Source organism: Gossypium hirsutum, chromosome A02 (genome assembly GCF_007990345.1).
Source record: "Gossypium hirsutum isolate 1008001.06 chromosome A02, Gossypium_hirsutum_v2.1, whole genome shotgun sequence".
NCBI lineage: Eukaryota > Viridiplantae > Streptophyta > Magnoliopsida > Malvales > Malvaceae > Gossypium > Gossypium hirsutum.
In genome coordinates this window covers 1,174,717-1,312,330 of record NC_053425.1, presented here as the reverse complement: position 1 = coordinate 1,312,330, position 137,614 = coordinate 1,174,717, and the positions used below count along the sequence as shown (strand labels likewise).

At 31.3% G+C, this 137,614-nt stretch overlaps 15 protein-coding genes, 1 long non-coding RNA gene and 3 pseudogenes across 21 annotated transcripts; 9 read left to right on the top strand and 10 right to left on the bottom strand.

The window, feature by feature from the left end:
• Nucleotides 1-1,158: 1,158 nt before the first annotated feature.
• LOC121216216 (uncharacterized) lies at nt 1,159-3,106 on the bottom strand. Its single transcript, XM_041091604.1, has 4 exons — nt 3,038-3,106; nt 1,984-2,970; nt 1,601-1,868; nt 1,159-1,496 (listed from the first exon to the last, which is right to left on the bottom strand). Exons 1-4 carry the CDS (start codon nt 3,104-3,106, stop codon nt 1,159-1,161), a joined length of 1,662 nt encoding a protein of 553 aa, XP_040947538.1.
• Nucleotides 3,107-12,846: 9,740 nt separating this feature from the next.
• Nucleotides 12,847-14,856, bottom strand: LOC107927364 (uncharacterized). The gene has a single exon (XM_016858422.2). The coding sequence runs from the start codon at nt 14,854-14,856 to the stop codon at nt 12,847-12,849; it is 2,010 nt and encodes a 669-aa protein (XP_016713911.2).
• Nucleotides 14,857-16,117: 1,261 nt separating this feature from the next.
• Nucleotides 16,118-18,452, bottom strand: LOC107927338 (uncharacterized). Of its 2 annotated transcripts, none has more exons than XR_001692418.2 (2): nt 16,773-18,452; nt 16,118-16,448 (listed from the first exon to the last, which is right to left on the bottom strand). It is a non-coding gene; the product is annotated as an uncharacterized lncRNA (long non-coding RNA). The 2 variants fall into 2 exon arrangements; XR_001692419.2 differs by having other exon boundaries at nt 16,118-16,433.
• A 24,300-nt stretch (nt 18,453-42,752) lies between these two features.
• LOC107927400 (transcription factor RAX3-like) lies at nt 42,753-44,826 on the bottom strand. The gene is made up of 3 exons (XM_041091600.1): nt 44,695-44,826; nt 43,416-43,521; nt 42,753-43,033 (listed from the first exon to the last, which is right to left on the bottom strand). Exons 1-3 carry the CDS (start codon nt 44,824-44,826, stop codon nt 42,753-42,755), a joined length of 519 nt encoding a protein of 172 aa, XP_040947534.1.
• Nucleotides 44,827-48,573: 3,747 nt separating this feature from the next.
• Nucleotides 48,574-50,386, top strand: LOC107927493 (UDP-glycosyltransferase 92A1). Of its 2 annotated transcripts, XM_016858572.2 has the most exons (2): nt 48,592-49,074; nt 49,309-50,386. In XM_016858572.2, exons 1-2 carry the CDS (start codon nt 48,798-48,800, stop codon nt 50,283-50,285), a joined length of 1,254 nt encoding a protein of 417 aa, XP_016714061.2. In that variant the 5' UTR covers nt 48,592-48,797; the 3' UTR covers nt 50,286-50,386. The 2 variants fall into 2 exon arrangements, with proteins under 2 accessions (XP_016714060.2, XP_016714061.2); XM_016858571.2 differs by having other exon boundaries at nt 48,574-50,386.
• A 3,341-nt stretch (nt 50,387-53,727) lies between these two features.
• LOC107927424 (calmodulin-like protein 7) lies at nt 53,728-54,719 on the top strand. Its single transcript, XM_016858469.2, has one exon. The coding sequence runs from the start codon at nt 53,987-53,989 to the stop codon at nt 54,437-54,439; it is 453 nt and encodes a 150-aa protein (XP_016713958.2). The 5' UTR covers nt 53,728-53,986; the 3' UTR covers nt 54,440-54,719.
• A 1,943-nt stretch (nt 54,720-56,662) lies between these two features.
• Nucleotides 56,663-60,005, top strand: LOC107927341 (protein FAR-RED IMPAIRED RESPONSE 1). The gene is made up of 3 exons (XM_016858407.2): nt 56,663-56,766; nt 58,295-58,872; nt 59,461-60,005. Coding segments are annotated over exons 1-3 (801 nt in total). The 5' UTR covers nt 56,663-56,765; the 3' UTR covers nt 59,683-60,005.
• Nucleotides 60,006-61,145: 1,140 nt separating this feature from the next.
• LOC107927497 (probable tRNA N6-adenosine threonylcarbamoyltransferase) lies at nt 61,146-64,909 on the bottom strand. The gene is made up of 5 exons (XM_016858576.2): nt 64,735-64,909; nt 63,331-63,920; nt 62,824-62,979; nt 62,335-62,703; nt 61,146-61,341 (listed from the first exon to the last, which is right to left on the bottom strand). The coding sequence occupies exons 2-4, from the start codon at nt 63,886-63,888 to the stop codon at nt 62,362-62,364; spliced, it is 1,056 nt and encodes a 351-aa protein (XP_016714065.2). The 5' UTR covers nt 63,889-63,920; nt 64,735-64,909; the 3' UTR covers nt 61,146-61,341; nt 62,335-62,361.
• A 1,140-nt stretch (nt 64,910-66,049) lies between these two features.
• Nucleotides 66,050-68,920, bottom strand: LOC107927333 (protein FAR1-RELATED SEQUENCE 12). Of its 2 annotated transcripts, none has more exons than XM_016858397.2 (3): nt 68,632-68,920; nt 67,281-67,828; nt 66,050-66,554 (listed from the first exon to the last, which is right to left on the bottom strand). In XM_016858397.2, the coding sequence occupies exons 1-3, from the start codon at nt 68,669-68,671 to the stop codon at nt 66,378-66,380; spliced, it is 765 nt and encodes a 254-aa protein (XP_016713886.2). In that variant the 5' UTR covers nt 68,672-68,920; the 3' UTR covers nt 66,050-66,377. The 2 variants fall into 2 exon arrangements, with proteins under 2 accessions (XP_016713886.2, XP_040944028.1); XM_041088094.1 differs by having other exon boundaries at nt 68,644-68,739.
• Nucleotides 68,921-69,693: 773 nt separating this feature from the next.
• LOC107927463 (acetolactate synthase 2, chloroplastic) lies at nt 69,694-71,888 on the bottom strand. The gene has a single exon (XM_016858520.2). The coding sequence runs from the start codon at nt 71,841-71,843 to the stop codon at nt 69,864-69,866; it is 1,980 nt and encodes a 659-aa protein (XP_016714009.2). The 5' UTR covers nt 71,844-71,888; the 3' UTR covers nt 69,694-69,863.
• A 3,244-nt stretch (nt 71,889-75,132) lies between these two features.
• On the bottom strand, nt 75,133-77,304 carry LOC107927366 (acetolactate synthase 1, chloroplastic-like; annotated as a pseudogene).
• Nucleotides 77,305-81,907: 4,603 nt separating this feature from the next.
• Nucleotides 81,908-86,311, bottom strand: LOC107927514 (protein YIF1B-A). Its single transcript, XM_016858601.2, has 5 exons — nt 86,149-86,311; nt 84,888-85,060; nt 83,941-84,039; nt 83,711-83,862; nt 81,908-82,463 (listed from the first exon to the last, which is right to left on the bottom strand). Exons 2-5 carry the CDS (start codon nt 85,056-85,058, stop codon nt 82,076-82,078), a joined length of 810 nt encoding a protein of 269 aa, XP_016714090.1. The 5' UTR covers nt 85,059-85,060; nt 86,149-86,311; the 3' UTR covers nt 81,908-82,075.
• A 2,125-nt stretch (nt 86,312-88,436) lies between these two features.
• LOC107927509 (RNA polymerase II C-terminal domain phosphatase-like 4) lies at nt 88,437-94,333 on the top strand. The gene is made up of 9 exons (XM_016858594.2): nt 88,437-88,701; nt 89,376-89,578; nt 90,116-90,201; nt 90,844-90,959; nt 91,052-91,232; nt 92,097-92,386; nt 92,799-92,984; nt 93,085-93,123; nt 93,745-94,333. Exons 2-9 carry the CDS (start codon nt 89,376-89,378, stop codon nt 94,054-94,056), a joined length of 1,413 nt encoding a protein of 470 aa, XP_016714083.2. The 5' UTR covers nt 88,437-88,701; the 3' UTR covers nt 94,057-94,333.
• Nucleotides 94,334-99,941: 5,608 nt separating this feature from the next.
• On the top strand, nt 99,942-105,003 carry LOC107927352 (RNA polymerase II C-terminal domain phosphatase-like 4; annotated as a pseudogene).
• A 690-nt stretch (nt 105,004-105,693) lies between these two features.
• LOC107927353 (protein At-4/1) lies at nt 105,694-112,590 on the top strand. Of its 3 annotated transcripts, XR_005910043.1 has the most exons (10): nt 105,694-105,848; nt 106,085-106,190; nt 108,284-108,339; nt 108,442-108,519; nt 108,931-109,004; nt 109,426-109,559; nt 109,643-109,753; nt 109,937-110,084; nt 111,332-111,459; nt 112,467-112,590. XR_005910043.1 is itself a non-coding variant. In XM_016858416.2 (8 exons), the coding sequence occupies exons 1-8, from the start codon at nt 105,786-105,788 to the stop codon at nt 110,080-110,082; spliced, it is 768 nt and encodes a 255-aa protein (XP_016713905.1). In that variant the 5' UTR covers nt 105,694-105,785; the 3' UTR covers nt 110,083-110,408. The 3 variants fall into 3 exon arrangements, 2 of the variants coding, with proteins under 2 accessions (XP_016713905.1, XP_016713906.1); XM_016858416.2 differs by lacking the exons at nt 111,332-111,459; nt 112,467-112,590 and having other exon boundaries at nt 109,937-110,408; XM_016858417.2 differs by lacking the exons at nt 111,332-111,459; nt 112,467-112,590 and having other exon boundaries at nt 109,643-109,738; nt 109,937-110,319.
• Nucleotides 112,591-114,724: 2,134 nt separating this feature from the next.
• On the top strand, nt 114,725-116,862 carry LOC107927327 (RHOMBOID-like protein 13). Its single transcript, XM_016858391.2, has one exon. The coding sequence runs from the start codon at nt 115,679-115,681 to the stop codon at nt 116,486-116,488; it is 810 nt and encodes a 269-aa protein (XP_016713880.2). The 5' UTR covers nt 114,725-115,678; the 3' UTR covers nt 116,489-116,862.
• A 2,625-nt stretch (nt 116,863-119,487) lies between these two features.
• Nucleotides 119,488-120,576, top strand: LOC107927401 (NAC domain-containing protein JA2L-like). The gene has a single exon (XM_016858449.2). It carries the CDS (start codon nt 119,488-119,490, stop codon nt 120,574-120,576), a length of 1,089 nt encoding a protein of 362 aa, XP_016713938.2.
• A 1,396-nt stretch (nt 120,577-121,972) lies between these two features.
• LOC107927402 (splicing factor YJU2-like) lies at nt 121,973-123,020 on the top strand (annotated as a pseudogene).
• Nucleotides 123,021-129,601: 6,581 nt separating this feature from the next.
• LOC107927491 (probable transcription factor PosF21) lies at nt 129,602-133,963 on the bottom strand. The gene is made up of 4 exons (XM_016858569.2): nt 132,813-133,963; nt 131,546-131,678; nt 131,309-131,393; nt 129,602-130,125 (listed from the first exon to the last, which is right to left on the bottom strand). The coding sequence occupies exons 1-4, from the start codon at nt 133,442-133,444 to the stop codon at nt 129,815-129,817; spliced, it is 1,161 nt and encodes a 386-aa protein (XP_016714058.2). The 5' UTR covers nt 133,445-133,963; the 3' UTR covers nt 129,602-129,814.
• Nucleotides 133,964-137,614: the final 3,651 nt, after the last annotated feature.

The window sequence follows — 137,614 nt, the reverse complement described above, 5'->3', positions numbered from 1 at the left end:
CAAAAGAAAAAGGAAAGTTTAAAGAACATAAAATTAAATTAAATTGCTTAAAACGAAAAAAATATAGGGACTAATTGTATAATTTAACCTAAAATTTTCATTTGAAATGATGATTTAACGTGCCACGTCAGCTTACCATTACATCGTTAACGACAATTAATGCTCAGTGACTAAAATGTTACAACACGATAACATGAACAACTAAAATTTAACATTTCAAATATAAGTGACTAAAATGCAACCTGAGATAAACAAAAATGACTATTCTGATAATTTACCTAAAATTTTATTTAATTCTCTTTATACATTGTTGATAATTTCATAAAATAAATTATAAATTTTCAAACATCTATTAAAATTTTCTGGTAATTCCTTGACAAAATTCGATAACTAAAGTATAGCGAATATTTGAAAAAGAAAAACCCTAAATCTATCTTTAGTACATTTCTTTTAACAAGTTTCTTCGGGCTACCTTCATGCTTTGCTTGAGTGAGTGCATCTACCAATGATTTTTTTTTTTTTATATCAATACAAGACTAGAGGATTGAGAAGGGATGACATATAAGAGCTTTAATCACTATTCCAAACATGTCCAACTCTAATAAATATTTTAAATTAAAAAATAAAAATACATTTAATAAATTTAAAATTCCCACAAAACTTTTTTTAGCAAAACAATAAACTATTCCTGGATTTAATTGAGCTAATAACAAATACAATAATATTTTTAGTGGACATACATTGAAGATGAGATAAAGTAACTTAGATTCTTTAGCAATGTTAACCAAATTTGCCCATCAACTCACCACTTGATGAACAAAGCTAGAGAACATATGCAACAATGAGTTAAACCTCTTAAACATCTGTTTCAAATCCAAAGTTTGTACCATTCATCTATGTCCTCAAGTTACTTCCACGGCAAATTTCAAACCACACATATTTCAGCTTTAGATTATTACATAACATTTATTTAAAATTTAAAAATTAAGAAAAACCTAATTACAATGATGACAACAACTAATATCACAAATAACAAGATAAAGATCAAACCCTATTTTTCAATATTGAGTTTTCTTACAAATGAAGTGACATGTTTCAAATATATTTGCGCAAGGGCCACTTCCACCAACTCAGTAGAGAAACGGGTGCTACACAATTTCAGTGGACAGTATATTTGCACTCCAACTTTAAACATTCAAGAGCTATATCTTCACAAGGCCAACCACATTTATCACAATCAGGGTAATCATACTTCTTCTTCACAAGGGTGAGTAGGTGGGGATGATTTTTTTCTTCATAGATGCTCCCGAGTTTGAGTAATAGATATGTTCCAAGAACACAACCAACATGAGAAGAAGTATCGCATTTTGCACAATGATAAAACCAACTGTTTGGGTCTCGACTTTCTTCATAGATATCACAATGATGATTTTCTAAATAGTTGTTATCATCATAATCAGTGAGTGAAAGAATATGCTTATCGCATTTGTGACGAGCTGTAATTGGAAGTGAAAAACATTCAAGATGTAGTACAAAATTGCAATCCTTACAACAAAATGCCCCATCTCCCTTTGTTGTATAACCGCAAGCATTGCAGTACTGGCCTTTGTGGTCTCCGCAGAAAAGAGGGGGTGTTCATGTTTCAAACATGTTCGAGCACCAGGAGTAAGAGCAATCACACATCGGAGACATATCTTACTCTCACATTCACTACTTTCATAAGCAAAGGAATTAGATATTTGCCAACATTGTTCACACCAAAAAACCTTGTACGAAATAAGTGCAAGAGGTTCTCGGCAACGATGATGCCAAACATTCTTCATCTTAGGTAACTCGGCACACGCTTTATGAAGAAAAAAAAACACATTCTGTACAATAGTAAAATGGATCCGTGATTGGCAACATACACCCTTCACAACTATTTTCATATCCTCCAACAAAGGGACCTAACATTAGATTATGCATATGCATGAAATGCGTTACTTTTGTAGCTTCTTCAGCATTGTTCCTCTCAATAACAATGATGGAACTTTCATTGGGCATCTCATCTTCATTTTCTACTATTTCATATGAATTTTTATCCTTCATTGCACACTTCACATGGAATATAACGTCACACTTTGAACAATAGTAATTACCATGCTCTGTATTGACTTCATTATAGCATATTATGCAATCCAAAACTCTAAAATATTCTGTGTGATGGAAATATTTGTGAAAAATGCGATGATCATGCCACTTGCTTTTGATGATGCGTGGCAATGAAGTGCACTTTTTATGGACCATAATGTTGCATGTACAACATATGTAGGAAGCATAACTTCCTTCAATACCACATGCATCACAAATGAATGATGATCCTCTCGGAAACAAACTGAAAGGATGTTCATGCCTTTTATCTTCAACAACAAGATCTAAAGCTGCTGATACACATTCAAAGTGAGCAGCAAACTTACAAGGTGAACAACCATAAATAAATCCTAAACCTTTTCCACTGGTTTCTCCGCATATCTTGCAAGAGAACTGTTCGCTATTAAATTGTAGAACAAGAGAATGCTTGCGATGGCACACATGGTTCAGTTTGAAAGAAAGCTCGGCGCATTTCTTATGTAAATTAAATCCACAGTCAAGAGAAAAGTATGTATAATTTGCTAATGGTTCCCAACACCAAAAGCATTTAGAAACATCTTCAAGTTCTTCATCACCACTTTTAGTGGAAATCAATGGATGTTGAAGGGCAACATGCTCAAGCTCTTTCAAATGATTTTCAGCAATATTAAATGTAAATAGAGCACATTTAATATGAAAGTCCAATTCGCACGAGCAGTGATATACAAACTTGTCACCACTTTGACGGCATAAAGCGCAAATGTACTCTCCAGGTGAATTATAAGGTGGGTTTTCCATAAGAACAAGAGGATGGTCGTGATGAAAAGGGTGATTAAGCTCCAAAGGTGTCTCAGCACATGCCTTGTGAAGGTAAAACCCACAATCCTGGGCACAGCTAAAACATGGAGTTGACACCTTCTCGCCACACCTTGATCAGCTGATCTTCATTCAAAAGAAGCAAGGGATGTTGGTGACCATAATTCAGTGGCTCCTCCATTTCTCCTTCCCCTTTGGTTTTTTCCGTCGACGTAGCAAGAAAGAAAAAAAACTGAAACTCAATTTTTGAAGTGAAGTACTAATTTGAAGGAAAGAGACTCCAAAACTATCCTAGTATATTGCTTTTATTCTGTCTTTGCTTTCGTACCTTACTTTAGTTGGTTTCTTTTATTTGTTTATATTTCTTAACTTTTTCATATAAATTTTATTTTCTTAATAATAAAGTTAAAGATTAGTAAAGTACAAGACAAACCTTTATTGTAAAATTATGAGGGCATTTTCTATAATATTACAAGTATTTTGATGTTTATATATTATTTATTACATGGATTTTGTTGTTTTGTGCTAAGAAAGTACATGTCACAAATTTAGTTGTGTTGGTTGCTCAATATTGATTTGTAATTTTATGTGTTTCATAAAAATAAAAGTATAAATAAAATATTTTATTCAACAAATTAAAATACTTTATTTAATTCTCTTTATACATTGTTGATAATTTCATAAAATTTATTATGAATTTTTAAACATATGTTAAGATTCCCTAAGAAAGTTAAAAACAAAAGTATAGCGAATATCTAAAAAAGAAAAACCCCCAAATCTATCTTTAGTATATTTCCTTTAACGAGTTTCTTTATACTACCTTAATACTTTGCTTGAGTGAGTGGATTTCTTATAAATGTTTTTATAATTCAATGAGGCTTGATACTTTGTTTGGGTGAGTGTATTTTATCAAAAATATTTTTTTTTACCAATACAATATTAGAGGATTGAGAAGAGGATGACGGAGTTTAAATCACGTCTAGGTGTGAGACAAGAGCTTTAATTTGAACATATATTGAAGATGAGATAAAGTAACTTAAATTCCTTAGCAATGTTAGCCAAATTTGCCCATCAACTCACCAATTGGTGAACAAAGCTAGAGAACATATGCAACAATGAGTAAACCTCTTAAGCAACTGTTTCAAATCCAAACTTTTCTTTTTAAATTTGGGCCAAGGTTAAGGAAAGGCTTGGGGTTGCAAAGTTTGTACCTTCAATAATACTTTCATGGCAACGAAGCTGTGCTCATGACTGTTAATAACATAACTTTGCTCTCTTAATTGTCTAAACAATCTTTGCTTTTAGCCTTCACTAGATTTCAAAAACATGCAACATTAAGAAAATCAAGCATTGACCCTAAATCTTCTGTTTCGAGCCATATTGCTTCGACTCTTTCATTTTACATGAAATATTTATCCGGCATATAGGGGTATGAATATGTTTATGTTAAACTCGTACTCATATTTATCGTTCATATTCATATTCGAATAAGTTTAAAGTGAAAAGAGGAATGAAAAAAGGTATAGTGAAAGCACTGAAAATAAAAGTAGTTACGATACCACATTTATAATTTTCTTTATTTTCAAAGTTATTTAGCAACACTAAGGTTTATTTACGTAGTTTAATTTTCTTATTCTGTGGAGTCTAGGTTAGTGGGTCATTTTATTATCTTTAATCACAAATACAACAAATAATTCATACTCTATCGCTCCCCAAGTATTGAGATCTCACTTTTATACCGAAAAACTAGAACACTCATCTCCAAAATCTCCCTAAAAACTTAGGAAGTAAACACTCAACAATATTTACAATAACAGTTTGCACTCTCTTACAAAAACAATTTCTCAATAAATATATTAAAGTGCTCTCAATAAGCTCTCATATAAAACCTTGACAAGCATATATCAATTTTGGTTTACTAACATAAAATTTAAGTGAATACAAAATAACTCCTTAAAAATAGCTATTACAACATAAACATCTAAAGCACAATCAATCAAATATATGCTCAACAAAATTAACAACACAATCTCGATTAAATCTTCACATTTTAAGGATTGAATCTTCAAATGCCAAGGATTAGTTTCTATATATGGACCATATTATTTTCAATATAACAACACATTAAAAGTCTAAATTTTTTCTTCATTAAATTGCCAAACCAAAGAAGGTAAATTATTAAACTACCTCAATGACAGCCTACCGTGAACACTATCAAATGTCACTCAGATTCATTATTTACATTTTACCTCAACAACCTTGAATCATAAAAATATAGATACAACAAAATCACTAACAATTACAATAAAAGAAAATAACTAAAAAAAATGTTATAGAAGACGTCCCAAGCATAATTTTATACCCTACACTCAATCTTTGTTGCAAAAGATTTCTCAGTAACTCCAGTAGCAGTAGATCGGAACAAAAACCAAAACTTATTGACATTATTTTATTTTATTTTAATATTTAATAATTATATACACATTTTTTACTTATTGAAATTTTTTATATAATAATCTTAACATTATTTTAATGTTTACATTAGAGTAATATTATATATTTAGTATAGGTTTACTTTTTTAATGTATTCTAAATTACATAATATATAAAAATAACTTAATATAAAGTATTATAAACTTAAATTGGGCCGAGCTCGGGCTTTGAATGTTCAAATCCAAGCCCAACCCATATTTTAAATGGGCCTAATTTTTTTACCTATTCCCATTTTTTAGGCCTAGTATTTTTGTCAAAACCCTTTCAAATTTCGGGCGAACCTTTGGACCTAGGTGAGTAGCCTGACCCATGAACATGTCTAGTACTTTGTCTCCAAAATCCATTAAAATCTAGTAATAAAGGTCATTACAAATCTCCACCCTGCATCTCCTCTCTAAACCTAAAAAATCCATACTGGTAGAGTTTAGGTTTAGATTTGTTGCACTTACACCTATTTTCTATTGGTTTTTTGGGGGATTTGGGACGTGAGGTGAAGGAATAGAGAAGAAAAAAGTGGGAAAAGAGAGGAAAGAAAAGAAGAATAATTCAATAATAATTGTAGTCAAAACTAGAGAATATGCTTTAAAATTTTGGATCATTGAGTTTCTAGGTTTGAGTTCGGTTAGGTATATTTATGCTTGTGTAGATTTAATAACAATTACAATTATTTAATTATTTATTTCATAGATAAATTTCAACTACTTACTATATGAATTCTATACAAATCTTATAATAAACACAATAACATAATTGTTTAATTCTTAAATAAATCCATTATTATTTATTCCATTCTTTCACTTACTAATTGGTATATCTTTCCTTAATTTATTCACAATTCAATATCAATAAACTATATTCAACTATGCACTTATCAATCATATTCCATTTTAATCCATTTCAATAACAGTTAATTTCATTTATATCATATCAACTTACTATCCCTTATAGCTTTAACTATATACATACGATTCATATATCTCAAATCACATTTCAATTCATCAAGTGGCATCATATATCATCAATTCGGACTCCAATCATTTCATGAACCTTTGATTCATGTTTTCAATTTCATATCTAAATTTTCAATTCTCAATTCAATTTCTCGTTTCATTTCAATAGCTTGATCAATCAAATTTATTCGATTTATCTTTTCACTTATTTACCCTTATTAACAAAATTCGGACCTTGGCGGATACACGAATCCAATCAATCACACCAGTTTGGCACTCGTGCCTCGTCGGATAGTTAGAAGCAAAGTTGACACCCAATGTCTTATCGGCCTAGCCGAAGAAAGTTGGTACCCAATGCCTCATCGAATCTATCCGAAGAAATATAATGACACCCAGTGTCTCATCGACTCGAGGTCGAAGTATCCCTGAACTCTTCCAATCCTATGGCATGCCAACTATATCCGACCTAGCCCGATACTGTTAATAGGGTATTTGATTCACTTTCTCAATTCAATAATTCTTTCATCAATATACGATTCTAATAATCACATATATTCACACATTTTCATAATTTCTTACATTTTCATTCAATTCAACAAATATATTTCAATTATTCATATTAATTTATAATTCAATACAATTCAATTCACTTTTCAATATCAAATATTCAAATATCACAAATCTCATATATTCATATCAATTTCCTCATATTTCCAATCAATATAAATTCAATAAATTCATTGCATACCATAATCAATCCATTTCAATTGTAAAACATCATAATTCTAACACTAACAATTGCCATATGTATATAAATATAACAAATAATGACTAAGTTCAGATTATAGAAATACAAACCATGTTTTCTCGAGCTAACTCCCGTTGTCTTTGCCATTTTTTCTTGCTTAGCTGAGATTTCCCGAGACAACATTAGCAATTAAACTTTAAAGCTTCAAACCTTCAATTTTCCCTTTTCTTTCTTTCCTTTCTTTTTCTCGTTCTTTCTCCCCTGTTTCACGTTTGCCTATTCTGTTTCTTTCCTTTTTATTTCTTTCATTTACTTTGTATTGTTTTATATATATATATAATATAATAAGTTAATAAATATCTATTTAATAATCACTATTTATTTTACATTTATATATATTTTTATTATTACACATGTCACAAATTTTACCATACATTTGTCATACCTTTATTTATTTATTTCATAAAAATATTATAATATAATTATTTAATTAATAAATATCTTTTATAAATAATAAATGTATAAGCTCATTTTGACCCGACTAAACCCAACAAGCCAAAACAAAAAATTAAACCTACCCAACAGACCCACTAAAAACCCTAAGCCCACTAAACCAGCCCAAAACCTTAACACACAAAACAAAACAAAAAAAACCCTAAATTAACATAGCTAGCCGCTGCCCTCTTCTGACACCACCCACCGCCACCTGCTCCACCACCTAGGTCACTGTCACCACTTGCACCTGCAAAAAGAAGGAAAAGACAGTAAAAAAAATGAAACAAGTTGTAAATGGCTATAAAAAGCCAAATCTAAAACCATTGTAACATTCGGCAACTTTTGGATAAATAAAAAGAAGCATTCGATTTTTTTTAAGAGCAAAAATAGCAATTCCAACAATATCAAAGTAAGAGAATAGCATCAAATCAAACCCAATATCAGAAATCGGAGAACCGAAAGTACCAAAACCTAAGGTGATCTTAACTTTATTTTCGTTTTGTATTCGGGTCCATTTTCTCACGTATATATATATTAAAAACATATAAAAATAAAAAAATAAAAAGAAAGAAAAAAGTACATTTTGGAATTCCACGGTGGCCGGCGACGGCGGCCGGCGGCGATGTCACGGAGTCTCCTCGCCAGATTCTGGCATTGGCCAGTGAGAAAATGAAGGAGAGCCCACCTTTTTTTTTCTAAAAACCCTAAAAAGTGATTTTTTGGGGTGAAAAGTGGCTTATATACAGTGATAAAACGGCGTTGTTTTCATTGGCCTCCCCAGACGCCAAAACGACGTCGTTTTGGGGAGGCCGACCCGATCCGACCCTACCCGCCCTAGCCAAGGATCCGTGTGTTTTTTTACGGAAGGGCTATTTGCGCGTTTAGCCCTTCCGCTTTTTTTATAATTATGCAATTGAGTTTTGATTCTTTTTAATTTTGACCCCGAAATCTATTGGAAGTTCAATTTGGGCCTTATTTGAACGGTGTCAATTAGGAGGGCCGGGTTATTTTCTCCTTTAGGCCCTCCTGGTTGTTCGCGTGTTTAAATCAGTCACATTCTCCTTTATTTCTTTTTAAATCTACCCCAAAACTTTGTTTTTAGATTCAATTTCGTCCTTTTCATTACTTTTGTTGTTTTATTATATTATTACATTATTATTATACTTGTATTTATATTTATTTTATTCTAATACCATTATTTTTACTACTTCTATTATTATTATTTTTCATACATATATATTATTATTTATATTATTACTATTATTAACGCTCTTATTGTTACTATTATTAATCCTTTTACTATTACTATTATTGTTACTATTATTACTATCTTTTTCGTTTATTTTTGTTAATATTATTATTATGATCTTATTTTATTGCTATTATCATTTCTTTAAAATTATTGTTACTATTATTCTTTTACCATTTAATACATATTATTATTATTATTATTAATGTATGTTTTTATTATGTATGTATATATATATTTATATATAGTATTATTTTTAATTACATTATTTTAATATTATTATTATATTATATTTGCTTTTTGTATTTCATTATTATTACTAGTACTATTATCAATATCATCATTATTAATATATATATATATATACATGTGTATTTTTCATGTTCATATTAGTATTTTCTACTATTATTACAAATATATTATTTCTTTTATTATATTATTAGAACATTTTTTCTTTTATCGTGAATATTATTGTTATTTTTATTTTAATAGTTAATTGTATCATCGTTTGTATTATTTACAAATTCCTATTGCAAATGATATTATTATTTTTTCATGTTTTTAATTAATTTCAATAAATAAGGCAACATATTAATTTCAACACTAAGTCGCTGATTTCATCGCTATGTTGGGTGAATATCATCGGCTCGTGTTAAAAACGATACGTCCTTCTAAAAAACCAAAAATTTCAAATTCTCGTATTCCAATCGGATCGCGATTAAATATTAAATTGAACTTGTATTTTTGAGAATTAAGACAACATGTGTTTAACAAGATACCAATTTTGAGCGTCGCAAGGGTGCTAATACCTTCCTTGTGCGTAACCTATTTTTCTCTGAATCTTCGCATAGACCCAAATTCGGCCTTCATTTTTGTTCAAAAATAAATTTTCTTTTTCAAAAAAAAAAGAATTTATTAGGTGTCCGATCACACAAAGAAAAAGATCAGTGGCGACTCCTTTTCTTTTTAAAACCGAAATTCCATTTTCAAATAATCGCCTCAATTAGCGACCAACGTGAAATTTTACGTCGTTACAATAAATATCTACTAATAATTAAAAATACATATTACAAATGTATGTATTCAATTTATTACACATGTATTTTTTAATTACTACACATTTGTCACTATTTTAATTTATTTCATAATATAATATAATATTAATAATAATTAATAATTATAACAATAATTTAATATTTAAATAAATATCTATTTATTACCAAATACTTATATTACAAATGCGTATATTTTCATTTATACACTTATATCAAATCATTTTCATACTCTTGTCTTTCTTTTATTTATTTTATTTACCATGCAATTGTCAAAATAATATTATAATATAATTAACATAATTTACAATAAAATAATAATATAATCTACAAAAAATCTAGGATTTTATCATGCTATGCCGCCTCATCTAATGAGATAGGCATAATTGCCTATTTGGTCCTTTTTATTTTCTATTAATCTACAATTTAATTTTCATCCTTTATTCAATTTAGTCATTTTTCCTAATTTCTCTTAATTAAGCTAAATTCACTTAATTAAAGCCTAGTTAATTACTCAATTAAATTCGTAGTTATTTTTAATAAATATTTTCTAATCCATTTTTCAGAAACGGAGACCCGAAAATACATTTTTCTGATAACATTAAAATTCGGGTCGTTATAGCTGCTATATATGTTTGAATTGTCATTGAATTAGATATGACATGAATTGTTTGATTGTGAACTTGAGAATGTGTAGTGATCAATGAGATAGTAGAATTCCAGTTGAGGCCTTAGGAAGTAAACCGGATATTTATGCCGTAACATTTGGATCATGTAAGTGAGCTAGTGTAAGACATGTCTGGGACATTTATCGGCCACATTATGAGAGCCAATGTAAGACCACGTCTAGGACATGGCATCGGCATTAAGACGAGTGCTAGTGTAAGACATGTCTGGGACATGAATCAAGATGAGTGCTAGTGTAAGACATGTCTGGGACATGTATCGGCCTCGAGATGTAAGCTAGTGTAAGACATGTCTGGGATATGCATCGGCTACAAGATGTGTCAGTGTAAGACTATGTCTGGGACATGGCAGCGGCACGGATATGCTAAAGCTAGTGTAAGACCATGTCTAGGATATAGCATCAGCCTCGATGATGATAGCCAGAGTAAGACCATTTCCGGGACATGGCTTCGGCAACTTATCCCATGGTTGAGGCTTATGGAATATCCGGTAATATTCCGAATGGTTCAACGGTAAAAGTTATGATTTTGAGTTAATAAGGAAAGTATAATACCGTGTTGTGAGTGATACAGGTACCTAATTGGTATGTATGAGATATGAGCTCTATATATATGGTTTGTGATTTGTACGGACGGTAATGAGTAAGTTATACTTATGCCTACTTTGGTATTATGAGCATGGTGATTGCTGATATATTGTTGTTGTATATTACTTATATGCAACTTACTAAGCTTTTATGCTTACTCCCTTTTCCTTTCCATTTCCTTACAGTGCCGCCTAACTAGCTCAAGGATCACCGGAAGTCAGAGATATCAATCACACTATCAACCGAAGCATTCAGTATAGTTGGATTTATATTTTTGAATATGGCATGTATAGGGATTAGACTTTATTATTTTGTGTCTTTGAGAATTGGCCAAATGTAATGACTCGAGTTGGAAATCTTTTATTTTGTACTAAGCTTTGAATGATGGCTAACATTCATTTTCAGTTTATAAAAGATACATTTCCATGGTTGAATAAGTACTAATGTGGTTGAATGGGCTATATGAATTGTGTTTATTTTGGTATTGTTTAGTATTTGTATGAAACTAGGTATGTAAGGGTGGCAATGAGGCTTGGTAAATAGCCTTATATTGTCCACACGGGTAGACACACGGGCGTGTGTCTAGGCCGTGTGTGACACATGGCCAGCCCCATGGGCGTGTTGTTCAGCTGTGTGTCCCCTGCACGTGAAATTTACAAGTTAGTATGCATGGTAGTAAACACACGGGTAGAGACACGGCCATGTGTCTCAGCCGTGTGAAGGACACGGCCTAGCACACGGGCGTGTACCTTGGCCGTGTGACATTCTGGAGTTGCTGACGTCAGAAACAGAATGTCCAGGTTTTTACACACGGGCTAGGACACGGGCATGTCATAGCCGTGTGATGGACACGGGTCAGGCACACGGGCGTGTGCCAGGCTGTGTGAAAACCCTTGTAGGTGTAAATTAGAAATAAATTCCACACAGGTAAAGGACACGGGCATGTCCCTAGGTGCTTAGGCCGTATGAGCCACACAGGCTACTAGCACGGGCGTGTTCCCTGTTTTAAAGGCAAAATTTTTATAGTTGGTTTAAGGACCCGGCATGGTCCCAAATAAATTTTAATGGTCGATTTGAGGCTCGTAGGCCCATAATAAGAAGTTTAAAATAGAAATTGAAAAGTTTATAATTGGTACAAAGTCTTGGTGACTCAAGATAGTTAGTGTGCATGAGATTAAGTTTGGTAATGCCTTGTACTCTGCCCTGGTGTAGGTTACGGGAATCGGGTGTTACATAAATGAACTAATCTTTCAATTTTATTTGGAACTGTAGTAATTTTAGTTTATCAAATGCTAAACCTAATTTGAATGTGCAGCAAAAGAGAAATAATTTCATAAAAAAGTTGTATTTTCAAGTAAACTTATATAAAGAAACAAAGAGAAGCATTCGACAACAGCTTTATTATTGTAAGTACAATCACACTCCCAAATTACAAGAAAATTTAAAATCAACAATCAAACACCAATGCAACCCACACAAGTTTCAACTCTAGATTATTACATGATATTTATTTAAAACTTAAAAAGTCGGATAAACCAAATTATAATGACAACAACAACTAACATCACAAGTAACAAGGTAAAGATCAAACCCTGTGTTCCACTCTTAAGTTTTCCTGCAAATGAAGTGGTAGGTTTCAAATATGATTACATCTAAAATTGCTACATGGACCATTCAAACCATAAAGAATCAGGTGCTACACAATCCCAATGGACAATATATTTGCACTCCGACTTAGAGCATTCAAGAGCCACATCTTCACAAGGGTTACTGCATTCATCACAATCAGGGTAGTAATACTTCTTCTTCACAATGGTCAGTGGGTGTGGATGACATGTTTCTTCATAGATTATGCTCCCGAGTTTGAGGAATGGATAGTTTCCAAGAACACAACTAACATGAGCCGAAGTATCGCATGTTGCACAATGATAAAACCGACGATTTGGATCTCGACTTTCTTCACAGATATCACAATGATGACTTTTTGAATAATTGTTATCATCATGATCAGTGAGTAAAAGAAGATGCTCATCGCATTTGTGACGAGCTGTAATTGGAAGTGAAAAACATCCAGCATGTAGCACAAAATTACAATCCTTACAACAAAATGCATTCCATGTAGCCTCACCACAAGCATTGCATTTTTGCTCCTGGTCTCTGTAGAAAAAGAGGGGGTGTTCATGTTTCAAACATGTTTGAGCACCAGGAGTAAGAGCAACCACACATCGGAGACATATTTTATTCTCACATCTACAACATTCATAAGCAAAGGCATTAGATACTTCACTACATAATCCACACTTAAAAACCTTGTCTGAAATAAGGGTGAGAGGCTCTTCGCAAAGATGATACCAAACATTCTTCATCTTAAGCAACTCGGCACATGCTTTATGAAGAAAAAAACCACATTCTGAACAATAGTAAAATGGATCCGAGATTGGTAACATACACCCATCGCAACTATTTTCATATCCTCCAACAAAGGGACCTAACATTAGATTATGCATATGCTTGAAATGCTTTACTTTTTCAGCTTCTCCAGCATCGTTCCACTCAATAACACTGATGGAACTTTCATTGGGCATCTCATCTTCATTTTCTAGTGTAACTATTGAATATGAATATTTGTACTCTGTCACACAATGCACATGGAATGTAATATTGCAATGTGAACAACAATAACTACCATGCTCTGGATCTACTTCATCATGACAAATGATGCAGTCTGAACTTCCAAATTCATCCGGAAGGAGATATTTGTGAAAAAGGCGATGATCATGCCACTTGCTTTTGATGATGCGTGGCAATGAAGTGCACTTTTTATGGATCATAATGTTGCATGTACAACATATGTAGGCAATATAGATTCCTTCGGTACCACATGCATCACAAATGAATGATGATGGTCTTCGAAACAAATTGAATGGATGTTCATGGCTTTTTTCTTTAACAGTAAAATCAAAAGATGTTGACACACATTCAATGTGAACAACAAACTTACAAGGAGAGCAACCATAAACAAATCCTCTTCCCGTTGTTACTTGGCATATCTTGCAAGAGAGCCGTTCCCTATTAAATTGTAGAACAAGAGGATGCTTACGATGCCACACGCGATTTAGTTTGAAATGAAGCTTAGCGCATTTCTCATGTAAATTAAATCCACAGTCAGGAGAAAAGTGTGTATACTTTGCTAATGGTTCCCAACATCCAAAGCACTTAGCAACATCTTCAAGTTTGTCATCATCATTTTCAGTAGAAATCAAAGGAAGTAGAAGGGCAACATGTTCAAGCTCTTTCAAATTATTCTCAGCAATATTAAATGTAAACAAAGCACATTTAATATGAAAGTCCAATCCGCAAGAGCAGTGATAAACAAACTCATTACCGTCTTTATAGCAAAAATCACATATGTACCCTGATGAATAACCTGGATTCTTAATGAGAAGACTATGATGCATAAGAAGAAGAGGATGATCAGGATGAAAAGGGTGATTAAGCTCCAAAGGTGCCTCAGCACATACCTTGTGAAGGTAAAACCCACAATCCTCGGCACAGCTAAAACATGGAGTTGACACCTTCTCGCCACACATTGAGCAGTTAGCTACAATCAGCTGATCTTCATTCAAAAGAAGCAAAGTATGTTGGTGACCATAATTTAGTGGCTCCTCCATTTCTCCTTCCTCTTTGGTTTTTTCCGTCAATGTAGCAAGAAAGAAAAAAATTGAAACTCAATGTTTGAAGTGAAATACTAATTTGAAAGAAAGAGACTCTAAAACTATCCTAGTATATTGCTTTTATTCTGTCTTTGCTTTCGTACTTTACTTTAGTTGGTTTCTTTTATTTGTTTATATTTCTTAACTTTTTTATATAAATTTTATTTTCTTAATAATAAAGTTAAAGATTAGTAAAGTACAAGACAAACCTTTATTGTAAAATTATGAGGGTATTTTATATAATATTACAAGTATTTTGATGTTTATATATTATTTATTACATGGATTTTGTTGTTTTGTGCTAAGAAAGTACATGTCACAAATTTAGTTGTGTTGGTTGCTCAATATTGATTTGTAGTTTTATGTGTTTCATAAAAAGAAAAGTATGAAAAAAAATATTTTATTCAACAAATTAAAATATTTTATTTAATTATCTTTATACATTGTTGATAATTTCATAAAACTTATTATGAATTTTTAAACATATGTTAAGATTCCCTAAGAAAGTTAAAAACAAAAGTATAGCGAATATCTAAAAAAGAAAAACCCCCAAATCTATCTTTAGTATATTTCCTTTAACGAGTTTCTTTATACTACCTTAATACTTTGCTTGAGTGAGTGGATTTCTTATAAATGTTTTATAATTCAATGAGGCTTGATACTTTGTTTGGGTGAGTGTATTTTATCAAAAATATTTTTTTTACCAATACAATATTAGAGGATTGAGAAGAGGATGATGGAGTTTAAATCACGTCTAGGTGTGAGACAAGAGCTTTAATTTGCACATATATTGAAGATGAGATAAAGTAACTTAGATTCCTTAGCAATGTTAACCAAATTTGTCCATCAACTCACCAATTGGTGAACAAAGCTAGAGAACATATGCAACAATGAGTAAACCTCTTAAGCAACTGTTTCGAATCCAAACTTTTCTTTTTAAATTTGGGCCAAGGTTAAGGAAAGGTTTGGGGTTGCAAAGTTTGTACCTTCAATAATACTTTCATGGCAATGAAGCTATGCTCATGACTGTTAATAACATAACTTTGCTCTCTTAATTGTCTAAACAATCTTTGCTTTTAGCCTTCACTAGATTTAAAAAACATGCAACATTAAGAAAATCAAGCATTGACCCTAAATCTTTGCTTTTATTCTAAACACGTACTCGTATTTATCATTCATGTCCAAATTCGAATAACATAAGTTTAGAGTGAAAGAGGAATGAAAGAAGGTATAGTGAAAGCACTGAAAATAAAAGTAGTTGGGATACCACATGTAACAGGCTTATTTTGCCCGGCCCGAGCCCAAATCACCAAAAACCAAAATTTAAATAAAAAAATTAAGTGGTCCAATCACAAGTCCATTTACAAGGCCCGAATATTCTATGGCTCAAAAACTAAAACACCAGCCTTAGCCCAAATTTATCAGAAAGAAAGAAACCCTAGGGTTTCTATACCAGTAGTGTGCGCCGCTCCCCGCGTGCCTGGTCAGCACGTCCGACGCTCGGGGCTCAACCACCCTCTGACCCGTCCCATCTCCTGCACATCCAGAGACTGGTAAAAGAAGGCAAAAAGAAGAATAAATAACAGCAGACAACACAGAGCAAGGGGAGCAACATTTTCTTAATATTGTAATCGGCTATAAAGCCGAAAGGCAATCAGTTTGTAAAAGGGGGGTTTTTGGATACAAAAAAGGTTGTATCACACGAACATATTTTCAGAGAAATCAAAAGTAGAAAACGATCTTAAAAGGTGTTTGCTCTTATTTTTTATTTTTTATTTTTGATTTTTTTCTATTTTGTTTTTGTTTTATTTATTTTATAAATCTTTTTAACAAAATGCTTGAAATAAATAAAAAGGGAGGGAAAGGGAACTCACCATAATCGCGTCACCGGAATGCCTCCCTATCTCGATTTCCTAGGCCTTTAAGGCTTGGCCTTCAAACGCGGCTTAATCAGAGGCTGAAAAGCCATTTGATGTTGCCCCGACCACCGTCCGTGGTGGAGGATTGAAGGGCTAACAGCGGCACTAAGAGGGTTTGAAACCCTAGCAGAGGAAAAGGAGAAAGTTTTTGAAACTTTCTTTAAAAAATCGGCTGGAAATGAAGCATGAAATTTTTTTTGGGTTTTAATAATAAGAAGAAAACGGTGCCGTTTTACACCCAATGCCCTAGCGCCGAAACGGCGTTGTTTAGGGTAGATCCGCGCGCGACCAGACCCACTCCAGGGGGATCTGCGCGTTTTGCTCTGTTGGGATATTTATCCCTTTAATCCCCTGCTTTGTACATTTGTTCCAATTTTGTCATGTTTTCTTTTCTTTTATCTTCTAAAATTCGCCCTGCTTAATTTTAAAAGTTTTATTTTGGTCCTTTTTAAATGATGTGTGTAGTAGGCCAAATTTGCCCGACCCATATAAAAACAAAAAAACAAACCAAAAATAAAATAAACAAATAAAAAACCACAGTCCATTACAGTCCAATTACTAAAAAACCAAGCCCAAATTAATGTTAAACCTAGACCCAACCCCAAAAGTACACCGGCCCAAATGGCCCAAAATTTTTAGAACGAACAGAACCCTAGGTTTCTCTCTCTCGAGCCGCAGCCAAGCCCCAGCCTTGGCCTCCGTACCCTCCAGCAGCCACGTACGCGCGCCTCCGTACTCCAGCCTAGACCCGTACCCGAGCACCAACGCACAGCCCCGTGCTCCGTACCTGCAAAAGAAAACAAACAAAAGCAGCAACAAGCCAATACAAAAGCAAAGGACAAAAATTGTTGTTTTCTTTAGTTATTCGGCTATAAAGCCTTTGATTTTTGATTGTAAAAAGGAGACTATGAACAGATTACACAAAAAAAGAGGAATCAAATACAAAGAAGTGGAATATTCTGCAAAGGTTGTTCCCTGTTTTCATTTTTACACCTCTATTTTCTTTTTATTTTGAAATCTATCTCAAAAACAAAAAAAGAAAGCAAAAGAGAGGTTTACCTTACGAGTTGGCCATCGGTTCCCCTTCATTTCGTCGAAGTCGGGGTTTAGAAGGGATCCCACAGCCGAAATGGTCATCCTTTGAAGCCCGGGGCTGTTCGTCTCCGCTGATAGACGCAGATCGGCGCTAAAGGGGGAGTTCTAAGGTCAGACGAGAGGGATAAGAGGGGCTAGGGTTTGTTTGGCCGAATGATTCAGCTTTAGGTCCTTTTAAAGGATCAAATACGACGCCGTTTTAAGCCCGTTTCAATGGCTCAGAAACGACGTCGTCTAATCGCGCCCGACCCGATCGAGTTTGCTGCCCCGATGACCCGCGTGTTTTTGCGGTGAGGGCATATTTCCAAAATCGGCCCCTCCCCTTTCGCACCACGTTTCAATCAGTTCGCACTCATGCTTCAGGATTTTTTTTATTACCCCTGCGATTTGTGCGCGTTTGCACTCTAGTCCACCGTACAGTGTCGCGTTTTGGGCATCTAGAATATTTCCAGCCATAGTCCTTACATACTTGCGCGGAATTTTCGATTTTTTATTTATAAACTATTCATCTTATTTTAATTCATTTTTATTTTAGTTTTCTATTTGTATAACTTACCTTTTAAACATATTTAATATTTCTATATCGATCTATTTTAATCATTTTGTTTGGTTATATTTGTATATTTGTTTTTGAAGATTTTATTTAGATTATTTTAACATTCTTGTACAATATTCTTTTAGATAATATATATATTTGTACATGTAGTATTTTAATTGTGTTTTTGATTCGTAATGCTTACTCTTTTAAAATTCCTAATATTCTTATATACGTGTATATATGTGTCGAGTTCTTTTTGAAAACTCTATTTTGTTTATAAAATCATCGTTTAAAATTCTTTTCACGTTAAATTATTTTAGCACTTTTATATAACATTTTGATTAAATACTTATATATAATTGGTACATATATTTGATCTATATACTTTATTAGATCCATGATTTTATACTTATAGTCTTCTTTGTGTAATGAGTTCAAGGTTCTTTTTATCATATTATTTCGCTATTTATATGATACTTCTTTAAATATTCTATATATGTGTCATGTACTTTTTTTTTTAAATCAAGGTTCATAATTTGTAATTTATAATATTTGTACTTTAAAGTGCTTAACATTTTTATATATTTGTTGAATTATTTCAATAACTTTTTCATATATTTTTAACCATCATTTTATAGTTCATTTTTATACTATATTATTTAAAATATCTATGTAACACTTGCTCAAATGTTTCACGTATATTTGTTCATAAATGGTTAATAATTTAGTTCTATGTACATATTTAGTCCCATACTAAGGTTATTTTATGAATTCTCTTAATTTTTTTTCTATATATATATATACTTTCTTTTACGTACATAAGTCACATTTTTAAGAATGCATTTTACCACACATTGTTTTGGTTTAAAATTTTACACTTAAATACTATTTTTATACATGTACACATGTTTCATAAATCTATTTTGTGTATTAAGTCTTGTCATATATCTTTATTCTCATTCTTTTATATTAAATTATTTAAATCATCATGTAGTTTGTCAACTTTTAAATGTATTTGTATTTAAAATATTTTACATGCAATTTGACCTAAACTTTCATTCTATAATATCGGTTTCAAAAAAGGTTTTATATATATATCCTTAGTTTTATACAAATTTTCAACCTATATTTTATATGTCCATTTATTCGTCATTATTGTGAAATGGTTTTATACCATATTGCTTCTTTGGTTTGCATTTTGTTTGGTGCCTCTAATAATTTTTATTATGCCATGTATGTTGTCGTTGCATTTTATGTATTCATTATTGTCAAGCTAATTATTCTCCATGCATGATTGAAGTTGAGTTATATTTCCAAGCTAGTTATACTTAGTTCTTGTAGTTGATTAGATAAATTATATTATCCTCATTTTTCCATTGTCATATTTTTATGCATACACATATTACCCCATTCATCGTTTTCCACTTGATTTTTGAAATGTGGTTTTATAAAATCTAAATTTTACGATTAATTTCGTCCTATTTCAAATCGAATTAATGCGTTTAAAGCTAGTTTCACAATTTTTTTTAAAAAAAAGAATTCTTTAAAACGAAGACGAAATTTGATGTTCGGCAATTCGCGGAATCGTGCCCTAACATGTTGGGTTGCAATTTCGCATTTGCTCAAAATAATCAAATTTCCCTTCGAAATTCCATTCATTTCTTTTAAAATCCCTTAAACGAAGATGAGATTTGATGTTTGGCAATTCGCGGAATCGTGCCCTAACGTGTTGGGTTGCAATTTTGCATTTGCTCAAAATAATCTAATATCACTTTGAAATTTCGCTCGTGTCTTTTAAAATCCCTAAAACAAAGGCGATATTCGGTATTTGGCAATTTGTAGGATCGTGCCCTAACGTGTTGGGTAGCAATTCCTCGATTGTTTAAAATAATCAAATATCTCTTCAAAATTTCACTCGGCTCTTCTAAAAATCCTTTAAAACGAGGGCAATTCTCAGTGTTCGACAATTCAGGAATCATCCTTATCGTGCTGGGTCGTGATTTCTCGTTTGTTCAAAACGATCGAGTATTCCTTTAGGTCTTTATTCATAATTATTAAAAACCTTTCAAAACGAATGTGATGTTTGATGTTTGGCAATTTGAGAATCGAGCCCTATCGTGCTGGGTTGCGCTTTTTCATTTGCTCAAAACCATCAAAGATCCCTTCGGAATTTCACCCTTATTTTTAAGGTAAGGCAATGGATAATGTTTGGAAATTCGAGGAATCGTGCCCTACTGTGCTGGGTTTCGGTTTTTTGTTGGACCAAACAGTTGGGCATCCTTTTGTTAATTTCAAATTATAAACTTTTGGACGTCGAAACAAGAAGATTTTTGGCAACCAACTCGGGTTATTCAAATGTTATTAACAAGAACCACATTTCAAAAACTTTTTTAATTTTAGACATAAGGACAATATTTAATCGATTTGGTACCAATTTTGGGCGTAATGAGGGTGCTAATCCTTCCTCATACGTAACTGACTCCCGAGCCCGTTTTCTCATATTTTCGTAGACCAGAATCGTTGTTTTAGTAAACCAAAAGTGTTTTATTAAAATAATCAAATTCTTAGGTGATCCGATCACACCAAAACAAAAGGATCGGTGGTGACTCCACGTATTTGTTTTTTTTCAAAAGTCGATTTTCCCCCCCTTTTTTTAAAGGTTAAAATTTTTAAATCGAGGGATGGTTTAGACAATGTGCATATGATGAGGGATTATTTGCTCATTTGATCCTTCCATGGATGTGCGCATTACAACTTGACCCTTCCTTTTTCATTTTATTTCATATTTACCCCCAAATACTTATTTTAACACTCAATTTAGCCCTTTTTCATTATTTTTGTTATTTCATTATTAAATCGATTAATTTAATATATTATTAACTATTGTTATTACATTCGTATTTGTATTTATTTATTATTCTAATACCATTATTATTGTATTATTATTATGGCTATTATTTTTATTATGATTATATTTTCTTTTCTTTTTTAGTTTGTCTACTTATTAATTAATTTAACATTATTTATTATTATTATTGTTATTTTTATTATTATTACTATTCTGCTATCTTTTAAATCTTCTTATTTAATATTTCTTTATTCTTACATTTATTTGCTCATCTTCATTTTTATTTGTTTTACAAGCTGTTTTATTTTTTATGTAATTATTTTTATTTACTTGTTTGTCTTCCTACTATTTATTTAGTAAAACTCCGGCCCTTTCTTGCAAATTTGTATTTGTTTAAATTCTCTTCATCTATTATATATCTTGAACCATTTTTTTACTTGTTTTAAATTTTCTTCCATAAATTATTTCTTTAAAATTTATATTATTTAATGTCAAATGGTTTTATATAGTTCTAATTTAATTTGTTTTATACTTTGTTGGTTTTAAGTTGCTATATATACTGTTGTTTTAATTCGTTTTCATGTATTATTTCCTTCATCATATTTTACAATCGTTTCTTATTTTCTTTTCTTTTGCCTGTGTTTATTTATTTTAATTGTTTATTAATTTAGATTTCATCATTATTATCATTGTTATTCTTATTATTGTTATTATTATTTTTGTGTCATTATCTTTTGTTAGTTATTTCTTATTTGGTCGTTCATATCAATAGTTAAGAAGTACAAATTATGTGATTATTGTGAATCATTTTTTTATTAGTATATTTATATTCTTATTATTTATTGACATAATAATTTTATTCGCAAATTACCATTCTAAATAAAATAAATACACATTGTTTTAAATTTCATATTTGCTATTAGTACACAAAAATATAATTTTCAAAACAAGGCAATATTCCATTCTTAGAAATTCGAGAAAAAAATCGTGCCCTAACTTACTGGGTATCGATTTTCCTCGTTTAACCTAAATAACCGAATATCCTTTTAAAATTCAAATACGATTTTTTTTAAAATTCAAAAGATAGTCTTATTCTCGAGAATTCTAAATGCCATCTCCTAACGTGCTGGATGTGACATTTTATTATTTCGGGATAAGAAAGTCTTTAGCATCCGCTTCGATTTATTCAAACATCTTTGTAAAATTAACATTTATAAACAAGGTGTCGTATTTTAAAATCTTTTTAAAATTTCAATTTTCGACATTAAAGACACTAATTAATCAACTAGGTACCAATTTTGGGCGTTGCGAGGGTGCTAATCATTTCTCATACGTAACCAACTCTCGAACCCATCTTTCTGAATTTCGCGGACCAAAATCGTTGTTTAAATAAATCAAACCATTTATTAAAAACAACCACTTTTATGAGGTGACCCGATCATACCTCATCAAAAAAGATTGGTGGCGACTCTCGTTTTTTTGTTTTCGTTTCCAAAATCAAGTCGACCCGTTTTTTCAAAAAATGGTTTCGACACCACATTTATATTTTTCTTTATTTTCAAAGTCATTTAACAACACTAAGGGTTGTTTACGTACTTCAATTTCCCTATGTCTATGGAGTCTAGACCAGTGGGTAATTTCACTATCTTTAATCACAAATACAACAAATAATTCACACTCTATCACTCCCCAAGTATTGAGATCTCGCCTTTATACCGAAAGACTAGAACATTCACCTCCAAAATCCCCCTAAGAACTTGGGAAGTAAACACTCAACAATATTTACAAAAACAGTTTGCACTCTCTTACAAAAACAGCTCCTCAATGAATAGATTAAAGTGCTCTCAATAAGCTCTTATATAAAACCTAGACAAGCCTTAAAGCATATATCAATTATGGCTTACTAACATAAAATCTAAGTGAATACAAAATAACTCCTTGAAAATAGCTATTACAACATAAACATCTAAAGCACAATCAACCAAATATATGCTCAACAAAATTAACAACACAATCTCGATCGAATCTCCACATTTTAAGGGTTAGCTTAAAATTAACAACATATCGAATCTCGATCGTATCCAAAATGATCTTCAAATGCCAAGGATTAGCTTCCATATATGGACCATATTATCTTCAATATAACAACACATTAAAAGTCTAAAGATTTTTTTTTATTAAATTGCCAAACCAAAGAAGGTAAGTAATTAAACTACCTCAATGACAACTTACAATGAGCACTATCGAGTATCACTCAACTTCATTATTTACATTTTACCTCAACAACATTGAATCATAAAAATATGGATACAACAAAATCACTAACAATTACAATAAAAGAAAATAACTAAAAAATTGTAATAGAAAACGTCCCAAGCATAATTTTATACCCCACGCTCAAACTTTGTAAGAGATGTCTCACTAATTTTAAAGCATGGTTGAAATATTTTAAATTGAAAACTAGATTGAAACATTTTAGAATAAATGATCTAAGCTTTGATGCCACTAAATCTATCACGCCCCGAATTAAGGCATGACAAACGCCGCACACTTGTAGGATAGAGTCTCATGAATATGCAAGGCTATATTACTAATACCTAAAATTTTAAGTAGTCCAAAATATTTTATATAAAAATTATTGATTCATAATCTCATTAAAGTTTATCAATTTGTTTTGCAAATAACTTTCAAAATATGTAGTGAAGTTAATTTAAAAAAACAATTAAACATGTTAAATAATATCAAAAGTCTAAAAAAAATTCAATAATTTCTTGAAACCCTTAAAGAAATATAATTATGTATAAAATTGTCACTCCCCAAATTTTTCATGTTCGCGAGCAAAGTTAGAATTTATAAAAATATTAAAAGAGTAAGTAGCTAGCGTTTACCTTAGTTGGGTTAAGCAAACACAAAAAAAATTTATGCCAAATATTTAGTAGAAAATATATAATTACAAAATTTACAAGTAATATGTGGTAACATAGTTCAAAACATATTTTAGGTCAAAGCAATAATTAAGACAATTTAATAATTTCCGAATACACCAATAGATAAAAGCAACTCCCTTTTTATCGTTATAATCACCCTTAACCCCGATGACAAAGGTCAAAAATTATAATTTACCCCTCTGACACTAGGTTGAAACAAAAACTACAATTAACTCTAGTAGCAATAGATCGGAACAAAAACCAAAACTTATTGAAATTATTTTATTTTAATATTTAATAATTATATACACATTTTTTACTTATTGAAATTTTTTATATAGTAATCTTAATATTATTTTAATGTTTACATTAGAGTAGTATTATATATTTAGTATAGGTTTACTTTTTTAATGTGTTCTAAATTACATAATATATAAAAATAACATAATATAAAGTATTATAAACTTAAATTGTGCCGAGCTCGGGCTTTGAATGTTCAAACTCAAGCCCAACCCATATTTTAAATGGGCCTAATTTTTTGTCTAATCCCATTTTTAAGGCCTAGTATTTTTGTCCAAACCCTCTCAAATTTTAGCCTGACCCATGAACATGTCTAGTACTTTGTCTCCAAAATCCATTAAAATCTAGTAATAAAGGTCATTACAAATTTCAACCCTTCATCTCCTCTCTAAACCTAAAAAATCCATAGTGGTACAGCTTAGGTTTAGATTTATTGTTACACTTACACCTATTTTTCTATTGGTTTTTTAGGGGATTTGGGACGTGAGGTGAAGGAATAGAGAAGAAAAGGGTGGGAAAAGAGAGGAAAGGGAAAATGCGAGGAAAGAAAAGAAGAATAATTCAATAATAATTGTAGTCAAAAGTAGAGAATATGCATGATATTGTTCCAAACAATCTAAACAATAATTAGAAACTAAATGATGCTTTAAAATTTTGGATCATTGAGTTTCTAGGTTTGAGTTCGGTTAGGTATATTTATACATGTGTAGATTTTTAGTCTAGATTTTATTTTGGTTTAAGGTAGGGTTGTAAATTAGATATTTGTACTCGTAATCTACTTGAGTTTGACTCAAAAAAAATTTAAACTCGATTCAGTAATTATCGAGCAAGCTCGAGCTACTGATCGAGTCCAATTCAAGCTTAATAATACTTGATTCGAACAACTCGGAAGCCTTATTGAGCTTTTTATACTTTTATATTATAAAATGACGTTATTTCCCTCTATATATAACCTTAAGCTTAATTATTGAGCCGAGCTCGAGCACAAAAATTAATACATACATATGTTTACAATTTTGTAAACTATTCTACTTTTTTATTTTATAGCTTATTGTATCCTAGAGACAAAATTAAAGCTTTAAAGAAATTATTGACTCCTCAAGTTTTTATTTGTCTTAATTTTTTTTCTTTCTTCATAAGTTATCTATCATCTTAATCCTATAAGTGTCATTGATTTTGTTTTTGTTTATAAAAATTTGTTGATCTCATCTCTAACGAGCTCGCTTATAAGTGTGTTAATGGAGCCTACAAAAAGAGAGAAAGAGTACTCCTTCTATTGGACCTTCGATAGAAGGAGGAGATCATGAAGGTATTTTTTTCAAACTTGAAAAAATAAATAAAAATGTATAAATAAAGTTTGACAAACTTTACTAATTGAAGGGTTGAGATTTTGACAAATGTTAGAGAAATGAGGAGATGAAGGGCTAAGATTTGTATTGACATTTTATTAGAGCTCCAATAGAAAGTGGAGATGAAGAGATGAACGGTTGAGATTTGTAATGACTTTTTATTAGAACTCCAATAGAAAGAGAAGATGAAGTGATGAAATTTGTAATGACTTTCTATTGGAGCTCCAATAGAAAAAGGAGATGAGACTAAGATTTGTAATGACTTTCTATTGGAGCTCCAATAGAAGGAGAAAATGAAGGTCAAAAAAGAAGAGATGAAGGGCTGAGATTTGTAAAGATCAGGAGGATGAAGGGCTGAGATTTGTAATAGAGCTTCAGGAGGAAGATGAAGGTATTACTTCCAATAGAAGATCATTACAAATCTCAGCCCTTCATCTACTCCATTGGAGCTCCAATAGAAGTTCATTACAAATCTCAACCTTTCATATCCTCCTATTGGAGCTCCAATAGAAGGTCATTTACAAATCTCAACCCTTCATCTCCTCTTCCGATTGGAGAACTCAACCCTTCATCTTCTTCTTTTATTAGAGCTCCAATAGAAGGTCATTACAAATCTCAACCCTTCATCTCTTCATCTCCGCTTTCTATTGGAGCTCCAATAGAAGGTCATTACAAATCTCAGCCCTTCATCTCCTCCTTCTATTGGAGCTCCAATAAAAGGTCATTACAAATCTCAGCCCTTCATCTCCTACTTTCTCTAACATCTGTCAAAATCTCAACCCTTCAATTAGTAAAGTTTGTCAAACTTTATATATTTTTATTTATTTTTTCAAGTTTGACAAAAATACCTTCATCTCTTCATCTCCTCTTTCTATTGGAGTTCCAATAGAAAGTCATTACAAATCTCAACCCTTCATCTCTTTATCTCCTCTTTCTATTGGAGCTCCAATAAAAGGTCAATACAAATCTCAGCCCTTCATCTCCTCCTTCTATTGGAGCTCTAATAGAAGGTCATTACAAATCTCAGCCCTTCATCTCCTTCTTTCTCTAACATCTGTCAAAATCTCAACCCTTCAATTAGTAAAGTTTGTCAAACTTTATTTATGTATTTTTATTTATTTTTCAAATTTGACAAAAATTTGTAATGACCTTCTATTGGAGCTCCAATAAAAAGAGGAGATGAAAAGGTTGAGATCTCCAATCGAAAGTAGAGATGAAGGCTTGAGATTTGTAATGACCTATTGGCGCTCCAATAGAAGGAGGATATGGAAGGTTGAGATTTGTAATGAACTTCAATTGGAGCTCCAATGGAAGAGAGGAAGGGTTGAAATTTATAATGATCTTCTATTAGAAGTAATAATGTGTGCATAATACAAGTAAAAAGTACAAAATAAAGATAAAAAAATTTAATTTTGTTCGAATTATTAAAAAAGTTCAAAACAAATCTCATATGTGCCAACAAATAATGATACAATAAGAAAAACAAAACTTACTATTAATCATTACTACTAAAAATTTTAACTTGTAATTCTTTTTAATGATAATAAGCATTGTGTATATTAAATAACTTACATTATAAATCATTGAACTTAACCTCGACTTTCAAATAGATCAAAAAAATTTATTGAATCAAATTACATAATTTAATTTTGTAATAGATGTTAGAGAAAGGAGGAGATGAAGGGCTATGACCTTGGAACACTAATAGAAAAAGGAGATGGGACTAAGATTTGTAATGACTTTCTATTGGAGCTCTAATAGAAGGAGGAAATGAAGGTCAAAAAGGAAGAGATGAAGGGCTGAGATTTGTAAAGATAAGGAGGACGAAGGGCTGTGATTTGTAATGGAGCTCCAGGAGGAGATGAAGGTATTTTTGTCCAACTTTGTTTATGTATTTCCATATATTTTGTCAACTTCAAACTACTTTTACTCTTGATGGGCTTATTCCCTTAGTCAAGCCCGTGTTTTTGGTTACAGTTTTTCAATGAAAAGTTCATCAGATGTCTGACAACGTCTGATAAGCACTCCTTTATCCACAACTAAAAGACAATTAGCCCTCTAGAAAAGAATTAGACAGGTCGGTGACACGGAGAGCCCTATATATACCCAGTTGGGGGCTTACTTTTAACAGAAACCCCATTTAGCCAAGGTTGAACCAAGAAAATATGGAGGGAAACGGATACAATAGTCCACCATCATCACCAGAAATAGATTTTTCTGTGACTGAAACCATTAAATATGCAGAGAAGCCTTTGGTTCTGATAACCCTATTTGTTGTTGCCGTGGTTTTAATCATATGCAGCTTCAGGTGTATCCGACGTCGTATACATGGCGATAACGTCGATGACAATGGCAATGGCAACGCTCCGGTTATCGAGCTGTTTCCTCCTGCCTAACTTCTCGGTAAGTTTTTTTTTCATATATATACCCGTTTGGTTGTAGTAGATATTTGTCATCTTGTTTGCCATGACCACATTTGTTGGCAGCGTTGCCATTATCACAGTAAGTTTATGTATGTATGTACTTGAAGCATACCGGCTTTTTGAGGGAGAGCAATCCAAAACCAGTTCCATAATTCTCTATATAACCCTTCAGCTTAGAGTCTTCTTCAGGAGACCAAGGCCCATTCTTCACATTTGCTTTGTCACAACAGGGAGCTCTCCCCATTTCTCTATTTTCTTTCTTCTTTGCTGACTTTTATGAAACCAAAGGCTCACCCATTTTATAAACTTTGATGGATCGCCTGGTTTTTGTTTCTGTTTTTCTTTTATCCAATTATTTAAAGTCACACCTACACCAGCTTTTTGAGGGAGAGCAATCCAAAACCAGTTCCATATTTCTCTAAATAATCCTTCAGCTTAGAGTCTTCTTCAGGAGACCAAGGCCCTTTCTTCACATTTGCTTTGTCACAACAGGGAGCTCTCCCCATTTCTCTATTTTCTTTCTTCTTTGCTGACTTTTATGAAACCAAAGGCTCGCCCATTTTATAAACTTTGATGGATCGCCTGATTTTTGTGTCAATTTTTCTTTATCCAATTATTTAAAGTCACACCTATATGGTTGTAGCAGATATTGGTCATCTTGTTTGCCATGAACACATTTGTTAGCAGTCTTTGTTAGATACTATATATATTTATCACTCACTAAGATGTGTACTTTAATTTTCTTGAACAGGTTGTTCTTTCGGGAAGCATCTATTCCATGATGGACTATATCAACGAGACTCTTGTAGTAATAGGGATTTGAACTTCATTACATTATATCAATGGGTTGTTTAATTTCAGTGTGTTTATTTTGAGTACCAAATGCTTTCTTTGTCACCACGTTTGTATTTGGGATGGATTTTAATAAGACAAGTGGTTGAAATATTTGACTATTTTAAATTGAATATTATGTGATTCGGATTAGTAATTATTCCAGGAAGCATCCATGGGGTTTGTACGGAATGAGTAGTTTAATTATAATTATTAAATATTAAAATAAAAATGTTAAGATTACCCGAACCAAGGCATGGCAAACGCGGCACACTTGTGAGATAGTCTTATGAATATGCAAGATTATCACTAATACCTAAAATTTGAAGTAAACCAAAATAATTAATATAAAAATTATTAATTTGTAATCTCATTAAAGTTTATAAATTTGTTTTGCAAATAATTTTCAAAATATGTAGTAAAGTTAAAAAAATTAAAAAAAAACCACTTAAACATGATAAATAGTATAGAAAGTTTAAAAAAATTCAAAATCTTCTTAAAACCCCTAAAGAAACATAATTATCGCTATGCTCAGCTTTAGTCCCGATGATAAAGGTCAAAAACAATAATTTACCCTAATAGCAGTGGATTGGAACAAAAACCACAATTAACCACAATTACAATAGATTGAAACAAAAACCAAAACTCACCTTAACTGTTAAAATCCATAATCGATTTACCCTTCCTTTGCCTTTCTCCCTCTTCTCTAGGATTAGTTTTCCCAAATTGCCAAAACTATAGAACGTCATTCCCTTTTTTTCTATTATGTTCTTTTATAAAACTATAAAACAACATTAAAGTTGGACTTTAAAAAAAAAAGGGGTTATTAGATCACATAACTAATTGGATATATATTTTAAATAATGCTCATCTAAGAAAATTGTGGGTTAATACAAAACCAATCTCATTATAATAGAAATCATCCCTTCCCATACTGAAAGACCGAGTCAATCATTTCCAGCCAAGTATGATGCACCGCCAATAGATTATAAGCACTCAAAATACTCACCCATAGTAGTTTAGAGTGAACACAACCAGTATATATATTATCCCTAGTTTCTTTCTCATTTCCACAAAGAAGACATAATGAATCAACTTGACACCCCATGCAAGTAACCCAGTCTCGGTAGGCAATCTGTTCTGCACAGCTAACCAAGCACAAAAGGAATGCCTAGGAATTGAGAGGCTCCCCCAAACAATTTTACTCCAAGGCACTTTCTACGGTGTTATAAACTCCCACATTTTCCTTGCCTTGAATCTGCTTTAGGGTTACGTTTTATCCAACAGAGTAAAAATGTATTGAGTTAAATCGAATTAACGAGTCTCATTTTATAAGATTATAAGATTATATCAAAAACTATTGTTAATTGATTACAAAAAGTTATGAATGTTTGTATAGATGAAACATAGAGTGCCTTTGTTTCGAGGATTCAAGCAACAAAAATTAGAAGAAAATGTTTCTTTGCACTCAAACTCAATATGAGTAAAACCTATGACAGGGCTAAATGACATTTTCTATGGAATATGGTGTTAAAGATGAACTTCGTTGTCTCATGGGTGGATTTCATTATGTATTGCATAACTACTGTCTTTTATTCGATTGTTATTAATGAAGGGGGGGGGGATCAGTCCTTACATCTTTTTGATTTGTAGTGAATGACTCTCATCTCTTATGAGATTGGCAAAGCAGGAAGAGTTACTGTTAGGAGCAAAAGTGTGCAGATAAGGGCCAACATCATCTTACTTATTATGATGTTGGTTTCTGATGGGCTTTTGGTTTTCTTATTGTTTTTGATGCCTTGAATGGAGTCGAGTAGCTCATTTTTGTTTTTTGCTGGATTTTCGTTGATTCTTGAGGGATCGGTTTATTTCCTCATGCACCTTTTTCTCTTTCTTGGTTTTATTATCCGTTATTATGTTTGTGTGTTGAATATCTTTTTAATATATAAAGTCCAACTATTTTTCCATAAAAATATTTTTTTTTGTTTCCATTTTTAGAAACTAATTTTGATTTTCTGTTTTTCTAATTGAAAAATGTATTTAGTAAATAAAAATAAAAAATTATTTTTAATAATGAAAATATGAAAACATATTTGTACACTGTTTTCTTATAATAAAAACATAAGAAATAAAATAAAAATAATTACATTTATATTAATCAAATTTAAAGTTAGAAGTCATTGTTAGCAATTCTTTTTTTCAATTTAAAAAAATTAGTAAAAATAATTTTTTTTCTAATTTTTACATATTTTTATTTTCATTTTCTAAAAATCATTTTCAGAATTTTCAACAAAATGCATTTTCTTTAGTGTTTCATTTTCTCAAAAAAAAACTAAAAATGAAAATTTGGTAAAAGTACTATGAAGGCACTTGTAGTCGTAGTTAAGTTGTATTTTGTCCATATTACTTAAAACATGAGCAAAGTAATCCCTATAGGTTAGATCAAAGAGCAAAATTGTCATTTCTATTAAAAATTTTATCAATTTTTACTATTAAAAACTAACGTAACTGATAGAATAACTAAACAGTTACACATGGCATGTCACGTGTACTTCATATTAATGTATAAGGACATTTTACTCGTATAAAGACTAATTTACTATCTTTTGAGTAGAAAGAGAAAAATACATTTTAACTCTTGAGCCTCAAGACATGCTGAGGTATTTTCAATTTCTGCTTTTCAATTTATGTGTTTCAAAAAAATCAACTCATATTGCGAGAGGCGAGTTGAGCCTCGGGTCACACGCCGAGGTATTTCCAATTTCAGTTTTTCAAAAAAATCAACTCATATTGCGAGAGGTGAGTTGAGCCTTAGGACACGCTGAGGTATTTTCAATTTCTGTTTGTCAAAAATCAACTCATATTGCGAGAAGTGAGTTGAGCCTCGGCTCACATGCTGAGGAGTTTTCAATTTTTGTTTTTTCAATTTGTATTTTTTCAAAAAAAATCAATTCATATTGCGAGAGGTGAGTTGAGCCTCGGGTCACATGACGAGGTATTTTCAAAAGCTACTTTTCAAGTGAAGTTTCAAAAGACCAACTCATATTGCGAGAGTGAGCTCAAGATCACATGCTGAGTAAAGAATAAAGATTGGAGCTGATTGAAGACACCAGATTTTGTCTCCCTGAAGTTGCAATGGAGCTGATCGAGGATATTAGATCTTGCCTTTATAAAGTTACAGAAGAGAAGACTACAAACCTTATCTCACTGAAGCGGTAGAAGAGCAAATTGAGGTTGTAGATCTTATCTTTCTGAAGTTACAGTGAAGCAGATCGAAGCCACAAATCTCATATCCTTGAAGTTACATTGGAAGAGATCGAAGCTACAAGGCATATATCAGAAAATGCGGTGGATTGAACCAAAGCTACAAGATGAGGTGGGCTGGAAAGAGACTACCTGAACAAGAAGAGCACCAAAGCAAGTCAAAACTCGGCAAGACTGGACAAATTTGGTCTTCTTTGAAAATCTTTGCTCTGTCGAAACCCTTTTTATATTTTGAAAGCAACGGGGATCGACTTTTAAAACCAAGTGTGGAGTCGCCACCAACCTTTTGTTTAGGTGTGGTTGGATCACCTAATAAAACATTTTAAAACAATTCTGGTCCACAAAAATTTTAAAAATGGGTTCGGGAGCCGGTTACGTATGAGGAAGGGTTAGCACCCTCATTACGCCCAAAAATTGGTACCAAATTGATTTGATGTTGTCCCTATATCAAAAGGTTTTTCTTTAAAGAGAAGATTTTCTGAAGTATATAAAAAAAAGTTTGAATAGCTCAAATTAGTGGTCAAAAATCTCTCGTTCCAAAGATATGCGGTTCCATACCCAGTACGATTGGATACGATCCCTTATACCTTTAGGATGCGATCGATTTTCGATTTTTAAAAAAACCATACATTAAAATTATAAAAGGGTTATCCAAATATTTGGTTCTCCGGAAAAGTCATGCCCAGTACGATTGAGCACGATTTTCCGAATTCCCCTAAACATTAGATATTGCCTTATTTCAGAATTTTTTAATAACAGAAATTTAGAAATTTGCTTAAAAAACATGTTTATTGAAAATAACTATGATAAAAATGCAAAGTTCAAATCAAATTATATATGAAATATTTAAAACACAAATTCATTCGAAAAAATTGATAATTCACATGATAACTTAAATAATGTATAGAATATGAAAGACAAATACAACACATGATAAGATATAATGTACATAGCAAATTTGTAAAATATGCATAAATAAATTTGGAAATAATTATTGGTAAAAGATGTCATGAAATTAATAATGTATATAAAAAAAAGTAATTATACATGTAACGAATCTTAAAAAAAAATCTAATCATTCACACAAAAGGGTAAAAAAAAAACTATATTTACAAAATACATAAATTTAATGGTATATATTCATAAAGCTATATTTATAAAGGGCAATTTTAAAACAAATAATATATAACATAATTTTACATGTAATAAATTAATTTGGATTGATGAAATATATAAATAGTACATGTATAAGGATAATAAAATATGAGAGTATATACAATAAATAAATTATATGAGTTAAAATATGGTTCTTAAAAGAAATATATTATACACATAAATAAATTTAAAAGAGGAAAATATATATACATAAAAAAACATTAATATGAAATCGATAACGTGAGCTATAATAAAAAATAATTTAATATGAGTTATTTACATATGAATAAATTTTAGAAACAATTGTATGCTAAGATAACATGGAATTAAAATGTGAATTATAAGATTAAATTAATTTAATCATAAATTATATTTGCAATAGATTTTAAAAAAGTAATTACGTATACAAGTAGATTTAAAAAAAATAAAAATAAAAAAAATTATATGTATAAAATAACATAGGATTAATAATATATAAGGTGAAAACTTGATATAAATAAATACATATACAAGAATAATAATATAAAACAGTGTTCGATTTCAATAAAATACTTAAAAGAAATAAATTATATTTAGAGTTAAAAGAATATATATCAACATATCAACATATAAAATATATATATGTATATATATATACACGTAAAATTCACCAACAATATAATAACAATGTATAAAATTATTTTTAGATCAATATCAATTAAAATTTTAAAGCAAAGGTATATTAACATAACAAAACAATTTCAAGAAGCAATTATACAAATGAAAGAAATAACAAATTAAAGTAATATTTAATACTATATTATTAAAAAACAAATAATGAAATCTTAAATAAAAATGAATAAAAGCATAAATAAGTAAATAAAAACTTGATTGAAATAAAAATAAGATTAAGAGGATGATCTATAAACAAATAAAATTAATAAAACCAAAGATTAAACTAAGATGAAACATGCACTAATGGTCAAGGATCTAAAATACAAATATCCCAAGCTTCGAAATGTGGCATTTAAACAAGGACCAAATTGCATCAGTGCGTTAATCACAGGGAAAATGTAAAAACAAACAAACAAAATCAAGGCTGAAAAACAAATCAATGCAGGATAAGAGGGACTCAGCCCGCAAATTGACCTTTCAAGGTGAAAAGGCAAGGCCATAATAACCTTTGACCGGTTATTCTTCTCAAAACAGCTTTCAAAATCCTTTTCTCTCAAAATTTTTCAACTCTCTTCCCCTTCAATCGACTGAACCAAAAGGTTCTTCACTCTTTGCCTCCACGTTATCAAATCGAACCCCCCTGAATCCCCATCAGAGCTTCGATTTCAACGAAGTAAACAATGATTCGAAGGCTCCTCAAGAAGATAAGTATTTTTGCTTCTGTTTATTTTATTTTTTACACATACAAATAACAAAAAAAAACAAAGAACTCGAAGCAAAATCTACAGAAAAATGAGATTTAAAATCACCTCTTGAACTGTTCTCTTTTTTCTATTCAAACTGCTCTGTACAGATTTGTATCCCCCAAAATCAATATTTACAATGGCTTTTTATAGCCAAAAATGAAATATAATATTTACAATTTTTCCCTTTTTCTCCTCTATTTGATTGCTGTAATTCGGCTATCTTTGCTGTCATTTGCTGTTGTGGTTTTCGTTTGTTGCAGGTGTGCATGGTGTGGAGAAACCGTTCGTAGGCGTGGAGGCCGTTGTGGAGCATGGAGGCTAGGCAGAAGCTGCTGGTGTCTGCACTAGGCAGCAGGCTAGGGTTTGGGGGGGTTTTTTTGGGTCATTTGGGCCATATTTTGTTGGGTCTTGTTATTTTGGATTTTGGGCTTGGGTAGTTTGTTTTATGGACTGCAAACAATTTAAATAATTTCAAAGGCCAGGGCAAAATGGGTCTTCTACATGTTCTATTGTCGTTGCACGACAATAAGCAAAGAGAGGCAGCTGTAGAAGCTCAAATAATCTCAGGCCCATTTTAACCTAAACCTACCCCAACCCATACCAAGACCCATTACAATCAAACCCAATTACCTAAAATAAATCCCTAACCCATTACAAACAACCCACAGCCCAAACTCAAAACAAAAAAACAAAATACCTAACCCTAATCAGCACCAACTCCACTGGCCACTAGCCACCTGCCCTCTGATGCTGCGGCCACCGCCCAAGGTCACGTCCACCACCCACCCTCTGCACTTGCAAGAAATTAAAAGGAGACAGAAACTAATAAAAAAAAATTGTATGGCTATAAAAAGCCAAGTCTAAATTTTTTGTTTCTTCTTCGGCAATTCAAACACAAATAAGAAAAACATTCAATTTCAGAGTAAGAATAGCAATTCAATCAGCATTTAAATACAAGAATAGCCTCCAAACAAACCGAATACCAAAGATCAAAGTATCAAAAGTGTGAAAAGCCTAAGGTGATTATTCTTTTTTTTCATTTTAAATTCTGTTTTGGTTTCATTTTTTCACATATATATATATCAAAAACATATATATATATATAAATATAATACAAAAAAATAAAAATTTACATTTTCCGACCACCGTTCACTGTGGCCGGCGCCGGCGACGGTGGTTCGGCGATCGAACCGATGACCGGCCATTGGCCGGAAATCCCCCTTCCCCTCCCTCTCCCTTCTCTCTTCCTTTTTTTTTTTTGCAAATTTTGGACCTTTTATAGCCCCCAAAACGACGTCGTCGTTTTGGAGTTGGCCTTTAAACCTCAAAACGACATCGTTTTGATGCGACCCGGTCCGACCTGACCCACCTCAGGATCCGCGTGTTTTTGGAAAAGGGGGAATTTGTGCGTGCGGTCCTTCCGCTTTTTCAAGCTTTTGAAATCAAGTTTTTCTTATTTTAAAATTTTTCCCATGAAGTTGTCGCGCTTTTCAATTTAGTCCCCACTGATGTGTGGTGTTTTAGTGGGAAGGAATATTTGCGCTTTTGGTCCTCGGCCGTTTTGCGTGCATCCAGATGGGTCCTTTTCCCTTTATTTATTTTAAAATTTACCCCAGAATTCTACCTTTCTTCCAATTTTAGTCTTTTTTTGATTTATATTCATTTCTTTAGTATTAAATTAATTATTTTAATATTATTTATTATTATTATGTTTATTATTATTGATATTTTCATCATTATTATTAATGTTAGTGTACGTTTCATTACATATGCATATATATACTTTTTATATATAGTATTATCTTTTATATATTATTACATTTATTATTGCTATTATTATTATTACTATTATATTATATTTAGTATTATTTTAAATATCATATTTTAATTCTATGTTATGTATACATTTTTTATATATTAATCTTTTTAATATATTGTATTTTACATATTATGTATATATTTTAATATTATTAGTTACATATATTTCTTATGCTATTCTATGTACATATTTTTATATTATCTTACGTATATATTCTTGAATACTATTACATACATACATATTTTTTATACCATATTACGTATATTATTATTATATCTATTTTTATCTATATTATATTTGTTGTTAATACCAATACATATTTTTTACATATAGTATTATTTCATATATTATTATATTTATTATTATGCCTATGATTTTCACTATTATCACTTATTTTATTTTAATATTATTATGTATTTTTCGGTGTACATACATCCTTTTATTGTTATTATTATTGTTAGTATACGTTCTATTATATAATATATATGCATGTGTTTATGCAATATTATTAATAATTGTTTTGTAACATATTATTAACATTTCTAATATGTGTATATTATGTTTTTTAATACTATTTTTTTAATACCCTACGTATTGTGTATATTCTTAATACTATATATTGTATGTATTTTCTTAATAATTATATTATATGTATATATACTATGTATGTATTTTTAATATTATTATATATTTTTTATGTATATATATAGGTACATATTTATGTGACATTATTAATAGATGTTTTCAACATTGATATTATGTATGTATATATTATGTAAATATTTTAACATTATATTATATATGCATTTTTTTTATATTACGTATGTTTACCTTTTTAATATTGTATTTTTTATATATATCATGTATATATTTTAATACATATATGTATATATTCATATATCATTATTATTTATTATTATTTTTTGAATATATAATTATTCATACTACCATTATTATATTATTATCACTAGTACATTTATTATATTAGTATTATTATTGCTATCATTATCAATATTAGTATTATTGTGTGTTTTCATTATATGTATGTCGTGTTTATTTATAGTATTATTTTAATATTGTGTTTACTATATATTTACCCTTTTTACTATTCTTACCTATTATTTTATTTTTAATATTATTAAGTTATATATATATTTACATATTCTTTTATTATTATCATTATCATTATTAACTTATATATGCATATATATATTTTTTGTACATATCATTATTTTATATAATTGTTGTAAATATTTTATATTTTTTTTTGTGCGTTTCCTAGTATTTTCTTTTCTTGTAGATATTATTATTATTATTATTATTATTATTATTATATACTCTTATTATATGCATATATATGAGTATCTTTTATGTACATATTATTTTATATTATTATTTCCAAATATATCTTTTTTTTATTAGTACATGATTTGTTTTTATTTTCTTTTTTGTAAACATCATCATTATTGTTATTCTAATTTCTAATATTCCATGTTAATATTTTTCATTAATGATATCATTGTTTGTGTCGTTTATTTATTTTTAAATTCTCACTTTAGAAATATTTTTTCTCATGTTTTAATTAATTTCAAAAATAAGGTAATGTACCGATTTAACATTAAGCCATCGATTTCATCGCTATGTTGGGTGAAATTCGTCGGCTTGTGTTAAAAATGGGACACCCTTCAAAAAAACCGAAAACTAAAGATTCTCATTTCTGAAACGGATCACGTTTAAATGTCAAATTGAATTCGTATTTTTGAAAATCAAAACAACACGTGTTTAATAAAGATACCAATTTTGGGCGTTGCGAGGGTGCTAATACCTTCCTCGCACGTAACCGACTCTCGAACCCAACTTTACTTTGGTTTTTGGCGTAGACCTAAACTCGGCCTTCTTTTTATTTAAAAAATGAACTTTCTTTTAAAAGAAGATGATTTATTAGGTGTTCGATCACACCTAGAAAAAAGATCAGTGGCGACTCCCTCTGTATTTTAAAATCAAACTTTAGTTTTTCAAGTTTTCACTAAATCGCCACAATTAGCGACCAAGCTAAATTTTTACGTCGCTACAACAGTTTGCACTCTTTTACAAAAACAGCTCCTCAATGAATAGATTAAAGTGCTTTAAATAAACTCTCATATAAAACCTAGATAAGCCTTAAAGCATATATCAATTTTGGCTTACTAACATAAAATCTAAGTGAATACAAAATAACTCCTTAAAAATAGCTATTACAACATAAACATCTAAAGCACAATCAATCAAATATATGCTCAAAAAAATTAACAACACAATCTCGATTGACTCTCCACATTTTAAGGATTAAATTGGTTCACTCGTATCCAAACTGGTCTTCAAAGTCCAAGGATTAGTTTCTATATATAGACCATATTATCTACAATATAACAACACATTAAAAGTCTAAATTTTTTTTCATTAAATTACCAAACCAAAGAAGGTAAATAATTAAACTACCTCAATAACAGCCTACAGTGAACACTATCGACTGTCACTCAGCTTCATTATATACATTTTACCTCAACAACATTGAATCATAAAAATATAGATACAACAAAATCACTAACAATTACAATAAAAGAAAATAACTAAAAAAAATGTAATAGAAGACGTCCCAAGCATAATTTTATACCCTACACTCAATCTTTGTAAAAGATATCTCAGTAACTCCAGTAGCAGTAGATCGGAACAAAAACCAAAACTTATTGACATTATTTTATTTTATTTTATTTTAATATTTAATAATTATATACACATTTTTTACTTATTGAATTTTTTTATATAGTAATCTTAACATAATATAAAGTATTATAAACTTAAATTGGGCCGAGCTCGGGCTTTAAATGTTCAAACCCAAGCCCAACTCATATTTTAAATGGGTCTAATTTTTTTTGCCTAATCCAATTTTTTTGGCCTAGTATTTTTGTACAAACCCTTCCAAATTTCGGGCGAACCTTTGAGTCTAGGTGAGTAACTTGACTCATGAACATGTCTAGTACTTTGTCTCCAAAATCCATTAAAATTATCTAGTAATAAAGGTCGTTACAAATCACAACCCTTCATCTCCTCTCTAAACCTAAAAAATCCATAGTGGTATAGTTTGGGTTTAGATTTGTTACACTTACACCTATTTTCTATTGGTTTTTTAGGGGATTTGGGGCGTGAGGTGAAGGAATAGAGAAGAAAAGGGTGGGAAAAGAGAGGAAGGAAAAGAAGAATAATTCAATAATAATTGTAGTTAAAACTAGAGAATATGCATGATAATGTTCCAAACAATCTAAACAATAATTAGAAACTAAACGATGCTTTAAAATTTTGGATCACTGAGTTTCTAGGTTTGAGTTCGGTTAGGTATATTTATGCATGTGTAGATTTTTAGTCTAGATTTTATTTTGGATTAAGGTAAGGTTGTTAATTAGATATTTGTACTCGTAAGCTACTTGAGTTTGACTCAAAAAAATTTAAACTCAATTCGGTAATTATCGAGCCTAGCTCGAGCTATTGATCGAGTCGAATTCAAGCTTAATAATACTTGATTCGAACAACTTGGGAGCTTTATTGAGCTTTTTATATTTTTATATTATAAAATGACGTTATTGCCTCTATATACAACCCTAAGCTTAATTATTGAGCCGACCTCGAGCACAAAAATTAATACATTCGTATTTTTACAATTTTTGTAAACTATTCTACTTTTTTATTTTATAGCTTATTGTATCCTAGAGACAAAATTAAAGCTTTAAGTAAAATTATTGACTCCTCAAGTCAACTTTTTATTTGTCTTAATTTTTTTTTCTTTCTTCATAAGTTATCTATCATCTTAATCCTATAGGTACCGTTGATTTTGTTTTTGTTTATAAAATTTTTTTGACCTCATCTCTAACGAGCTGGCTTATAAGTGGGTTAGTGGAGCCTACAAAAGGAGAGAAAGAGTACTCCTTCTATTGGAGCTTCGATAGAAGGAGGAGATAAAGGTATTTTTGTCAAACTTGAATAAACAAATAAAGACAAACGTTACTAATTGAAGGGTTGAGATTTTGACAGATGTTAGAGAAATGAGGAGATGAAGGGCTGAGATTTGTAATGACCTTCTATTGGAGCTCCAATAGAAAGAGGAGATGAAGGGCTGAGATTTGTATTGACCTTTTATTGGAGCTCCAATAGAAAGAGGAGATGAAGAGATGAAGGGCTGAGATTTGTATTGACCTTCTATTGGAGCTCCAATAGAAAGAGGAGATGAAGGGCTGAGATTTGTATTGACCTTTTATTGGAGCTCCAATAGAAAGAGGAGATGAAGAGATGAAGGGCTGAGATTTGTATTGACCTTCTATTGAAGCTTCAATAAAAGGAGGAGATGAAAAGATGAAGGGCTAAGATTCATAATGACCTTCTATTGGAGCTCCAATAAAAGGAGGAGATGAAGGGTTCAGATCTCCAATAGAAAGAGGAGATGAAGGGTTGAGATTTGTAATGAACTTCTATTGGAGCTCCAATGGAGGAGATGAAGGGCTGAGATTTGTAATGATTATCTATTGAAAGTAATAATATGTGCATAATAAAAGTAAAATGTACAAAATATTTTAAAATAAACCTTTGGTTGATTAATAAAATTAGACTTTTATTGATGCAAAAATAGTGGGTTCAAATCCCACCACATGCAAATTATTTATTATTTTTAAAAAAATAAAAAGACTAAAGTAATCCCGAATAATAAAACTTATTTTAAATAAGAAAAATCATTTTTGCAATTTTTCTAATTGAGTTAGTGTCTGATTGACACGTGACATTTTAAGAAAAATCCTAATCAATAATTTTAACATTATTTTTATGGTCACATTACTACCAAGTGATTTTTTTAATTTCAAAATGTCATGCCATAACTTTTAATAGAAAAAACTTAATGGTACTAACAATTGGACCTAAATTATTAAATTCGAAAAATAGAGAGACTAAATTTCTAAAAATAAATGTAGAAGAACTAAATCCCAAATGTACGGAATGCTTAGAGACTTAGAGCATATTTTAATCTTCAATTTTTTATGCCAACACGAAATGTGGACAAAAAACTATACTTGTTTATTTACATAACAGCGAACAAACTCAAGGAAAGAAACTTGAGGGGAATTAAAACATAACTTTTATTAAATTATATAATATATTTTTGTTTAAATTTTTTTTAATTATAATATAATTTTTTTGTTAACTTTTATTAAATTATATAATATATTTTTGTTTAAAATTTTTTTAATTATAATATAATTTTTTTGTTAACTGTTATTAAATCGAAACACTTCAAATATAAACGTAGTAATGTGTTTGAGAGAAAAGTTTTGGAGATGATGAAAAAACTCTTTTAGATTAATGGAAAAGTTAAATTTTACTTTTATTCTTTATTTTTTGGAGGAGATGCTAGAAGGTTATTACAAATTTCAACCCTTCATCTATTCATCTCCTCTTTCTATTGGAGCTCCAATAGAAGGTCATTACAAATCTCAGCCCTTCATCTCCTCCTTCTATTGGAGCTCCAATAAAAGGTCATTACAAATCTTAGCCCTTCATCTCCTATTTTCTCTAACATCTGTCAAAATCTCAACCCTTCAATTAGTAAAGTTTGTCAAACTTTATATATTTTATTTATTTTTTCAAGTTTGACAAAAATACCTTCATCTCTTCATCTCCTATTTCTATTGGAGTTCCAATAGAAAGTCATTACAAATCTCAACCCTTCATCTCTTTATCTCCTCTTTCTATTGGAGCTCCAATAAAAGGTCAATACAAATCTCAGCCCTTCATCTCCTCCTTCTATTGGAGCTCTAATAGAAGGTCATTACAAATCTCAGCCCTTCATCTCCTTCTTTCTCTAACATCTGTCAAAATCTCAACCCTTCAATTAGTAAAGTTTGTCAAACTTTATTTATGTATTTTTATTTATTTTTCAAATTTGACAAAAATTTGTAATGACCTTCTATTGGAGCTCCAATAAAAAGAGGAGATGAAAAGGTTGAGATCTCCAATTAACCAGCAACTGTGCCAACTGACCTATCAGATTATTTTGGGATTCTTCCATTTTTTCCTTCATATCTTGTTGTATCTTAGCCAGTTGCTCTTGCATCTGCGCTTGTACTTGTTCTTGCATCTCCCTTTGCATTTGTTCTATCCTTTCTAATCTCTGGTCCATTGCTTTGGTTTTACGGCGGGTATAGTAGCTATGTTCGGTTGCTTGATTCTCGTTGGTTTCCAGATTAACTGAAATAATTTTGTTTAATCAGGGTTCTTTAGTGAAAGTTTAATGCAAATGTTGCAATGTAATGCAAATGTATGGAATGAATGCAAAAGAAAGAAAGATGTTGATCTTGAATTCAATTCCATTAGAATAACTTTTCTTTACATGAAAATAGATTACATATGCGGTATTGCCCTTCATAGTCCAAGTAAACGCTGATCTTTTCTTCATGGTCGAATCCTGTAAATTCTCCAAAAGATGCCTTTGCTAGTTCCTTGCTGCTTAATCTGAGCCTCGATCTCTTGCTCGCTTATCTCCATGATACTCATCAAAAAGTGCCGGCTCTTGAATAATCTTCGTTGGCAATTAAGAAAGTAGAGATGAAGGCTTGAGATTTGTAATGACCTATTGGAGCTCCAATAGAAGGAGGATATGAAAGGTTGAGATTTGTAATGAACTTCAATTGGAGCTCCAATGGAGGAGATGAAGGGTTGAGATTTATAATAATCTTCTATTAGAAGTAATAATGTGTGCATAATAAAAGTAAAAAGTACAAAATAAAGATAAAAAAATTTAATTTTGTTCGAATTATTAAAAAAGTTCAAAACAAATCTCATATGTGCCAACAAATAATGATACAATAAGAAAAACAAAACTTACTATTAATCATTACTACTAAAAATTTTAACTTGTAATTCTTTTTAGTGATAATAAGCATTGTGTATATTAAATAACTTACAACCTCGACTTTCAAATAGATCAAAAAAATTTATTGAATCAAATTATATAATTTAATTTTGTAATAGATGTTAGAGAAAGGAGGAGATGAAGGGCTATGACCTTGGAGCACTAATAGAAAAAGGAGATGGGACTAAGATTTGCAATGACTTTCTATTGGAGCTCTAATAGAAGGAGGAAATGAAGGTCAAAAAGGAAGAGATGAAGGGCTGAGATTTGTAAAGATAAGGAGGACGAAGGGCTGTGATTTGTAATGGAGCTCCAGGAGGAGATGAAGGTATTTTTGTCCAACTTTGTTTATGTATTTCCATATATTTTGTCAACTTCAAACTACTTTTACTCTTGATGGGCTTATTCCCTTAGTCAAGCCCGTGTTTTTGGTTACAGTTTTTCAATGAAAAGTTCATCAGATGTCTGACAACGTCTGAATAAGCACTCCTTTATCCACAACTAAAAGACAATTAGCCCTCTAGAAAAGAATTAGACAGGTCGGTGACACGGAGAGCTCTATATATACCCAGTTGGGGGCTTACTTTTAACAGAAACCCCATTTAGCCAAGGTTGAACCAAGAAAATATGGAGGGAAACGGATACAATAGTCCACCATCATCACCAGAAATAGATTTTTCTGTGACTGAAACCATTAAATATGCAGAGAAGCCTTTGGTTCTGATAACCCTATTTGTTGTTGCCGTGGTTTTAATCATATGCAGCTTCTGGTGTATCCGACGTCGTATACATGGCAATAACGTCGATGGCAATGGCAATGGAAACGCTCCGGTTATCGAGCTGTTTCCTCCTGCCTAACTTCTCGGTAAGTTTTTTTTTCATATATATACCCGTTTGGTTGTAGTAGATATTTGTCATCTTGTTTGCCATGACCACATTTGTTGGCAGCGTTGCCATTATCACAGTAAGTTTATGTATGTATGTACGTGATGCATACCAGCTTTTTGAGGGAGAGCAATCCAAAACCAGTTCCATTTTTCTCTATATAACCCTTCAGCTTAGAGTCTTCTTCAGGAGACCAACGCCCATTCTTCACATTTGCTTTGTCACAACAGGGAGCTCTCCCCATTTCTCTATTTTCTTTCTTCTTTGCTGACTTTTATGAAACCAAAGGCTCACCCTTTTTATAAACTTTGATGGATCGCCTGGTTTTTTTTTCTGTTTTTCTTTTATCCAATTATTTAAAGTCACACCTATATGGTTGTAGTAGATATTGGTCATCTTGTTTGCCATGAACACATTTGTTAGCAGTCTTTGTTAGATACTATATATATTTATCGCTCACTAAAATGTGTACTTTAATTTTCTTGAACAGGTTGTTCTTTCAGGAAGCATCTATTCCATGATGGGCTATATCAACGAGACTCTTATAGTAATAGGGATTTGAACTTCATTACATTTATATCAATAGGTTGTTTAATTTCAGTGTGTTTACTTTGAGTACCAAATACTTTCTTTGTAACCACGTTTGTATTTGGGATGGATTTTAATAAGACAAGTGGTTGAAATATTTGACTATTTTAAATTGAATATTATGTGATTCGGATTAGTAATTATTCCAGGAAGCATCCATGGGGTTTGTACGGAATGAGTAGTTTAATTATAATTATTAAATATTAAAATAAAAATGTTGTGAGATAGAATCTCATGAATATGCAAAATTATCACTAACACCTAAAATTTGAAGTAAACCTAAATAATTAATATAAAAATTATTAATTTATAATCTCATTAAACTTTATAAATTTGTTTTGCAAATAATTTTCAAAATATGTAGTAAAGTTAAAAAAAAATTAAAAACAACCACTTAAACATGATAAATAGTTAGAAAGTTTAAAAAAATTCAGAATTTTCTTAAAACCCCTAAAAAAACAAAATTATCGCTATGGTCACCTTTAGTCCCGATGATAAAGGTCAAAAACCATAATTTACCCTAATAGTAGTGGTAGATTGGAACAAAAACCACAATTAACCCAAATGAAAATAGATTGAAACAAAAATCAAAACTCACCTTAATTGTTAAAATCCATAATCGATTTACCCCTCCTTTGCCTTTCTCCCTCTTCTCTAGGATTAGTTTTCCCAAATTGCCAAAACTATAGAAAGTCATTCCCTTTTTTTCTATTATGTTAATTTATAAAACTATAAAACAACATTAAAATTCGACTTTAAAAAAAGAAGAGATTATTAGATCACATAACTAATTGGATATTTTAAATAATAATCGAATTAACGAGTCTCATTTTCTAAAATTATAAAATTATATAAAAAATTATTGTTAATTGGTTACAAAAAGTTATGGATGTTTATATAGATGAAACATAGGGTGCCTTTGTTTCGAGGAGATTAATCACTAATAATGTCCTTACCTATGAAATTCTACATGCTTTCAAGCAACAAAGAACTAGAAGAAAATATTTTTTTGCACTCAAACTCGATACGAGTAAAGCCTATGACAGGGCTGAATGACATTTTCTATGGAATATGGTGTTAAAGATGAGCTTCCTTGTCTCATTGGTGGATTTCATTATGGATTGCATAACTACTGTCTTTTATTCGATTGTTATTAATGAAGAGGGGGGAGATCTTTAAATCGACAAGAGACCTTAGACTGGGAGATCCACTTAGTCCTTACGTCTTTTTGATTTGTAGTGAATGACTCTCATCTCTTATGAGATTGGCAAAGCAGGAAGAGTTACTGTTAGGAGCAAAAGTGTGCAGATAAGGGCCAACATCATCTTACTTATTATGATGTTGGTTTCTGATGGGCTTTTGGTTTTCTTATTGTTTTTGATGCCTTGAATGGAGTTGAGTAGCTCTTTTTTTTTTTCTTTTTTTTTGCTGGATTTTCGTTGGTTCTTGAGGGATCAGTTTATTTCCCTATGCACCTTTTTTACTTTCTTGGTTTTATTATCCGTTATTATATTTGTATGTTGAATATTTTTTTAATATATAAAGTCCAACTATTTTTCCATAAAAATATATATTCTTTGTTTTCATTTTTAGAAACTAATTCTGATTTTCTGTTTTTCTAATTGAAAATTGTATTTAGTAAATAAAAATAAAAAATTATTTTTAATAATGAAAGTATGAAAACATATTTGTACACTGTTTTCTTATAATAAAAACATAAGAAATAAAATAAAAATCATTACATTTATATTAATCAAATTTAAAGTTGGAAGTCATTGTTAGCAATTCTTTTATTCAATTTTAAAAAAAATTATTAAATTTTTTTTTCTAATTATCACATATTTTTATTTTTATTTTCTAAAAATCATTTTCAAAATTTTCAACAAAACGCATTTTCTTTAGTGTTTCATTTTCTCGAAAAAACTAAAAATGAAAATTTGGTAAAAGTACTATGAAGGCACTTGTAGTCGTAGTTAAGTTGTATTTTGCCCATATTACTCAAAACATGAGCAAAGTAATTCCTATATGTTAGAACAAAGAGCAAAATTGTCATTTCTATTAAAAATTTCATCCATTTTTACTATTAAAAACTAGCGTAACTGATAGAATAACTAAACAGTTACACATGGCATATCACATGTACTTCATATTAATGTATAAGGACATTTTACTCGTATAAAGACTAATTTACTATCTTTTGAGTAGAAAGAGAAAAATGCATTTCAACTCTTGTACAAAGACTTTAATAGTACTTTTATCAAATAATCTCTATTTCTTAAAACCAAACGCATTTAGTAAAGACTAGGGGCATAACTAAGGGCTGGCAGGGGCTTTGACCCCCCTAAAATGCAATTTTTTTTTCATTTAGGCTAATGAACATTTTTAAAATTTTAAATTAGTGAAGGTAAAATTTTACTTTGGCCCCTTTAAAAATGATAAAAAATTTTATTTAATCCTTTAAAAATTATAAAGATATAAACTATTAAAATGATGAAAATATATTTTTACTATTGTAAAAATTATAATTTAAATTCGGCCCCCTAAAAAGATTTTCTGGTTTCGCTCCTAATAAAGACGATGATACTTGTCCGCATGAAATTTGACATTTTAAAATGTCTTACCAAATTGTTTTAATGCCTTCTCCAAAATTTATGTGAGAATTAATGCACCTAAAAAATTGCAAAATATCGACTTATCGATGCGATTTTTTTTCTATAATAACAAATTAGCCTTTTACTATTTACATATTTTATTAATTTGATCTTAATTTTAAAAAAAAAATCAATAAATTTAATCTTCAACTTTATATATTTTATCAATTTTATCTTGATTCTTAAAAATTTTAAAAATAATTTCAAAATAAAGAATTTTAAAAATTTAATTTTCAATAAAAATTACAAACAAAAATTACATTTTGAGGCACGTTATTAATGCATTATCAGAAAATTACATGAGAATTAATGCACACATACATAAAATAAATAAATAAAAAGTGAGAATTAATAGTGTCCTATTTATTAGTATATTTATGTTTTAGTTACTTAAGTTAAATTTTTTTTATCTATTATTAAAATATAATATTTTAGTCATTTTTCTATTAAATCTTTTATAGAATGTTGGTGTGACTTAATAACAAATTTAGTTATTCATTATTTATAAATTTTACCAATTTAATTTTAATTTCAAGAAATTTAATAAATATAAACTCCAACTTTACACGTTTTATCAATTTACTTTTCATCTTTAAAAATTATATATATAAATTTATAAAAATATATACAAAAATATAATATTTATCGAAATCTTTTTTATTCTATAAGTTCATTAAGAGTAGATATTTTTTTGATACAATATCTAATGTTGCCAATATTAATGTCGAACTAAGACTCGACACAAGCATAGAGGTGTAATTTTAACACGCCTTCCCAAACCAATTTAGTGCCTTGTTGGGAGAATTAATGCACTTGCATTTACACACACACAAAATGTGAGGATCAAATTCCCAACTACCATGGGACCGCCATTATTAACCTTCAAAACCAGATTCAAAGTTCGTCACTGAAACCCACAATTTTCCCGAGAGCATCCAAACAAACAAAAAAACAATCCATCTTCAACAGCTCAATCATGGGTTCATCCAATGATTACATTCACATCGTAATGGTTCCATTCATGGCTCATGGCCATCTCATTCCATTCTTAGCTTTAGCAAAGCAAATCCATCACCAAACTGGCTTCAACATCGCCATTGCTAATACCCCTCTTAACATCCAATACCTCCGTTCAACTCTCCGAGGAAACCCCATTCCCGGTATCCATTTTTTGGAGCTTCAATTCAACAGTTCCGACCATGGGTTACCACCCAACACAGAGAATACGGAGAACTTATCGTTAGATCTCATCGGTAAATTCTTTGCTTCATCGGTTTATTTGAAAACTCCGTTTTATAATTTGTTAAAAGATATTGTTAAAAAACAGTGCAAACCACCTGTTTGTGTTATTGCTGATGTGTTTTGTGGGTGGGCTGTTGATGTTGCTAATAGTTTAAACACTATAAACATTGCGTTTTCAACCGGTGGTGCTTATGGCACTTTAGCTTATGTTTCGTTATGGACTAATCTCCCACATCGTAGAACAGATAATGAAGAGTTTAATGTGCCTGGATTCCCTGATAGATGCAAATTTCATGTTTCTCAACTCCATGAATTTTTGAGAAAAGCTGATGGGACTGATTTATGGTCCAAGTTTATGCAACCACAGATTTTAAGCTCTTTTAAATCCTTTGGGTGGTTGTGTAATACTGTTGAAGAGATCGAACCATTTGGGTTGGATTTATTGAGGAAATACATCAAATCCCCTGTTTGGTCCATTGGTCCTCTTTTGCCTAAATCATGGTTAATCAACTCATCGGCACCGGCATCGGTGAGACAACATGCAGGGAAAGAGCCAGGGACATCACCTGAGAAATGTGTTCAATGGCTTGATATGCATAGTGATGATTCAGTTCTATACATTTCATTTGGTTCACAAAACACTATTAGTCCATCACAAATGATGGAACTAGCAACCGGGTTAGAAAAAGCTGGGAAACCGTTCGTTTGGGTTATCAGGCCACCGCTTGGTTTCGACTTGAAAGCCGAATTCAAACCGGAATGGTTACCGGAAGGTTTTGAAGACCGAATGAGTAGGAATAACCAAGGGCTGTTGGTGAAAAACTGGGCACCCCAACTTGAAATATTGTCGCATAGATCAACCGGGGCATTTTTGAGTCATTGCGGGTGGAATTCAACGATGGAAAGCTTGAGTCAAGGTGTGAAAATCATAGGGTGGCCATTGGCAGCCGAACAAGCTTACAATTCGAAGATGTTGGTGGAGGAAATGGGGGTCGCGGTGGAGTTGACAAGAGGGGTTCGGAGTAGTATTTCGAGCGATAAGGTTAAGGAAGTGATTGAAATGGTGATGGGGAAAGAAGGGAAAGGAAGGGATATGAAGAGAAAAGCTCAAGAAATTGCAGAACATATAATGGCAGCTGTTAAAGATGAAGGAAATGAAAAAGGGTCTTCCATTAAAGCATTGGATGATTTTGTTTCAACCATTACAACAGCAAGGAAATAACCAGATCAATGTCTTGTTTTGAGCTTATAATGATTGAATTTTGTAGTTTTTAATGAAGTGTTCTATCATTTACTTTTTATAAATTTTGAGCTTATGATGAATTTCTTTTTACTTTTAATTTTTACATTTAGTTTTACAATCCCAAAACTCAGATTTTTAAAAGAAAAATCTAAGCTCAGATTTAGCTTGACCCTGGAGCACCGACACCAACCCTACTGCCTTACGCCCACTCATATGCTAGATAATGTTGTTTGAATCAAGCTAGACTGGCCAATCAAATAAAAAATTGGTTAGGTTATCAATCTAGAGACAAACATATAAAACTAATTTATTTAGGTAAAAAATTGATTGAATCAAACAATTGAATCTAACTTTTTAATAATTTATTTAAGTCGATTGAGCGAACCAATCAAGTTGATTGGATTGATTAAATTAATAAACTAATAATTTGACTAATTTAACTATGGATCCAATTTTTAAAATCTTATATCTTCCCTGCACCTTTTGCCAATGGACATACCTTGTTGTAACGCCTATTAGCTCTAAGCCATTATCCTGTTGTAACACCTATTAACTCTTAAGTCTTTATTGCTTGTCCTTACACTTTAAACAAAATCCTCTAAAAATAATTAAAATTTTAATTAAATTAATAATAAAAAATATGAATCAATTGAATTCCTTGAATTGTTTATTTTATGGATCTTTCTCATTATATCATTTATGGTCTCTTTTTAATTATTTAATGACATTTCAGTAATTTTTTTCATATTATTGATATATAATTTTGGTAATTTTTTTTACCATGAAACTCGAACCCCGAATACAAACTTGAACCCTAAACATTGAACTCCAAACTTTAAAGTTTAGAGTTTGATGTTCGTGATTTGAGGTTCAATGTTCAGGGTTCAAATTTTAAGATTTAAGGTTTAGAGTTTAGGATAAAAAATTACCAAATTTGTGTATCAATGACATGGAAAATTTGTTGAAATGTCATTAAATAATTAAAAATGAACAATAAATAATATGGTGAGAAAGGTTCATAAAATAATTTTTCCGAGATTTAATGTTAAAAATGATTATGTGGCAACTTAATTAATTTTTAAAAAAAATAATTTTACGATGATTTAATTGATTTTTAATTATTTTACAATAATTTTATAGCACTTAAGCCTTAAAAAAGATTAAAATTATAAAAATTATTATAAATTATAAATTTGAAAAGTGCATGGATAGGACTAACAATAGACTACTCATTATAAATTATTATAAATTAAATTTTTTGTAAATTTTATTGTTACTTATTGTACTTTACAAAAGTTGTGGATTTTGTTGAACTCGGATTTGGATCGGACTTTACAGAGGTGACATTGTGAGCAGCGTGAAGCTTGGAAATTTATTATGCGATGGTGTTGAGTTGGATAAGATAGACTACTAGTAAGCGAAGGCGACGTTCCCGGCAGTGCCAAGCCCTGTAACAAGCTAGAGTTCGACAATATCAATGGTTTAGAGGAACCTATAGGCGCCATTCCAAGATGTGTCAAGCTCGGCAATGATGAACCATTAGTACGCAAAAACAGTTCGATCATAGTTAAAGGCAACATTCCTAGTAGTGCCAAGCCTGATGTTGAGTTCCATCGTTGAGGGAAATCTATAGGTGCCATTGCAGGCAAAACCAAACTCGATTTAGAGTTTGAGTTTGACAATGAAAGTCGATATGAACCCATAGGTGGTGCGCCGAGTTCGAGACCGGTGGAATATTAGTAGGCAAAGATGGTTTATCCGGTGCATATGGATGAGTCGAAGTCATAGGTGCCATAGCAGGTTGTTTCAAGCTCGACATTGAAGTCGATTTAGTCGTAGAAACCATAGGTACGATTGTTGGTTGAGCCATTGGAGCCATTGTGGACTCTTTTGAACTCAAAACCGGCGGTTGAGAACTCGCCGTAAAAGGCTCGGCAGGTGATATAGACACAAGATATGGAGCAGCTGCTATTTCAATGCCAAAAAGTATGAAAACTGTTAATACGTGAATTTGGTCCAACTCGATCTATGAACACATTTATTTAATTTAATACGGTTAATTTTTTTTTAAATTAATTTTAAATTATTTCATCCATCACAAGGCAAGATAAAGACCAGACACCGACAAAAAGACAGATAAGAGAATTTGCAGACACAGATGTTTGCTAAACAAATGACTACTTGTCTCTTCTTCATGGACCATTTCATTGGATTAGTAAATAAAATATAATTTACTCAAATATATAAATTTACTTTTTTTAGAAGAAATATACTCTTAATATACTTAAATTAAATGCATATTCATTGGAATATCACAACTTTGATACTAGCTAAAGTCAAAATATTTAAGTTAAATTATGTTATTAGTCCCTGTATTCTGTGTAAGTTTTAAATTTAGTTCTTATGCTCTAACTTGGTAAATTTTAGTTCTGTATTTTTTAAATTTTAAAATTTTAATTTTGACCTAAACTGTAAAAGTTAAATTTATTAGGTCAGATTTGCTATTAGTGCCATACTATATGTGTAAGCTATGGGTTTAGTCTTTGTTTTCAATTTGATCATTTTTAATCTCTATATTTTCGGATTTTGAAATCTCAGTTATGAATTAAACGGTAACTGTTAAATCAATTAACGAAAAATACGTGATTTTTTTTCGAGTGTTATGTGAAAAGCGCAAGCTGATATTGCATTACATATACAATAATATGTTTTCGCATAAAATTTTGAAAATATCATATTTTAATTGCTACTGTTTCAGTTAAGAATGAAATTTTAAAATTCGAAAAGTACATAGACTAAATCTATAATTTATGCATAGTACAGGGACTAGTAGCTAAATTTAACCCATATTATATATATCACATCAATTGCCAACCAAATCATTGATGCAATGGCAAAAACCTTATCAAATTTGTTTTAGGTTTTATTAGTAATTTGGTCCTTGTATACCTCAATTACCGTATTAGTCTTTAAATTTTTTTTAATAAGAAATTATACCTAAACTATTAATTTTGTCTAATTTTATAAAAAAAATGATAACATCCAATAAGAACATGCCATGTGTCATATTCTTATTGGATGGTATTGTAATTCTTTTTAAAATTGAAATAAAATTGATAGTTTAGATATAATTTTTGACCAAAACACTTTAAGGATCAATCTGAAAATTGAGATATAATTTTGGGATTAATTTACTAATGAAACATTTATTTTATTATTTCCATTTCCTAAGATCCGTTATCGACGGTCCAATTCTTTAATTAAAAAATACATGATAATATAATAAACAACAACGCGTTTTCATAAACTTTATAATAAGCATTAATTTAATATAAAAAACATTAGGTTATATTAAAAATCATAATATAAATAATGTCACACCTAATTTGATTAGTCTCCCCCAACTTACACTTCTCTAAAAAGGGTGTTGTTGCATCTAAATTATCTCCCCACCATGGAAATAGGGTTTTGTTTTTCCTTTCAATTCTAACTATTTTCTCGAGGATTTTCTCACCATACAAACAATCATATTTTGTATTATTTGATTTCTAAAAAAACTTAATTTCTCCTTGCCTTCGATTAATTTTTTACCCAATCAAAACATACATCTCTAGTTCCTCTTCGAAACCTGACAAGGCACCGACGTCGATATCGATATCGGTATTGGCATCTTTGTTGGAATGGATGAGACGGAGTTGAAAAGGGTTTTTCAAATGTTCGACAAGAACGGAGATGGAAAGATTACGAAGAAAGACTTGATCGAATCATTGGAGAGCTTGGGTATCTTTATTCCCGAAGGTGACTTAATCCAAATGATCGAAAAATACGACGTCAATGGCGACAATTGCATCGACTTCGACGAGTTCGGTGAGTTGTATCAATCCATCATGAGTGATAAAGATGAAGAGGAAGATATAAAGGAAGCTTTTAAGGTTTTTGATCAGAACGGAGATGGTTACATTTCCATCGATGAATTGGGGTCCATTTTGGTCTCTCTAGGGCTAAAACAAGGGGAAAAGGCCGAGGATTGCAAGAGAATGATAATGCAAGTGGATGCAGACGGTGATGGTAGGGTTAATTTTAGCGAATTCAAACAAATGATGAAAGGAGGCGGTCTCAGTGCATTAATTTGACAAAGGGATCAATCTCCGACAAATCAATACAATCTTTGTCTTCGGCTTACCAACCAATCGATTGTTGCCAACTGTCACTCAAACTCATAGTACGGAAATCTATATGAGGGTGCAATGGGATAGGTGATGTTCTTTTTTAGGGGTTGTAAAATTTGATTTGGGATAGTGTATAAGTGTATATTGATATATATATGTTTATTTAAAATGAAAGGCAAAATTATTCGGATTTGGAATGAGTGCTGATTATGAATATGTATTTAATAAGAATATGATTTATATATATATTTGGAGTATTTTTATCTTATAAACTATACTTGATCGATATCGTTAACTAAATATTGTTAAAAAAAATAAAAAGTTTGAATAATATAAAACAAGAGTCTTTGATAGCTTGTTTGATTTTAAAAACACATCTGTGTTCAATTTTTTTCTTAGTTATAACTAAAATGTTCATTTTGAGTTACATAATGGGAAATGATAGTACTTTACAATCCGATAAACATAGGCATGAAAATTCGTATATCTGTATTGTATTATTGTGCAATTCTAACACATTGATAATTTACCTTATATAGATTTTGATATGTTGATATATTCATGTCGTTTTTTAGTTATATTCTCATGTCATGTCCGGATTAAATCTTAACCTCCTTTTAATAGTAGTAGGACTTGGTGTTATTTTGTAGAACCACATGAAGGTACCACAATTCGAGTACAAAGATGGTGCCTAGATCTTTTACGATGAATATGAAAGGTGAGTATGCTTCATCATGTGTGTGATGTCTTCTCGTTGATCCGAAAGAGATGGGAGGATTTTGGCTTGTCGATTAGGATAAGAAAGGTTATTGCGTTAGTATTCAAGGTAAATTGGGTCCTATTGGAAAGTCAGTGTCGAAATGTGTCATTTTCATGTATATGTTGGCCTCTTCCACTTAAGTTTCATTCATCATATCTAGCGTATGATTATCAGTGCCTCATACTAAAGCCTAGATTAGTTGCTATTTTTCGCACTAGGTTTAATAAACCTGATTATGGGTAGGGTCGTTTGGCTTGGCCTAAAGGTCTATTTGAAATATGGGAGGATTTGGACAATAATATAAATCTGAAAAATGGGTTTGAAAAAAAAACCCTTTTTTTAAACGGACCGGGCTTTGGGTAAGTTGTTTGTCGTTGTTTTGTTGTCAATTTGTTATTATATTACATTATATTATTGTTATTGTTTGGACATTATATAACTCTTGTTTTATTGTTAATTTTGCTACTATTTTATAGACATTTTCTTGCTAAGTTGTATCTATATTAATGTTATTTAAGTATAAAATTTTTTAAAATTTTATTTTTAATTTATTGATAAACATTTATTTAATGTTTTTAGTGTATTTGATATATTATTTTTAAAAAAAATTTATATAAAAAATAATATAAAAAAATTAATATGAGCGACCCGTGCAAAGCTCGGGTTCTAACATTTTTATTTGGATTGGGCTTGGATAAAATTGTAGATCCATTTTCGAGCAGAATCCGAGCCTAAAATTTTGTCCAAATCCGACCTAACCCATGATTAGCTCTAGGTTTCCAATGCAAATACATAAGATGAGATTGACAACTAACAACGCGAATTAAGATTGTATGTAGAGTGATTGATCGTTTTTCTATTTTGAGAGGAAACTTTTTTCATTTAACAAAAGAATTAAATTAACTAGCAATCGATGAATATAGTGGTAAAATTTATTACGCTCATAATTAAATTTCAAATTTTAAAGATGACATTATTAAAAAAAAACAATCAGGAAATTCAAAAAAAATACATTTCATAAATTATAAAACAGATATTGATATTAATTACAAAAAATAAATTATTTAGGTACTTAACAAAATTTTTTTAATATAAATTCCCTTTAATTTTTTTAATTATATTTACTTATTTATCTTTTTACAGTTTTTATTTTTATTTATAACAAAATAATAAAATGAAATCAATCAAATGGAGATTAACTATTAAAAGAATGAATTAATAATTTTGTTTTGGTTTTTAGCCTCTTCTTAATCAAATTTAACTGAAAATAAAATAGGAACTTACTTAAATATAATTAAATAATAAATATGTATTTTTTGGTGAAAAAAAAGTAAGAATTTTCTCCAAAAATGGAAAATACCAAAAAAAATAAAAAAAAAAATATTTAATGATTAGCCTTAAATACTCCAAAATATTCACTTAAAAGCCTTTTTTTTCTTTTTTCTCTTTGAAATTTTAAATGCTTTTTTTTTTATCTCAACATGTCAACCACTCTACAATAATAAGTGAAGAAGGAGAAGAAGAAACTCAAGTAAGTTTTTTTTTATATATTTTAAAAAATAATAATATTTTTTTCCTTGCTGTTGCATTTTAGTTTCTTCTAATTCGATTTTGCGATTCAACTTTTTCCAAATTTTTTAGATTTATTCCTGAAATTCAAATTTGAATTCTTTTTAGTGGTTATATATGCGATATCTCCCTGTTTGTTTCTCGAGAAAACCACTGGATTGTAGCTTAGTTAAACGGAGTAAATCGTCTTTTTTTTTTTGTATCTTTTAGCTGCCGCTAAATGTACTAAGCACCTTTTTGGTTCCTTGGAAAATGCACGGAAAGTATAGGGAATTGAAAATTTTTTACTCTTCAGATAAATAGAAAAAAAAATGGAAATAACTTGAAAAGAAGAAAAGAAAATTCGGGAAAAACTTGGCTCGCTTGACCTAACCAGTAACCAGAAATACTAAAAGTTCTTAATTTAAATTTTTTATTCACTTTCTTTCCCTGTTCCCAAACAGCTAAAGGAAAGAAAATGTTAAATTTAGCTTATGCATATATGTATATACATATGTGCGCTTGTGCATGTTCTTTTGTGGCCAGCAGGGCTGTAATAGAGTCGAGCAGAGCTGGAACAGTCAGAAGCTCGAGCTCGATTCGAGACTTGATGCTTGAAGCTCAGTTTGAGCTCAATTGAATGCCATTATCTAAGCTCGAGCTTGGCTCGATTTAAGCTTGTTTACACTGTTTATATACTCAAACTCGAGTTTGAGCTTGAGTCCATTTGCATATACAAATTTTTGGATAAAGTAGTAAAAGCTCAAGCTTGATTAAGTTAACGAGTTGCTCAGATCAAGTATTGAGATACTCAAAGTTGGCTCGCTCGATAGCTCGAGCTCGACCCAGCTTGAGAATGACTGAATTGAATTTGATCTTTTTTCAAGTCAAAAGCATTGTCTCACACTAGTATTTGTGGGTGTATCTAAGCTCGAGTTTGACTCAGTTTGACTCAAGTTCGAGCTTGAGTCTGTTACATATACAATTTTTTTGGATTAAGTAATAAAAGCTCGAGCTTGATTAAGTTTGTGAGTTGCTCAAATTGAGTGTTAAGAAACTTCGCTCGTTCAATAGCTTGAACTCGACTCAGCTCGAGAATGACTGAATTGAACCAGAGCTTTTTTTCGAGTCAAAAGCATTGTCTCACTTACACTACTATTTGTGGGTGTTTCTATAAGCATTAAATGTAAAAAATTGCTGGGTTTCTGTTCAACTTACTATGTGATTTTGATCACTAAATTTCGAGTCAATAAACGATATCGGATTTGTAAAATAAGTTGTTATTATTACCAGTTTTCTGAAGCTTATGTTTATGATATTGAGTACCATTGTGTGCTTTTTTTCGCCAAGTAAATGTATAAATTGTGCTAATGTTTGTAGACCATCGTATGTTATCGGCTATTTGAAAGCCGATAACTCCACACTTCCAGAATGCTGATATGCTTACAAATTATGGTTGTTTGTGTTTGTGATTATTGGCATATGATAAATTGTTTTGTCCTGGTTTGCAGTGGAAAAGGAGAACCTCATGGAACGTATCGTGATAACAGAAAGTTGTATCAAAGGTGAATCCGGCATCAGCGAAGCTGACAAAAGCAAAGAAGATAAAGTTTTAATCAGAGAAAGTTGTTTAGATGGCGAATCTGGTGTAACTGAAGTCGAAAAAAGCAAAGAAGAAAAAATTCTAGTTACAAAAAGTTGTGGAGGAGATGAATCCGGGTTATGCAAACTCAACCTAAACCAAGAACCATATGAGGGTATGCTATTTGAATCCATGCAAGCAGCAAAAGCTTTCTATGATGAATACGCTAAACGCATGGGTTTTTTAACACGAATTATCTCGTCCCGAAAGTGTGAGCTCGATGGATCGATCATCCATCGTCGACTTGCATGTAACAAAGAAGGTTTTAATCAGAACAAACAAAAGAGTATTCGTGTTCGGGTTCGAAAGCGAGAGAGCAAACGAGAAGGGTGCATGGCGAGGATGAACGTGAAGAGAGAGAAACCCGGGAAATACATAATCACGAAATTCGTTAAGGAGCATAATCATCCTCTTTTTGTTACCTCAGGAAAAGATCAACCATATACTGTAAGTTATTACCCTCCATTTTTGGTTTGAAAGAATTAGGCTGATATTTCTTACTGTTCTGCTTTTACTTGTTGGAGAGATAGAGGATTGTTATGTTGCTTCGACTATTCGTTTTTCTTGAAGTACATGTGTCCTGAACTTACGTTTGATGCTTATCTAGACACGGGTAGTCCTTCAAAGACCCTCCAAATACGTGAAAATCCTAGAAAAAATTGAATATATTTGTACATATACATATTTGAGTCCCATGAACGAAAAAACCAGACCAGACCTGTCTGTTCAACCTGTTGAAGTTGGTCGGTGGTTCAACTATGTATGTTGAATCGGAAAATTAGGGAACCAGCCAAAACCAGTAAAAACACCGGGAACTAGGAAGCGAAACCCGGTTAAAAACTGGTAAAACCAGATTTTTTTTTCAACTTTGAATTCTTTGAATTTATTATCATCTTAAATTTTCAAGATGATTGAGCAGTCCGGTCAAATATGGAATCAAAAGTCCAATCGGTTGGACCTCCGGTTTGGTTTTTTCAACGTTGCCTAGTACATGCTTATAAATTAAATCAACCATGTTCTTTTTTTATGCATCAGGATGACAAAGATAAGAAAATCCAGGAATTATCATCCAAGTTGAATCAGGCAAATGAAGAATTAGTGTCTTGTAGGGAACAATTATGTGCATTTTTGGCCTCCATCGAGGAACAAGCAAACCAGTTATCGAAAAAAGTCGAGGGTGTGGTTCGAAACATCAAAGAAGTTGAATCTAGAGATCATCACAGTCATAATTTGGAGCATTCATGGTGTTCAAGATAATGGAGAATTATGTGCCTTTTTTGGCCTCCATCGAGGAACAAACACACCGGTTTTCAAAAACGATCCAGGGTGCCATTCGGAACATCGGTGTGGTTGAATCTAGAGATCATCACATCCATTATTTTGTAGCATTCATGATGTTCTACCCTTTGATAAATCTCTAAAAAGGGTAAGTAACTTCTCGCAAGTATATTATTTTTGTTGTGTAGATCTCATAGGTTTTGTACATTGGTTTTATGCTGTTAATCTTTATGATCAATGAGAGATCGGGACACAAGATATTTATACATATATATTTAATGTATTTCAAAAGTTTTTAGAAATTTATGTTGCCATATTCGGTAAAAGTATCCAGAGTTGAATTACATTTTGTTCCCTTTAATAAAATGAGCAAATTAGTCTTTGTATGTTAGATTAAAGAATAAATTAGTTTTTCTATTAAAAAACGGTTATTGTACGTCAACATAAGATACACGTGGCACGTCACAAATCACTATTTGATTATTTCGTCAGTCATGTTAATTTTTAACAATACAAATGAATAAAATTTTTGACAAAAATTATTAATTCACTCTCTACTCTAATGTGTAGGGATTAATTTGTCTATTTTTTATAAAGAAAATTTACAATTTGACTCGTATTGCAAGGACCTCCATGACACGTTTGCCTCTCATATTCATATTTAAATATGTATCAACATGAATATTTAATGAAATATAAAAAATCAAACATATGGGTTTTGCCTAGGATTGGATATTATTTTTTAAAAGTGATTATATTAATTAATTAAATTTTATGCATTTATTTAAAAAAATTTCATAAACCCAATTTAGCCCTTGGAATTTTCACATTTGGGCAATCAAATCAAAGTATGTTTTAATTTTTTTTTATTCCAAACCAAAATAAAGCAAAGTCACATTTTAGGAAAATTATTATGAAAGCACTTATATTAAAACTCAAATTGTACTTTTGTCATTCTATTCAAAAAAAATGGGTAAACTAATCTATATAGTTAAATAAAAATAATAATTCATTTGTACTAATAAAAACTGATATTACTGATGAAATAACGTACCATAATCTAGTATTAAAATATTCATTTGACTTTTAGCATTTCTGCATATAATTAAATTAAAAGATCCAATTCTTTAAAATTTTTAAAATCTCAAATTTAAATCTCAAAATGATTCGTTAACTCAACATTCTTAACCTTAGCATTAAAGTTTAAATCTTGAAACGATTTGTTCACGGGTCTCGTACTCGAATCTTAGAATGATTTGTTAACTTGAAGGTTTCAAGTTTGAATCTTGGATCAATCCGATAACTCGGTCCGCATAATGTAACGTCTAACTAGATTTCACTCAACAAATATTAATGTTAATGTAATAATAAAACAATAATTATAATGCAAAACTTAAAGGAAATATAATTTTGAGGTAATTATAAAAGAAGAAAAAAAAAAGTGAAGTTTCAAGCTACCAATTCCAAATAAACAAATTCAGAACATGATTTACATATTCAGACATATTCATCATAATACAGAGTTAAAGTTTGTTCTTAACTTTTTTGCCTAGTAAAGTCTACTACAAAACAATATAATTAATACATGAAATCATTTCTGAATCTTCAAGATCCTGATCCCAACACAATCATGGAAACCTGGTTGGAAAAAAAAAACATGTAGCATGTTGTTGTAAGGAAAATATTTGGAACTTTAATCAAATCATTAACACTATATAAATGCTAAACTCGATTAGATTTGATCATAACTATTGTTACTCGAACTCAAGTGAGAGTATCATGTACGAGTATGTATATGACACGAGTATATTTGTTTCCTTTTAAGTTTTTCCGTGTATTTGGAGATTCGTTCAAGGGTTACAACACATATCCATGTCACTATATGGGTGGAACATGTGTATAAGAAAAACGAGTAGGAGAAACATGGCTGATGATACAATGGTACCGATAAGCATGATAACATATGACCCGATGAAAATAATATATTTCATAGGCGCATGAAATCTACTAGTGCTCTAGGTTTGGCGGTAAAAATACCATCGAAGCCCTTATACTAAATCAAAGAGCAAATTAGTCTTTCTGTTAAAAATTGTATTCATTTTTAGCATGATGTACACATGATATGCCACATATCACTATCGGGTTATTTCAATAACCACACCAATTTTTAATTGTACAAATGAATGAAATTTTTAACAGAAAGGACCAATATGCTTTTTGAACTAATGTAGGGAGACTAATTTACCCATTTTTTAGTAGAGAGAGCAAAATGTAATCTTACTCCTAGTACAGGAACAGGAACTTCAATTTTTCTTTAATTACCCTAGACTGCCACCTTATCCGACACAGCTTCGAACATAGTTTTGAGGACATGACCTTCTAAACCCCTTTCAAGTACATGGAAAAGCCTTGGAAAAATTGAACGTGCCTGTGTTAGACACATACTCATATTCGGCACACATGAATCATATTCGACACACGTGAATCGAGAACAATAGGGTTTTACATTTAGTAAATACGAAACTTTGGAAATTTGAAACTTAACCATTTGAAACTTTCTAAAACAACAAAACCATTTGAAACTTTCTAAAACAACAAAATAAAGATTAAAAGACCAGATAACATCTATACCTTAATAGGAACTTGCATTTAGATTCCTCATTCCAGAAGAGCACTCAAGTCACCCAACTCTTGTTTCTCTCTCCAGATTGCGTGCACCTCATCAGTACGAAACCGTTGGGTGAATGTTGATTCCTCGAGTGGTGTTGAGTACCCATGAGCAAAGGCAAGGAGACCTGTATATGCTATCATCGCTCCATTGTCGATGCAGTACCTGTCATCAGTTGCAAACAATCTCCCACCTCGTTCGGAACACATTATTCGCATCATCTCTTGTAACCGCTCATTGCAACCCACACCACCAACAATAAGAACATCTTTCGAGTCACAATGAGCCATTGCTCGTTCCGTAATCTCCACAAGCATTGCAAATAGAGTTTCCTGTAATGTATTGTAGAATAAGTTGAAAACCATATGATACAGTGCTTGTAAAAGGATCCTTGGACACTTAACCTAGTCTGAATATACTCTCGACGTAAACAACGAAAAAGGGTAATTCACCTGAAGGGAGTAGCATAAATCCGCAGGGGTGCATTCGTTATTTTTTAGCTTCTCCTCGGCAGTAGCTTCGATGTAGCTCAATATTCCACTAAATGAAACATCCATCCCTTTGACCACGTATGGAAGATCGATAAATTTTTCACCTTTCTTTGCTAGCTGGAAATGGAGAAAATCATATCAGAAAAGTTTAACGGAAAACTGGAAATACATTAGGCTGTCTGAGAAAAACTTTATTCCAACAAAAGAAACAATAAACAAATCTAGTAATATGGAAATGCTGCTAAAAGCATCTAATTTGTCTCAAAAAGAAGCCCGAAAACATCGACTAAATGCTTAATCAAGCTTCAGGAAGACATATCCGAAATGGCTGAAATCACTCAAAAGTATGAAGCGTGCACTGCATTATCGACCTAAAAGTATTCAATCAGTGGCAAAACAGCATAACAGTAGATGACTGCAACAATGTTTACGAACTTGAAAAACATGATATAACGTCTTTTAAAGTACCTGCTCGATGTTATATCCAGGACTTGGATCGTTCGAAAGGGTTAAAACACGAGCAAACCGATCCAAGCAATTCCCAACAGCAATATCAATAGTCTCTCCGAAGATTCTATATCGTCCTTCACTATACGCAATAACCTGAGTATTCCCACCGCTAACATACAACACAACAGGATCATCGGCCCCAGTAACAATCCTTCCCATCTCAATATGCGCAACACAGTGATTAACCGCAACAACGGGCTTCTTCCATAGCAGTGAAAGAATCCGAACGACAATTGCGGACACTTGTAATGGTGCACCCATACCCGGACCCTTAGTGTAACAAATACAGTCGATTTCATCGGGGGTAATCTCAGCTGTTTTTAAAGCCGATTTAACCAATGGGAGCACATGTTGGAGATGGTGTTGAGCAGTTTCACGTGGAAGGAAACCTTGGCCGGGTGGAGTAATGTAGGTGTGACGTGGGTTCGATAAAATGGTGCCGTCTAATGTTACAACACCAATACCGATTTTGTTGGCTGATCCTTCGAAACCAATAGCTATCATTTTCTTCTTCATTTTCACAGATATGTAATGTGCTAAGTACAAACCTTTGAAAATCAAAACAAACACAAATGATCTTTAATTAGCAAATAAGTACCGCAAAAATTATACAAAAATTCACTCATCTACAAATATTTTAATCATTTATCCACAATTCCACAGCACACCCAAAAACACAAGTTATTCAATTAAACTGTTCATTTAAAAAAAAAAACTTTATCCTTTGGAGCCTATAATTTTATTAAGAAAAACCTTAAATTTTTAGTCTTTTACATATTCCACCAAAAATTAGCAAATATGCACCAAAATAAACTACACAAAATTCACTCTTCTAAATATATTTGAAGCATTTATCCACAATTCCACAACCAAAAAGCAAGTAATTCAAGAAGGCTTTAAACTAAACTGTTCATTAATAAAAAATATATAAACTTTATCCTTTGGAGCCTATAATTTTATAAATAAATAAAAACCCCTTAAATTTTTAATTTTGTACATATTACTCAAAAAATTAGCAAATAAGCACCAAAATAAACAACACAAAATTCAATCATCTACATATATTTGAAGGCATCCAAATTAAGAAAACAACATTTATTCATAAATCCATCTCCAAAAAGCAAGTCATCGGAGAAAATTTTAGTTAAAACTGTTTTTAAGAAATCACTTCATCCTTTGGAGATTCTACACGAGAAACCCACCTTAAATTTCTATTTCTTTTGTTACAAATTCAATCCCTCTTGCCCTTAATACACAATACCCAAGTTTATCTAGGATTGTGTTTAAATTCTTTTAATTTTATAAGAAAACTTACCTATTTTGATTCAATAAAGAAAAAGAGACGCATGAAACTGAACTTACCAAAGACGACCAGAGCTTGATGAGAACCTTAGCGCCCAAAAATATGGCTGTGGCGGCGGAGCGGGAAGCAAAAAAAAACGGCTACTGACAGTGGAAATAAAGAGAGAGGGAGAAAAAATGAATAGAATAGGGTTTCTGCTTATCTTTTCCCGCAACGTTTGAGTTCTTTATGCTTTTTTTTTGTCATAAATAATAATAATAATAATTCTTATTTTACATTCTACATTTTCAAAAATAATATTAACAAAAGTAAACTAATTTATATAATTTTGCTTCAAGAGTAAAAAATGAGAAATTAAAAAAAATATGATTTTTTAAAATGAAATTAAATTGGTAAAAATACATCTTTTCATTTAGTAAATTCGTCCCTCTAAAAAATATAAGCAAATTAATTCTATCAATTTTGAAAATGAATAATTATGGATAAATTAATAATTGTACATATTTTTTATTACTATAATAATAAATTTAGCCCTTAGTTTACATATATTGTCAATTGATCTTGATATAACAAATTTAAACCACAATATTTATACATTATGTCAAATTAGTCTTGATTAAACAAATTTAATCAACATCCTCAAATTGACAAAATATATAAATTTTGAGGGCTAAATTTATTATTATACCAATAAAATTATTATACAATTACTAGAAAAATATTCATATAGTGATTAATTATCTTTAATTACTCATTTTCAAAATCGATTGAAATTATATTACTTCGATTTTTGAAAAAAACAATTTATATGAAAATTAGACCAAAATTCTCTCCACATAAAATGTAACTATTCGTTTATATAATTATTCAAATAAATATTACCTTTAAAAGATGATTAACACTAAACCCGGGATAAACTACACCCAATGTTACTACACTATTAGTAAGTTTATTAGCCACTTATTTTTAAAAGTTATAAAATTATCACTAAATTATTTGAAAGTTTTTATTTAGGTATTGAGCTATTAATTTTTTTTTTTAAATCTGACTAGTGAGTTCCAAAAGACGTTTCAATAATCGGTACGGTGGATCAATATCAATCGACGAGTAATGCATACCTTAAATCCAAGTCTAAAGGTCAGTTTCAAATATCGAAGAAGAAAGCTATTTGGATTTTAATTCGCATATTTCTGACATTTAAAGATGTTTTATAAAAAAAAACTCAATTGTAAAAGAAAAGAGGAAGAAAAGCTTTTGATTGGTGTAGATGGTAAAAACAGAGAAAACCGGACAACAAAAATTTTAATAACATAGTTACTTAAATGAAAACTTTCAAATAATTCAGTGACCATTTTGTAACTTTTAGAAGTTGAATAGTCAAAATGTAAATGTATTAATAGTTTAGTGATCTTAGGTGCAATTTACCCAAAAAGAAAAAGCACGAGGCTGGCCTCAAAAGACTGTACATTGACTGATCCTAGTCCTTAAAAGCACAAGGATTGGCATCCAACACAACTAGCTAGAGTCTAGCAAAGAGCTACGACAATATCAAGATGTGGCTTTTCTATGAAAACTGAATCGTATAAACACCAGCGTATACCCGAAATCGTAACGCTATACTTGGTTTTGGTTTCAGTTTTGGTCCTACATCCTGTCAACAATGTATAAAAAAGCTACACAGAAACTATACACGACTCAGCTGCTATTTGTTTTCAATTTCCCGAACACCGTCGACCATGTGTTGGATCTTCTTTGACAGACTTTTGTTGTACTCGTCGATTTGCTCAAAGATCAATTCTAAATGTCTTTTATAGGTTGCAGATCTCTTTTTCTCAATGGCCAGTTGATGTGTTAATTCTCGGATTTTGTCGTGTTCATTCTGCAAAAAGAACCAAGATAGATAGAAACAAGTAAACAAAAAGTCAATGAATACACAAAAAAGCAGCATTTATGTCTACTGAGGCAATCCTCAATATTAGTTTTGCAGCGAAGATGTTATCGGTTACGTCGAACAATTCTTGTAAGACAACACTTCATAAAAGCTAAACTTCGAAAGCACGTATTACTACGGCTCAAGTTAGGGCATACAAGCTCCAATGAAATACGAATACGAGAACAACATCACACAAGAACACAGATTTTATGAAATTATTAATGTTAATTCTAACCTACGACACTAGCAGACTTCAAATGTCACATATTTCTATGTTGCTCCGACTCTTTTCTAAAGTATCGGTATCCCTTCCACCATGCCTTCTCCTTTACACTATATTTCAACCATATCCATCCCCCAACTAGAGAAAAAAAGTTCAATTTCCAATCAGCAAGAACAAACTGGTCTCAGCTAATACGAAACATCATCTTCAATTATAGATATTCGGGTGAAAGTAAATGAAATTGCTTTACCCCAATACTGAAAAGAACAAGCATAGATATTTTAGAAACCAGAAAGGAAATGCACACAGTTGCATCATAAAAAATCTGTTTACTTGTATTCAAGCTACTACAAGGTCAGTGCTTCTTCTCCTATAAGATATTTCACTTATATATATATATATCAACAGACTTGAGCATAAACGAATCTATTATGAAAGTGAAAACTGACCGGATTCTGATCATAAATGCAATCTGTTCGACCTTTTCCGGGCATTAAAGGATGTGTGTGTTCCTTCACGAATTTTGTGACAACCCATTTACCAGAACTTACTTTCCTCACCAAAATCATTGCCCTGCATCCGACCCTCGTCTCTGCCCTGTGCCTCATAATTTTTTCTCGTTTGTCAGGCATTCTAAAACCTTCTTTGTTACAAACAAGAGCCCTACCGATAGCAGATCCGTCACGCCTCGAACGGGAAAGTTTGCTCACACGAATGATGAATCCTACCCTCGTGGCATATGCATTATAAAAAGCATGTGCAGATGCCTCAGATTCAAACTCCTGACCGACGTAAGGCTCATCAGCCAGAACGATCTCTGGGATGTCATCCCTTTGCGGAGAAGTTCGATCCAACTTTTCATTCAAACCCGGTTGAAAAACTCCTTCAACGGGATTTTCTCCAGTTTCATTATCATTTTCCATGCTACTACTAGCCTCTGCTTGGACTGGATTCAACATCATGCCACCATTACCATCACCATGAACCCGGAACTCCACTGCAAGAACAAGCATTTTTTCCAACAATTGCTCGAAGATGAAACCAAAGCATGCAGAGAAACATAAATAAACTCATCTCCGATGAGGTCAAAAAGCACTCAACACATTCTAACTCCACTAAAGTTGCTACATAGTAACATTTACATTATATTGCTTCTCAAGTAATATGCAACAGATTGATATAACTATCTTTTTTTAGTTCGTTTTTCTTTTTCCAATTTCCGATCTACCAATTCGAACAAAATCCATCCGAAGATCAAAAATCGAACACGAATAAATTTCCTTAACAAATTGCATCCAATGGAACCTACATTGAATCTGAATGCCAATAAAGCTATGTTAGTTTAAAAGTTCTCGAGTCCAACATGAAGTCAATACTATTATACAAGTTCTCCTTTAGTCATTTTTTCTATTTAATTTTCCTTTATTTTACTAGCAACCAAACAGATTGTAATTTGTATGCATAAAATTTAATTGAAACCATCAAATAATTCTACAAAAACGAGGCCCTAATGCTATACTTTACTAGCTAATTACATTCTTAAGGGAGAAAATGGGGGAAAAAGTAAAATTACCAGAAAAGAAAAAAATATATAAAACCCAATAAAAATTCAAAGTTTAAACTTTCTCGCATACACGCATATTTGCTCGGAAATCAAACAGAAAACAAAATCAATAATTCAAACGAAAAAAAGCAAAAATATAATTAGTTCCTCCATTAAAAGAGAAAATAGATGAACAATTAATCAAAAAATTAATTAAAAGAAACTGATATATAAATATATATATAGTATAAACTTACTTGAAATTATACCGTTAATGGAGATGAAATTATTGATCATCGATTAGGTAATCGGAAAAGGGCGAAAACATTTGGGGGTTGCGAGATCAGCGTAGGGATTATAGGGACGCAAAAAGAACTTGACGTGGCGAGAGTATATTGGTTTTGACATACAATAAAGTCAAAACGCTTTATAATTACCTAATGCAATATTGGCACGTGTAAGAACGAGTGGACTTGACTACGCTTGATTATCGCTTTGCACTTGGTTGGGCAAAGCCGCATAAAACTCGGTTTGCCTCCAAAGTCCGGTCCGTTAGAATGGTTCCATGAATAATATATATGGCCAAAATTCTGTACAAGTCGTTGTGATTTGGCAAAGCTTGAGATTTAGTCCATACACTTTAATCTTATAATTTTTTAAATTAAAAAAAATCCTAATCAAATATTTAATATCATTACTATTTTCTATCAAAATTTTCAAATCTAAAATTTTAATTTTTCATCAATCACATGTTACAATAAACAAAAATAACTTTATCAATTGCTATATTGACAAATTTTGACATAAAAATACTAAATTTTAATTATCATATTAAAATTTTTAAATCGAAAAGGTAAAAAATTTCAATTTTTATTTTTTAAATACAATAATAAATCTAGAAATTTAAGTGAATGTACCTGAGAGATCTCTCTATTATAGTGACATGATCAAATTAGCCCTTCTATTATAAATCAGATCAATTTAGTTTATGTACAATTAAAAAAAAATCAAACAAGATTAAATTGGAATAAAGTTAACATTTACCATTTGAAAAAAATATGATTTATTATTTAACACAATTAATATTTTTAGATTTAAACTGTAATTGAAAAAAATATTTTTTATACATTAATGTTAACTTATTAAAATTAAAACTTATTTAATTTTTTTAATAGTTTAAAAATTATATTAATCCGTTTAATAATAGAAGGACTATTTTCATCGAAATTGCAATCCCGGATTTAGATTAATGTATTATATAGCCACAACTTGAATTTGGAGTACGTAATACAAAAAATTCTAATTCTAATATTTCCGTGTATTTAAAAGATCATATCTTTATATTCGTAACCAAATATACAAACACATAAACTTCAAGACAACATAAAAGTATACCCTGAGTTTCTTAGAAGAGGAAAACTAGATTATTAGCCCACAGCTAAGCTTCCATGGTTGCTCATACATACATATAACAGAAAGTTCATTAAAATCAATATTTTGTTCTTCCATCACCATCCGTGATCACATCTTTGAATGCCCCTCCACCAGGGATCATAGGCAAGACGTGTTCTTGATGCGGTACGATTACGTCTAACAAGTACGGTCCAGGAGTTTCCAACATTTTCTGAATCGCTTGTCGGAGATCTTCCTTCTTCGTCACACGAGCAGCGGGTATTCCGCATGCTTCGGCGAATTTCAACATGTTTGGGAATATATCAGACTCGTCCGATGGGTTGCCTAAAAACGTATGAGCTCGGTTTGCCTTGTAAAATCGATCCTCCCATTGAACAACCATGCCTAAATGTTGATTATTTAACAATAGTATCTTGATGGGAAGATTCTCTACACGGATCGTTGCTAATTCTTGGACGTTCATCATGAAACTTCCGTCACCATCGATGTCTACAACAATGGACCCGGGATTTGCAACGGCAGCTCCAATGGCAGCAGGTAATCCGAATCCCATCGCCCCTAAGCCCCCAGATGTTAACCATTGACGAGGCTTTTTGTACTTATAAAACTGAGCAGCCCACATTTGATGTTGACCGACACCGGTACTTATAATCGCATTACCATTAGTTAATTGATCGAGAACCTGAATTGCGTATTGAGGCGGAATTGCTTCACCAAAGGTCTTATAATTCAAAGGGTATTTCACCTTTTGTTCGTTTAACTCATTCCTCCATGCCGAATAATCGAGTTTCACCTTAGCTCCTTTACTCTCCAATATCTTATTTATCCCTTTCAACGCCAATTTAACATCCGAACAAACCGATACATGAGGCTGTTTATTCTTCCCGATCTCAGCTGAATCGATATCGATATGCACGATCTTCGCTCGGCTGGCAAAAGCCTCGAGTTTCCCGGTTACCCGATCATCAAACCGAACACCAAAAGCAAGTAAAAGATCACTCGTATCAACAGCATAGTTAGCATACACAGTTCCATGCATTCCGAGCATTTGTAACGATAATGGATCCCGACTAGGAAACGAGCCGAGACCCATTAAGGTAGTAGTGACGGGTATTCCCGTAAGCTCAACAAATCTCTTCAACTCTTCATTAGAGTTCAAACAGCCACCACCAACATACAAAACAGGTTTCTTAGATTCAAAAACTAACCTCACAATCTGTTCTAGTAGAGATTCATTGGGTTCTTTAGGCAACCTAGACATATAACCAGCCAATCTAAAAGGTTGGTTCCAATTAGGAACAGCAAGCTGTTGTTGTATATCCTTAGGTATATCGATTAAAACAGGACCTGGTCTGCCTGATGTAGCTAAAAAGAAAGCTTCACCAACGATCCTAGGTATATCATCTATATCAAGAACAAGATAATTATGTTTTGTAATAGACCTTGTTACCTCAACAATGGGAGTTTCTTGGAAAGCATCAGTGCCGATCATTCTCCGAGGGACTTGGCCGGTGATTGCTACTAAAGGAATACTATCGATCATCGCATCAGCTAGGCCGCTCACTAAGTTAGTTGCTCCCGGGCCGGAAGTTGCGATGCAAACGCCGGGAAGGCCGGAGGAGCGAGCATAACCCTCGGCGGCGAAAACCCCACCTTGTTCGTGTCGTGGAAGGACATTTCGGATCAGTTTGGATCGTGTTAAAGCTTGGTGGATCTCCAGTGAAGCTCCACCTGGGTAAGCAAATACGTCCTTGACCCCTTCACGTTCAAGGGCTTCAACAAGGATATCGGCGCCTTTTCGAGGCTCGTCGGGGGCATAACGGGAAATGAAATCATGGGTAGGGGCCTTCGTTGGGGTGACGGCGGAGGCGGTGGATCCGGGGGTGGAATTTGATTGTGAAAGAGAGCTGGAAACGGAGAGGGAACGTGGCGGCGTGAGCTTTCCAGGGATTGTTCGAAAGAGGAGGACGGATTTGGAAATCGGTATTGAAGATTTGGAGGAGGAAGCTAAAGGAGAGGGCTTGTGTAATGGTGTATTTGCAGTGGTGGCCGCCATGGTCAATGGGAGTTTGGCAATGAACTCTTCTTTGATACGGAAAGCAAATTTAGAAGCCTTTTAAAGTTCCCTAAAATATTGGATTAATTACACAAGAAGTCCCTAAACTATGATCTAATATTAATAAATCCTAAAACTTTAAAATATTCTAATTAAGTCCTCAAGTTATTAGTTCATATCAATTAAATCCTTCTTTCAGCCTAACTATAACCTTAAAACTCCGATTCTGCAACGGATAAGTGAAGAGGAGGCTTGTCGATTTAACCGTGATTTGCAGTCCTTTAAGAGCCTTAATGGTATAGCATTGTACATAGATGGAGGACCTATATTGGGGACTCTTTGCTTGAAAACACCTACAGTTGACTGTTTGCCGTTTTTCATGTTGAGGTTGCATCGATGGGTCGGTAGGAGCATCGTAGCCGAATCTAGGAAGCATTGAGGATCGATTTATCGATTTTGTGCCAACTAAATGAGGCCTCCCTGGCATAGAAATTGTACGTGACATCTTGTCAATGCCGTAGACAAGGCCCGGATTTTCAGTTGTTGCAAGATTCAGATGAGGGTTTTTCACTAAAATATTATAATAATAAAAATACCAAAATAAAATATTTGAAAAATTATGTACCAAAATGGTACATTTAGGTATTAAAAATATAATATTTTTATTAAAAATAATAATTTAATAAAAAATAACAATTTAACTATTTTTAAAAATTAATTTAATTTAACTTAAAAAATAAATAAAGATCAATTTGAAAAAAATTAAATAGTAAAGGTAAATTTTATTTTTATTTTTTTAACAGATTTTTTTTTTTAACATATTACTGTTTTTTGAACAGAAATAATATTACTTTTTTTAACATATTGCTTAAAAAAAATTCGTGCTAAATTTTTTTTAACTTAAATAGAGCCAGAAGGGGTTTGGGGGTGTGGGTGCCGCCAATGGCATAAGCTTCATTGGTGCCGCCTCTGTCAGAGGATTTCCAGTGCCGCCTCTGGCTTGCCCTCCACCAGTGTCACATTAATTTTTTTAACAGATTTTGTTTTTTTAATATAATAGTGTTTTTTTAATAGTTTCTTTATGTCAAAGTAGAGTGGTGCCGCCTATGCACCAGGCGTGACCACCCTAAATGTATCCTTTTAATACATAATTTTTCAAATATACTATTTTTGTATTTTTTTTATAATATTTTAGTAAAAAACCCTTCAGATGACCCGCACCATAGACGAACTCGGCATCGATGTTTACCCTCCAGCTCATCGGTTTTGCTAGATTATCATATATTGCAAGTAGGAGTGTAAGGGATGATGATAACATTGTAAGTAGCGAATTACATTAAGAATGAATAACATCTTTACCTGTGGTCACAATTGCAGATTTGATAGTGCTGTGTCCAAGTAGGGGGAAATGATTTTATATAGGCTGCAACACCTGCAGCACGAGGGCAGTCCGTGCAACTGCCTCATACGCGGGTGTCACCTGTGAACCCTGCGTGTGACTTTACAAGCGTATGCAGCCACTGCACCAGGGACAAAAGAGACTATTGGTTTCGATATGAAGCACTTGATGGTCGAGGGACAAGACGGTTTAAAGACGGAATTCAAAGCTTATAGTTATATACCTTAAGAAGGTTCCCTGAGCCCGGATCGGACCCCGAGATGAAAATGAAGCAACAAATGGAGCAGAAATTTGACTTCCTCAGACTTATATATATACCACTGCTGAAGGTGATCTTCCATTTTTCATTTGATAGTTTCATCATTTATCATTATCAAAAACTAAAATTGTAACTTCTAACCTCGGAGAAGAGGACTCACTTCATCACCTTCACCAAGAAGACTCCCACGCCTAAGTACATCCACGGCATCAGAAAGTAGTACGAGTTTCTCCATACAATCCTTCCGAGGACAGCCAAACACATTCCCATGAAAGTATACCCTGCATAAACCAGAACGTCAAGCAAAGGCAATGGGAGTAATGTTACCTTCAGCAGCATGACGTGCGGAAGTAAGCCGAACAATAAGTATATGAGAAACTCAACAGACAGATAATGCCAGTTTGGTTTTGGTCTTTTTATTATCCTTAGTTCAAAATCAGTTCAGGTAATAGTAAGAACCATTTAGTACAACGGGTCCTTATAGGATCATACATCCATGTCTGGATATGCGTAGAAAAGGGATTTTGATACAGGAAAACTTCAAGAAAACACATATTACTATAATGCAACAAGGGGTACAAGTAATACATTATTTAAGCATATTGTAGTGGTAGCTGCACCAGCATGTTATTTGCATTGATTTGGACGTACTCAGAACTTGAACTCGAAATTTTCTCTCCATATGCACTGAGACCACCTTAGATAAGACCCGAACCAGCACCATAATGCATTATGAAATGAAGTTAGCTGAGGATTTGTTGGCAGCCTTGGCACACCAGGCCGGGTGTGAGGGGCAAAATTAAATTGTATCTCGCAATTAATAGCCTATATCTTTATAATTTTTAAAAGATTAACTCAAATTTTTATTATCTTTGAGGAGCTAAAGTGCAAAATTACCATTATAAATTTAAAATTTTAAGGGACCTAAATAAAAAAATTTTATTTTAGGGGGGTCGGGGCCTTGCCAGCCCCCTGGATTCGTCACTGCTGGTTGTAACACAAATAAACCGATGCATCTCGAATAAGGAAGGTAACATTTGGTCACTAAGACTACTTGAGTATCAATTTTCAAAACTTGTTTTAACATAAATAAATTCTTTTGAAACTAATGAAATAATTTCTAAGCTTCCTTTAAAGTTTAGTTACGAATGGAAAAATATTTGAATCTTTTCAAGTCAAATAATATAACAATTAACTAATCAAATAATATAAAATATCATCAATATCATGATTATAATTCAAAGGTTCATATTTTATACTTCAAAGTTAAGTAAATTCAGTAGTCATAATTTATCCAATTTATCCACACATTTAAGAGTATTTTGATAATTTTCTCTAAAATTATCTTTCTTTTTAAATAACCATGTCAAATTTTATATTTCCATTTATGACCTTTCCTCTTTTTGGTTATTTTCACTTTTAATCCTTTAATTTTTAAAATTTCACTTAACCCCTTAATTTTTAAATATTCACACTTTGACCCTATCACTTTTCACTTCTTCACAATTTAAGCATACCTCGGATTTATATCTCACAATATAAGACTTGTTTCAACTTTCTCCTCTATCCAATACCTTCCTCTTGATCTTGATGTACCTTATTTTTATTTATTTCTGACTGAGTATAACACTTTATAAGGATAACATTTCTAAAATCAAACAAAAGATGACAAAACATAGTGAGAAGACTTCATTCAACGTACATTCATATGTATGTGTACATACATGCATGCATGCATTATCTGTTCAGAAAATTAGCAATGCTTATTGACTACTGCTCATAAATACATTATGACTAACACATGTTTGATGTTCATTAAAATTAATATTTTGTTCTTCCATCACCCTCAGTAATCACATCTTTGAAAGCCCCTTCTCTGGGGATTATAGGCAAGACATGTTCTTGATGCGGGATGATTACATCTAAGAAATAAGGTCCAGGTGTTTCCAGCATTTTACAAATCGCTTCTCTCAGATCTTCCTTCTTTGTAATGCGAGCGGCAGGTATTTCGCATGCTTCTGCGAATTTCAACATGTTTGGGAACACCTCAGACTTGTTGGACGGGTTGCCCAAATACGAATCAGCTCTGTTTGCCTCGCAAAATCTATCTTCCCATTGAGCAACCATGCCTAAATGCTGATTATTTAACAACAGTATCTTGATGGGAAGATTCTCTACACGGAGCGTCGCCAACTCTTGGACGGTCATGATGAAACTTCCGTCACCGTCGATGTCGTAGGATTCGCAACAGCAGCTCCGATGGCAGCAGGCAATCCAAACCCCATCGCCCCAAATCCCCCAGATGTTAGCCATTGCCTCGGCCTCTTGTACTTGTAAAACTGAGCAGCCCACATTTGATGTTGACCGACACCGGTACTTATAATCACATTCCCATCGGTTAATTCATAAAGAAGCTGAACAGCGTATTGAGGCGGAATTACTTCACCAATGGTCTTATAAGTCAAAGGGTATTTCACCTTCTGCTCAATTAACTCCTCCCACCAACCCCAATAATCAAGTTTAAGCTTAGCTCCTTTACTCTCTAATGTCCTGTTTATCCCCTTCAATGCCAATTTGACATCGGAATGAACCGACACATGAGGCTGTTTATTCTTCCCTATCTCTGCTGAATCGACATCGATATGCACAATCTTGGCCCTGCTGGCAAAAGCCTCAAGTTTCCCGGTCACGTGATCATCAAACCGCACACCAAAAGAAAGCAACAAATCACTCTTATCCACAGCATAGTTAGCATATACAGTTCCATACATCCCAAGCATTTGCAACGACAACGGATCCGAAGTCAGAAACGAGCCGAGACCCATCAACGTACACGTGACGGGTATTCCCGTAAGCTCGGCAAACCTCTTCAACTCCTCACTAGAGTTCAAACACCCACCACCAACATACAAAACAGGCCTCTTAGATTCAAAAATCTACCTCACAATCTGCTCTAAATGAGCCTCACTGGGTTCCTTAGGCAACCTTGACATATAACCAGACAATCTAAAAGGCTGGTTCCAATTAGGAACAGCAAGTTGTTCCTGTATATCCTTAGGTACATCAATCAATACAGGGCCTGGCCTGCCCGAGGTAGCTAAAAAGAAAGCTTCACTAACTATCCTAGGGATATCATTCACATCAAGAACAAAATAATTATGCTTTGTAATAGACCTTGTTACCTCAACAACGGAAGTTTCTTGAAAAGCACCGGTGCCGATCATTCTCTGAGGGACTTGGCCGGTGATTGCCACTAGAGGGATACTATCGAACATAGCATCGGCGAGACCGCTCACCAAGTTAGTCGCCCCTGGACCGGAAGTTGAAATGCAAACGCCAGGAAGGCCGGAGGAAAGCGCGTAACCCTCGGCGGCGAAGACTCCAGCTTGTTCGTGTCGTGGAAGGACATTTCGGATTACGTTGGACCGGGTTAAAGCTTGGTGGATCTCCACTGAAGCTTCACCCGGGTAAGCAAACACGTGCTTGACCCCTTCACGTTCGAGTGCTTCCACGATGATATCAGAGCCTTTTCGGGACTCTTCAGGGGCATAACGGGAAACTAAGTCACTGGAAGGGGATGTCGTCATCGGGGTGACCTCCTTGGCGGTTGCCGCCATGGTCGATGAAGGAAGAGGTATTTTCATTGGTTTATGTATGAGTCGAGAAAGCGAGAAAGGAAACTCTGACCATGAATGGCTTTTATAGGTGTGGCTATGGCCGTGCCGGGCTTATATTGTATAAATTAACATTTAGTCCCTAAATTTGGTAACTTTTTCTATCTTAATCCTGAATTTTTTAGACTTGAAAACTTTAACTATTTTGTTCCTAAATTTGGATTCCATTTAACAGCAATTATGACACGATTTATCCCTTTATAAAGTATCAAATTTATAGAAGGCCCTTTGATTATATATATTTTATAGATTACTCCCTCTATTATTATTTGATCTTTTCTGGTCTCTCAGCTTTTTTAATATATATTTTTAGTCCCTACATGTCTTATTTTCTTTAAGTATGTGATGACATACACAATTTTTTTTTCCTTTACAATTGGACAAAAATTTTGTAATTTATAAAAGAGAAAAAGAAAAGAAAAGAAACCCAAAATTTATCATATATTAAAAGAAAATTACACTAAATTCTTTAATGGAAAAAAAGTTATCTCCATCTTGAAAATACACATTTTGTAAAATAGAAGGATTACAAATGATAAATTATAATAGAAGGGCTAAATCTATTAAAAATACTTAATATAAAGACTTATAGTATTCGACTATAGCTTTCTTTTATACTCATAAATGTTCTCATCCATTCGTTTTATGGCTTAACTCTAACTTTATTTGAGTTATTAAGGTAAAGTACTCCAAATAGTAATGACTTTAGGATTGGAACTCATTCCAAATGCTAGGGGAAAAAAATACATTGCCACTTCTTTCAATCTTTCAGTTAGTAAAAAAATTTGTTAAAAATATATAATTTGACATTGAATTTTATATATTTTATAATTAAATTTTATAAAAATATTTTATACTTAAAATAATAATTCAAACTATTTTTTTTCCAAAATCAGTCAAAATATTGTTTTATCTATAACCAAGGTAGAGGTAGTCAGTATTGTACCGATAGGCATGCTATTTTTGTCCTGATACAAATACATTCTATTATCGGCAGGTTTTAACGTGCCGTTTCGGGTTTATCATTGTTTTTCAATATTTTTCTTATATATATATATATATTAACAACCTAATTTTTAGTTTCTTAATAAATTATATATTATTTTTAAAAATATATAATATACATACATATAAATATATCAAAATTACATCGATATAAATATATTTATATGTAAATATAAATTTTAATTTTATTATAATAGAAAATTTTCAAATCATAATAAAAACATTTTCAACCTATTCAATATATAACATAGTTTTAATGTAAAACAACATTATCCAAATTAATAACTAAAACATTATCCGAATTAATAACTAATTAACATAATTAATTCTAATATTAATTAAATGATAATTAAAATGTTTAGAATTTTATTCAAGTAATAACCCTATTTTATATCAATAAAATTAGAGCAAATTTTTTTACATAAAAAATTAATAATTTAAATTATAATTATAATTATCATAATTGTTTTCTTAATGCTTAGAATTTTATTTAAATAATAAAGAAAAAATATTCTCATCAATTCAAAAGCTTTTTCTAAATCGAGTTTATATATATATATTCAAACTTTATTTTTTATATAATTCAGATTTTTATTTTTAGTTAATAATTTTGTTCATGAATAGGGGCGAAATCAGAACAATTTTTTAGGGGACTGAATGAAATTTTAATTTTTTATAGTCTATATATTTATAATTTTTAAAAGATTAAATCGAATTTTTATAATTTTGAGGGGCTAAAGTATAATTTTATCTTTACTAATTTAAAATTTTAAAAAAATTGAAAGAACTTAAATAATAATTTTACAGTCTAAGGAGGCTGGGGCGCTCTGCTAGCACCCTAAATTCGCCTCTAGTCATATATTTTTGTTATAATGTGTGACACTTCAATTTCATCTCTTCAATTTATCCTTTTATGGTTTTATGCTTTTACTTGTATTTTTATTCATACTATCTCTTATGATTTGTTGTTGACATTTTTGTGACTTTGGGTTGTTAGTAAAATTTAGATTTAAATTTAAATCTTTATATTTAGGGTTTATTTGTTTAGATACTATTATTGGAATTTTGGGTTTAATTTTAGCTTTAGACCTATTTTAGGTTTAGGTATTAAGTTTTAAGTTAGGTTTTTTTGACCTTTATATTTTTAGATCTAAATATTAAGTTTTAAGTTCAAATTTTGGATTTTAGGCTTCAAGATTTAAATATTAGGTTTATCAGTTAGATTGTTAGGTTTAAATATTATGTTTTAGGTTGGATTCTATAATTTTTTTTTTAGGTTAAAGTACAAAATTTTAGGTTGGATTCCTCTTTTGATCTTAGATAAGTTAGATTTTTAGGTTTAAGTTTTGGCTTCCAAGTTTCCAAATTTAATTATATTCTAGATATTATGACTTTAAAATTAGATTTGTTTTTATTTAATTTTTAGGTTTTAATTAATCAAATTTGACCTTAGTTTAGACTACACTTTAAAATTCTTATAATAAATGCAAGTTCTTTACAAATATCGCTCTTTTTTGTTATATGGTCGAGTATTTTTTTTATTTCAAAATGTCACATTAGTGAAGAATATTAACTATATTAACGATTGAACCTGGATTTTTAAATTTGAGAAATAGAGGAATAAAAATCCTGAAAATAAAAATAGAAAGACTAGATTCTAAATGTATAAAGAGTACAGGAACTTGAAATATATTTTAAATAAACCATATTTAATTATTTGATTAATTAAAAAATTGAGAATAGTACATACTTGTTCAAGAACTGGATTATCCGCTCAAATCAAATTTGAATGCCCATCCCAAATTTACAAGGGGTTAAATAAAAGTATTAAATTTGGAAAAATAAGATTAGACAAAAAATTAGGTCCTTTAAAATTATGAACCAAGTTCAGGTTGGGCTTTAAAATTCAAAGCGCTATAATTAACCTCAGTTTGAAAACAATTGTCAAGTTTAGGAAAAAAAATTCAAACCCCAAACTTAGGCAAAAAAAAAAGGTTTATGCTTTAACATGAGGACAGTTGTCAAGTTTAAGCCCCTAAACAATAATTTAACTATTTTCAAAACGAAGAGTTTGAACTCGGACCATGTACATTCGAGTGTATTTTTGGTTAGGAGTTTGATGTTTTCATTGTCTTCTAGGTATGGAAGATGCATGAAGACAATCTTTGTTTCGAGTTGTTACCAATTTTACTTTAGATTCTAATATGGGAATCATTTGCTTTTGTTCTTAAAATAGTTGGACAAGTCTACCATATTTTCTTCAACGTATGCATCATTTCTTATAGAAGATGTATTTCTATATGTTGTGTGTATGCTTTGTGAATTTATTTGACTTAGAACGTCATGTAGGAACTTGTCTCTGATCTTGCTAGCCGAGGTGCGAGGCAAGTATGTATGTTTTTTCCGTCTTCATTTGAGATTCAAAACATGTGTCACATTTAGACACTAAAGTTATCGGTTTAATTAATCGGTTTGATTGATTTTTTTACAAACGATTGGAACGCATCAAAATTGAATTCATTGATTTTCATTGATAAAAACAATCAAATTGAACTGATATGAATTTAGTCAATTTTTTTATTATATATTTTTATATTATTTTTATTATAAAATACAAAAAATATTATCTAAATAATTAAAAATAATATAATTTAATTCGTTTTTTCCGGTTGGTTCGATTTTAAAATTCAAAAGTCGAGAGCTGATGGACAAACCTAACTATACGAAAGATGAAACCAACAAATAAAATTAATTTATATTTTTTATTTGAAACAAATAAGATGAATATTTTTAAGTTTAAACTTATTAATTATATATACATATATTAGGAGCATTTTTTGTAAAAATCTCAATGTAAAATGGATTTACCTTAACCCCGACCCAATTATTTTAATTTCACCCAATCTAGCCCATACTGAACCCGATTTTCCAAAATAAAAAATATGACCCTAACGGGCAGAGTTGAATCGAAATTCGTCGAATTTAAGTTTTTTTGTGATCCCTAAGAGTAATTATGAGAATTACTTGCACTGGCTCGTCTTACTCACTATATGAAATTATCATTTTGTTTTTGTATAAATATAGTTATTAAATGGGTAAAATTGTAACAATGCATTATTTTTAAATATTTTTTTGAAAAATTATATTTACTTAAATTTAAAAAATTAAAAATATTAAAGATAAAATAAGTGAAGTGAAGTGAGACAGATAAATGCATCCAGCATCCATATTCATGAAATCCAATTAAAATGTCATAGAACTATGTCCACTTAATTTTCTTAGACCAAGATTACAAAAAAAGAATTCAGACTAACTTAAAAATTGGATAGCCAAAATGAAACCGACTTATGACCAGACTTATGACCAAAATGAAAGTGCAAATATAATATGAACATAATTTGACATGTATAAACGGCCGCCACTTAAAATTTAACACTTGGGTAGCTAACATAAAAATACCCTAAAAGTTAAAAGTGACAAAATCACAAAAATTATTTTTACCAAAATAAAAACGCCCAAAAATTAGATGACCAACTTCATAGTTTACCCTAATTATAAAATATAGATATGTTATTTGTTAACTGTTTCTATTTTGGTGACCCAATTATGAAAACATTAATATTTTCTTGCAATATCTTTTCACATACTAAAGGTGTGAAATCATTAATAACTTTTGGTCATATTAAACACCCTCTTAATTCTACCGATTGACGAACCACATAGACCATATAGGAACTAATATTTTTAGATTTCTCAGTACATGGAAATTGGTTTTTATGAATTTGGGGAACAAAAAGAATTCTAGACGGAGAAGAAATTCTCTAATGTAAAAATTGCCTAAAATCAAAGTTAAGAAAAAGCTGGTATAAACACAATTTAGACAGTGGTTGCAGTTTTAGAAAAGCCAATTAACACTAATGTTACCTAGCCATGTGAAATGCGGGAATTGAACCAGGGCGATAAAGAGCAAAAGGTAGTGATGCTTGCTAGAATCATAACTTCTAACCTCCGCGAAGAGGACTCGTTTCATCGTCTTTACCAAGAAGACTCCCATGCATAAGCATGTCCATGGCATCAAAAAGTAGTATGAATATCTCCATACGATCCTTCCGAGAACAGCCAAACAGAGTCCTGTGAAAGTATACCCTGCATATGCCATAATGTCGAGCAAAGGTGCCTCACCGCTGCCTAATGAGAGTAATGTTACTTTCAGCAACATGACTTGCAGAAACCAGCCAAATAATCCCTTAACAAACAACCAGTTGAGTACTTCAGGGCTAAACCTGGTGGAAAAGAAGAGAATAGATATCATTTGAGCGAAAAAGAGAGAGAGTAGTCTAGCCAAGCACTGCACACAAAGAAAACAAAAGACCGGGTAAAAGTATCATGTAAGCCCCGGTACTTGGAGTCAGATTGCATTTGACCTCTACAAAAAAAAATGGGCAAATTAATCTTTGTACATTAGATCAAGGAGCAAATTAGCCTTTTCTGTTAAAAATTCCATCCAATTGTCCTGTTAAAAATTTACATAGTTGACAAAATAATCAGATAATGACATGTGACGTACCATGTGTACCTAATGTTAATATATATGAACCAGTTTTTAACAATAAAAATGAATGGAATTTTTAACAAAAGAACCAGTTTACTCTTTAATCTAAATATATAAGGATTAATTTGCTCATTTTTGTCATAGAGGGGGCAAAATGCAATTCAACTCTTAGTACAAGAGCTTCCATGGTACTTTTACCCAAAAAGCTGCTAAAACTCCTCAACCATTGACACACAAATAACACTACCCATTTCTTTCCCTTTCATAATTTGGATACCATCTGGAGAAAGCTGTCTATGGTTTCAGAATGTAAACCTTAACTTGCCTTCATCTCAATCGTGTATTCCGCTATAGAATAAAAAAAATGCTAGCTTCCATACACATCAGTTTAGCTACTGGTTACACAAAGGGAAAGCCTCTCAAAACTGATACACAAAGGGAAAGCCTCTCTGGTTAGTATTGTATTATTTAGCTGTTAGGCATAGACCCCTCAAAGTTGCCAAGGTATTGTTAGCAAGTGTTTCAAGGTACAATAATAATAAACACTGCCCAGATTTTGGTTTACGGATTAAAACATATGCTACTGTAGCTCAGATGTGAATGTCATTCGTGGGTATTTTCAAATTCCAATCACTCCAAGACTTCCCATTTTTCTGAAAGGTCCTTCAATGGTCATATCCTCATCCATCTTCAAGTCTGAATATGTCAGACAGCGGTTTTGGATATAGATACTTAAAGAAAAGTGAAAAACTGTAGCAACATAGATTAAAACCTTTAAAATGAACATTGCAAATTTTGGGAAAAGAAGGTAGGAATAAGAAAAAATACAATAATGAGGGGGGATAAACACTTATATATAAAGAAAAATGAAAAATCGGAGCAACATAGATTAAAACCATTAAAATGAACACTGCAGAGTTAGGGAAAAGAAGGTAGGAATAGAAAAAGCTATTAGAATGAGGGGGGAAAATCACTTACTTTCCTTGAAGGCCGAGCGATAATCCAGCAAGAACAACATAGGTACCAAATGCCATAAATGGGATGTATAAATCTGGTGCATTTATGTCATAAATGGGGGGTTTATAGGAAAGCCTACCACCTACTGGCTCGGTTATTCTTGTCCAATGGCCCTGAAGGGAAAGAGAAAGTATGAGAAGGTATATTGTATAAAAACAGGGAAAATGTCACAAATCTGAGTGTTTGCTTACCCTGTGCAGAAATGGCAGCAAAACAACCTTCAATTTGTTTCTCACATATTGATCATTCACTTGAAAGTAGTATTGAGGATCAGAGAAGTATCTACTTATCTGCTCATTTCAAGATGTAAATAGTAAAAAATAATAGTCCCAAGCAAAATCCATAATTTCAGATACACATCCCTTTTTTAAACTGAAGGCCTTTTATTGTAATAGGAATGTATTTCAACTTTTTTTGCCATTTAAGCAAACATTTTTAACCTTTTATTACACGATTAACACATCCTTATTACAAACATTAAGACAGCAAATAGAATTGTTTCCATAGAACTCAAGTGATGAATAGAGCTCGTTTGGTTCAGTCTTTTATAGTTCTTAGTTCAATTTCAGTTACAGTAATCGTAAGAACCATTTAGTACCATGGGTGTTTTACTAAAAATACAAAATATTAATCCTAACCAGAACAAATTTCGTTTTAATTACTTCAATACTTTCATAATTTTTTTTCTTCTTCTTAAAGTTCAAGTAGATTATAAAAACTTCAAAATTTAAAAACCCTTTAAATATAAAGACCAGGCTAAAAGTTTAAGAACTTTTGGTCTCAATTTTCCATTTAAAAAGCAGACATCTTAGTTTGATTGAAAGTTGCATTGAAACCTGAATGGAGACCTATCAAATGCACCCCTAAAAGCAGTCAGAGACCTCACAAACAAACTGCTAAACTACTTGGGCTCAGTGTGAGAGTCATATCAACATATTCAATATTTTCCAAGGTTTCCATGTATTTGGAGGGTCTTTGTAATATCATATCTCCTATACCAATACCACGATATGCGTCAGACAGGGATTTTCTTTTGACACAGGAACTTCAAGAAAACATATAAAACTATGATGCAACAAGGAGTAAGAGTGATGCATTATTCAAGCATATTGTAATGACAACTGCACCAGCTACTTACATTGCTTTGCACATACTCAGAACTTGATCCCAAAATTTTCTCTCCATATGCACCTAGACCACCTCGGATAAGACCAGAACCAGCACCATAAAATGCATTACCAAATGGTGTTGGTTGAGGATTTACAGGCGGCCTAGGCACCCCAGGCTGGGCTCCCAAGTTATTGTACATTTCTAAAATCAAACAAAAGGCGACAAAACATAATGAGAAAACTTTATTCAACAAGCACAGACACATCTCGTCATGGTACAAGAATAGTAAGTCATGAACTTCAAAATTTGAAAGCATCAGTATATCCTACTACATATAAATTGAAGCCAAAGTTGATATTTCTGCTTAATAATATGTCATAACTATCATAATAAGATTCGACATACATGAATGCATAATGTGTTCAAAAGTTAGCAATTTCAATTGACCACTGCTATTGTTAGATGCCAAAATGAACTTGGGAAAATGGTAAAAGCTACAGAGACTGCTGCTAATTTAAACAAAACGCAGAAAATGAAGAATACATCATATGGGATCCCTATTTAAAACTAACAAGATGGGTTATTTAGCTCAATTTCTCTTCGTCTTGAAACAGAAAGTTCTCAAAAAATTGGTTTCTTGCAAATTTAAACCTCTCACAATATTTCTATTGGTTTTCTCCACAAACCAACCTTGTTTAAAATAGGGAGAATTATAATCTTTTAGACTATTTAACTATGAAAACTGCAAAGAAGGATCCTTCTCTTGTGTCACTATCTTATGTTTATTAATCATAATTCATAAGTAATTCATCACCCTCTCCCACCTCGGACAACACCATTCATTCTAAAAAGCACCTAATAGTGAAAGGGGCTTTCAATTCCAAATACCCTTTCTTTGCAACTTGATGATATTATCAATCGAAAAATTGCATGTTATAAAATTGAATAGAACTTCAAATTCTACTCATACCACAGAGCCCAATCGTCACAATCATTTAAAACCCCCTTTTTTTTTATCTGGGTCAAATTGACCTAAACCCTAAAGTAACAACAGCAAAGAAATGCAAGAACAGCCCAAATTTCATTCAATGATATCTAGTCTTTACATCCAGATTGAACCCAAGCAATGAATTATCAACTCATTTGTGTATTTTTAAGTTAGTTATCAACTTTCCAAAATGCAAATATATTGAGAGTGATCAGATCACGAAAAAATGTACATCTGGTAAAAATATTTTATTATAGTTTACAAAAAAAAAGAGAGAGATTTGAATCGGAAAAGAAAGAACCTTTCGACTAAAGAGAAAGCTGTTGGTTTGAAGAATATCCCGGCGACATAGATCGAACCTCCGACGATATTCCGGGGACGGCGGCAGCGGAAAACTCAGAGAAGAAGTAACGGTGTTAGATCTAGAGAAAAATGATATAAGCGAAAAAAAAGGGCAAAATCTTGTGAGGCACGTGTCATCCACAGTGTATATTTTAAGTCATTGGACCAAGAAACAAAAAGGTAAAAATTCCTTATAAGTCCCTCCATTATAGTACCTGGATCAAGTTAGTCCTTTACTATTAAATAAACCAATTAAATCCATGTATTATTAAAAAAATTAAATAAATCCAAATTGTATCACAGTTAACAAATAAAAAATAATTTTTTAGTTTAACAGAGAATTTCAAAATAGTAATTCTTTTAGATACTTTTCATGTACATCGATCCATATTCGGAGTTTGTAATTATTCTTTCTATTAATATTATCTTCAAAATTCGAACAAATATTAGTTTTATATATCATTAATATCATTATTTGCTTGTTATTATTTTACGTTTATTTTCTACATGCACAAATAAAATAAAAGGTTAATTTGCAAATTTGGTACTACACTTTAGATAGAAATTAAAAATTGCCATTATATTTTAGTTTTGTTGATATTTGCGATTGTATTTTTAAATTAAAGTTAAATTTACCACTTTACTTAAATTCTATATTGAATTTTACACTTCACTTTATTTGGTTAAATAATGAAACTAAAATTTGATTTTCTTAATTAAATTCTACCGTTCAATTTTAATTTAAATTAAGTTAGATTTAATATATTTTAAATATTTATATTTAAATAATTAAAAATATTCAATTAACATAATATTAAATATTAATAAAAACTGTTATTTATAAAATAAAATAAAGTAATGTGTTTTTGTTAGAAGTTTTCAAGTCTTCTTTCCATTAAATAAATTTTCGAAGTTAATTTATAATGTTTTATAATATTATAAATTAACTTCATGTTCACTATTAAAATAAAATATTTTAAATAATATTTATTCTATTGAATTTTGTTTTTGAATAATTATTATAAATTTATTTAAAAATAATGAAAGTTGATGACAAAATTTATTAAAATTCAAAGTTTTTTTTGACTAGTTTCAATTAAGTAAAAGTTGAGTAGTAAATTTATTCATGTTCTTAAAATTTAATAGTTAACCTCAATCAAAATAAAATATAGTGACAAAATTCAATATCTAGTTATAGTATGGTGATAGACTTATCTAGTTATAGTATGGTGACAGATTTACACTATCATGATGTAAAAAGCTTTTGTTTTCTTAATTTTATTTAATAATTTTTCTAAAATTTTTAAAAAATAATGATTCATGATATTATTGATGAGTTTGGTCTTATTATATTTTTGTTGATGGACGGTGCGTTTACTTTTGATTATGGTAAAAATAGCGATAACAGTGAGATTAAATATTGTAATGATATTATAATGTGGGGTAAAAAAAAAGTTAAACGTAGTACACTGGAAGTAAACACCTATGCAAAGGGTAATTTCAATATTTTTCAAAAATTGAAATTTTAACCCTAACTAAATGATAAGGATAGTAATTAAATTTGTTTGGTTAAATTCTACTATAAGTTAGTCATGTACGTATATAAAGTTGTAAATTTAGTCATTGTTCTTTAGTTGGGTCGTTCTTAATTCTCGTAGTTTTCAAAGTTTGAAATTTTAATCTTGATGAAAAGACGGTTGTTAAGTTCACTAACTAGCTTTTTTGTGAATAGTATACGTAAATAACAAGTTGCATTACGTTATAAATGTGATAATATGTTTATTGCAACTTATTTTGAAAATAGTTAAACTTGATGAATTTAAAAAGGTTAAAACGTGCTACAAGTTATTGTACTCTTCGTACATTTGAAAACTAGTCCCTCTACTTTTATTTAATGAAATTTAGTTGTTTGACTTTCTGACTTAAAAAATGCTATTGAATTTGCATTTTTCAAGTCGGAAAGTTAAAGGATTAAATTAAAGTTAAAGGATTAAATTCTAAATTTATGAAAAATATAGAAACCTAGAGCATACTGTAACCATTTAACACCTAACATTTAGCCAACGATGAAAATTTAAAAATTGAAAACCATAAAGATTAAAAAATAAATAAATTAATATATAAGGACTAAATTCATAATTTGTGCATAATATAAGAACTAATAACAAAATTTAACCTAAACTTTATTTTAAAGAACTCGGGTCGAGTCACTCAAATAAACCCGACCCATCTCCCATCTTATATCGCGAGTCCCGCCCCGTAACCATCATCACCCCAAGCTCAACTTCCTTTCCCCAAAAATCTCAAAGAACCCGCACGGGCGACACCACCACTCGCGCTCGTTCTCTGCGCGTGCAATATCTTTGCCTTCTCTTCCTCTTCGGTCACCTTCTCCCGCCCCACCGCTCCTGCTCTGGTTCACCCGATTCCTGACCCGAGTTATCGCTTCCGGTCCCGCCTTCAAGTTCTCGACGGGTCAAACCAAAACCTATAAACAAAACTATTAAATGAGGTAATTTTCAATGCCTAAGCTAATAGATTTCTTCCTCAACTATGAGATTTTTGACTTTTTTATTTGATTTGTGGTTATGTGATATCCGAGTCTGCGTTTTTTTGTGGCGTGTTTCGTATACTGTTTTCAGTTTATATTTTCTGATTGTTGTTTTCTCTTTCATGTTTGAATTATAGAGGTTTAATTTGGCTTCGTAATTTTTCAGATAAGTTTTGTAAGTGATTCAGTTCGCATATTTGAATTAAAAAAAAATGTTTTATTCTAGAGTTTTTATTTGGCTTTGTAATTTTGCAGATGAGTTTTGTAAGTGGTTCCGTTCGCATATTTGAATTTTTGTAAAAAAAAGTTTGAATTATAGAGTTTTAATTTAGCTTTGTAATTTTGCAGATGAGTCCTGTAAGTGATTCACTTCACATATTTGATTTTTTTTAAATGTTTAAATTATAGAGTTTTAATTTGGCTTTGTAATTATGCAGATGACTTTTTTCAGTGATTCAGTTCAAATATTTGAGTTTTTAAAAAAAAAGAGTTTGAATTCTAGAGATTTTTTTTTTGTTGCCTCTGTAATTTTGGAGATGAGTTTTGTAACTGATTTAGTTCTAGTATTTTGATTTTTGTTTTCTTCTTAAATGTTTGAATTATTAGAGTTTTCATTTGGCTCTGTAATTTCGCAGATGAGTTTTGCAACTGATTCCCCAGTACACTCGTCTAGCAGCGACGATTTTGCTGCATTAATTGATGCGGAGCTCGAAGTTGGTTCTTCAGGCTCATCGCCGGATGAACAAGACAATGAAGAGGAAGAAGTTGATGCTGATAGTGATAATGACGACGGTGACGATGAAGAGGATGACAGTAATGATGACCTTAACGATCATAGGTGCATTTTCTAGAAATATTGAACTTTTAAATTTGCTAAGAGTTATTATCAAAGAAATTTTGCAAACAATGAAAAGTGAACACATTATTAACTTTGTGTTTTAATGGTTGCTATGGGAAGTTTTACTATTTCATTAGTTATGTTATTATAACAGTATTTTTATATTTTCTTTATGTTAAATGAAACTCTGCTAATTTTGTAATCCATGACTTTCTTGACGGATGCACACAATATATGGTTTTCGTTGGTTGACTTCCTACAAGTTTTTGTTGTGTGTTTCGATTCAATTCACTACAGATAGATATCTATTGATGTGTAGATGAATTCGAATTCAAGGAAATAGTAAAAAATTGTTTATGGATTTTGCTTTGATTGGTGTAAAAGCTACTATGGCACTGGATTATGTTATGTTCTTGGCAGAACTCAAGAATTGATTATCTTAGCATCTTAATGAATATATCATTTGAAGTTTGAATTGAACTTGCTACCTTTATCACTTTCTCTTTACTAAAGGACTTGTGTAAATTTAACTTGCAGGAACAAAAGGTGCAAGACCGAGAAGTTGGATGACCTAGAAGGACCTCAAGGGTCAACCTCTCAGGGTTTGATAGAAGAAAAGTTAGGTAAAGTTCCTTAATTTGGTTAGCTGCCCCTCTAGTTTATTTGAAACTTGGGTCCCCTCCTACTCCCTGAACTTCAGCACAAGTAACTATCTGGAGATCTGCTCAGAAATACCTCAAGTTAGTAATGACTTTTAGGAGATACAGGAAGAGAATGTTCTGGTTGAAACTAGTCTATTCTTAAGTTTTAATCTAATCTGCTGGTAAATGCTCAAGTTGGACGAGTCTGTTTTAGATGGTTTGCCATACTGAAGCTTTCAAAGTTTTAAAACATAAACTGACTTTATTTGTTAAGCTTCATGAAGTTGTTCTCTAATGATATTGCCTATCGAATGCATGCATGCATCAACATATTCTTGCTCTTTCTCCCCACACCCCCCCGGGCCGGCGCCGAAACTTCTATTGAGAACACCTACTAGAAAAAGGTTTTTGCAAAAGGATTAATATCTGTGTCTAAAGATGTTAAAAACATATGTCTGGTCTCTAGTGATGGAATTGCATGCTATTGCATATCACTTTGAATGTAGTGTTAAAGAAAATGAGAAAAAAGGTTTACTTACATAAATTGCAAACTATCTAGAAGTTAAGTTTAATTTTAGTTTAGTGCTTTACTTTCTTTGCTAATTTCACATTTTATGCATGCAGAAGTATCCTTGAACAAGGATACATGTTCACATCCCGGTTCTTTTGGACAAATGTGCATCCTTTGTGGGCAAAGAGTGGGTGATGAGTCCAGTGTAACATTTGGTTATATACATAAGGTGAAATTATCCAAATGAGAATAGTAATAGTTAGCTGAGCTTTTTATTGATTGTGTCTCGACTAAGATGTGGGGAACAACGGTACTTTTCAGGGTTTAAGGCTAGGAAATGATGAAATTGTTCGATTACGCAGCACGGACATGAAAAATCTGTTGCGTCATAAAAAGCTTTACTTAGTTCTTGATTTAGACCACACACTCCTTAATTCTACTCAACTGAATCACCTAACAGCTGAGGAAGAATATTTGAAGGGCCAATCTGATTCTCTTCAAGGTATGTTTTTTAAACTGTTTAACTTCTCCTGCCTTCAATATTCTTGTAGTGTAATTGTTTGAATTCCAATGCTTGTATGTTTTTTCGTGAAATTCAATTTTCTTTTCCTGGTCGCTGCCTTTATTGTGTCTGGTTTGTGTATGTGTTTAGATATCATGTGAATATAAGCTTTGCCTTCAAAGTTTGATTTGGTGAGTTCTAAACATAAATCAACTAGGCCTCTGAGTGTAAAATATTTTGGTATGTTTTGACCAGACATTTTTTGTTTGTAAACTGTTGCATCATTTTTCATTCTAATTTCTCAAGTTATGTAAAATTCTCAACAGAGGAAACTGCAGCATTGTTGTTATATGCTGATAAGGCTAATGTACCCTTATTTCGGGTTTGGAAAATCGGCAAAGGTTTTATTGGATGCATCAATCCTTTTCTGGACAATGCTATATCGTGTGGAATAAGTTACACTTGGACTAGGATAATGAATTGTAGCCAAAATATAACAGTGAATGTGCGATCTTAAACTCTGATTTCGAGATATAAATTAATTTTTAAAGAATTAATCAAATTTGATGCATTGTATTTGTTGCTATCAGTTTACGTTTGGTGCTTGTAATTCTTAGGACTGAACATCTAGACTGGTATTATCAAAGCTTAAACTGAACAATAGAAAAATGACAAGAAATCTGTGTTGGTTGAATGTAATGAGTTTCGAGTTTTGCATGTCACATTACTTGGTACTCATACATCATCAATCTTCTTTTCCACTCTTGCTCTCTATCCATATATATATATACACGTGTGTGTATTATGTCATCGATCTACTTTGATGGATTTATGATCATTGTGCTCTTTGGTATTCTTGGACAGATGTCTCAAAGGGCAGCCTGTTCATGTTGGAATTTATGCAGATGATGACCAAATTGAGGCCTTTTGTTCGTACATTTCTCAAAGAAGCAAGTGAGATGTTTGAGATGTACATTTATACAATGGGCGATCGACCTTATGCGTTAGAAATGGCTAAACTTCTTGATCCAAAAAAAGAGTACTTCAATGGCCGAGTGATTTCACGAGATGATGGCACCCAGAAACACCAAAAGGGTCTTGATGTGGTACTAGGGCAAGACAGTGCTGTCGTGATCCTTGACGATACAGAAAATGTGAGTTCACTTTTAATAAGCTGACATTGTGTTTCTTGTTTTAAATTTGGAAGTATATTTCGATAAGCAGTTGAATCTGGTGTGTGAAATTTGCCTTAATGCAATGTTTTTAGAACCGGATCGGTGGTCAAACTGGTTAGGCCATTAGTTCGTCGGTCTGACAGGTTCGATTAAAAAATCATTAAAATTCAAAAAAAATTCCTGTTCAACTGGTTTTTTACCTGGTTCAACCAGTCCGTACCAGTTCTCGGTCTAACCAGTTCAAAGCCATTCTCCAGATTCCCAGTCCAACCGGTCTGTCTGGCCGTTCCTGTCCAATATTGCTTGAATGTTTTGAGTGTTGAATCCTGTTACATGTTTGAATAAATTTTTCTTAAAAGCTTGATGAAATTATTGCCTTCTCTTATTATAGGCATGGACGAAGCATAAAGACAATCTGATACTGATGGAGAGATATCATTTCTTTGCTTCGAGTTGTCGCCAATTCGGCTTCGATTGCAAGTCTCTTTCTCAGTTGAAGAGTGATGAAAGTGAGCCTGATGGAGCACTTGCTTCCATTCTTAAAATACTTCGACAAATCCACCATATTTTCTTCGATGTATGTAATCATTTGTTATAGATGTTGTTTTCTATATGTTGTGGCTGGATTGTGAGTTTTTATTTTTTTTTCGACTTCATTTATTTTAAACTTCTTGCAGGAACTTGATTCCGATCTTGCTAGCCGAGATGTGAGGCAGGTATGCTTTTTGTTATCATTTGAGATTCAAAATAGGTATAAGTACCTAGGAGGTCCTTCTATTATAGGGATTGGATCAAATTAATCTCTCTATTATTAAATAGATCAATTTAGTCTCTATACTATTAAGAAGAATCAAATATGTCCAATTTGTAACAGACTTAACTCTATTCTAATTTGGCTTTATTTGATTCTTTTTAAATAGTACATGGACTACTTTTATCAAGGCCTTATAGTAGAGGGACCAAACGTTTAGACTCTACTCGAGGCACCAAACAAGTATCTTTTGTTTCCTGAGGGGATGTCGTCATTTAGTTAAACTCCGAGCAGGGGCGACAGCGACAGGAGAGGGGCTGCCCCTCTCTCCTCCCCAAAATGGGAAATTGTCTTTAAACCTCCAAAAATTTTATAAAATCTTAAAATTAATTTATGGTAAAATTATTGTTTGCCCCTCCAAAAATGCTAGAATTTCAATTTAGTCATTTTGAAAACCATAAAGATATAAGTCAATATAACGGTGAAATTGTATTTTAACTCTCCTCCTATATATAACTTAATCGGCCCCTCCCCCCAAAAAAATTTGGCTTCGCCCCTGACTCCAAGTTTTTCCCGTCTCTTACAGGTCCTGAAAACAGTTCGTAAGGAAGTGCTAAAGAATTGCAAAATAGTTTTCAGCCGTGTTTTTCCCACGAAATTCCAGCCGGAGAATCATCTTCTATGGAAAATGGCAGAACAGTTAGGAGCTACATGTTCGACCGAAACTGATTCTTCAGTAACACACATCGTTTCAATGGATGCTGGAACAGAAAAGTCCCGTTGGGCTGTGAAAGAGAACAAGTTTTTGGTCCATCCGCGGTGGATAGAAGCTGCAAATTTCTTTTGGCAGAAACAACCCGAAGAAAATTTTCCAGTTAGCCAGACAAAGAATCAATGACCATTAATTCATTAATGTAGTGTTTTCATATTATTTTGGATTGACAGTTACATTAGTAGCAGAAAAATTGATGAATGACCATATTTTAGTGTACACATTAAAAAATGCCTCCATGTTGGCTTGGAAGGATTCTTAACACTTTTTGGTAGTTCAAATTAGTTCTCTAATTATCTGAGACCAAGGAATTTCGATATCCAAACTTGATTCGAGCTTTATTTTTTAAAAAGTTCAAGCTTGATTCGAGAAAACAACTGAATCGATTTAGTCTAATTTTTTACTATTCCTTAGTAAAAGGAAATTTGATTCTTGTGTTTGATGTTAAATGTGATTATTTATGCTTTGTGTATGAGTTTAGATTAAAATTTTTTAATTTTAATTAATAAAAATATATGGGTAAATTTTATTAAGGTTACTAAATTATTAGTAAATTTATGATTTGGTTACTTAAGTTTTAAAAGTTACAAAATAGTTATTGAATTATTTGAAAGTTTTCATTAATTAAAGTATCAAATTGAAAAAAAACTTGCGTGCCATTTTGAATATTGAAGTAAAAGTCAGGTACCAGATTGAGAAAAAAACTCAAGTATCAAATTGAACATTAAGCTAAGTTCAAGTACCAAATAATATATTAACTTCATTACAAATTAAGAAAAATTTAGGTCAAAGAACCTTTGTAGCCCTTCTTAATTTTGATATTGAGCAAATTGGTCCCTTTCAGAAAAAGCAGAGCAATTTAATCTTTATCAAATTTGAAATTGAACAACTAAGGACAATTAATCATAACAATAATGTTTTTCGTCAAATGTACATATTTTTATTGATATAATAATAAATTAACCTTTAAAATTTACGCATTCTATCAATTTAGTGTTGATTTAATAAACTTAACTTATAACATTCATATATTTTGTTAATATTTATACAAAATATCTAAACATTAAAAGTTAAATTTATTATTATACCAATTAAAATAATATTCAATTGGAGAAAAACATTGATTCTATGATTAATTATATTCCATTGCTCCATTTAGACTCTTAATTTTTTGAGAGCACCATAAAGTTTTTTTTTTTTAAAATACTAGAACTAAATCAGTTACAAAACTCATCTCCAAAATTACAGAGCCAAAAAAAAAAACTAGAATTCAAACTTTTTTTAAAAAAATTCAAATATTTTAGCTGAATCACTTACAAAATTCATCTGCATAATTACAAAGCCAAATTAAAACTCTATAATTTAAACATTTAAAAAAAATCAAATATGTGAAGTGAGCCACTAACAAGACTCATCTGCAAAATTACAAAGCCAAATAAAAACTCTAGAATACAAACGTACACACCAATTTTGCCTAGGCCTATTTTAGCCTAAACCTAACCCACCTAAATTAAACCCAACTACCCCAAAAACTAATCAGCCCAATTACAAACCCCAGCCCACTATCTTAAACTTTTCCAAGAAACTCTAGCCCTAGGTATGCCACCCCTACTGTCAGCCACCAACACACCTGCCCACTGCCACTTTCACCCACCGCCACCTGCTCCACCGCCCTGCAACACCTCCACTTGCTCCACTTGCACCTGCAAAAGCCAAAAAGAAGAAAAGACAGCAAAAATAATAGAAAAAAACAGCTTGTAAACAGGCTATAAAAGCCGAATGAACAAAACCATTGTGGTTTCTTTTTAACATCAATAAAAAATAGAAATAGTTCAAAATACAAATACTCATAAATCGTGATTCAAGCATAAAAAGATCAAGAGAACATAATCAAAACAACAAAAACGATCCAAAAACAGAATGAAAGAAAGGGGCGTAAATGACACACTTCGCAAGTTTCAAATTTGAACTTGATTTGTTAATTATCGAGTCGAGCTCCAGTTATCGGTCGAGTTGAATTCAAACTTAGTAATACTTGGCTTGAATGGCTTGTGAGTCTTATCGAGCTTTTCATATTTTTATATTATTAAATTACGTTATTACCTTTAATATATATTATTAACCCTAAACATAATTATCAAGTTGAGCTCAAGCTTGAGTATAAAATTTGGTAAAAGAGCTTATAACTTGATTATATCTTAAAATTAGATGTTTGATTGAGCTCAATATGAGTACCGAGCTCTGAATTTTGAGTCAAGTTCAAACTTGAGCTTGATAATATTCAGGCTTGGCTCGATAATACTCCTAAAAATATAAATAAAATGATTTTTCCTCTAATAACATATTTGGCAGAATAGGTTGAATCCATTAGTTTCCCTTTTTTTGTCCTTCCAAACATGATGTGAATTTTGGGAGAAGAAATTGTAAAGATTTTATGCCTATAAATTATATCTAATTTAGAATGAGAGATTTAGTTCAATGTTTACCAAGAACGTGTATGGGTTTGGTTGGAGAAACGAAAATTAAAAAGCAAATTGCTACTTATTTAGTAGGAACAAATTACAATTTTGTTGGAATGCTAAATCTACTTTGGGAACTTACATATTGATAGTATTTGTGTTTATATGAATACATAATTCAATGTAGATAAATTCTGAAATTTGCGACTTGTTTGTTTTACTCAATAATTTTATAGTGAACTGTTTGCCAGTCGGATTGTTGGTCTCATTGAATTCAACCTCTATCATTCCTTAACTGGGATCGTGCATGCCAATAGAGCTCTAGTTTAGTACCTGTTATTGCCATGTTAAATAAACTAGTCGATCCATTGATTGCAAGTGTAGTTATGGTGCAAAATCCGAAAATGGATTTCAAACCGATTCTTTAAGAATTGAGAAAATTTTTTCTTTTAGAAATTGGACTCGCAGTGTTATAATAATTGCTTATCCCACTACATTTTGTTTTACTATATAAAATTATTATTTTATCATTATATATAATTATTAAAAAAGTGAATGTAATAATATGTTATAGGAAAATCTATATATTTTATGTTTAACTAATATATTTGAAGAATTATGTTTAAATATTTACTCACCTTCAAAAAGATTGAAAATATTAAAGATAAGTAGCAAAAAAATAAATTTAAGTGGAGCGGGATGGAGATGGATACATTCAATATCTATAGAAGTAGTAGTAGTGATTTTCAACATTATATATCTATAGTCAGGGGTGACGCTAGAAATTTCTTTTAGGGGGATTCGAAATTAATTTTTAATTTTTAATAATCTATATCTTTATAACTTTTAAAGGATTAAATCAAAATCTTATTATTGTTAGGGGGTCAAAGTGCTATTTTACTATTAATTTAAAATTTTAAAATTTTTAAAGTGCTAAAATAGACAATTTTTTATGAGTCGAGACCCCTGTCAGCCCCTTAGATATGCCACTATCTATAGTAAAACAGGGTGAATAATGAAATTGAGTATGCCAACGATGGAGTAGTGATGAATTTAATAATATCTGTTTCGATTCCACTCTATTGCCATCCCTATTTACACTAATTTTTATTACATTACATTGAAGTAAAAGGGCCTAGTTACACTAGTTTTTAACTTACATTGAATTGAAGGACCCAGGTTTCTTCCCTTGTAATTTCATATTCTACTTGTATGTTTTTCATATATAGTTTCTTGTGAAGAAGACAGTTTGTAATACTCCTTCGTGTAGTTCCAATTTTTCTAGAATTGCACAGTGGAAATTTTGTTATGGTTCAAAACTTAAAATGGAAAATTTTCTCTCATAATTTGTAGATAAATGCACGACTTACAAAACTGTACACAGAATCCTTGAACAATTTTGCTGAGCAGGTGCACCATCCTTTTTCATGTCCTTGGTGGTCTACACATCTTTTAAGATATATATACTTAAATTTTGTTGTGACCTAAACCACTTCAAATTTCTGAAACCAGCTTGAAAATCATGCTGAATGTCAGAGATTGAAAGAACTCTGGAGAAGAAAGGATGAAAATATGAGCAAAGAAGAGGTAAGCATCTTTGATGCTGACTTCCTTTAAAGTGATGTTGGTGTGCCAATAAAAGGCTAAATGTTGAAACTGGGGCCTAATGTTTTAAGAGTTGTTTACAGAAGGACTAAACATTTTCAAAAGTGTTAAAATAAAAGCTTCTCAAATATTATATATCTGAATATTTTTATTATAAATTGAGCTGAAGTACGTAAAAGACCTTTATTTAAACACTTTCGTAAATGTTAAGTTCTTATATGATTATTTGAAATGTTTGACCTTTAAATGAACAACTCTTAAAATGTTGGGTTTTAATTTGAATATTTAACCGCCAGTATATGGTTGATGGAAATGAAAGAGAAAATGGCTCCATAATCTTGAGGCGAATTCCACAATCTTGTTGGGGACTGTTTTAAACAAGTTGCATGACAATGAGAAATTGAAATTTCTGAGCAGGAACTTAGGAAGGCCATGGAATTGCTTGAGAAAGACCATGCAAAGGAAGTTGCGGAGCTCGAGGCTAAAGTCAGGTAAGTTTCGGGTAACTTGCTCCTGTATACTCTTGTTGGGTTCGGTTCTTTAGAGAAAATTCTTTGAAAGGCATCTATAAAATAATAGATAGAAAATTTTCAAGTCTTCCTTCCATTAAATAAAATTTCGAAAACTTTATAAATTAACTTCGTGTTCACTATTAAAATACAATATTTAAAATAATATTTGTTCCATTAAATTTTGTTTTCAAATAATTAAAACCAATATTTAATGGTAAGATTTTTTTTAAAAAAAATCAAAGTTAATGGAAAAATTAATCAAAATTCAAAGTTAAATGATTAATTTCAATTACATAAAAAGTTGAGTGATAATAATTAGCATTAATCAAAATAAAATATAGTAGCAATTTCAATATCCACTTATAGTGTAGTGGTAAATTTATACTATAAAAACAATTTATTTGTTTTTTTCATAATAAAAACAATTTTTAATTATAAAATTGCTCCATTTGTAATATTGAATTTTGTCATTGATAATTAATTTTAATTTATTAAAAGTGTTAAAATAGTTTTTTTTAAACTCACTTCTAAATCCCAAGTTTATTATATGTAATAAGTTTTTTTTTTAAAGAAATAACCAAAATTTTATATGTAAAAAACTTTTATTTTCTTAAATTTCTTAATAATCTTTCTAAATTTTAAAAAGATAAAATGATGTCATGATATTCTTGATGGGTTTGGTATGGTTATATTCTTGTTGTTTGTTGATTTGTATTGCATGTGTAGTTGTAAACTTTAAGTCAAATTTTGTTAGTAGTGTATATATTTGTGATAAATTGTATATTTAATTCATGAATTTTTTAATTGGCTAATTTTAGTTTTAATATTTTTTAAATTAAATAAATGATAAGTACAGCAATTAAAATCATTTGGTTAAATTCTACTATTAGTTAGTTATGTATGAGTGTAAAGTTGTAGATTTAGTTTTTGTTCTCTAATTGAATCGTTCTACTATTAGTTAGTTACATTGTATTATGCATGTAATTATATGTCTGCTACATGTGATTTTGAAAATAGTTCAACTTATTGAAATTAAGAGGTTAAAATATGTTATAAGTCCATATACTTTTTATACATTTGAAAATTAATCTCTTACTTTTATTTAGTGAAATTTAGTCACTTACGACTCTTAGACTCATATTTTTTAAGTAAATTTTAATAATTGAAGAGTATGGGAATTAAATTTCAAAATTTTAAAAAATAGAAGCCTTAGGCAACAATGGAAATTTTAAGATTAAAAATAAATAAATTAAAATAGCATGTCATGACCTGTTTATTTATTTCCCTTGGAGTGTTACTTGAATTAACGCTAGGTGTATTTGTTGTTTGATTTTTATTGTAACAAAAAAAAAAAAGGCTAAATTTTCATAATTTACGCAACCCAAACTTTATTTTAAAGAAAGTGACCCGTCCCATCTCACATCTTATATTCCCATCATCACTCCTAAGGTCAACTACCTTCCCCTTTCCCCCCAAAATTTCAAATAACCCGCACGGGCAACACCCCCACTAGCGCTCGTTCTCTGCGCGTGCGATATCATTCCGTTCTCTTCCTCTCAGGTCGCCTTCTCCCGCCCCACCGCTCCTGCTTCGGTCCACCCGATTCCTGCCCGAGTTATCGGTTCCGGTCCTGCCTTCAAGATCTCGACGGGTCAAACCAAAACCTATAAACAAAACTATTGAATGAGGTAATTTTGAATGCCTAAGCTAATAGATTTCTTCCTCAACTATGAGATTTTTGAGTTTTTGATTTGATTTGTGGTTATCTGATATCTGATTCTGCAGTATTATTTTTTTTTGTGGCGTGTTTCGCATACTGTTTTCAGTTTACGTTTTTTGATTGTTGTTTTCTCTTTCTTGTTTGAATTATAGAGTTTTAATTTGGCTTTGTAATTTTGCAGATAAGTTTTGTAAGTGATTCAGTTCACATATTTAAATTAAAAAAAAGTTTGTATTCTAGAGTTTTTATTTGGCTTTGTAATTTTGCAGATGAGTTTGTAAGTGATATCGTTCACATATTTGAATTAAATTTTTTTTTTTGAATTATAGAGTTTTAGTTTGGCTTTGTAATTTTGCAGATGAGTTTTGTAAGTGATTCAGTTCACATATTTGATGTGTATATGAATTCGAATTCGAGGAAATAGTAAAAAAATGTTTATGGATTTTGTTTTGATTGGTGTTAAAGCTACTATGGCGCTAGATTATGTTCTGCTCTTGGCAGAACACAAGGATTGATTATCTTAGCATCTTAATGAATATATCATTTCAAGTTTGAATTGAACTTGCTGCCTTTATCGCTTTCTCTTTACTAAAGGACTTGTGTAAATTTAACTTGCAGGAACAAAAGGTGCAAGACCGAGAAGTTGGATGACCTAGAAGGACCTCAAGGGTCAACCTCTCAGGGTTTGATGGAAGAAAAGTTAGGTAAAGTTCCTTAATTTGGTTAGCTGCCCCTCTAGTTTATTTGAAACTTGGGTCCCCTCCCACTCCCTGAACTTCAGCGCAATTAACTATCTGGAGATCTGCTCAGAAATACCTCAAGTTAGTAATGACTATTAGTAGATACAGGAAGAGAATGTTCTGGTTGGGACTAGTCTATTCTTAAGTTTTAATCTAATACCCCATTGATAAATTCTCAAATAAGATGTGTCTGTTTTAGATTTGCCGTATTGAAGAGAAAACGTATCAAATTACTAATGGCTTTTAGGAGATACATGAAGATTTGAACAATTTGGCTAGAACTTGTCAATTCTTAAGTTTTAATCTAATCTGCTTGTAAATGCTCAAGTTGGATGAGTCTGTTTTAGATGGTTTCCCATACTGAAGCTTTCAAAGTTTTAAAACATCAACTGACTTTATTTGTTAAGCTTCATGAAGTTGTTTTCAAATGATACTGCCTATCCAATGCATTCACGCATCAACATATTCTTGCTCTTTCTTGGACTGTGTTCCGCCCCCCGCCCCACCCCCCCCCCGAAACTTCTATTGAGAACACCTACTAGAAAAAGGCTTTTGCAAAAGGATTAATATCTGTGTCTAAAGATGTTTAAAACATATGTCTCTCTAGTGATGGAGTTGCATGCTGTTGCATTTCACTTTGAATGTACTGTACTGTTAAAGAAAATGAGAAAAAAGGTTTACGTACATAAATTGCAACTACCCAGCAGTTAAGTTTAATTTGAGTTTAGTACTTACTTTCTTTGCTAATTTCACATTTTATGCATTCAGGAGTATCCTTGAACAAGGATACATGTACACATCCCGGTTCTTTTGGACAAATGTGCATCCTTTGTGGGCAAAGAGTGGATGATGAATCTGGTGTAACATTTAGTTTATACATAAGGTGAAATTTTCCAAATGGGAATAGCAATAGTTAGCTGTGATTTTTATTGATTGTCTCTTGACTAAGATGTGGGGAACAACGGTACTTTGCAGGATTTAAGGCTCGGTAATGATGAAATTGTTCGATTACGCGGCACGGACATGAAAAATTTGTTACGTCATAAAAAGCTTTACTTAGTTCTTGATTTAGACCACACACTCCTTAATTCTACTCAAATCAATCACCTAACAGCTGAGGAAGAATATTTGAAGAGCCAATCTGATTCTCTTCAAGGTGTGTTTTGTGAAACTGTTTAACTTCTCCTGTCTTCAATATTCTTGTACCGTAATTGTTTGAATTCCAATGCTTGTATGTTTTCTCATGAAATTCAATTTTCTTTTCCTGGCCGCTGCCTTTATTGCTTCGCGTTTGTGTATATTTTTAGATAATATGTGAAAATAAGCTTTGCTTTCAAAGTTTGGTTTGGTGAGTCTAAACATATATCAATTAGGCCTCTGAGCGTAAAATATTTTGGTAGGTTTTGACCAGACATTTTTTGTCGTAAACTGTTGCATAATTTTTCATTCTAATTTCTCAAGTTATGTAAAATTCTCAACAGAAGAAACTGCAACATTGTTGTTATATGCCGATAAAGCTTATGTTCCCTTATTTCAGGAATTGAAAAATCAGCAAAGGTTTTACTGGATGCATCAATCCTTTTTTGGACAATGCTATATCGTGTGGAATAAGTTATACTTGGACTAGGATAATGAATTGTAGCCAAAATATAACAGTGAATGTGCGATCTTAAACTCTGATTTTGAGATATAAATTAACTTTTAAAGAATTAATCAAATTTGATGCTTTGTATTTGTTGCTATCAGTTTAAGTTTGGTACTTGTTATTCTTAGGACTGAACATCTAGACTTGTATTATCAAAGCTTAAACCGAACAATAGAAAAATGACAAGAAACCTGTGTTGCTTGAATGTAATGAGTTTCAAGTTTTGCATGTCACATTAGTTGGTGCTCATACATCATCGATCTTCTTTTCCACTCTCTCTCTCTCTCCATATATATATTCTCGTGTGTGTATCATGTCTTCAATCTACTTTGATGGATTTACGATCATTGTGCTCTTTGGTATTCCTGGACAGATGTTTCAAAAGGCAGCCTGTTCATGTTGGAATTTATGCATATGATGACCAAATTGAGGCCTTTTGTTCGTACATTTCTCAAAGAAGCAAGTGAGATTTTTGAGATGTACATTTATACAATGGGTGATCGACCCTATGCATTAGAAATGGCTAAATTACTTGATCCAGAAAAAGAGTACTTCAATGGCCGAGTGATTTCACGAGACGATGGCACCCAGAAACATCAAAAGGGTCTTGATGTGGTACTAGGGCAAGAGAGTGCTGCCGTGATCCTTGACGATACAGAAAATGTGAGTTCACATTTAATAAGCTGACATTGTGTTTCTTGTTTTAAATTTGTAAGTATATTTCGATAAGCAGTCGAATATGATGTGTGAAATTTTCCTGAGTGCAATGTTTTTTAGAACCGGACCAGTGGTCAAACTTGTCAGGCCATTAGTTCGTTGGTATGGCAGGTTCGATTAAAAAATCATTAAAATTTTAAAAAAAATATCCTGTTTAACTAGTTTTTTTACCAGTTCAACCGGTCTGTTAAAAAAATCCTGTTTAACTGGTTTTTTTACCTAGTTCAACCGGTCTGTACCCGTTCCCAGTGTAACTGGTTCAAAGGCATTCTCCTGACTGGTACCCCTACTGGTTCCCAGTCCAACCTGTGTGACTGGCCATTCCGGTCCGGTGTTGCTTGAATGTTTTGAGTGCTGAACCCTGTTATGTTTTCAAATAAAATTTGCTTAGAAGCTCGATGAAGTTATTGCCTTCTCTTATTGTAGGCATGGCCGAATCAGAAAGACAATCTGATATTGATGGAGAGATATCATTTCTTTGCTTCGAGTTGTCGCCAATTCGGCTTCGATTGCAAGTCTCTTTCTCAGTTGAAGAGTGACGAAAGTGAGCCCGATGGAGCACTTGCTTCCATTCTTAAAATACTTCGACGAATCCACCATTTTTTCTTCTATGTATGTAATCATTTTTTATAGATGTTCTCTATGTGTTGTGGCTGGATTGTGAATTTCTTTTCTTTATTTATTTATTTTAAACTTCTTGCAGGAACTTGATTCCGATCTTGCTAGACGAGATGTGAGGCAGGTACCTAAGAGGTCCTTCTACTATAGGGATTAGATCTATTATTAAATGGATCAATTTGGTCTCTATACTATTAAGAAAGAATCAAATATGCCCAAATTGTAGCAGAGTTAACTCTATTCTAATTTGGCTTTATTTAATTTTTTTAAATAGAGATTAATTTGATCAACGCCTTATAGTAGAGGGACCAAACAAATATCTTTTGCTTCCCGAGGGGATGTTCGTCATTTAGTTCGTCTCTGAGCAGGGGCGATGGGAGAGGGGCTGCCCCCCTTTGCCCCTCCAAAAATGCAAGAATTTCAATTTACTCATGTTGAAAATCATAAAGATATAACTCAATACAATGGTGAAATTACATTTTAACCGTCATAAAAATATGTAACTTAAAATATGTAACTTAATCTTTCCCCCTCCCCCCAAAAAATTCAGCTTTACCCCTGACTCCGAGTTTTTCTTCTGTATCCTACAGGCCCTGAAAACAGTTCGTGCGGAAGCATTGAAGGATTGCAAAATTGTTTTCAGCCGTGTTTTCCCCATGAAATTCCAGCCAGAGAATCATCATCTATGGATAATGGCAGAACAGTTAGGAGGTACATGTTCGACCGAAACTGATTCTTCAGTAACACACGTCGTTTCAATGGATGCTGGAACACAAAAGTCCCGTTGGGCTGTGAAAGAGAACGAGTTTTTGGTCCATCCGCGATGGATAGAAGCTACAAATTTCTTTTGGCAGAAACAACCCGAAGAAAACTTTCCAGTTAGCCAAACAAAGAATCAATGACCATTAATTCATTAATGTAGTGTTTTCATCTTAACAGTCTTTGGTAGTTTAAATTAGTTCTCTGATTACCCAGGACTCGAAATTCGATTTTCAAACTTGGTTCGAGCTTTATTTTTAAAAAGTGATTCAAGATAAGAATTCAACCGTTCAAGTTATTTCAATTGTTTACTTGGTAAAAGGAAATTTGATTTTTGTGTTTATGTTAATTGTGATTATTTGTGCATTGAGTATGAGTTTAGATTAAATATTCTTAATCTTAATTAATAAAAAGATATGGGTAAATTAGGTTAAATTTATTAAATTATTGGTAAATTTACTTTTTAGTTATTTAACTTTAAAAAGTTATAAAATGATAATTGAATTATTTGAAAGTTTTTATTTAAGTCACTAGGTTAGATTCATTAAAACTTGAGTATCATTTGAATATTGAAGTAAAATTTAGGTGTCAAATTGAGACAAGAAAAACTAAAATATTAAATTAAACATTTAAGCTAAGCTTAATTACTAACTTTATTACGGTTAAAAAAAAGATTAAGTAAAAGGAACTCTCTAGTTCTTAATTTCAATATTGAACAAATTGATTTTTATCAAAAAAAAGTTGAGCAATTTAATATTTATCAAATTTGAAAGTAAACAACTAATCACAATGTTAATATTTTTCTTCAAATATACATATTTTTATTGATATAATTCTGTCAATTTAATTTTAATTTAACAAATTTAACTTATAATATTCATACATTCTATCAATATCTATACAGAATATATAAATATCAAGAGTTAAATTTATTATTATATCTACCGAAATAATATTGAATTTGCATTCTAACCTTTTGAGAGGACAATAAAGTTTTTTTTTAACCAAAATTTTAATTAATTTACAAAGCACGGGATTTAAAAAATCTTTTTCCTCTTATTTGAGCATAGTCACAGAAAAATGGCGGCAACTAGCGACCTTTACATGGATTCGCTTCTTTCTGGTTTCGATCAAATTTACGAGGTAAATCCCTCTGTTTATCTGTTTGTTTTTTTTTTTAGTTTTTCATTTTCTTTTGTCTTGGCTTAATTGGGTTGTAAATGGCGTTTTTCATGGATTACGTGAGAACTTTTTCAAATTCCCAAAAAGATTTAAGCTTACCAAATATTATCCTTGGCAATTCCTTTCTTCATTTTTTATGATGGATTAATTGAAAGGAATTTATTAGCTCTTTGAGTTTTTTTTTTTGGATTATGCAGGATTTCAAGAGGAGAACCGAAGAGATTCAGTTTCTGAAATCAAATTGGAATGCAGAAATAAAAAGAGGAGAGGCTCTTAAAATCACTTGTGATTCTCTAAAACAAGGTTGTTTTCCTTAAATCCTTTTTTATTTATTTGAGGATCATAAGTTTCATAATCTGATCAAAGCTTTGAGTTATAGTTTTGTTTGGTACAAAGGAAATAGAAAAGGTGAAGATGAGAAATGTAAGGAAAGAAAGGGGTGCACGTGGCTTGATTTGGTAATTATTGAGCCGAGGTCGAGCCGAATTCAAGCTTACTAATACTTGGCTTGAATGGCTCACGAGCCTTATTGAGCTTTTCATATTTTTATATTATTAAATTAGGTTATTACATTTAATATATATTATTAACAGTAAGCTTAATTATCAAGTTGAGCTTAAGGTTGAGTACAAAATTTGATAAATGAATTTAATCGAACTCAAATAGCTTGATTATATCTTAAAATAGATGTTCAATTGAGCTCAAGTCGAGCTTGAACTTGACAGTATTTGGGTTGGCTCGATTACACCCCTAGGGAGTATAAATAAAATGGTTTTTCCCCTCTTAACATATTTGGCAGAATAGGTTTCGGAGGGAATTAGAAGGTGCAAATCCAATTATTTTCCTTTTTTTTTCTCCTACCAAACATGATGTGAATTTTGGGAGAAGAAACTGTAAAGATTTTATGCCTATAAATTGCATCTAATTTAGGATGAGAGATTTAGTTCAATGTTTACCAAGAACGTGTATAGGTTTGATTCGAGAAACAAAAATTAAAAAGCAAAGTGCTACTTATTTAGTAGGAACAAAATACAATTTTGTTGGAATGCTAAATGTATTTTTGGGAACTTACATATTGATAGTTTTCGCGTTTATGTGAATGCACAATTCAATGTAAATAAATTCTGAAACTTGTGAGTTGTTTGTTTTACTCAATAATTTTATAATGAACTGTTCGCTAATCAGATTATTGGTCCCATTGAATTGAACCTCTAGCATTCCTTAACTGGGATCGTGCATACCGATTCGAAAATCGTTGAGATAGTGATTTCTGGTAATAGAGCTCTAGTTTAGTACCTGTTATTGCCATGTTAAATAAACTAGTCGATCCACTGATTGCAAGTGTAGTTGCTTGTAATGAATTAGTTTGCATGTAGTGGTTTCTATGGTGCAAAGTCTGAAAATGGATTTCAAACCGATTCTTTAAGAAAGTGAGTTTTTTCTTTTGGAAATTGGAGGCCGAGTGGTTATAATAATTGCTTGTCTCACCGCACTCTGCTCCACTATATAAAATTATCATTTTATCTTTATATAGAGCTCTGCTCCACTAGCATTCCTTAACTGGGATCGTGCATACCGATTCGAAAATCGTTGAGATAGTGATTTCTGGTAATAAAGCTCTAGTTTAGTACCTGTTATTGCCATGTTAAATTAACTAGTCGATCCACTTATTGCAAGTGTAGTTGCTTGTAATCAATTAGTTTGCATGTAGTGGTTTCTATGGTGCAAAGTCTGAAAATGGATTTCAAACCGATTCTTTAAGAAAGTGAGTTTTTTCTCTTGGAAATTGGAGGCCGAGTGGTTATAATAATTGCTTGTCTTACTGCACTCTGCTCCACTATATAAAATTATCATTTTATCTTTATATATAATTATTAAAAAGGTGAATGTAATAATATGTTATAGAAAGATATATATATTTTATGTTTAAATAATATTTAAAAAAAATTATGTTTAAATATTTACTCGCCTTTAAAAAGATTGAAAATATTAAAGATAAATAGCAAAAAATAAATTTAAGTGGAGTAGGGTGGAGATTATATATCTATAGTAAAGTGGGGTGAGTGATGGAACAGAGTGTGTCAACCGTGAAGTAGTGATGGAGTTAACATCGGTTTCCGTTCCGCTCTATTGCCATCCCTAGTTACACTAGTTTTTACATTACATTGAACTAAAAGGGCCTAGTTACACTAGTTTTTAACTTAAATTGAACTAAAGGACCCAGGTTTCTTCCTTTCTAATTTAATATTCTACTTGTATGTTTTTCATATATAGTTTCTTGTGAAGAGGACAGTTTGTAATACTCTTTTGTGTAGTTCCAATTTTTCTAGAATTGCATAGTGGAAATTTTGTTTGTTCAAAACTTAAAATGGAAAATTTTCTCCCATAATTTGTAGATAATGCACGACTTACAAAACTGTACACAGAATCCTTGAACAATTTTGCTGTGCAGGTGCACAATCCTTTTTCATGTCCTTGGTAGTCTACACATCTTTTAAGATTTATTTACTTAAATTTTGTTGTGACCTAAACCACTTCAAATTTCTGAAACCAGCTTGAAAATCATGCTGAATGCCAGAGATTGAAAGAAGAACTCTGGAGAAGCAAGGATGAATATACGAGTAAAGAAGAAGTAAGCATCTTTGATTTGATGCTGAGTTCTTTTTAAGTGATGTTTGTGTTCCCATAAATGGCTAAATGTTCAAATTGGGGCCCAAGATTTTAAGAGTTGCTTACATAATAGTTAAACATTTTTAAATCGTCAAATAAGGGTCAAATATTTTCAAAAGTGTTCAAATAAAGGCTTCTCAAATGTTGTAAATGTTAGGTCCTTATATGACCATTTTGAAAGGTTTGGCCTTTAACAACCCCTAAAAGCGGCATTAATTTGAGCATTTAACCGCCAATAAAATATGGATGATTGAAATGAATGAGAAAATGGCTCCATAAAATGTCTTGAGGTGAATTCCATAATCTTGTTGGGGCTAAAGACAACTGTTTTAAACAAGTTGCATGACAATGAGAAGTTGAAATCTCTGAGCAGGAACATAAGAAGGCTATGGAATTGCTTAACAAAGACCATGCAAAGGAAGTTGCGGATCTAGAGGCTGAAGTCAGGTAAGTTTCTGGTAATTTGCTCCTGTATATTCTTGTTTTGGGGGGGGGGGGGAGGTTCCTTAGAGAAAAGTTTTCCAGTGAGGGTGCCTCCCATGCTCTGCCGAAAGCCACTGGAAGAGGTCTGGGGTTGGAACCCCACCAAGGGCAAGACACTCACATCACATCTTGGTGAGTGGTTGTATGTCCATATATGGTCGAGGCACTCTAGGCTCTTTGAACTAAGCCCTTAGGGTAGCTGCTCATGGCAAAGTTCTTGATAGAGTACAAAAGACAAAACCCTCCCTAAGAGACAATACCTTCGATTACTGGGAGATCAGATTGGCTGTCTGGCGGAAGAAACTTCGAAGATTTCTCCCAAAAGAGCCAACCCCCCTCAAGAATTCTGTTTTTGTGGCTGTAAATATAATTTTCCTTCTTTTAGAGGTCTTCTACTTGAAAAAGAAACAAATGAAGCAACCATAATTCAGCTGCGTAAAGATTTAGCAACACATACATCCCATGCACAAGTGCTATCAGAGAAGCTGGATCAACTACAGTCTGATGAGGAATCAAAATGTGAGATCCTAAGTTAAAACTGTTCAATAATTACCAACCTGATTTTGTTGCATAATCTTATAAATACTAAATATACATTACAGATCTGCTCGAGATTTGGGACTTAAAAGATTGTCTGCTGATAGAACAAGAAGAGAAAAATGAGTTGACTAAGAAACTACAGGAAGCTGAAAAGGAATGTAAGTTTGTGATAGGTAAATATTAAATCATTTAACACCGGGTTTTGATGAAACTTAGTATGCTAGCTTAATTAAGAAAAAATCTTGCCTGACACTATAATAGGGATTTCTGTAACTCTTACTCGAGTTCATTGCTTAAGAATCTAGGATGTTCTTTCGTATAATGCCATTGACATAATTATAATGAGTTTGCTGCAGTATTGATCAGCAGAACAAAGCTTGGAGAACAACAACAAGATTCAGCTTCAAATCAGCAAGTTGAAACACTCAAGCTGAAGATTATGATATTAAGAAAGGAAAATGAGATCCTCAAAAGGAAGCTTTCCTCTATGGAAGCGTGTTAGAGGTGCAGTACCTCAAACTATATCCTTCATGATTTGGAAACCGAGCTGTTTACCATTCAACTTTATGCAAGTTTAGTTGGCTGCAATATTCTAGGAAAAAAATGCAGTACATATACAAGTCATAACTCATAATTGAATGCTTCAATTTTCCTTTAAAATTCTTGACTGTGATACCATGGAAAAATTTTAGGTGGAAATAAGTATAGGGGTAGTCTATTTGTTACCCTCATATACAGTTAGGTTGACAACTAGTTGGTGGAATGACACAAAATCTGAATTGGATTAAACTAAATCTATAAAATAACAGATAGAAAATATCATTAGATTCTTTTATTGTCATCACTATTTTATTTTCTTAAAGAGTTAATTGCACTAGACATTCTTAAATTATAACCCTTATTCTAAATTAATTCCTAAACTTTAAAGCATTTTAGTTATATCCCAAATTATTGATATTTTTCAGTAAGGTATTTCAGTTACTAAAATCGTTAATTTAAATGTTAAATTATTGATATTTATCAGTAATGTTAAATTAGACATCATATCTAATGTAGCATAATTGAGTCACAACGCTTTTTCCTTGTTTAAAAATGACAAATTGGTGATATTTAGAAATATGATACATCCTAATTTCCTCCAATCTCAAATGAGTCCAGTCTCTGATTTCTTAGAAATCTTAAAGGTGTATGAAAGGTGATTCCGAAATATATAATTAGAGAAGAGGTGAGATACCTAGGAAAGTATTATTAATTTGTTTTTGTTTTTAATTGATCAATAAGCATCATATCTGTGATCTCTTGTTTCATCAACTTGAAGAATTTATTTACTAATAGATGCATGCAGATCCTTAATGATTTATAAGTTTCATATATATATATATTATTGTTACTAGAAGCATGGAGTTCATTAGCAGGGAACCAAATACTAATCCAAATTAGTTTTTGTGCAAACTAGCTATTAACTGATGTTAAATATGTGATCTGCTTCTTGTGTTAAATTTGCTTTCTGAGGGCCACAACTTGCTAATGGGGCTGAGAATTGTACTTACAAATATTAAATAAAATATACCAAAAAGAACATGAAAGATAATCTTGTCCCAGTAAAAATTATTCTATTTGATCATTTATTCTTCTATATTTGTTTATTTGCTATATATATATATATTTATATATATAGCCCACTGTGGATTTATTATTAAGTACTCTGATGAATTCATCAATGCTTATTAGTGTTCTTCCCTGGACACCAGATGCCTGAACAAGCTACCCTTGGTTGTTTCATCACCTCCTGGAATTTCACCTTTCCATTCCCAACTGCATGAAACCACCACCACAAGTTAATCATAACCAGTGGCGAAGTCAGAACAATTTTTTAGGGGTGAATGAAATTTTAATTTTTTATAGTCTATATCTTTATAATTTTTAAAGGATTAAATTAAAGTTTTATAATTTTAGGAGAACTAAAGTGTAATTTTACCTTTATTAAATTATAATTTTAAAAAAATTAAAGGGCCTAAATAACAATTTTTCATTTTAGAGGCTGGGAAGCTTTGCAAATCCGAACCTCGGATTTAGTGTAGTTGGTTCCTACAATCTTTTTAGCAAATCCAAGATTCGGATATTGACATTTGCAACCCTTTCCAATTATTTCCAAACTATGGTCTCATTTGTACCCAAAAAATAAGGATAATATATTTTTGGCTTATCAACTTGACAATTAGGTTTACTTTAGTACATGTATTTTTTTATTTTGGTGTTTAAACTTGGCAACTAAATTCATTTTGGTCCTTAAATTCAAAAAATATAAAAGTTTGATGATGACAAGGTATAATCTTAAGAGTGACACATGCACTATTATAATAATTGGACTAGTGGTTGAACCAATCAATCCACTAGTTCCCGATTCAATCGGTTTAATTGGTTCAACTGCTAGATCAACAATAATTAAATAAATAATTAAAAATTTATAAAATTTAAAAAATTAATAAATCAATTCAATTTGTTCAACTAGTGGTTTTAATCTCATTTTTAGATTTTTACCGGTTTCAATCAATTTTTGATTTAATTGGTTCAACCTCTTTTTTTGAACTAGTATGCAAGTTGGTTCTCAATCCAATCGGCTTGATTGGTCAATCTAGCCATGTTCTAAAAACACTGGTCATATTATTAAATCTTGATAGAATTCAACTTTAGGGAACAAAATGGATTTAGTTACCAAGTTCAAGTACCAAAGTGAAAAAAAAAAAGGTGCTAAAGTGAATATAGTTGCCAAGTTCTTAAGCTAAAATTTATATTATTCCAAAAAAATACAAAAAACGAATATTAAACATAAATTCTGTGATTAAAAAGATTCATTTTGTATATTGTAAATTACTTACTGTTCAGGAGTTTGCTCTCAACCATGGTGATCATGAGAAGAAATGATATCAGCAGAATGAAGTTAAAGAGCATTGATGCTTTGACGTTCAGCCTAGCCATTGATTATCAAATGTGCCCCAAATTGCAGGTACGAACTCTTTCTTGTTTATATCTATAGATTTTTGGTTTGATTTCATTTTGAGCATGTTGAAACCTATTTATAGGGATTAGCTACATTAGAGGAACAAAATACATATAGGATTGTTGATATTTTCCAAGTGAAGTTTGTCTCTATATATGTATAGTATAGGTATCCTCAATTTAGCATGGCGGATCTTACAACTTAAGCCATTGCAATTATCGTAAATTTGAAAAAGGTTAAATTTGCTATTAGTACTATGTATAAATTGTGACTTTAGTACTTGTACTTTAATTTTGGTTATTTCCGGTCTTTGTACATTTAGAATTTTAAAATTTTAGTCCTAACCAAACTATAGCTATTTGTTAGTTTCAAAAATTGATACATGTGTAATGTCATATCAGCTTGTTATTTTCACATGTTACTAAAAAAAAAACTCAATTAATAGATTTAACGGCTATCGTTTTACATTAAGACTGAAATTTTGAAATTCAAAAAATATAAAGACTAAGAATGATTTAGTTGAAGAACATGGATTAAATCTATAACTTTACGCACAATACATGACTACTAAAAGAATATAACTGTTATTGTTTATTCAAGACTAAAATTTTAAAAATTGAAAAGTATAAGGACTAAAAATGATCAATTCAAAAATGCTAAAATTGATAAAATTAAAATATAAGTATTAAATTCATAATTTAAGCAAGTAGAAGGTTTAATAGCAGAAATTGACCTTTGATAAATAAAAAACTTACTTTTGTCATTTCATGCTTCATTACATCCATTTGGTTGAATTATGGTGTAAGGATGCATGTATGTATTGGTAAGTTATTTAGGTTTAGGAAAGAAAATTGAAGTTTTGGTCATTAATGACTCGAGAGTACTCATTAAATACATATTTTATTTTTATTTGGTATTGAAAATTTTAGTTTAAACTTAAATTCGAGTCCGAACTCAAACACTGATAATCAAGTTTAAAGTTAAGAGAATAAAATTTATTTTATATTACATAAATAAATTTAATTGAGTTATCTTGAATAATTTGATCTTTATCTTAAATCGAATTCGAGTCAAATGAGTCTTAAATATTAACTTAAATTTGAGTTTATTTTATTTTATTTTATTGTTTGAGGTTATTTTGGTTGAATTAAACCTAAAATTGCTATAGACCATTCTTTTTATATTAAAATTTTATTCAAATTATGATATTGTTATTTGTTATAGTTTGCCGTTAAGTTATCCGTAATTTAGATAAATATCATATGTAATTGATTTACCCATAATTTCATCCGACCCATAAAAAACCCAACCATCACTCAAAAAATTATGTATTTTTTAACTATCATGTGGTTGAAAAGATATGTTAAGTTTGTATTTATTTTATCTACGCGATAGTTAAAAAATACATCAATTTTCTTAGATGTTTTTTTTTATCAGGATCTTTGAGTAAATTAATTGGGATGATATTTTTTGTCCAAATTATCAATAACTTAACAGTAAATTATAATAGTGTCATTATTTGAATAAATTTTTAATGTACAAAGACTAATTTGGAGCAATTTTTAGTTGACTTAATGGTTAGAGTGTTCACCGCCTTAGATATGGTCTAAGCTTGAGTTGCGCTAGTGGCTTTGTTGTTAGAGATTTATCCTCCTCTTATAATTCACCAAAAACAATTATAATTACCTTTGCTTAAAGAAAAAAAAATACATACTACTAGTTCATTGCAATAAAAATATTTAATATGTTTTCTACTTTATAGAAATTAAAATGTGTCCCTATTAATCAACAATTAGCCTTAAGAAATGAAAATTTCCCCATAAATCCAAATTATATTTTTTTATATCAATATAAATTATATTTTAAATTTTTTAATATTTTAAAATATTTTTAAAACAAGTCAAATTATAATTTTGATCAATTTATTATTCTCAAATATGATATTTAATCCTTATATTTTTTGAATAAATTAATCCCTATATTTTTAATTTGGCATAATTTAATTCTTCGTATTATTATTTTTAGAAAAGCCAATGGAAAATATAATAATTTAGTTGCTGTTCTTATGGCAAAAAAAAAGAAGAAAAAAAAACATTTAACCAAAATAATTAGTGTTAACTATCTAAACCAACTAGTAGAATTACATTAATTTAGAAGACCAAGTTGTGTCAGATTAAAGTATAAGCATTAAATTTTAAATTTGATCATAATAGAGGGACCAACAATTAAAATTTGACCTTTTAAAATAAATGAAAAATTCGGATTACCTCCTACCGGTTATGAAAAAAAGAAAAACAATCACCCAACCCAACCCGGTTAAGTTTTAATTTTGGATTTAGCTCTAGAACTATACATTTTCTTCATTTAGGCATCTAAATCTTTTTGTCCCACTTTGATAACTAAATTATCATTTTCATCCCATTTTGCCCAAAAAGAAAATTTGTCTATAATATGTCACATGGCACATTCTTATTAAACATCAGTAATTTTTGGATAAAATGGGAAAAAAACTTATAGTTAAGTACCAAAATGGAACAAAAAAAAGTTTTGATACCAAAATGAGAAAAAGAACATAGTTAAAGGACCAAATATTAGTATAAACCTTTTATTTTAACACTCTTTCGCGAGAGTCCCAGACACATTTATTAATCAAATTAAAAACATTGAATCATTTCCCTGATCTTCTATTGGTAAAGTACGAAAAGAAAAACCAGAAGTAAAATCTAGAAAGGCAACCAAAAAAAAAAAAGTGAAATCGATTTACAAAATTACAATCAAAGCTCATAAAGTAAGATCCCAAATCTCCCTTCTTAAATTTCCTTTTAAATTCTCTCAATTTTCTCTTTTTTTTATTTGCTTCAACCATTTTATCCATCCACTCTGAAACACCCCCAATTCCTCTTGTTTTTTTTTCTGTATTTAATTTATTAGTATTTGAAAATTATTGGGTATTTTAGATCTGGGTTTCTCAGTTCATGCAAGATTTGGGTTTTTTTAGTGAATTTTTTTGATGGGTTCTTGAATAGAAATTCTGGGTTTTGATCCATTGATTGAAGAAAGTACAAAATTAGGAGGCTGAAGCAATTTTCTTTTAGAAATGGGGAAGCCATTGTTTTATGAGGTAATGGAGAAACCAGCAACAAGTTGTATAATAGGTATATGTACAACAATATGGTTTTACATACAAAAGAAGAACATTGGTTATCAACATGTTGGTATAAGTTATGAAACCGCCATTGAAGGTCACTATTGGAGGTTAATTACTTCAGCTTTTTCACATATCAGTGTTATTCATCTTGTTTTCAATATGAGTGCTCTTTGGAGTCTTGGTATTGTTGAACAATTAGATTATTTAGGTCTTGGAATAGCTTATTATCTACAATATACACTTGTTTTAGTCGTATTATCCGGTTTACTTGTACTAGGAATTTACCATATCTTGATTCAACGGTTTAAGATCGAGTATTTCCGGCGAGTTACCGCTGTTGGGTATTCTTGTGTTGTTTTCGGTTGGATGACGATTTTGTCCGTTAAGCAACCTTCGTCAAAATTGGATCTTTTCGGACTCATTTCGCTTCCTATTAGTTTCGCGCCATTCGAGTCGTTGATTTTCACTTCGATTATCGTCCCGCAAGCGAGTTTTCTCGGTCATTTATCGGGAATCATAGTGGGGTATGCTATAGCTTGGGGTTTGATTCATGGGATGACTAATTATTGGGCTGTTTCGATGTTGGGATGGATTGTACTTGTTTTTGTATTCAGTTTGAAACGGTCTGGTGCATATGATTTCAACTTCCTCGAAATTGAATCCGTTACGGATCCTTCTCTGCCTTCTGTTCGGTTTATGGGAAACAGTAGAACATTGCAGATGAGTTCGGTTCCACTTGGAGGCATCGAAATAGCGTAGTTCATTTCTGAAGATGTTGCCATTATATGTACAATGTTGATCCGGATCATTGTCTCATCCCTTAACAGCACTGCAGTTCAATGGTAATTCCGGAGTTGGAAAAACCGGGAGATTCTTGACGATTTGATGTTTCTGATCAATTGCGTTCATCGGATACGATCAGATAAGTTTTCAGGTCTGGTTTTGAACTTACAAGAGATGTTTACATAAATTTCTTTGTTGCTAAGTGTGGACTTCAATTTTACTGATAATTGTTCATCATTATTGTTATTTTACCATGTAGTTTATGATGTTGAAAATTCAAATTCATATGACATTTATGTTTGAATATAACTTGAATAAATAAATAAAATAAAAACATGTATTTCTCTGGATTTTATCTTTTTGATTCAGTTTGAATGTGGAGTTTTATTGGCCGAGTCTTAACTATTGGTGTGATTAGATTTAGGGGTGAATCCATAAATTTTTTATGGAGGCCAAAATCGAATAATAAATTTTTTAGAGATTAAAACATAATTTTATAATATATTAGTATATGATTATATTGTTTTTAAAGGGATTAAATATTTTTTTTTATTTTTGAAGGTTAAATTGTAATTTTATCGTAAATTAATTTATAATTTAAATGAGACTTTAAGATAAAAAATTTTATTTAAGGGAGCCAAGATGAAAGATCCTTCAAGGTTAGCTAGCATTGTGATGCATTAATGTTTGTTTACTATTAGTGTTTGACTTTTACATATTATAATAAATTATATCAATTTAGTCTTTAATTTTTATATATTATATCAATTTAGTCATAATTTTAAAAAATTAATCCTTAAAATCTTCAATTTGATCCTAATTCTAAAAAAATTAAAAAGTATATAAAAAAATATTTTATCTAAATTTTGGGTAAAGTATCAAAATAGTTATTTTTGTTTACCTCAGGTTATATTTTAGTCATTTATGTTTGAAATGTTACGTTCTCGTCACTTACGTTAATGTCTTGTAATATTTTAGTCATTGAGTCGTTAATTATCATTAATGGTGTAACGGTTAGTTGACGTGGCATGTTAAATTATCATTTCAAACAAAAAATTTAAGTTAAATTATACAATTGATTTTCATATTTTTTGTTTTGAACTAAAATCTAACCTAAAATTTTTATTTGAGATTATGATTTAAATTGACACGTCAGCTTACTGTTGCACTATTAAAAGAAATTAACGTTCAGTGACTAAAATGTTATAACGAAATAATGTAAATGATTAAAATGTAACATTTCAAACATAAGTGATTAAAAGTGTATCCTGATACAAACAAAAATGACTATTTTAACAATTTACCCTTAAATTTTATATTAATGTTAATATTAACTATATAATTATATTAATTTAAAATAAAATAAAAATCCCACAGCCCCGTCCCTCTCCGTCTTCCTCTCTGCTCCTTCTATAACTTCGGATTAAGTAATTGTCCACTGAGCTGCCGAGAAGAACAAACATAAGATTCTGAATTAACAAGTGGTCCAAAACCGGCTTAGTTGTCAACAGACGGACCGACCTTACGTACTAAAAAGGGACGGCGGTGTGACGGGGAGAGGGGTGTAGGGGATTTTCATTTTATTTAATATTAATATTAATATAAAATTTAAATTTTTTATTATTTTTTAAAAATTATTTATGTCATTTAATCAGTTTTTTGAACTTTTTAGAATTGGGATCAAATTGAGTTAATTTGTCAATTTTGAGGGTCATATTTTTAAAATTATGACTAAATTGATATAATATGTAAAAGTAGAGTGCTAAATTTGATATTATACTGATTTTTTTACCTATCATGTTAGCTTTTCATTTGTGATTTTAACGGAAGTGGCCAAACTAATCGAACTACGTTACATGAGAGCTTAAATTACAAATTTTTTATTTTAGATGACTATTTATGTAATTTACTCTTTTTATAAATATCAATTAAGGTCATGTGATGGTTTATTAACTGTATTTGTAGAGTTAAAAAATCTTACCCTCATTTTATAATAATTTTTTAAACTCTATTAACGTGATTAACAACTGCATACTAAGAGTGAGTATTCGATCAAGTCGAGTCGAATCGAGTAAGAAAAATTCATGTTAGTCGAGTTGACGAATTCTATTTTAGCAACCGAACTTAATTTGAAATTTTTTGAATCGAATTGAGTAAAAAAATTTCAAGTCAAGTCGAGTCGAGTTAACAAATCCTATTATTTATACTCAATGTTGCGTTTACATAGATCGATTATTTAATATTTAATTACATAAACAATATAATGATTTTACCTTTTAACTTAATGGGTAAACAATTATAAAAAAAACGTAATTTTGCCTTATAACTTAATGCTTTTGACTTAAATTTAGAAAAGGTAAACATTTATCAAAACACCCTAATAACTCATATTTGAGTTAAACCAAAATTTTAATTTTTTTATTCAAGTTGATTCGAATAATTCGATTAACTCAGATAACTCGAACTATTTAATTCAAAATTTAAATTTTTTATCGAATTATTGAAATTAAATCAGATTTTGCTCACCCCTATTACGACATTGAAATAAATAAATAATAAATAAATGAAACAACCAAAATTAATCAAACTCAGTATATTTTATTTTATTTTATACTCGGGATTTAATATTTTTAAAATTCACTCAAATATTGAACGAGATTTCTATCTCAAAATATGATTCGACTCCATCTGATCTAATCATTAAAATAGATAATATAGAAATCCTTATTCGAATGAATTAACTTTGTCACCAATATAATCGAAATTAAGAATTTTATCTTTAGCTTTGTCCGATATATATTTAAAGATTTATCTATAAAAATAATTTATATAAATATTCTAATTTCCAATTTGGAAGAGGTAGTATTCCTAAGTCTATAAGGATTCTATGTGAACAAGTCTTATCTATAATTTTTAAAATATTTTTTATATCGATATATATGGATATGTATTTAAGCTTTAGCTGTTGATTCATAATGTTGAATTCTAGTCCAGTCCCCCATGGTTATCAATTTCGTCCCTCAAGACAAGAAATTTTCATTCTTTTCCTTTTCCCAATTGTAACTGGAGAGTGTTTGCCTTCTAGTCCTTTAATCCAGGTTGATATTTATGGTGAAAATAAAGAGCCCTGGAATATTTTCGACAAAAATTCGAAAACTTCGTATTGGGTTTTCACTAAGTTGAAGAAGAAGAGTAAATTGAGAATCGATCGGACCGCCGGTTCGGGATGTTGGCTTGCTCGGAATGCGAAAGAAGTTTATGACGACAGCGGTAAGCTTTTAGGGTATCATAAGTATTTTACTTTTAGTTGCAAAAACGATGAATGTATGAATCTGGATAATGGGCATTGGATTATGCATGAGTTTTCTTTGAAACGGGAAGATTCGAACGATTCTGTTATTTGCGAGATTAGAAATAAAAATGCCGCTGATTCGGATTCGGATTCGAAATTGAATATGAAGAAGAGAAGAATCTTAAGTTCGAAGAAGAATCATGAAGAGATGAACCTACCTTCAAAGCCAAATGATGAAGAGATGGGGTTGATTTCGATATTCTCTAGTTCAGATGATAAAGATTTGAGTAGCGATGTTACTTTTGAGACCAGAAATAGGAATGATGGTTTGGATTTGAATTTAAATTTGAAGTTGAACGAAGAAAATACGAGATTTTATGTGAATTGTGAAGATCCTAAGGTTATATATAAAGATGTTGCAGGTTCAAATCTAAATTCGAATAAGTTGGAGTTAGATGATGAAGAGATGGAGTCAATTTCGAGATTTTCTAATTCAAATCACGAAGATTTGAGCAGCGATGTTACTTTTGGGATCGGATATAGGAACGATAGTTTGGGTTTAAATTTGAATTTGAAGTCGAAAGATGAAGATATGAGATTTTATATAAATTATGAAGATGAAAATAGGCATTATTTACGACAAAATATAAGGATTAGTGACGATTCTCCGTTTTATATTTTTCCAAATTTTATCATTGAATCAAACAAGTTTGAAGAGGAAAATTTGTTCAAATCCATATATGAAAATCTATCCAAATCTGAAAATGGTTAATTTTTTGGGTTTGAAGTAGTTTATCTGTAGTTCATAGTTTGTAATTACCACGTTTAGAGGTTATTTTCTAATTTTTATTAGAATGGATCGCCATTGTATTTTTTTTAATGGAATTATTTAAAATTCTGTTATTATATTTATTGTCAGTAACTTAATTTATGAATTTTTTTTATTCAATCCTAATATTTATAGGAGTTGATCTTTTCTAATTCTTATAGGAGTTATTATTATTATTATTAGACTAAACTATAGAATTAGTCACTTTCATTTGTCTCATATTCAATTTTAGTCATTTATGCTTGAAATATTATGTTTTAATCATTTACATTATCATTTTGTTATAAAGTGGTCACTCTATCATTAAGCTCCGTTACCTCCCTAATGGTGGTCGAATATGGAAGTCCAAATGGGTTTTAACTACCAACTTAAAAACAGGGGCAAAACCACGGGGCTGGTAGGGGCCCATGCCCCATTAAAATAGAAAATTTTCTATTTAGTCCCTTTGAAATTTTAAATTTTAAAATTAGTAAAAGTAAAATTATATTTTGGCCTTCTTTAAAAATGATAAAAAATTGATTTAACCGTGATTAAAAACCTATTTTCATCTCAGCAATTGGACATCCAAGTTGGCATTAAAAACTCATTTGGGCTGCCACGTAGGATTGTCATTAGGGAGGTAACGGAGTTTAACAGTAGAGTGACCACTTCGTAACAAAATGATAACGTAAGTAACAAAAATGTAACATTTCAAATATAAGTGACTAAAATGTAATATGTACGAAACAAAAGTGAACATTTTTGTAGTTTACACTTATTATTGTTGTATAGTAATTTTGATACTATTTTGATATAAACCTTATATTTGAAACCTTAAATTCAAAATCAAAGTTAATTTTGGAGTCTTCTTTAAATGATAGGGAGGAGTCAAATAATTTTGATTTAAACCCTATATCAAAAATTTCAAATCCAAAGCCAAATCATGAAGAGATAGAGTTTATTTCGACATTCACTAATTCAATTCACGATGATTTGATGTTACTTTATGTAGTAGAAATAGAAATATTGGTTTGGATTTGAATTTAAATTTCTAAGTCGAACGATAAATATATAAGATTTTATCTAAATCATGAAGGTTCCAACAATCACTATATCTGCGAGTTAATAAATAAAGATGTTGTCGAGTAATTTGGAGTCCAACAACGAAGAGATGGGATTTGATTTCAGAGTTTTCTTCAAATCAGGATTCATATGATTACCGCATTTGGTTCGGTTACCAACTTCTTTATGGATTCAATCGTTGGAATACTTCTTCAACGAAGTTATTTTGTTGCAACGATCTCAAATACTTGCGAGTAGTTGACAAAAATGGGAACAATTTTGTTACTATTTCATCACCACCTTTCACAACACCGATCAAGCTGAGCTGGGTGTGGGATCTGCATCGCTCTGCTATATTTTGATTGAGATCCCGATCGAAAATCTTTGTGATCTTCGATGATGGGAGGAGAAAGAAAAGTACTGAACAAATATTACCCGCAGGACTTCGATCCGTCGAAGCTTCCGAGGGCCCGGCGGCCGAAGAATCAACAGATGAAGGTTGGAGTATACGTTACAAGACATGCGGAAATTATATCTATCAAGGCACCAAGTTCAATTCCCGCAAAGAAGATGTTATCAGCGAGACATCTAAGGGAATCCGAATGCATAGGTTTTATTTCAAATGCACCAATTGCTTTGCTGAGATGACGATAAAGACTGATCCACAAAATAAAAATTATGTTTTTGAATCGGGTGCAACAAGAAATTTTGAACACTGGCGTTCTGAAGATGTGGAAGTGGAGAGAGAGAGAGAGAGAGAGAGAGAAACAGAAAAGAAAATCTCAAGGGATGGTTGGAGAACCGAACGTTGGATTCAAAAAGAGAGATGGACATCCTTGCTGCACTTGATTAGATGAAATCTAGGAAGTCCAGACATGCTACGGTGAGCGTAGATTCAATGCTGGAGGCCTTGCAACGCACTGCCGCAGAAAAGGTAAGATACTTCGTGGCAGTCCAAACCTGAACTCTGATGTTAGTAAGATATTCTTCTTGAATCATGCTTAATAAATGCAAGTTCTCTTAAATCTGAACTCTGATATTATAATCTTTATGAATGCTCGCATGCTTGTTGTGAGAGGGAGATGAGTATACATACATCCAAACATGGATTGGAGTGATAAGTAGTACTCACGTTGCTTAGCATGCTTATATTTCTTCTCTTTTGTGATTCTGACTACAAGGTTATAATGCTAACAGGAAAAGAAACTAGAAGAAGAAGATGATGAAGCCCTCATTAAATCGATTTTCCAGGTTAGAATTGGTGTATTGCTTTTATTATCACCACTTGTGATTGCTCTTTGTTCTAGGCGGCCATGTTTCTAACATTGATCTCAGGGCAAAGCTAGAAAATTTTTTTAAGGGGGCCGGATGAAATTTTAATTTTTCATAATTTATAGTTTTATAATTTGTAAAGGATTAAATTGAATTTTTATAATTTTAGGGGGGGCCAAAGTGTAATTTTACCTTTATTAATTTAAAAGTTTTAAAAAATTTCTTGGGCCTAAAATAAAATTTTCCATTTTAGGGAGGGCCAGGGCCCATGCCAACCTCCCCTGGCTACGCCCCTGATTGATGTCATCTTTAATGCAAAAGCCAAAGGAATTTGTTCGAAGGATTTGAGATGATGTTTTCATATATGATGGGGACTTGACCTGTTTATCGAATGGCTTAAATAGGAGAAAGGTGTCGAAATCTTCAAGTAACCCTGCTCGATTCAAGTCGTCAGTGGTGAAGAAGAAACCAAAGATATAAATACAGGAGAGCCAACTTATTTTCCTGATGATTTTGGATTATGACATGGAAGCTCAAACTTTCAACTTAGCTAGATACATAGATGCTAGCTCCTTTTCCCATTTATGATAAACTAAGTTACTATTTTTATTTCTAAGGGAATCCAATTGGTGAACTCGACAAGTTTTAGCTCCTAGAAATCCTACAAAGGAAAAGTACCTTTCAGAAATAGCTTTTCTATTCATATTTGGTGCTAGTTATACCTATTCATGATTTAACCTACTTGTCCAGGCTTGAAGGTCCGTTCAAAATTAAGACTAAAAAATTAGCTTGAAAAAAAAAATTAGACCCATTTAAAATATAGGTCGGGGTTGAGTTTGAGCATTCAAGGCTTGAATCCGGTCTGACCTAACCCGTTTTAAATTTATCATACTTTATATTTTTTTATATATTGTGTAATTTAGAACACATCAAAAAAATAAACTTATATTAAATATATAATACTAATCTATTTACATTAAAATAATATTAAGATGACTATATAAAAATTTTTAATAAATAAAAAATATATAAAAATATAGACTTGGGTTAATCTTTTGTAAATATAGGTAGATTTTGGCAAAATTTTAGGTTTAGGTTCCGGATTGGACCAGACTTAGATAAGTATAAAATATATTAATATCATGTTTAGACCTGATTCAAACCCAACCCGACCTAACCTATGAGCACCTCTACTGCTGGTCCTCTCTGTCCGTAGTTAAGGCCTTCTAGTTTACTACTCCATCAAATAAAAGCAAAATTATAAATCTATAAATGAAGAAAAAATTTTAACCCTAGGATTTGAATTTTAGTTGTTTTATCACTGACCTATGTGAAGAATCTCCGGATCTCTCGTATCAAAGAGACTTCCTCTATGACCTTTGTAGACCCAATTTTCAGCCCGGCCTAAACCACCAGGAACCAAAACCAAATACAAGCCAATTAAAGCCCAAATACCTACCTTTGGGTCCAAATCACAGCCCAAATCAAACACCTAAAACAAAATTGCAAACCAAGCCTAATTACCTAAACCCCAAGCAAACCCCAACAGCCCAAAAAATAATAAAAACAAAAACAAAAACACCATCAGCCGCCACAACCCAGGGCAATCTCCAGGCACCGCACGTCTCGCTTTTCCTCCGCATCGTGCGCTGCTCCACCATGCCACATCAGTGATGCACTCACGCATGTACCTGAAAACGTGTAAAATGGGTTGTAAATATTTGCTATAAAAGCCAATATACGATTTTGTATAGGGGGAGTTTTTTTTTAGGAGAAAGGGGGAGATAAAAAAAAATAAACAGTTGTACTACATACAATAGAGAGCACTTCAGGAAATACGAACAGATCAAGGGAGTTGTTCTAAGGTTTTTACTTTCTTTTATTTGCTCTATTTATTTTACTTTTGAATCTCTTATATATATATCTACACATATTTCGGGAAATATATAAAACGAAGGAGATACCTTTTTTCGCCTGGAAAAGGAGCTTCGGCCGCCATGCATGTTGGTCGCTGATGATGAAGCCGGCGGTAGTGATCTGCTGGAGTTTGGGTGTGAATCACAAGATGAGAGGGGGGTTGAGAGCCTTCTCTCTATTTTGAAAAAAATGAATAAAGAATGGTGTTTTAACTTTTTTTTGTTTTCTAAAAAGTTATTTTTTAATGATAAAAAAAGGAAATAAAATATGGTTTCAATTAATAGTAAAACAAAGCAGCATGGGGGGAGTGGGATCAGTCGCGTTTTGCTTGGAACCAAGCGCATTTTACCTTTAATTGGGTAATTTCGCAATTGGTCCCCTCCTTTGCGCTAGCCTTCAATCGGGCCATATTTAAGTTTTTTAAATTATTTTAAATTGTCCCTGCAGTCTGTGCGCTATTTCAATTTGCCCCCCCTAGCGCAGTATTTTAAGATTTGGGGCATTTTCAATTTTAGACCTCGAACATTGATACGCATTTAATTTTAGCCCAAAATTATGTTTTAATAATTTGTTTTACTTGTAAATTATCCCTTGGATTTTATTTTTTCTCTCAATTAAGTTTCAGTTATTCTTTTTTAGAATAAACATGTTTCAACATATTATTTTGATTTCATACTTTTGTGATTATTTTTTTCATGTGCATACCTGTTTAAATGAAATACCTTTATATATTATTATTACTACTATATGTATTATTTATATTAGGCTTTTTCCTGTGTATATATTACTTTGTATATTATTTACTTTTAATCTTTTATGCATATTATTTATTTTGGAATTTCATTTACGCTACATATATATTATTTTTTCTTATTTTTTTATTTTGATACAATTCAAGCTTTCGTTCAAATTATTTACTTTAGAATATTTATTTTTAAATTTATTTGTACATTACTACTTGATATATTATTTCTTTTATTTTTTTCCCTGTTTATTTTTTTTAATTCTTATATTTATTACATATTTTAAAATTTTCTTATAGTTTATATAGTAATATTTCCAAATTTTCTTTTTCCTATTATTTATTTTACTTTATTTTAAAAAACTTGTTATATTTTATTTGTGTGATTTATTTGAAACTTCTTTTAAAATTGGTTTCTTATTCATTGACCCTTGGATATAAATGGTGATATTTTTATAATATATGATGTGCTGCTATTGCATATATTCTAAGTTGTTCATTTGCATTTCCCTATTATTTTAGATTATTCATGAGATGTTATTGCCACGTGTTTTATTCTCTATGTTATCAAATTATCTTTTTTAATAAAAATACATTTAATTTATTTATTACATTTCATTTAAAATTTTAAACAAGGCAATACTCGGTATTTGGGAGCTTTGGGAAAATTGTGCCCTAACTTACTGGGTTTCAATTTTTCTCGTTGAATCTAAGTAATCGAGTACCCTTTTTCAATCAAAACGTGAGTTTTAAATAAAAGCTTATTCTTGGGAATTCAATATGTTATGTCCTAACTTACTGGATATGATACTTTATTTTCTCAAGGTAGGGATTTTTTTTTTAAAAGCGATATTCTGTATTTGAAATTTTGAGAAATTGTGCCCTAACTTACCGGGTTCCGATTTTTCCTTTGACCCAAATAACCGAGTATTTTTTTAAAACTTAAATGCATGACTTTTGAAAATTAAAAGACGAACTTATTTTCGAGGATTTGAAATGTTGTATCCTAACTTACTGGTGTGACATTTTATTTCTTCGAGATAAGAGGGTCTTAGCATTCCATTTAATTTATTCAAACATTCTTTTAAAAAAAATAAATGATCATATTCTAAAATCTTTTCAAACATTCGACGTTAAGACATTATTTAATCAATTCGGTACAAATTTTGGGCGTTACGAGAGTGCTAACCCTTTCTCGTGCGTAACCGACTCCCGAACCTTTATTCTCGAATTTTGTAGACCAAAATCATTGTTTTAATAAATCAAAATATTTTATTAAAATGATCAAACTCAAGGTGATCCGATCACACCTTAAAAAGGATCGCTGGCGACTCTATTTTCGTTTTTAAAGTCGATCTCCGTTTTTCAAATAAAAAATGGTTTCGACAACTTTTAAGTAATATCACCTTTATACAGGGAGACACTTAGCTTGCAAAAATGCAAAAGGCATAGGATAAGAAGGAAAATGGTGGCCGACCGCATCAGCGCGAGCGTAGAAACCAAACAATTTTATAAAACGATAAATTTGATTATTAACCTTTTAAATAATTAAATTAGTATTTTATTAAAAATAGTGACTAAAACGTTAAATTTTTAAATATTTTAACTTACATGATAATTTACATGTACTCCATGTTTATTTTTGAAAATTTTTATAATTTTTATTTTTAAAAATATTTTTTTATAAATTTTAAATTACTTGTTAATGTGATATATTAGATAAATAGTATCGTATCAGCTTTAAGTATAAAAAAACTGCCACGCGATTTTACAATGTCAATATTGTTAAAAATATTATGCTACATTTGGTTGAAGTATTATTTTTTCTACGTGTTTTAGTCATTGGTTAATTATAAACTAGTTCACAATTGATAGTTTTTAACCACTTATATGATTTGTTTGTAGCAAAGAAAATGAACAATTTTCGTTTATTTTAAAAATGTCTTATTTTTTACAAGAGTTTTTATTTATCTTTCTAATTTTCGCCTTTAAATTTGTATTAACTATTCTTTATTTTATGTCTAAATATTTTAAAACACATGTTAAACATATTTTTTTACTCGTTTATTATACTATAGTAATCAAACGAAGTATTAATGTTTTAGTCAAAATTTTCATTAAAAAAAATAATTTAACTCTTTTTAAAAGGTCAATGACCAAATTTAGCCCAAAAAAAATTAAATTGATAAAAGAAATAAATATTAAAGGCTAAAATTGACATTATACCAAAATTAAAAGTGTCTGTGCATCCACTCCGTTTGAAAAGAAAATATTAGTCTTCTAAGCATTGATTTTATGACCTGAAAACTCACAAAATTGTGCTAAAATCCTATTAAGGATTCTATCGTGCTTCAAATCTGCTTTGCAAAAGATGACAAGATCATCAACAAAAAATAGATGAGAAAGGGCAGATCTTGATCTAGACAAACGTAAAGGACCCCACTCCCCAACTGAAATAGAATTATGTATACTGTGACCAAGCTATTTCATGCATAACATAGGAGAAAGTAGACAACTCCATCGAATCCCTCTGATCGGGTGGAATTTATTAGATAGGACTCCATTCCACAAAACCTACAAGGTGGAGTTAGTAATAGCAGATAATATAACATTTCTAAGATAATCCGGGATCCTTGCCACTTGTTATGAAACATCGATGAAATCCCATCAATCATACACTTTTTTTAGGTCGATTTTCATCGTCATCCACTTCCTTTTATTTCTGCTTCATATAGATTGAATTGCCTCTTGCGTGATGACAATGTTGTCAGTAATATTCCTTCTGGCAATAAATCGAGTCTGCTCATGAGCTATAATTTTGGAGAAAATAAGCTTGAAGCGATTAGCTATTACCTTCATAACAAGTTTATAAAGAACCGTGCAAAGGCTTATAGGACGGTTTTGTATAAAGCTCTCAGGATTTGAAATCTTAGGGAAAAGAACAATCAGGATGTTATTTAAATTAGAATCCATAGTACCATTAGCGAAAATTGTTTTAACCTATTCGCAAACTACTCCCCTACTATGCTCCATTGTTTCTGGAAGAAAAAGGCATGGAAGTCATCACTAATGTCAAAAAAAAGCATCCCTTATTTTCTCATCAATAATTGATTTACCCAAAAATTTGATATGAACAAGATCAAGCTGGGGGAAGGCATTAGGGGCAAACTTCCCATGAGATAGGGATTTTCTCCATACAAATTTTTGAAAAAGCTAATCGCCTCAGATTGAAGTGTCTCCAGGTCATAAATCCACTCACCATTAGAATTACGAATTGCAAAAACTGGGTAGTTTTTTTCTTTTTTGAAGAGCATGACTATGAAAGAACTTTGTATTAAGATCTCCCTAACTTAACCAGTCACACATTGCCTTCTGTATTACACTTTCAAGTTGCCTTTTGTATTACACTTTCAAGTCAAGATAGAGGGTTAATTCAAAGGTTTCCAAAAAAAAAAAAAGTATGTTTACTTAGTGATTAGTATAAAAATAATAGTAGCTGTAAAATTAGATGCAAAAAACAAAAAAACATGACAAATACTCACACTAAAGAGCGAAGGCCCTGCCTGGTACTTTATCTTTATGTATGTGGAAAACAAAAAAGCATGACAAATACTCAAGTAAAAGTACCATAAAAATTCTTATATTAGGAGTAAAATTGCATTGTCTTTTCTTCTAAGAAATATGGATAAATTAATTTCTATATGTAAAATCAAAGAGCAAATTGATTTTTCTGTTTACAATTTCATTATTTTTTATTGTTAAAAACTTATCATTGTACGTCAAAATAAATTTTTTTATATAAAAAAATACCGCTTTACTGTTTAATATAATGTATAAGCAGTAATTTACCCATCTTTTTTAGTAAAAAGAGCAAAATGCAAGCCTCCGTGTACTTTTGCCCAAATACCCATATCAGACATTCAAATCCAAGTAACATGACACGCAACAAGCTGAGCAACAAGAATGGGGCACGAAATAGATCGAAAATCGGACAACTTCGGAAATGGTAAAACTATACCGGATAATATTATATATAAACCTTAGTTCAGTCTCCGCCTACATGTAAATATAACAACCTAGAAATAAAGTTTATATGGAAAAAAGCCTAGAGAGATGAAGAGATGTGAAACAACAAATATGGAAGGGAACATATGCCCTATCTATAAAAAGGAACCCAAAATACCAAGTCTTATAGAAACATCTAACCCATCAATCCTTTGATGCTGTCAAGCTGACATCCGATGAAGCATCTTTGTGGTTAGGGGTTGGCACGGAACCTCTAACTCCCATGTCCCCAGTTTGATGTTGCGGTTGGAATGGATGCGGCTGTTTCTGGGATTGGATTTGAAGTTGCTGGAACTGCTGCGCGGTTAGCAGAGTATGCATAGCTTGATTATTGGGGTAGTATTGTTGATTAGCTCCATAAGATGCATAGTTCATCATCGGTCCACCGTTTGGTATAGATTGGCCGGTCAGTACTTTCAGATGCTGGATTTCATCTTTCAGTGCTTCGTTTAATGCTACCAAACATCGAAAAGAAAAAGAATCATGAATATGAGTGATAATGAAAGCAGTTCAAACATAAATCCCATGTTTATAGTAGTAGAACAAGAGGCATTTATATTCATAACTTACATACAAAACCACATCAAAAGCTACTCACTACATCATAATAACTGATATACAAACCAAAAGTGGAAAAGCTACATCATGCACCACTCGAGTGCATCGGAATAGTAAATACCGTCTCTGTGCATGGAAAGGAATCTGAGGTACAGTTGAGTAAAACACATATTATCAAAAGCTAGGGGTATTACTTGTAATCTACTCAGGCTTCACTCAATAAACATTTTACTCTCTTCTCAAACTTGAATTGCTAGAGCTCGAGCTCAACTCCACAAAGATTGAATATTCAGAACCTATATCAGCCATGTTATAGATCTTACTTCGATATGTAAGTGCAAAAATATGATTGAAACTGGCTTCACCTAAACATGCTACATTTAGAGCAATTAGGAGTCCAACAAAGGTTATAGTATATACTATCTGCTTCCAACTGAAGTCAAACTCAAAGGGTCATATAGCCATTCAAAATAAATACCTACTTTTTCTCTCAAATTCGATACATATCCATATCGTTACTAGCACATTGTCACAAATAAAGTAATAAAAGCCAAATTAATCAATAGCAAGCAGGATTTTTTAGTCTGGCCAAGAAAGAATAGCCTTAAACAGCGACCAGTGTGACCCTATACACACACGTCCATACCAATGAAAACATAATCTCAAATCTTTGCAATAAGTAGCAGAAGTACATAAAAGCGTTTAAAAAGGTGCAGTGGAAAGAATGAAAAACAAAATTGTTTACAAACAACAACAACAGCAATTACTTACTGAACCTCTTCGTGTTATAAGAGATAAAATAAAGCGCCTTAATTCAATAAACTAAATAACAATTTAAGCACATACTGAAACATCTCTCCAAGAGTCTTGTTTATTGTATTATTAAAACTAAAAATGTCCATTCAACCAGATTCTCACATGTAAAATGTTCACATCATCATGAAATAGCATGTTATCCCATGATATTTTTTTCCATCAAGATGAGGAGGACTACACAAAAAAGGTATACGGAAGGATGCAATAAAGCAAACATATTGGTATTTGGTATTTAAAAAGAACAAGTTCTCAAGAGGCGCCCACCATCTTGCAAATGAACCTGCTGCTCCATTGTTGTCAAACGCAGTTTCAACTCATTGTTTTCAGCAGTCAGAGTACCAGTGTCTCTCTGTTCATAGTTACCAGATAAAAGAGTTATATGAAACATTAGATCTAAATAAGTTAAAAGAAAACAAAATCATAATATATATATGAAGGTCCAATATATATAACAGCATTTGGCACACAATCAAGGAGAGGGTTTGAAGCTTATGAAACCACCTGTAACAGAGACAGCTGGGCATTGAGTGATGTTGCTTCAGTTTGCAACGTCTGAACTTTCCTTTCGAGTTCAGCTATATATCGCATCTTTCTTTCCTTTGACCTAGCAGCAGACTGCCTATTTGCCCAGATCCTGTTTTTTTAAAAGAAAAAAGAAGGTAGCATCAAATTGGAAAAAAAATCAGGGTAACAACAATCATCCCTGTTGTGGAAAAGATAAGTCTAATACAAAGGGGAAGATTCTTTTAAAGGAGAGAGGAAGAAGAGGGGACAGAGGAGGTTACCAAGAGATGAAAACAAGGGAAGATAAAAAAGCCAACAATAACTTAGGCAACTGCCCTAGTTTCAAGCTAGCTTCAAGTTAAAACCTAGTTAAGTAGTCTCTGAGCCATGGCATCTTTATGAAGACGGCCTTGCCATGACAGTGAAAGGCTTAATGCTGGGAATTGAGTTAAACAAAGAGTAACAACACCACTTAATGCTGGACTTTAAACTAACATGTGGAGCAAATTGGAAAAGACTTAATGCTGGGATTTAAGCCAACAACAAATTAAGTGGAGCACGTTATGAAAGGCTTAATCCAAGACTTTAAGCTAACAACAAACTAATGACACGCGGAGCACATCGGAAAGGTTTAATGCTGGGATTTAAGCAAACAACAAATTAACATCACGTGCAGCACGTTACAAAAGGCTTAAGGCTGGACTTTAAGCTAACAACAAATTAGCATGTCATGAAAGGCTTAATGCTGGACTTTAAGCTAACAAGAAATTAACAACATGTGGAGCACATTGTGAACATTTAATGCAGGGATTTAAGCTAACAACAAATTAACATCACATGGAACTCGTTGCGAAAGGCTTAATGCTGGTATTTAAGCTAACAACAAATTAACATCACGTGGAACTCGAAGCAAAAGGCTTAATGCTGGATTTAAGCTAACGACAAATTAATATCTTGAGAGCAAGTAGCACAATTCTTTCACCAACACATACCACGCTGATATAACTTCAGCCATGAGTTAGATCACACTTCCATCCCAAAATATAATCACCAAACTCATAAAACAGAATTGTGTCGTCATTAAAACAAATATCATAGTAAAAAAAGTAAAAATCCCTACCTCCTTAAACAGCAATCCTTCCTTCTAAAGCATGAATCTTTTAACTAAATTCATAATTAAAAACGCTAACAATATATACCAATTCAATCAACTGAGTATATATATAAGAAATTGTAATGAAAAAAAGAAAAGAAAAAGAGATACCTCTTAGCACGCTTGGGATCAATAATAGCAAGCTCAGCAAGCTTAGTAGCAGACAGAGCTTTCTTAGCCTCAGCAGGTGAAACTTCCTCCGAACCCGACATAAGCATTTCCGGCTTAATACTGGTCGACCCGTCCATCGACTGGCTATGTTGGTGCCTAACCCTCGGCTTCTCCGAAGACCCAACCGTAACACTCTGGTTCTCACCATTCATCCCAGTCCATGCAGCAGCAGGCACCTGAGCAGTCGCCGGAGCAGCGGCGGGGGCTGACGACTCACCAACCTGAAAAGTCGATGTTGCAGAAGAAGCATTGAACTTGTCCATATCGATAAACATAGAGAACACATCCTCCTCCGTATCATCAGAGTACGACGGTCCGTCAGCCGCCCCAACAACACCGAGATCACTATCAAAGCTAATATCATCAGGAAGAGTAAGGATTTCAGAATGAGCACGGCGATGACCTAAGTTCTTTGGTGGATTATCAGGCATTTTGCTAATATCCTGACTAAAACGATTCGCATCAGAACTTTGACCAAAACATCCAGTTGAGTTCAAAACATTCCCGACGGCCGCAAACCCAGTATACCGACCAGACGGCGGTGGCAAGCCCGGGGATTTGTCCTTCTCCATTTTCTCAGGAAAATTCAAAAAGAAACCCCTAAATCTCTATTATTTTTTTTGGAGCTAAAACCCAAGCAGGAACAAAAACCCTAAGAAAAGCAAAGATCTGAAACTAGAAAAAGAAGAAAAAAAGAAGAAGAGGGGTACTGAAAACAAATGGGAAACGATAAATAAAAAGAAAATTACTGAAAATCGAACTGGGAATTTGGTGAAGAAAAATGGAAAACAAAAAACAACAACAGCAGTAGTTTAAATAGAGATTTTCTTTTCCCCAGAAAATGATGGGATTTTTCAGGGACTTGAAAATCTAACGCTAGATTTTTTAAAAAAATTAAATTAAAATGAGAATAAATGGAAATAAATCAAACAATTTCATATAAGGAAGGAAATTGGGAGGAATTAATGATGAAATGTTTTTTTTTTTTAATTAAAAGTGAAACGGAATCGAAAACGAAGGATATGATTTCACATGGTGGGAAAACGGCCAAACAGAGAAAAAGGGAAAATTAATAAATAAAATTTTATATCTAATAAGAGATCTACGACATTATATTTTACTCCTTTTTATTTTCAGGTATAATTTAAAATTAGTCCCTGTACATTTTAAACTTTTCAAATTTAGTTTTACTTTTAATTATTTTATTTAAAAATTAAATCCTAATTAATAATTATTTTAAATATTAGGCGTTATTTTTAAATCTTAATTTTTAATATTTAAATATAATGCACTCAAATTTAACAAATATTTCATTAATAGTGTTATCGGTTGGATTTTAATTTTCAAATTAGTCAAGTAAAAGGACTAAATTATTAAAAATTAAATAGAAAAACTAAATTTCAAATGTTTTAATAGTGATATAATAGAAACTATTTTGCACCGTTTTTGTTTTCTTTGATGTGATGGTAAGTAACATCGTAATCTACTTGAGTTTAATTCGGAAAATCTAAATTTAATATGATCGATGATCGTTTTTTAATTACACTCAAGTAGCTCGATTCGTCAAGCTAAAATCTAAATTGTAGTACTTAATTAACTAGTACTTTTCTAATATTAATTTAACTAAAATTTTATTAATGGTGTTTTTTTGTTAGACATTAGTTTCTAAATCAAGCAAGTAAAACGACTAAATTCTTAAATATAAAAGTAGGTGAAATAATTAAACCTATTTTCGGGTTTTTTTTTATATATTCTTTGAAGTAAAAGTAAGTAAGATTGCAATCTAACGGGAACTTAATTCGATAAATTCAAATCTAACTTGATCATTGTCGATTCCAATTTGGAAAAAAAGAATTCAAATGTTTAATATGATCGATGACCGTTGTCTAATTAGATTCAAGTAACTCGATTTAATATGACCGTTGATTGTTGTCTAATTAGATTAAGTAGTTGAACTTGTCAAACTAAAATCTAGATCATAATAGTTAATTAACTCAAAATACGTAGTCAGCTTCTATTTTTGGCGTAGTGATAAATTGTGTCCTCAATATTTACATTTTTGTCAATTAAATCTTAATTTTTAGCTAACCGTTAACATTTCAAAAAGAGTTAATTTTTTTTTATGAATACGAGACCAAAACGTTAATTTTTGAATGATGTTTGCATGCGAATATGTGTGACAATCCATTTGTACCTCATGCTGATATGACATTATTTATCTTACATATCACATTAATAAATAATTTAAAATTATAAAAATATTAAAAATTAAAAATATTCATATAATTCATAAAATTAAAAAAATGAAGTAAACGTGGATTGCTATGTAGATTGCTAGGTCTATATTTAAAAAAAACAATTCAACTATTTTTATAAGGACAATGGTCAAATTTGTCTTTTTTTTAAAAAAATTGAAAGTCAAATTTAGCTTAAAAAATGAATAAGGACCAAATTGACAAAAAATATAAATATTAAGAACTAAATTTGTCATTATACCTTTTTTTATTGTATACTATTTTGAATGAAAATCAAATTTGCTTAACAGATGTATTTAATTGAACAAGCTTGAATTTTGAAAGTAAAATTCAATAAATGACATAAATATGGGTTAAAATATTAATTTCTCAACAAATTGGGACAATTAATAAAGAAATAAAAAATTTAACAATAATTGACGTTACATTAATATTCAATTAATTAACGCATATTTAAGTAATTAATGCACAACAATTAATTACAAACTATTTTTTGTTAATTATTAGGAAATTAAAACAAGCGTTAAATATGCCATGAAAATCATGATTACACTTGTTTTAGGTAACTATTTTTAGTTAATTATTACTAAATAATTACTCACTTTACTTTAAAAATCAAGTGCCTAAATTAATGCCATAAATGGAATTTCAATATGAAATCTTGTGTTCACATTGGAAGGATTTGAAATTTTCTTAAAAAGGTTCAAATTTTGTAATTCCTTAAAAAGGTTCAAAAAGGGTGAAATTGGCATATAAATAAATTAAGAATATATATATATACATGATTATAGAAAAATGACCTTAGAAGATAGACGAGGGAAGAGAAGCAAAGAAAGACCATGGAATAAAAAATCTTGGTTATTCAATTTGTAATTTTTTCGATTTAGTCATTATATTGTAAAAGTATTATGTAAGTCTTTATATTAGAAGTTGGATTGTATTTCGCTCCTTCAATTAAGAAATGATCAAATTAGTCTATGTATGTTAGATCAAATAGCAAATTGATCCTTTTGTTCAAAATTTCATCCATTTCTATTATTAAAAATCGGTCATTGTTTGTTGACATGAGATATATATGATAGTGGTGAAGCTAGAGGGGCTGGAAGGGGCCAATGGTGAAGCTAGAAACTTTTTTTGGGGAGGCAAGAAGTAAATTGTATATTTTTCCGATAGTAAAAATGTAATTTTATTGTTTTAATAGCTTATATCTTTATAATTTTTAAAGGGTTAAATCAATTTTTATCATTTTGGGGGTAAAATGTAATTTTACCATTATTAATTTAAATTTTTATAAATTATAAAGGGCCTAATTTTAAATTTTACCATTTTAGGGGTGCCATTGCAAGGGCCCAGTTCCCCTAAAATGGAAAATTTTCCATTTAGACCCTTTTATAATTTACAAGGTTTCAAATTAAAAATGGTAAATTTACACTTAGGCCCCCTAAAAATGAAAAAAAATTTGATCTAATATTTTAAAAATTATAAAGATATAGACTATTAAAATAATGAAATTACATTTTTACTATGGTAAAAATATGCATTTTAATTCCGGTCTCCCAAAAAAATTTTCTTGCTTCGCCCCTGAGACATGACACGCTATGTATAACTGTTTGGTTATTTCGTTAGCTACATTAATTTTTAAAAGTAGAAATAGATTAATTTTTTAATTAAACTAACTAATTTGCTCTTTGATTTAACATACAAAGACTAATTTGCTTATATTTTAAGTAAATGGAACAAAATGCAACTTGACTCATGGTATAAGGGTCTCTATGGTACTTTTACTGTCACTAAACTTTTCAAAATTAAAATTTTAGTCACTCTACAGTCTGCAGGTAGTTGCTACTAGACGAGTGACAAAAGGCTAACGTGTGTTTTTTTTTATTGGTCTAATAAAAAATTTAGCCCTCTAATGTTTAAATATTCGATTAATTTGATCCTAAATATAAAACAATTCAACAAATTTAACCCTCAATATTTATGAAAATTTTCATTTTAGTTCAAATTCTAAAAATTCAATAAATTTAATCCTTAACACTTACAAAATGACAAATTTTAATTTTTAAAATTTTTGTAAATGTTGAGGGCTAAATTTTGTTTTTAATACTTAAAGTATCGTTCCCTTATGGTTTTTGGTCTAAATGTTTAACAGGGGTTTAAAAAATTTGTTGGCTATTTTAGCCAATCAAATAGCACAATGTGGCATTTTGTAAATGTTGAGGGCTAAATTTATTGAATTTTTTAGAATTTGAACTAAAATGACAAATTTTGTAAACATTGAGGGCCAAATTTGTCAGATTTTTTATATTTAAGATCAAATTGATAAAAATGTGTAAACATTAAAGGGCTAATTTTAGTTTTTAGAATCTCGAAAAGTTTAGTAATTAAATAAATAATAATAATAATTGAATGACCAAAATAGAATGAAGTCAATAGTTGAGGGATCAAAATAGACGTCACTTGTTTAACTACGAGTAAAGAGTTCTA

What these genes read in the sequence shown, in the direction of transcription:
- LOC121216216 (XM_041091604.1), bottom strand. Translation starts at nt 3,106, where the DNA reads ATGGAGGAGCCACTGAATTATGGTCACCAACATCCCTTGCTTCTTTTG. An exon ending in ATGAAGATCAGCTGATCAAG is followed by an intron (nt 2,971 to 3,037) that starts GTGTGGCGAGAA and finishes TACCTTCACAAG; the next exon opens with GCATGTGCTGAGACACCTTT. An exon ending in ATGCTGAAGAAGCTACAAAA is followed by an intron (nt 1,869 to 1,983) that starts GTAACGCATTTC and finishes ACTATTGTACAG; the next exon opens with AATGTGTTTTTTTTTCTTCA.
- LOC107927364 (XM_016858422.2), bottom strand. Translation starts at nt 14,856, where the DNA reads ATGGAGGAGCCACTAAATTATGGTCACCAACATACTTTGCTTCTTTTG.
- LOC107927400 (XM_041091600.1), bottom strand. Translation starts at nt 44,826, where the DNA reads ATGGGGAGAGCTCCCTGTTGTGACAAAGCAAATGTGAAGAATGGGCGT. An exon ending in TGCTCTCCCTCAAAAAGCTG is followed by an intron (nt 43,522 to 44,694) that starts GTATGCATCACG and finishes TACTTCTAATAG; the next exon opens with AAGATTATTATAAATCTCAA. An exon ending in TTCTATTGGAGCTCCAATAG is followed by an intron (nt 43,034 to 43,415) that starts GTCATTACAAAT and finishes AAATTATTTCAG; the next exon opens with TTAATCTGGAAACCAACGAG.
- LOC107927493 (XM_016858571.2), top strand. Translation starts at nt 48,798, where the DNA reads ATGGGTTCATCCAATGATTACATTCACATCGTAATGGTTCCATTCATG.
- LOC107927424 (XM_016858469.2), top strand. Translation starts at nt 53,987, where the DNA reads ATGGATGAGACGGAGTTGAAAAGGGTTTTTCAAATGTTCGACAAGAAC.
- LOC107927341 (XM_016858407.2), top strand. An exon ending in GAAAAGATCAACCATATACT is followed by an intron (nt 58,873 to 59,460) that starts GTAAGTTATTAC and finishes TTTATGCATCAG; the next exon opens with GATGACAAAGATAAGAAAAT.
- LOC107927497 (XM_016858576.2), bottom strand. Translation starts at nt 63,888, where the DNA reads ATGAAGAAGAAAATGATAGCTATTGGTTTCGAAGGATCAGCCAACAAA. An exon ending in CTGGATATAACATCGAGCAG is followed by an intron (nt 62,980 to 63,330) that starts GTACTTTAAAAG and finishes CTCCATTTCCAG; the next exon opens with CTAGCAAAGAAAGGTGAAAA. An exon ending in ATTTATGCTACTCCCTTCAG is followed by an intron (nt 62,704 to 62,823) that starts GTGAATTACCCT and finishes AATACATTACAG; the next exon opens with GAAACTCTATTTGCAATGCT.
- LOC107927333 (XM_016858397.2), bottom strand. Translation starts at nt 68,671, where the DNA reads ATGATCAATAATTTCATCTCCATTAACGGTATAATTTCAA. An exon ending in CATTAACGGTATAATTTCAA is followed by an intron (nt 67,829 to 68,631) that starts GTAAGTTTATAC and finishes TTGTTCTTGCAG; the next exon opens with TGGAGTTCCGGGTTCATGGT. An exon ending in GCATTTATGATCAGAATCCG is followed by an intron (nt 66,555 to 67,280) that starts GTCAGTTTTCAC and finishes TTCTTTTTGCAG; the next exon opens with AATGAACACGACAAAATCCG.
- LOC107927463 (XM_016858520.2), bottom strand. Translation starts at nt 71,843, where the DNA reads ATGGCGGCCACCACTGCAAATACACCATTACACAAGCCCTCTCCTTTA.
- LOC107927514 (XM_016858601.2), bottom strand. Translation starts at nt 85,058, where the DNA reads ATGTACAATAACTTGGGAGCCCAGCCTGGGGTGCCTAGGCCGCCTGTA. An exon ending in CTGAGTATGTGCAAAGCAAT is followed by an intron (nt 84,040 to 84,887) that starts GTAAGTAGCTGG and finishes TGAAATGAGCAG; the next exon opens with ATAAGTAGATACTTCTCTGA. An exon ending in TGCTGCCATTTCTGCACAGG is followed by an intron (nt 83,863 to 83,940) that starts GTAAGCAAACAC and finishes CTTTCCCTTCAG; the next exon opens with GGCCATTGGACAAGAATAAC.
- LOC107927509 (XM_016858594.2), top strand. Translation starts at nt 89,376, where the DNA reads ATGAGTTTTGCAACTGATTCCCCAGTACACTCGTCTAGCAGCGACGAT. An exon ending in TCCTTGACGATACAGAAAAT is followed by an intron (nt 92,387 to 92,798) that starts GTGAGTTCACTT and finishes CTCTTATTATAG; the next exon opens with GCATGGACGAAGCATAAAGA. An exon ending in TCCACCATATTTTCTTCGAT is followed by an intron (nt 92,985 to 93,084) that starts GTATGTAATCAT and finishes AACTTCTTGCAG; the next exon opens with GAACTTGATTCCGATCTTGC.
- LOC107927353 (XM_016858416.2), top strand. Translation starts at nt 105,786, where the DNA reads ATGGCGGCAACTAGCGACCTTTACATGGATTCGCTTCTTTCTGGTTTC. An exon ending in AATATACGAGTAAAGAAGAA is followed by an intron (nt 108,520 to 108,930) that starts GTAAGCATCTTT and finishes ATCTCTGAGCAG; the next exon opens with GAACATAAGAAGGCTATGGA. An exon ending in GATCTAGAGGCTGAAGTCAG is followed by an intron (nt 109,005 to 109,425) that starts GTAAGTTTCTGG and finishes TCCTTCTTTTAG; the next exon opens with AGGTCTTCTACTTGAAAAAG.
- LOC107927327 (XM_016858391.2), top strand. Translation starts at nt 115,679, where the DNA reads ATGGGGAAGCCATTGTTTTATGAGGTAATGGAGAAACCAGCAACAAGT.
- LOC107927401 (XM_016858449.2), top strand. Translation starts at nt 119,488, where the DNA reads ATGTTGAATTCTAGTCCAGTCCCCCATGGTTATCAATTTCGTCCCTCA.
- LOC107927491 (XM_016858569.2), bottom strand. Translation starts at nt 133,444, where the DNA reads ATGGAGAAGGACAAATCCCCGGGCTTGCCACCGCCGTCTGGTCGGTAT. An exon ending in GATCCCAAGCGTGCTAAGAG is followed by an intron (nt 131,679 to 132,812) that starts GTATCTCTTTTT and finishes TTAAAAAAACAG; the next exon opens with GATCTGGGCAAATAGGCAGT. An exon ending in GCAGGTTCATTTGCAAGATG is followed by an intron (nt 130,126 to 131,308) that starts GTGGGCGCCTCT and finishes GATGTTTGGTAG; the next exon opens with CATTAAACGAAGCACTGAAA.